Source organism: Bufo bufo, chromosome 1 (genome assembly GCF_905171765.1).
Source record: "Bufo bufo chromosome 1, aBufBuf1.1, whole genome shotgun sequence".
Lineage (NCBI taxonomy): Eukaryota > Metazoa > Chordata > Amphibia > Anura > Bufonidae > Bufo > Bufo bufo.
Genome location: NC_053389.1, coordinates 753152749 through 753296403, shown reverse-complemented (window position 1 = coordinate 753296403; position 143655 = coordinate 753152749). Strand labels below are relative to the sequence as shown.

At 45.8% G+C, this 143655-nt stretch overlaps 1 protein-coding gene across 4 annotated transcripts; it reads left to right on the top strand.

Moving 5' to 3' along the window:
• Positions 1–22345: 22345 nt before the first annotated feature.
• Positions 22346–103356, top strand: KANSL3 (KAT8 regulatory NSL complex subunit 3). Of its 4 annotated transcripts, none has more exons than XM_040414481.1 (23): positions 22346–22485; positions 41611–41869; positions 43229–43399; positions 44132–44222; positions 44307–44492; positions 44584–44715; positions 44806–44922; positions 46882–46983; positions 47335–47406; positions 48226–48300; positions 49549–49706; positions 52762–52825; positions 58347–58547; positions 68135–68285; positions 69650–69727; positions 74952–75125; positions 77421–77502; positions 83395–83543; positions 85228–85349; positions 89479–89701; positions 89783–89904; positions 98440–98518; positions 101766–103356. In XM_040414481.1, the coding sequence occupies exons 2-23, from the start codon at positions 41655–41657 to the stop codon at positions 102230–102232; spliced, it is 3231 nt and encodes a 1076-aa protein (XP_040270415.1). In that variant the 5' UTR covers positions 22346–22485; positions 41611–41654; the 3' UTR covers positions 102233–103356. The 4 variants fall into 4 exon arrangements, with proteins under 4 accessions (XP_040270415.1, XP_040270414.1, XP_040270416.1 ...); XM_040414480.1 differs by having other exon boundaries at positions 98374–98518; XM_040414482.1 differs by having other exon boundaries at positions 98435–98518; positions 101766–102095.
• Positions 103357–143655: the final 40299 nt, after the last annotated feature.

The following is a 143655-nucleotide window of genomic DNA, read 5'->3' as shown; positions in this document are numbered from 1 at the left end:
CCGCCGCTATTGCCGGCCCCCAGCTCCTCCTCCCAGTCCCTCCCCCGCTCGCTCGTACATCGCAGCTTGCGATGTAAAACTGCGAGCATTCGCCCCATAAGACGCAGGGGCATTTCCCCCCCCCCCATTTTGGGGGGGGAAAAAGTCATTCTTATGGGGCGAAAAATACGGTAAATGGGCTTTTGCATGATATTCTAATTTTTCGAGTTTCACCATATACACTAAACTAAAGAATTATTAGGAACACCTGTTCTATTTCTCATTAATGCAATTATCTAGTCAACCAATCACATGGCAGTTGCTTCAATGCATTTAGGGGGGTGCTCCTGGTAAAGACAATCTCCTGAACTCCAAACTGAATGTCAGAATGGGAAAGAAAGGTGATTTAAGCAATTTTGAGCGTGGCATGGTTGTTGGTGCCAGACGGGCCGGTCTGAGTATTTCACAATCTGCTCAGTTACTGGGATTTTCACGCACAACCATTTCTAGGGTTTACAAAGAATGGTGTGAAAAGGGAAAAACATCCAGTATGCGGCAGTCCTGTGGGCAAAAATGCCTTGTGGATGCTAGAGGTCAGAGGAGAATGGGCCGACTGATTCAAGCTGATAGAAGAGAAACGTTGACTGAAATAACCACTCGTTACAACCGAGGTATGCAGCAAAGCATTTGTGAAGCCACAACACGCACAACCTTGAGGCGGATAGGCTACAACAGCAGAAGACCCCACCGGGTACCACTCATCTCCACTACAAATTGGAAAAAGAGGCTACAATTTGCACGAGCTCACCAAAATTGGACTGTTGAAGACTGGAAAAATGTTGCCTGGTCTGATGAGTCTCGATTTCTGTTGAGACATTCAAATGGTAGAGTCCGAATTTGGCGTAAACAGAATGAGAACATGTATCCATCCTCTGATGGCTACTTCCAGCAGGATAATGCACCATGTCACAAAGCTCGAATCATTTCAAATTGGTTTCTTGAACATGACAATGAGTTTACTGTACTAAAATGTCCCCCACAGTCACCAGATCTCAACCCAATAGAGCATCTTTGGGATGTGGTGGAACGGGAGCTTCGTGCCCTGGATGTGCATCCCTCAAATCTCCATCAACTGCAAGATGCTATCCTATCAATATGGGCCAACATTTCTAAAGAATGCTATCAGCACCTTGTTGAATCAATGCCACGTAGAATTAAGGGAGTTCTGAAGGCAAAAGGGGGTCCAACACCGTATTAGTATGGTGTTCCTAATAATTCTTTAGGTGAGTGTATATGAATATATCCATATTGTAGAAAGGCACAAGGGACCATCATTGATGGTAGATTCGTGTCACCGAGGTTCCTGGCCTCTGTGAAGTAGGAGCCAGTAGTTCAGATGCGTCAGCGGCAGTAGGTGGTTGACATTTTGTTTATTTAGTATAGCTGTGAATGTGAATAGCTGATCCAGGACAGCGCTTACTAGGAGTAGTCCTAGTGCTAGGCTGGTGACTACTCCCCATGTTCCAGGCCGGGTCTTGATTGCGTTCCAGAGGCGGTCGATTCATTCCTCTTGCGAGCGCGCGTTCACAGGAACTGCAGGTAAACGAGCTGATCTACAGCCTGCCAGCGGCGATCATTCGCTGGCAGGCTGTAGATGTGATTTTTTTTTTTAACCCCTGAAAGGTATATTAGACGCTGTTTTGTTAACAGCGTCTAATATACCTGCTACCTGGTCCTCTGGTGGTCCCTTTTGCTTGGATCGACCACCAGAGGACACAGGCAGCTCTGTAAGTAGCACCAATCACCACACTACACTACTCCCCCCCCTGTCACTTATTAACCCCTTATTAACCCCTGATCACCCCATATTAGACTCCCTGATCATCCCCCTGTAAGGCTCCATTCAGACATCCGCAAAACACATACGGACATCTGAATGGAGCCTTACAGGGGGTTGATCAATGACAGGGGGGTGATCACCCCATACAGGGCTCCAGATGGCGACCAAAATGGTCGCCAATGCGACTTAGAATTTACAAATGGCGACAAGACTTTTTAGTCTTGTCGCCATTTGCGACTAGACCCGCCGCCGCAGCTCTGCTCAATACAGCGGCGGGCACAGGAGATGATAGTTCTCAGCAGCGCAGGAGGAGTCTCTCCCTCCCCCCTGTGCTGCTGCCCCCGCTGCTGCCAATAAGAAGAGACAGGAGGAGGAGGGGAGGGGCTGTGGCCACTGCGCCACTAATAAAGATAACTGACCTGTAATACAAATACAGGAGGCGGGTGCTGGAATCAAATAGCCGACACCCGACCTCTGTGACAGGGGGCTGCGATCAGCTGCAGTTGAGTTAACCCTTCAGGTGCGGTACCTGAGGGGTTAATTGTAGCTGATCGCAGCCCCCTGTCACAAAGGTCGGGTGCTGGCTATTTGATTCCGGCACACGCCTCCTGTATTTGTATAAGAAACGTTGGTGGCACAGTGCGCCCCCCCCCCCCTTCCCCAGTATAATAAACATTGGTGGCACAGTGCGCCCCCCCCCCCCCTTCCCCAGTATAAGAAACATTGGTGGCGCAGTGGGAAGTGCCAATGAGGGTTAAAAATAATAAAAGAAAATTAACTCACCTCCTCCAGTTGATCGCGTAGCTGCCGGTCTCCTGTTCTTACTTCTTTCTTCAGGACCTGTGGTGACGTCACTGAGCTCATCACATGGCCCATTACCATGGTGATGGATCATGTGATGTATCATGTGATGTCACCACAGGTCCTGAAGCAAGAAGTAAGAACAGGAGACCGGCAGCTACGCGATCAACTGGAGGAGGTGAGTTAATTTTCTTTTATTGTTTTTAACCCTCATTGGCACTGCCCACTGCGCCACCAATGTATATTATATTGGGGGGGCACACTGCGCCACCAATGTTTATTTTATTGGGGGGGGGCACACTGCGCCACCAAATGTTTATTATACTGGGGTGATGGGGGGGCGCACTGCGCCACCAATGTTTATTATATTGGGGGGCACACTGCGCCACCAATGTTTATTTTATTGGGGGGGGGCACACTGCGCCACCAATGTTTATTATACTGGGGTGATGGGGGGGCGCACTGCGCCACCAATGTTTATTATATTGGGGGGCATACTGCGCCACCAATGTTTATTATATTGGGGGGGGCACACTGCGCCACCAATGTTTATTATATTGAGGGGGGCGCACTGCGCCACCAATGTTTATTATACTGGGGTGATGGGGGGGCGCACTGCGCCACCAATGTTTATTATATTGGGGGGCATACTGCGCCACCAATGTTTATTATATTGGGGGGGGGGGCACACTGCGCCACCAATGTTTATTATATTGAGGGGGGGCGCACTGCGCCACCAATGTTTATTATACTGGGGTGATGGGGGGGCGCACTGCACCACCAATGTTTATTATACTGGGGTGATGGGGGGGGGGGGGGGGGGGCGCACTGCGCCACCAATGTTTATTATATTGACCTTCTACTATGCATTCTGTATTAAGAATGCTATTATTTTCCCTTATAACCATGTTATAAGGGAAAATAATACAGTGAATAGACTTTTATCCTAGCAACCATGTGTGAAAATCGCACCGCATCCGCACTTGCTTGCGATTTTCACACAGCCCCATTAACTTCTATGGGGCCTGCGTTGCGTGAAAAACGCACAACAGAGCATGCTGCGATTTTCACGCAACGCACAAGTGATGTGTGAAAATCGCCGCTCATGTGCACAGCCCCATAGAAGTGAATGGGTCCGGATTTAGTGCGGGTGCATTCCGGTATTTTGAATGCCGGATCTGGCACTAATACATTCCTATGGGGAAAAATGCTGGATCCGGCATTCAGGCAAATCTTCATTTTTTTTTCGCCGGAGATAAAACCGTAGCATGCTGCGGTTTTATCTTTTGCCTGATCAGTCAAAATGACTGAACTGAAGACGTCCTGATGCATCCTGAACAGATTACTCTCCATTCAGAATGCATGGGGATATGCCTCATCAGTTCTTTTCCAGTATAGAGCCCCTGTGACGGAACTCAGTGCCGGAAAAGAAAAACGCTAGTGTGAAAGTACCCTAAAATATTAAGTTTAAATCCCCCCTTTGCCAATTTTACATATAAAATATATAAACAATAAATAAATAAACATATTACATAGCGCTGTCCAAACTATTAAATTATTCAAAAATATCTCCTATGCGGTGAGCATTCGCCATTTTTTAGTCACCTTGTCACCCCAAAAAATAGCATAGGACTGTTCTATTATGGGCCGAATGTTTCATAAAATGCGAAATGCACGCAGCTTTTTTTGGTGTTTTTTTTTTTTTTGCGCGGTATTGAGTATCGCAATACTTTTTTATGGTGACGAAAGCGAATCAAAATTTTGGTTTCAAAACAACCCTACGCCGATCTGATCGGCGTAGCGCTGTCAGGTTCCCTAAATTTTGATTCAGTTTCGATTTGGCGACTAAAAATTTGATTTGGCTCCTAAAATTTTTCAGTTCAGGAGCCAATGGCTACTAGGTATTTTTTTTAGGCTGGAGCACTGCCATATAGACTCCCTAATCACCCCCCTGTCATCAATCACCCCCCTGTAAGGCTCCATTCAGACGTCCGTATGTGTTTTACGGATCCGCAAAACACATACGGACGTCTGAATGGAACCTTACAGGGGGGTGATCAATGACAGGGGGGTGATCACCACATATAGACTCCCTGATCACCCCCCTGTCATTGTTCACCCCTCTGTAAGGCTCCATTCAGATGTCCGTATGTGTTTTGCGGATCCACGGATACGCAAAACACGGACAATGCGGATCCGCAAAACACTGACACCGGCAATGTGCTTTCCGCATTTTGCGGATCCACACATTGCCATAATTATATAGAAAATGCCTTTTCTTGTCCGCAATTGCGGACAAGAATAGGACATGTTCTAGAGGCTCTACAAAAAACGCAGTGTTCGCCCGATCAGGCCTGATCTTGTGCGCACACTTGCGTTCAGTCCGCCCCACCGCAGTGACAGAAATGTTATTTTTTCTGATCACTGCAAAAACACCGTAAAATCGATGCGGCGCTATAAAAGGTCACTTTTGAGGGGTGTGGCGAGTTCATAGAATTTTTTTTTTTTTGTCACAAGTTAGCGGAAATAGATTATTATTATTTTTTTTTCTTACAAAGTCTCATATTCCACTAACTTGTGACAAAAAATAAAATCTCACATGAACTCACCATACCCCTCACGGAATCCAAATGCGTAAAAAATTTTTGACATTTATATTCCAGACTTCTTCTCACGCTTTGGGGCCCCTAGAATGCCAGGGCAGTATAAATACCCCACATGTGACCCCATTTTGGAAAGAAGACACCCCAAGGCATTTCGTGAGGGGCATGGCGTGTTCATGTAAAGTTTTATTTTTTGTCACAAGTTAGTGGAATATGAGACTTTGTAAGAGAAAAATAAAATAAAAAATAAAATGAAATAAAAATCATTTTCCGCTAACTTGTGCCAAAAAAAAAATATTCTAGGAACTCGCCATGCCCCTCATGGAATACCTTGGGGTGTCTTCTTTCCAAAATGGGGTCACTTGTGGGGTATTTATACTGCCCTGGTATTTTAGGGGCCCTAAAGCGTGAGAAGTAGTTTGGAATCCAAATGCGTAAAAAATGCCCTGTGAAATCGTAAAGATTCTCATTGGAATTTGGGCCCCTTTGCGCACCTAGGCTGCAAAAAAGTGTCACACATGAAGAAGTAGGGCAATGTGTTTTGGGGTGTATTTTTACATATACCCATGCTGGGTGAGAGAAATATCTCTGTAAATGACAACTTTAAAAAAAAAAATTATACAAAGTTGTCAATTTACAGAGATATTTCTCTCACCCAGCATGGGTATATGTAAAGATACACCCCAAAACACATTGCCCTACTTCTCCTGTGTACGGCGATACCACATGTGTGACACTTTTTTGCAGCCTAGGTGCGTAAAGGGGCCGAAAGTCCAACGAGTACCTTTAGGCTTTACAGGGTTGCTCACAATTTAGCCCCGCCCAAAATGCCAGAACAGTAAACACACCCCACAAATAACCCCATTTCGGAAAGAAGACACCCCAAGGTATTCGCTGAGGGGCATATTGAGTCCATGAAAGATTGAAATTTTTGTCACAAGTTAGCGGAAAGGGAGACTTTGTGAGAAAAAAACAAAAAAATATCAATTTCCGCTAACTTGTGCCAAAAAAAAAAAAAACTTCTATGAACTCGCCATGCCCCTCACGGAACACCTTGGGGTGTCTTCTTTCCAAAATGGGGTCACTTGTGGGGTATTTATACTGCCCTGGCATTTTAGGGGCCCTAAAGCGTGAGAAGAAGTCTGGAATCCGCCGAATATTTATATGGAAGAGTCACCTCGGATACTGGTCGCAATAAACGGTGTCCTCTAATATTATTGCGACCAGTATCCGAGGTGACTTTTCCATATAAATATTCGGTGGAGTATTTATACGATCATTTTACTATCGAGTATTCCAATTTTATTCCTCGATTTTATCATATTTTCCCGTTTGTTTTACATATTACTGCATGTTGTGTTTATTTATATATTGTTATATAGTGTTTATTACCGCCAATACATACTGTTGTTTAGTGCTATTGTAATATATGCTAATAAATTTCAATTGATGCAGATATTCTGAGAGTGCCCAGTTAATTTTATTCTAAAATTAATTTGGGTGGTAAGTCGTATGACCGAGCAATAAACCGTGAAAGTACCGTATTTTCCGGCGTATAAGACGACCCCCAACTTTTCCATTTAAAATATAGGGTTTGGGCTATAATCGCTGTATAAGGCTACCCCTAAATGCCCAGCCCTCCCTGTCTTCAAGACTATCTTCTCCAGTCCAGGGAACTGACTGGGATCTGTGGATGGCACTGCTATGGGGGGGGGGGGGGGGGGGTCTATGGATGACACTATATAGCATCTTATGCTATATGTGTCATCCACAGATCCCCCTCCCCATAACAGTGCCATCCACAGATCCCCCCCTAAACAGTGTTATCCACAGATCCCCCTCCCCATAACAGTGCCATCCACAGATCCCCCCCCCCCCTAAACAGTGCCATCCACAGATCCCCCCCCTAAACAGTGCCATCCACAGATCCCCCCCCCTAAACAGTGCCAGCCACAGATCCCCCCCCTAGACAGTGCCATCCACAGATCCCCCCCCTAGACTGCTATTGGGGGGGGGGGGGGGTCTATGGATGACACTATATAGCATCTTATGCTATATGTGTCATCCACAGATCCCCCTCCCCATAACAGTGCCATCCACAGATCCCCCCCCTAAACAGTGTTATCCACAGATCCCCCTCCCCATAACAGTGCCATCCACAGATCCCCCCCCCCCCTAAACAGTGCCATCCACAGATCCCCCCCCCTAAACAGTGCCATCCACAGATCCCCCCCCCTAAACAGTGCCAGCCACAGATCCCCCCCCTAAACAGTGCCATCCACAGATCCCCCCCCTAGACTGCTATTGGGGGGGGGGGGGGTCTATGGATGACACTATATAGCATCTTATGCTATATGTGTCATCCACAGATCCCCCTCCCCATAACAGTGCCATCCACAGATCCCCCCCCTAAACAGTGTTATCCACAGAACCCCCTCCCCATAACAGTGCCATCCACAGATCCCCCCCCCCTAAACAGTGCCATCCACAGATCCCCCCCCTAAACAGTGCCATCCACAGATCCCCCCCCCTAAACAGTGCCATCCACAGATCCCCCCCCTAGACAGTGCCATCCACAGATCCCCCCCCTAGACTGCTATGGGGGGGGGGGGGGGTCTATGGATGACACTATATAGCATCTTATGCTATATGTGTCATCCACAGATCCCCCTCCCCATAACAGTGCCATCCACAGATCCCCCCCCTAAACAGTGCTATCCACAGATCCCCCTCCCCATAACAGTGCCATCCACAGATCCCCCCCCCCTAAACAGTGCCATCCACAGATCCCCCCCCCCTAAACAGTGCCATCCACAGATCCCCCCCCTAAACAGTGCCATCCACAGATCCCCCCCCTAAACAGTGCCATCCACAGATCCCCCCCTAAACAGTGCCATCCACAGATCCCCCCCCCCTAAACAGTGCCATCCACAGATCCCCCCCCCCCCCTAAACAGTGCCATCCACAGATCCCCCCCCCTAAACAGTGCCATCCACAGATCCCCCCCCTAAACAGTGCCATCCACAGATCCCCCCCCCTAAACAGTGCCATCCACAGATCCCCCCCCCTAAACAGTGCCATCCACAGATCCCCCCCCCTAAACAGTGCCATCCACAGATCCCCCCCCCCCCCTAAACAGTGCCATCCCCGACGCTCACAGTAAAGTACATTTATAAACTGTAAACCGTAACTTTAATCCTCGCTCATCTCTTTACTAGGGTACCTTACTCTCAGCTCCGGTAACATTCGTTAAAGTTACGAATTACAGTTTATAAATGTACTATTGTGAGCGGCGGGGCCCTGTATAGTCTAGATTAGAATATACCATCGGATCTCAGTATACCCGGCGTATAAGACGACCCCCGACTTTTGAAAATAATTTCTAGTGTTAGAAAGTCGTCTTATACGCCAGAAAATACGGTAGTGTAGTGCAGAATTGTAAAAAGTGGTCTGGTCATTAAGGGGGTTTAAGCTAGGGGAGCTGAGGCGGTTAATAACTGGTTGAACCTCCTTTGGCAGCAATAACTTCAACCAAACATTTCCTGTAGTTGCAGATAAGACGTGAACAACGGTCAGGAGTAATTCTTGACCATTCCTCTTTACAGAACTGTTTCAGCAATATTCTTGGGATGTCTGGTGTGAATCGCTTTCTTGAGGTCATGCCACAACATCTCAATCGGGTTGGGGTCAGGACTCTGACTGGGCCACTCCAGAAGGCGTATTTTCTTCTGTTTAAGCCATTCTGTTGTTGATTTGCTTCTATGCTTTGGGTCGTTGTCCTGTTGCAACACTCATCTTCTGTTGAGCTTCAGCTGGTGGACAGATGGCCTTAAGTTCTCCTGCAAAATGTCTTGATAAACTTGGGAATTCATTTTTCCTTCAATGATAGCAATCCGTCCAGGCCCTGACACAGCAAAGCAGCCCCAAACTATGATGCCCCCACCACCATACTTCACAGTTAGGATGAGGTTTTGATGTTGGTGTGCTGTGCCTCTTTTTCTCCACACATAGTGTTGTGTGTTTCTTCCAAACAACTCAACTTTGGTTTCATCTGTCCACAGAATATTTTGCTAGTACTGCTGTGGAACATCCAGGTGCTCTTGTGCAAACTGTAAACGTGCAGCAATGGGTTTTTTTTTGGACAGCAGTGGCTTCCGCTGTGGTATCCTCCCATGAAATCCATTCTTGTTTAGTGTTTTACGTATCGTAGATTTGCTAACAGGGATGTTGGCATATGCCAGAGACTTTTGTAAGTCTTTAGCTGACACTCTAGGATTCTTCTTCACCTCATTGAGCAGTCTGCGCTATGCTCTTGCAGTCATCTTTACAGGACGGCCACTCCTAGGGAGAGTAGCAGCAGTGCTGAACTTTCTCCATTTATAGACAATTTGTCTTACCGTGGACTGATGAACAGCAAGGCTTTTGGAGATACTTTTATAACCCTTTCCAGCTTTATGCAAGTCAACAATTCTTAATCGTAGGTCTTCTGAGAGCTCTTTTGTGCGAGGCATCATTCACATCAAGCAATGCTTCTTGTGAAAAGCAAACCCAGAACTGGTGTGTGTTTTTTATAGGGCAGGAAAATGTCACGGCTGTATGTGAGCAACAAGAGCATGCACAGAAAATAGAGCTACTGACCGGACCCAAACTAGGGAGGATAAAGGGTGACCCCTGTCAGACCCTCAAAAGCTCTCCCTATGCTGCTAAGCCCATGCCCGGATCCAAATGGTGGAAGGAGGCATGCCCGCGTACCTAAGACTGAAGGACCACTGTAACCCCTACAATAGTGGAAGGGGCACGGCCACCGTGCCCTGCTCAGTATATGGAGGGAAACCGTGGTCGCCTCGGATCCAGTCAGAAAACAAACAGTTACACAGCAATGTCTGCACACTTAGCTGAAGGGCTGCAGCCGCAGTGAAGACGGATCCAAAGACAGGCTGGCAATATCCGGCGTACTTTGCTGCAGTAGAACACAGGTCCAGTGAAAGGATAGCATACAAGGGAAGATACTCAAGCAAGAGCTACAACCCAAATGAAAATATAATCCACACCTACAATAGGAGGAGGGGGAATATAAAGGCAGGGGAATCAAACGGAGGAGGAACAGCTGGGAGGAAGGAAACAGAAAACCTCCCAGCTCTAGTAGTGACATCATCACAGGGGGTGGAGAAACAGAGCTGTGAGAACGTCCCAAAGCTCTGGTAGGTGACAGAAAGCTGTAACCAACACCTCCAATCTCATCTCATTGATTGGACTCCAGTTGGCTGACACCTCACTCCAATTAGCTCTTGGAGATTTCATTAGTCTAGGGGTTTCACATACTTTTTCCACCTGCGCGGTAAATGTTTTACATGGTGTGTTCAATAAAAACATGGTAACATTTATTTAATTCTTTGTGTGTTATTAGTTTAAGCAGACTGTGATTGTCTATTGTTGTGACTTAGATAGAAGATCAGATCACATTTTATGACCAATTTGTGCAGAAATCCATATCATTTTCCAAAGGGTTCACATACTTTTCCTTGCTACGGTATAGTAACCCCTGCACAGCCGGTCATATAGTATTGGTTTTTTTTTAAGTTTCATTAACAAAAATAAGAAAATCAAGATTCTCAAATCGAAAATCATCCATTGGGTTGAAAAAAAAAGAGATTTTATGTTTTGGCAAAATCGACCAGCCCTAATTAAAAGATAATTTTTCTCAGCAGTGCGGAACATAATGAACATGGGACAGAAACAGATGTCTTCAGCTGCCAAATGCACATGTAACAGGTCAGCCAGTGTTACAGGTACAAATCTGCTGACAGATGCAATTTAAGGTCTTTTCACTCGGATCAGGCTGATTATCAGGAAGAACGTTTGTATCATCATAATAATATGGAGCCCTCACCCATTGGGAAGGTCAGGCGTGTACAGTGCCAAGCCATTCACCTCTACAGAGACTTTGGAGACTGCGAGTACAGCACTGAGCTATTTCCATGCCTCCCATAGAGATGAATGGAACACGCCATCACACAGTTTAGACTCATGCACACAAACTTATTTTTTTTCCTGTCTCTGTTCCGTTTTTTGTTTTTTTTGCGGCCGGTAAGCAGAACCTTTCACTTCTATGGGCTACAAAAAAAAATGCGCACCCTGTTTCCGTATGTCCATTCAACAAAAAAATAGAACATGTCCTATTATTGTCTGCATTACGGACAAGGATAGGACTGTTCTTTTTAGGGGTCAAGCTGTTCCGTTCCGCAAATATACGGAATGCACACACCGGCCAGGATCTGTGTTTTGCAGATCCGCAATTTACAGACCGCAAAACATCCAACGGTCGTGAGCCCTTTTGCTAACAGAAACATAAATATTATAGGTCTTGGAATGTGGACAAAAGTTTTTTATTGCGCAAGTAGTATAAAGAGTACTTTCACACTAGGGTTTTTTCTTTCCGGCGCTGAGTTCCGTCATAAAGGCTCAATACCGGAAAATAACTGATCAGTTTCATCCCCATGCATTCTGAATGGAGAGAAAACCGTTCAGGATGCATCAGGATGTCTTCAGTTCAGTCACTGAATGGCGTTTTGGACAGAGGAAATACCGCAGCATGCTGCGGTATTATCTCTGTCCAAAATTCCGGATCAAATTGCCAGAATGCCGGATCTGGCATTTAATTTACATTGAATGTATTAGTGCCGGATCCGGCATAAAAATACTGCAATGCCAGATCCAATCTTTCCGGGCTGCGGCATTCGCAGACCAGTATAAATTTGAAAAAAATATATAACGGATCTGTTTCTCCGGATGACACCCGAGAGATGGATCCGTTCTTGCAATGCATTTGTAAGCGAGCATCCACATCCGGATCCGTCTACAAATGCTGTCCATTTGCATGCAGATTGTCGGATCACTCTGCCGCAAGTGGGAAAGTAGCCTAAGGGCTCATTCAGACAGCCGTATGCTGTCCGCAAAAATGCGGATCCGTTTTTTGCGGACAGTTCAGCATGTCCGCCAAAAAAATTGATTGCATTCCATAGACTTCAATAGGGCCAAGTCCGATTTTCACTGACCAAGTATGGGACATGTTTCATTTTTTTGCTGAGCAGTGCAATGGAAGAAAAGGGCCCCATAGAAGTGAATGAGACAACATCTAATCCGCAAAAAAAAAATCCGCATTTTTTGCGGACAGCATACGGCCGTCTGAATGAGCCCTAAAGCTAATTTCACACAAGCGAGTTCTTGTGAACGGACAGGCATCCGGACTGAAACCCGACATTTTTTTTTTTTTTATTTCAATGGTATATGCTCACATGCTTTTTACTGACCATCTATCCATTCAGTAAATATCGAAGCATGGTCTATCATCATCGGTTTTTTCACGTACAATTGGTCCATTCAAGTGAATAGGCCAGTGAAGAAAAACTGCCAGTACACACATGGTATCCTGATGCAGTCTGTTTTTCACTGATATATTCTATTTGAGGTGTGTTATTCTTCAGTTTTTCTTCACCCACATAAAAACGGATGTAGGTCCTGACGGAAAGAAAAACCTTAAACACTGAATGCAGTCTGATTTAGGGCTTATGCACATTAAAGGGGTTGTCTCATCATAGACAATGGGGGCATATCGCTAGGTTATGCCCCCATTGTCTTATAGGTGCGGGTCCCACCGCTGGGACCCGCACCTATATAGAGAACGAGCCCCGCAAGTTGGTGGCTGGAGGACTCCGGTCCGGCCACCACCAAGCCGGCCCCCTATAGAAGTGAATGGGAGCATACTGCGCATGCGCGGCCCCCGCTCCCATTCATTTCTATGGGGCCGACAGAAATAGCCGAGCCAGTGCTTGGCTATTTTCGCCGCCCCCCCATAGAAAACGAAATGGAGGACGGCTGCGCATTCGCAGTGCGCACTCCTTCACTTGCGGGGCTCTGTTCTCGATATAGGTGCGGTTCCCAGCGGGGGACCCGCACCTATTGAGACAATGGGGGTATTTCCTAGCGATATGCCCCCATTGTCCATGAGAGACAACCCTTTTAACTTTGACTTGAATGGTTCGCAATCCGCAAAATAACAGGACATGTCATATTTTTTTGCGGTGCAGAGGCATAGACCTGAAAGCCATGAAAACGCTTCCGATCTGTGCCTCCGCTCTGCAAAAGATAGCACATGTCCTATCTTTTTGCCCGTATCTTGCGGATCAGCGAACCCATTCATGTCAGTGGGTCCGGCATCCACAGCACGGAGTGCGCACAGCCCGTATATTGCAGAACCGCCGTCTACGGTCCGCTATACGAGCACGGAGCCCTTAGGTTCATGTGTATGAGTCCTTATCTTGCAAAGAAAAAACCATCAGTTATTCACTAAACAGACTCTGACAAATTTCAATTGCTCATGTGAAAGACCCGTAAGGGTACTTTCACACATTTTTTTTTTGTAGTGTTTTTCTGCACTGTTGTTATTTTTATTTTTTTACACCTGTGTTTTTTGAGTTAAAAACGCCAGCTCAGATGATAGCTAAGGTCTATGAGAAATATGAAACACAAGATAGATAAGATTTTTTTTTCTTCTTTTTGCTCCAGTTTTTTTTTGGGGGTGGCCTCTTTATTGTCTAAGATCTTGGCATTTTTTTTCAGGAGTTTAAACCTTCTCTTTAGGAGAAAAACTGCATGAAGAAAACGCAAGTTGTAAGACACTCATGGTGCAAAGAAATATGAGAAAAACTGCCACTAAAACTGCAGCTATTAATTTACTAAGGGCTCATGCAGACGGCCGTTTCCCCGCTGGGCCTGCATTGCAGTGGGTCTGCAATATACGGGCCCCAGCCGTTTGCGCACCCGCATCACAAATGCAAACCCATTCACTTGAATGGGTCTGCAATCCGGAAGGTGTTTGTGCGGAACGGAGGCACAGAACCCCCATGGAAGCACTCCATGGTGCTTGTTCTTTTTTTAGTGGTGCGGACAGATCACAGACCACATTCAAGTTGAATGGGTCTGCATCTGTCTGCGGAAAAGCCACGGATATTCCCGTGCATTGGGGACTGCATATTGTGGTCCCCAATGCACGAACGGCTGTCTGCATGAGCCCTAAGTCTTTAGACCCCTTCACTTTTTTCACATTTTATTACATTGCGGCATTGTGCAAAAATGGAAAAAAATCTAGTTTTCCCATCATTCTTCACTCAATACCCTATAACGAGAAAGTGAAAACAGAATTTTAGAGATTTTTGCAAGTTTATGAAAAAGGAAAATCTAATATTTGGCATAATATAAGTATTGAGACCCTTTGCTATGACACTTGAAACTTACAGTAGCTCTGTGGGGCTCCTATTTTTTTTTCATCATCTTTGAGATGTTTCTACACCTTGATTGGGGTCACCCCTGGAAATTCAGATGCTTGGATGTGATTAAGGCTTCATGCACACCGCTGTGTTCCGCGGCGAGAGCGGTCCGTGGTAACCCGGCCGGGATTCCTGCTGACAGCAGGAGCGCACGGCGTCATTGGTTGCTATGACGCCGTGCGCTTCATGCTGCCGCTGCTGTACAGTGATACACTCGTATAGATCATACCAGTGTATTACTGTACAGCAGCAGCGGGATGAAGCGCACGGCGTCATCGCAACCAATGACGCCGTGCGCTCCTGCTGTCAGCAGGAATCCCGGCCGGGTTACCACGGACCGCTCTCGGCCGCGGAACACAGCGGTGTGCATGAAGCCTTAGAAAGACAGAGCCCTGTCTATATAAGGTCTCACAGTTGAATATCAGAGCAAAAGCCAAGCCATAGGAGGAGGAAAAGAACTGCCTGTAGAGCTCACCGACAGGATTGTGCGGAGGCACAGATCTGGAGAAGGATGCAAAAAGAATTCTGCTGCACTGAAAGTTTCCAAGTGCACAGTGGCCTCCATAGTTCTTAAATGGAAGAAGTTTGGCACAACCAGGACTCTTCCAAAAGCTGTCCGTCCCCACCAATCTAATCAAGGGAAAAGCACCTTGGTAACCGAGGTGACCAAGATCCCCAGTGGCCATGTTGGCTGAGCTCCAAAGAGCCTTTGTTGCAGATAGGAGAAACTTCCAGAAGGTCATCCATCACTGCAGCAATCCACCAATCTGGGCTTTATGGCAGAGTGGCCAGAAAGAAGCCTCTACTCTGTAAATGACACATGAAAGTCTGCCTGGAGATTGCAAAAAAAAAGCACCTAAAGGATTCTCGTACTGCAAGAAACAGGATTCTCTAGTATGATAAATCAAGATTTAACTTTTTAGCCTCAATTCTAAATGCCATGTCTGGAGGAAAACAGACATTGCTCATCACCTGTCCAATGCCAACTCCCTACAATGAAGCATGGTGGTGAAAGCATCATGCTGTGGGGGGGGGGGGGGGGGGGGGGGGGGGGGGGGGGGTTCAGCGGCTGGGACATGGAGATTGGTTGGGGTGGAGAGAAAGCTGAATGGAGCAAAGCCAGAGATATTCTTAATGTAAGAATTATGACCTGGGATGTGGAAGCAAGGACGGATCCGGCATGACCCCCAATGCAAGTCAATAGGAAACGGATCTGGTTTTCTCTGACACAATAGAAAACTGATCCGTCCTCCGTTGACTTTCAGTGGAGTTCATGACGGATCTGCCTTGGCTATGTTAACCACTTAAGGACCACAGGTTTATACCCCCCTAAAGACCAGGCCCTTTTTTACAAATCGGCACTCCACAACTTTAGACGGTTTATTGCTCGGATCATGCAACTTACCACCCAAATGAATTTTACCTCCTTTTCCTTCTCACTAATAGAGCTTTCATTTGGTGGTATTTCATTGCTGCTGACATTTTTACTTTTTTTGTTATTAATCGAAATTTAACGATTTTTTTGCAAAAAAAATTACTTTTCACTTTCAGTTGCAAAATTTTGCAAAAAAAAACGACATCCATATATAAATTTTTCTCTAAATTTATAGTTCTACATGTCTTTGATAAAAAAAAAAATGTTTGGGTAAAAAAAAAAAATGGTTTGGGTAAAAGTTATAGCGTTTACAAACTAGGGTACAAAAATGTGAATTTCCGCTTTTTTGAAGCAGCTCTGACTTTCTGAGCACCTGTCATGTTTCCTGGAGTTCTACAATGCCAGACAGTACAAACACCCCACAAATAACCCCATTTTCGGAAAGTAGACACCCTAAGGTATTCGCTGATGGGCATAGTGAGTTCATAGAACTTTTTTTTTTTTGTCACAAGTTAGCGAAAATGATGATTTTTTATTTTTTTTTTCTTACAAAGTCTCATATTTCACTAACTTGTGACAAAAAATAAAAACTTCCATGAACTCTCACTATGCCCATACAGCGAATACCTTGGGGTGTCCTTCTTTCCAAAATAAGGCATTTGTGGGGTAGTTATACTGCCCTGGCATTCTAGGGGCCCAAATGTGTGGTAAGGAGTTTGAAATCAAATTCTGTAAAAAATGACCAGTGAAATCCGAAAGGTGCTCTTTGGAATATGGGCCCCTTTGCCCACCTAGGCTGCAAAAAAGTGTCACACATCTGGTATCTCCGTATTCAGGAGAAGTTGGGGAATGTGTTTTGGGGGTGTCATTTTACATATCCCATGCTGGGTGAGATAAATATCTTGTCAAATGCCAACTTTGTATAAAAAAACAATGGAAAGTTGTCTTTTGCCAAGATATTTATCTCACCCAGCATGGGTATATGTAAAATGACACCCCAAAACAGATTCCCCAACTTCTCCTGAATACGGAGATACAGATGTGTGACACTTTTTTGCAGCCTAGGTGGGCAAAGGGGCCCATATTCCAAAGAGCACCTTTCGGATTTCACTGGTCATTTTTACAGAATTTGATTTCAAACTCCTTACCACACATTTGGGCCCCTAGAAATGCCAGGGCAGTATAACTACCCCACAAGTGACCCCATTTTGGAAGAAGACACCCCCAGTATTTCGTGATGGCATAGTGAGTTCATGGAAGTTTTTTATTTTTTGTCACAAGTTAGTGGAATATGAGACTTTGTAAGAAAAAAAAAAAATCATCATTTTCCGCTAACTTGTGACAAAAAATATAAAATTCTAGGAACTCTCCATGCCCCTCACGGAATACCTTGGGGTTTCTTCTTTCCAAAATGGGGGTCACTTGTGGGGTAGTTATACTGCCCTGGCATTTTCCAGGGGGCCCTAATGTGTGGTAAGTAGGTAAATGACCTGTGAAATCCTAAAGGTGCTCTTTGGAATGTGGGCCCCTTTTCCCACCTAGGCTGCAAAAAACGTGGTCACACCTCTGGTATTCGCCGTATTCAGGAGAAGTTGGGGAATGTGTTTTGGGGTGTCTTTTTACATATCTCATGCTGGGTGAGAGAAATATCTCAGCAAAAGACACACTTTTTCCAATTTTTATATACAAAGTTGGCATTTGACACAAGATATTTATCTCACCCAGCATGGGTATATGTAAAATGACACCCCAAAACACATTGCCCAACTTCTCCTGAGTACGGCGATACCAGATGTGTGACACTTTTTTGCAGCCTAGATGCGCAAAGGGGCCCACATCCTTTTATGAGGGCATTTTTAGACATTTGGATCCCAGACTTCTTCTCACGCTTTAGGGCCCCTAGAATGCCAGGGCAGTATAAATACCCCACATGTGACCCCATTTTGGAAAGAAGACACCCCAAGGGTAGTTCAATGAGGGCATGGCGAAGTTCAGTAGAATTTTTTTTTTTTTTGCCACAAGTTTAGCGGAAAATTGATTTTATTTATTTTTTCTCACAAAGTCTCCCTTTCCGCTAACTTGGGACAAAATTTCAATAGTTCATGGACTCAATATGCCCCTCACGGAATACCTTGGGGTGTCTTCTTTCCGAAATGGGGTCAACATGTGGGGTATTTATACTGCCCTGGCATTCTAGGGGCCCTAAAGCGTGAGAAGAAGTCTGGAATATAAATTCTCTAAAAAAATTTACGCATTTGGATTCCGTGAGGGGGTAGGGTCGATTTCATGTGAGATTTTATTTTTTGACACAAGTTAGTGGAATATGAGACTTTGTAAGAAAAAAAAAAAAAATTTCCGCTAACTTGGGCCAAAAAATGTCTGAATAGAGCCTTACAGGGGGGTGATCAATCACAGGGGGGTGATCAATCACAGGGGGGTGATCAGGAGTCTATTATGGGGGTGATCACCCCCCTGTCATTGATCACCCCCCCTAAAGGCTCCATTCAGATGTCCGTATGTGTTTGCGGATCCGATCCATGTATCCGTGGATCCGTAAAAATCATACGGACATCTGAATGCAGCCTGACGGGGGGGGTGATCAATGACAGGGGGGGGTGATCAATGACAGGGGGGGTGATCAATGACAGGGGGGGTGATCACCCCCCCTGGAAGGCTCTAGGGAGACGCCTGTATGTGTTTTGCGGATCCGATCCATCTATCAGTGGATCCGTAAAAATCATGCGGACATCTGAATGGAGCTTTACAGGGGGGTAATCAATGACAGGGGGGTGATCAGGGAGTCTATATGGGGTGATCACCACAGTCATTGATCACGCCCCTGTAAGGCTCCATTCAGACGTCCATATGCGTTTTGCGATCCGATCCATCTATCAGTGGATCTGTAAAAATCATGCGGACTTCTGAATGAGCTTTACAGGGGGGTGATCAATGACAGGGGGGTAATCAATGACAGGGGGGTGATCAGGGAGTCTATATGGGGAGATCACCACAGTCCATTGATTACCCCCCTGTAAGGCTCCATTCAGACGTCCGTATGCGTTTTGCGGATCCGAGTCCATCTATCAGTGGATCCGTAAAAATCATGCGGACATCTGAATGGAGCTTTACAGGGGGGTAATCAATGACAGGGGGGTGATCAGGGAGTCTATATGGGGTGATCACCACAGTCATTGATCATGCCCCTGTAAGGGCTCCATTCAGACGTCCGTAGCGTTTTGCGGATCCGATCCATCTATCAGTGGATCCGTAAAAATCATGCGGACGTCTGAATAGAGCTTTACAGGGGGGTAATCAATGAACAGGGGGGTGATCAGGGAGTCTATATGGGGTGATCAGGGGTGAATAAGGGGTTAATAAGTGACGGGGGGGGGTAGGTGTAGTGTAGTGGTGCTTGGTGCAACATATTACTGAGCTACCTGTGTCCTCTGGTGGTCGATCCAAACAAAGGGGACCACCAGAGGACCAGGTAGCAGGTATATTAGACGCTGTTATCAAAACAGCGTCTGATATACCTTTCAGGGGTTAAAAAAAATCACATCTCCAGCCTGCCAGCGAAACGATCGCCGCTGCAGGCTGGAGATCCCACTCTCTTACCTTCCGTTCCTGTGAGCGCGCGCGCCCTGTGTGCGCGCGTTCACAGGAAATCCTGCTCATGCCAGATGACGCCAATCGGCGTTAGCGTAGCCTGGGGGGAACCGCCGCGATGACGCCTTTCGCGTTACAGTTGCGGCAATTGGTTACAACCGGATCCGTTCATAACGGATGCAGATGGTTGTATTATCAGTAACGGAAGCGTTTTTGCTGAACCCTGCCGGAATACCAGTAAACGCGTAGTGTAAAGTAGCCTAAGAGCTGAGTAAAGGGTCTGACTACTTATCTCAATGCAAGATTTTAGTTTTTCCTTATCAATAAATTATCAAAGATTTCGAACATTCTGGGGGAGAATTATCAAAACAAGGTGCAAAGCTGGTGCCCAGAGCAACCAATCCGATTCCCCCTTTTATTTTTCAGAGCACCTTTGGAGAATGAAAGGCTGAATCTGATTGGTTGCTATGATACCAGTTTTGATAAATCTCCCCCTCCGTTTTCACTTTCTCATTATGGGGTACTGAGTGCAGAAACCGCAACATAACAATATGTGAAAAAAGTTAGAGGGTCTGAAGATATTCTGAATGCATTAAAACGTTGTCATCTCTGTAATCGCACTCATTGAATAAAGTTATTATGTCATTTATACCACATGGAAATGCCGTAAAAATAAAACCCACCAAGTAGAAATTGTTTCGTTTTTTTTGTTTCCACTCCCAAAAATCTATAAAAAAAATTTATAAGACCTCATGCACACGAACGTATTTTGTTTCCGTGTCCATTTTCATTTTTTTTTTTTGCGGACAGGAAGTGGACCTATTCATTTCAATGGGTCCGATTCCGTAGCCCCGCCAAAAATATAGAGCATGTCCTATTTATTTTTGTGGACAAAGATAGCCATTGTTACAAAAGATCCGCCAAAAAAAAACGGATACAACACACGACATCATTTTTTGCAGATCCGATACATACGATCGATGTGCATGTAGCCGAACAGTTATTATGGTTCCCATATAAACTTCTGGCTGGGAAGGGGGGGGGGTATACTATTGGTCCCTAGGGCTAAGGCCTCATGCACACGACCGTGTTCGGGTCCGCATCTGAGCCGCCATTTTTGTGGCTTGGATGCGGATCCATTCACTTCAATGGGGCCGCAAAAGAGGCGACAGCAACTCCATGTGCTGTCCGTATCTGTTGCTCCGTTCCGTGGCCAAAAAAATAGAACATGTCCTATTCTTGTCCGTTTTGCGGACAAGAATAGGCATTTCTACAATCGGCCGCCCGTTCGTAAATTGCGGAAGGACACACTGGCGGCTTCTGTTTTTTGCGGATCCGCGGTTTGCGGAACGGTCGTGTTCATGAGGCCTAAAGGACAGATGTTAGACAACCCCTTTAAGGCCCCTTTCAGACAAGCGAGTGTTATGCCTTCAGACTCAGCAGCAGCACCCGCCTGACCTCCGTGCACCGCCGGGGTCACATAGCATTATATTGATTTATGATGCTATGTAACCCTTAGAGGTCTGGAATGTATTGGATAACACTGACATAATGCTGTCAGTGTATCCAATACATTCTAGAACTGTAAGGCCCCTTTCACGACGAGCGTGACGGATTAGGTACGAAGGCGTTCAGTGAAACTCGAACCATTTTGCAAGCAAGTTCAGTCAGTTTTGTCTGCAATTGTGTTTAGTTCAGGGTTTTTTTTATGCGTTTTTTTCACGCGCGTGATAATAAACTGAAGGTTTACAAACAACATCTCTTAGCAACCATCAGTGAAAAACGCATCGCACCCGCACTTGCTTCCGGATGCAATGCGTTTTTCACGCAGACCTATTCACTTCTATGGAGCCAGGGCTGCGTGAAAAACGCATAATACAGAACATGCTGCGTTTTTCACGCAACACAAAACTGATGCGTAAAAAAAAAAAAAAAAAACGGTCTTGTACACAGACCCATTGAAATGAATGGGTCAGGATTCAGTGCGGGTGCTATGCGTTCACTGTCTCGCATTGCTACCCGCGCAGAAGACTCGCTCGTGTGAAAGGGGCCTAAGGGTCCATTCACATGACCATATTGCTTGTCCGCATCCGTTTTGCTGAACAGGTGCGTCACCCATTTATATTCAATGGGGGCCGCAAAAGAAGGCGGACAGAACACTGTGTGCTGCCCCTATCCGTAGTTCCATTCTGCATCCCGGAGAAAAAAAACAGACCATGTCCTATTCTAGTCCGCAATCGCAGACAATAGGCACTTTCTATAATAGGCTGGTATCCGTGTTTTGCGGATTCGCAATTTGCGTACCTCAAAACAGACGTGTGAGTGTACCCCCTAGCAGGCTCGGACTGGCCCACAGGGGTACAGGGGAATCCCCCTATGGGCCCCTAGTCTCCCACCCCCTGCACGAGTGGCATATAATACAGTAGACTTACTGGACGTCATACATATATTCAATGTACAGCACCTCAACCAGCCTATGTTCATATAAAAAACTTGTTAGATTATTTATTATATTTGAATGTATCTGTATGGTGGGCCCTAGGTACCCCAGTCCGACACTGCCCCCTAGTCTCCTGAGCTCTAGTACCCTAGATATATTTAACACGTAAATTCAAATGTGACATTTTTGGGGGGGCTTTCAAATTATAATGTGACAGGTGGTTAATAAGAAAAAAAAAAAATCCTCGTATTCATCACCTGCGTTTCTGAAGACGCATACTACACAGGAGCTGATAGTCTGACCAGGACCGCACACCCCAGTACACTGACGCCAAACTGTAGGGGAAGCTCCTGCCTTCATAATCCCCGCCTCCACCATCGTGACGTCAGACGCACGTCTCTGCCCTGAGGACGTCCATACGCTCTAACGACGCACCGGGGGCCGCAGCCACCGGGAGGAGACCGAGAAGCCGCCTCTGGGAGGAGTAGGCGGGGCTGAAACATGAGGTGGAGAAGGTGAGCGCGTACTAGTGATCGAGCGGGAGACGAGGGGAGTGGCCGCGGGCGGTGTGCTCTCCGGGATAAAGCCCATCTGTGGCCGGGTTGTGTCGGTGGTTGTATACGCCGCAGCCCCGCCGACTGCGCTATACTGGGTACGGCCGCTATGTGGCGCTGTTGTTGTCCTGGTATTGTGTGGTCTGCAGCCATTGAGAATAAAGGCGGTGGAGTGTTGTTGTGGGGCCACATGGTGTGGGGCGCCCTCTTGTATGCAGCAGTACCTCTGAGTGACTTGTGGCAGAAGCAGCCCTCACTCTGTCTGAGACACAGGGTGACCCTGTTTTGTAAAGCGCTGTTCACATCTGTGAAGATACAAGGAGTTCTCTTAAGATGACCCCCATTTGTACAGAAGAAATAGCAGCAGTGTGAATATAGCCTTACGCCATATTCAGGCCCCTGTTGTAATTGGTGGGGGTCCCAGCGGCTGACCCCTGCTGATCTGATTATCCTCTATCTTGCGGGTAGGGAATACATTGGTGTAACCAGAATATCACCTCTGTGGAGGAGAGTAGCCTACTTACCTGCTGCTGCCGCTGGGCGCCGGCTCCTCTGGTCCGCTTCTTCTGGTCTGAGATTATAAACATCCAGTTTGACACGGGTCATGTGCCCCATGCGGCACATCACAGGGACATGTCACCGCTGCAGCAGCCATGTTACCCACGTCACACTGGATGTTGACTTGCGAGATCAGTGGTGGCGGGGGGGACCGAAAGAGGCCAGAACCCAGCGGTGGTGAGCAGCTATGTACTTTACGTTTCGGTCCATCAAAGGGTGAGGCCACATGTGGCAGGTCCTGCAGCTGATAAATCCACACCAAATCCTGTGGATTCTGCTCCAGATTTGCACACATTTGGTGCCCTGCATGGCTCTTGTGCAGACAACGTCTTAAAGGGGTATTCCCACTTCGCATTTTCATACTAAGGCTAGTTTCACACTTGCGGCAGGACGGATCCGACATGCGCGTTTAGCATGTCGGATCCGTCCTGTGGCTGTTCGCACGTGCCCCCGCTCCGTCCCCATTGACTATAATGGGGATGGGGGCGGAGCTCCGCGCAGAACGGCGGTGCACGGAGAAAAGCCGCCGGACTAAAAAACCTGACATGCAGTAATTTTAGTCCGGCGGCCTTAAGCCGTGCACCGCCGTGCTGCGCCGGAGCTCCGCCCCCATCCCCATTATAGTCAATGGGGACGGAGCGGCGGCCCGGGGGCACGGCGAAACAGCCGCAGGACGCATCCGACATGGTGAACAGCCTGTCGGATCCGTCCTGCCGCAAGTGTGAAAATACCCTTACCTGCTGCCAGCGCGCCGTCACTTCCTGGATTTTGGCTGGGGGTGGGCTTCATCTTGATTGAAGTCTTCTCCCGGCTGGGCCGCGCGCTGGACTGAATGCGCCATGGTGACTTATTCCTTGCCAGTATAGTACAGAGTCGGCGTGCACGGCTCTGTACTATTCTGGCCAGGAAGAAGTCACCATCGTGCGTGCAGGACAGCGAGCGGCCTGGCCCGGAGAAAAGAAAGTCTTCTGCGCAAGCGCGGCCATTGGGATTCCGGAGAAGAGCGGTGGCCGTAACCAGGGGAGACCGAAGGACAACAATGAGGTAAGTGGGGATGAATTTTCTCCTAAAAGGTGGGAATTGGTTAATCAAATATATTTTCAAAAATGATCACTGTCAAAATCATTAACAGATTTTAACAGTGATCATTATGATGGGATAACCCCTTTAAGATGGATTTAGGTGGGCCGATTGTCGGGAGGCGTTCCTTTACGACAGTCGGCTGCTCATTCAGTTACATTCATTGATCGCCTTCACTGTAGCAATTCCCTCGTCCTTCTACAGAATCATGGCTTCTGAGCAGCAGTTGCGCCCGCTGCATGTAAGCGGTGACAGAGGAAGCAATCTCCCACCCGCACCCCCGCAAATGGGATCGCACTGTGCCGATGTGTGTGTAGGTTAGCTGGGACTGGGTGTAGGCCCCAAGCCAGCCTCTAGTGTTCTCCTACTGGTCAGTATAGCACTGACATTAAAATGCAATTCACTATAGGTATAGTGCGCTGTAGTTTAAAAGCAATAGAGAGATTGCCTGGTAAAGTCCCCTTGTGGGACTATTAGGTCCCTTTCACACGGGCAAGATTTCCGCGCGGGTGCAATGCGTGAGGTGAACGCATTGCACCTGCACTGAATCCGGACTTATTCATTTCTATGGGGCTGTGCACATGAGCGGTGATTTTCACGCATCACTTGTGCATTGCGTGAAAATCGCAGCATGCTCCTCTTTGTGTGTTTTCCACGCAACGCAAGCCCCATAGAAGTAAATGGGGCTGTGTGAAAATCGCAAGCAAGTGCGGATGCGGTGTGATTTTTCACGCATGGTTGCTAGGAGATGATCGGGATGGGGACCCGATCATTATTATTTTCCCTTATAACATGGTTATAAGGGAAAATAATAGCATTCTTCATACAGAATGCTAAGTAAAATAGGGCTGGAGGGGTTAAAAAAAAATAAATATATAATAATTTAACTCACCTCATCCACTTGTTCGCGCAGCCGGCATCTCTTCTGTCTTCTTCTTTGCTGTCCAGGAGGAAAAGGACCTGTGGTGACGTCACTACGCTCATCACATGGTCCATCACATGATCCATTACCAGTGATGTCACCACAGGTCCTTTTGCTCAAAGAAGAAGGAAGAGAAGCCGGGCTGCGCGAACAAGTGGATGAGGTGAGTTAAAAAAAAATTGATATTTTTTTTTAACCCCTCCATCACTATTTTATTAAGCATTCTGTATGAAGAATGCTATTATTTTCCCTTATAATCATATTATAAGGGAAAATAATAAAAATCTACACAACACCGATCCCAAACCCTCTGTGAAGAAGTTAGGGTCTGGGTACCAAACATGCCGATTTTTCTCATAAGTGTGCAAAACACATTAAAATGCTTTGCACTTGCGGGGAAAAATCGCGCATGTTCCCGCAACGCCCGTGTGAACCCAGACTTAAGTGGTTAAAAAAAAAACAAAAAAACTTTCTAATGAAAATATGCTTTTCAATGAAAAAAATAGCAAAAATAAAATCTCTCCCATGTGTTTGGTATCGCCGTTTCCACAACTACCTGCACTACACAAATATCGTGTAAATTATCCACTACATTGAATTGCTAATTTATTCTTAGTCGCCACCGAAACAAACTTAATAACAAGCAATCAAAAAGTGTTATTTACCCCAAACTGATACGAATGGAAACTAAGGCTACTTTCACACCTGCGTTAGTTGCGGATCCGTCTGGTATCTGCACAGACGGATCCGCATCTATAATGCAAACGCTTAGATCCTTTCAGAACGGATCCGTTTGCATTACCATGAACAAAAAAAAAATAATCTTTTTTCCATAGCATCATCACGACGGCATGCAAGGAGATTGACCCCTGACCTCTGTAGGGGCAGGAACAGAGAAAGGTTAAATACCCTCCTCCCACCACCAACACCAGTGTTTCCTGTCCCTACAGAGGACAGGGCAGAGAAAGGTCTCCCTGTATGCAGGGAGATGAAGCTAAGGAAATGGAACCTGTTTATTTTTTATTTTTCTGTTACCTTTGGAAAAACGCCGCCATCCAGCATGGCGTCCCCCTGCCCTCCCGCGGTCCAAGTACTAACGCTGGGCAGGGGGTTCAGGGCCTATCTCGTCCTGGTTATTCCGGGGCCTGTTCCCTGGCGCAGACTCCCTCCTAGCCTACACGGGCGACAGCCGGGTGCGCGCCGGCGCATGGAGCGCATGTTTATGACGTCACGGCCGGCGACCCGGAAGTGACGTCGCGGCGGCAGCGTGGAGCCCAGTTTAAAACCAAGGCATGAACGCTGGTTACCGCCCGTGTCAAAACGCTCCCAGGATCGGTCCCCACTGGTGCGGAACCCTTGCATGCAGAGAGGACGATGTCGGCATCTGAGCGATCCCCTAGAGCTGAGCCACCGGCGCTGCTACCAACTGTGAGTCCCCTTCGGGGGTATTATATGTGCAGGTCAGGGAGTCTGTTGATCCCCCTCTCCTGCTGTAATAGGGGGAAGGGGAAAAAAGAGAGAGAGAAAGTTATTTCCAGCTGGCAGCTAGCTCGCTTCTGCTGACCCCCTCTTGGTCTCTCTCTCTCTCTCTCTCTCTCTCTCTCTCTCTCTCTAGTGGTCATACCCTGATGCCCTGCCTTCTCCTCTCTTTTAGGCTAAAGAAGCCCCGAAAAAAATCAAAAAAACACTCAAATGTATCTCCTGCAATAGCAGACTTCCTGACTACTACCCTAAAAAGTTGTGCAAGTCTTGTATTTCTAATATTGTACGGGATGAAGCACCCTCCTTAAAAGAGGAATTGAAAACCATGATTCAGGAAGAGATCCGTTCATCCCTGGCCCACCTGTCCACTAATCCCCCCGACTTGCCGCAACCTAAGAGGAAGCGGGCTAGGTCTCCATCCCCTTCGGACCTAGAAATTATGGCGGATGAAAGTGCCCACTCCGTTAGGTCATGGGAAGAGGGGGAGAGAGTCTCTGATACAGACTCAGTGGATGACGGTCGTAGATATTACTTTTCTACAGAAGAAATGTCCGACCTATTAAAGGCAGTAAGGTCGACCATGGGCGTGGAGGAAGTGCAACGTACCCATTCAGTACAAGAAGAAATGTTTGGGGGCCTAAGAGTCAAGAAAACTTGTGTGTTCCCCATTAACGAGAGTATTAGGGATATGGTCCTTGATGAGTGGGCAGATCCAGAAAGATGTCTGGGAGTCCCGGCTGCGTTCAAAAATAGGTTGCTTTTTGATCCAGAGGAATCTAAAATTTCAATGAAATTCCCAAGATCGATGTACAGGTGGCCAAAGTGAACAAGAAAACATCTCTCCCATTTGAAGATACCTCCCAACTTAAAGATTCAATGGATCGTAAAGCGGACAGTCTTCTCAGGAAATCCTGGGAGGCGTCCATGTTCAATATTAAAACCAATATTGCGGCTACCTCAGTCGTCCGATCCATGTATCTTTGGTTGGGAGAATTGGAAACTCATATTAAAGATAGAACATCTAGGGAACAAATTCTTAGTTCTCTCCCTCTTTTAAAATCCGCCACGGCCTTCCTGGCGGATGCCTCTGCCGAATCAGTCCGATTCTCTGCCAGAGACGCGGCACTTTCCAATGCAGCCAGAAGAGCCCTCTGGATGAAGTGCTGGTCGGGGGACAAGACGTCTAAATTGAAGCTCTGTTCCATACCCTTTTCTGGAGAATATGTGTTTGGCCCGGTGCTAGATAAGATTCTAGAGAAGGCCGCGGACAGAAAGAAGGGGTTTCCGGAAGATCGCCCCTCCAGACGCCGGTATCCTTTTCGCCCCTCCTCGGGTCAAGAAAAAAGCTACAGGGGGAAAGGGAAATCAGGACGTTGGAGCTATCCAAAAAGAGGAAGAGGCCAATCCTTCTCCCACCCAAAATCCTCCGATAAGCAATGACGTCGGGGTGGGGGGAAGACTCTCAAGATTCCTGGGGTCATGGGAATCCATCTCCCAGAACCCCTGGATTTCCAAGGTAGTCGGGGCAGGCTACTAAATAGAGTGGTCTTCAAGACCCCCAAACAAATTTTCACTGACACGGTTCCAAATGAACCTTTGGCAAGGAGTCCAGAAACTTCACTTAATGAATGTAATCTCACCGGTCCCGCCTCCAGAAAGAGGCAGGGGTTTCTATTCAACCCTATTTCTAATCAGGAAGAAAGAAGGCACTTTTCGGACTATCATAAACCTGAAACCACTAAACAGGTTCATCCGTTATCAGAAATTCAGGATGGAGACCCTAGCATCTACAATCCCTCTGCTAAGCAAAGACGTCTTCATGTGCACAATAGACCTACAAGATGCTTATTACCACATTCCCATTCACACCGACTCACAGAAGTTTCTCCGGTTTGCAATCCAGGATATATCAGGGAACGTCCATCACTACCAGTTCAGGGCCCTTCCCTTCGGGATTTCATCTGCGCCAAGAATATTTACCAAAGTAGTGGTAGAGATGGTCGCCTTTGCCCGAAGACAGGGACTTATGATAATCCCTTATTTGGACGATTTCCTTCTAGTCAGCGAAAGTCTCAGCCAAATCAGTTCGAACCTGAGGTTTTTTCTCTCCATCCTAGACGATCTGGGGTGGATCGTGAACAAAGGAAAGTCCGTCCTCACCCCCTCAAGGGAAGTTCGATTCTTAGGGATGATCCTAGACTCCCGAAAGCAAGCGGTATTCCTACCTCGAGACAAAATATCAGTTCTCCAACAAAAGATCAGGTCCTTTCAGAAAAGAAGATCTTGCTCTATCAGAGAGGCGATGAGTCTGCTGGGCCTGCTAACATCTTGTATTCCGGCAGTTCCCTGGTGTCAAATACACTTCAGACCCCTTTAGTCCTGGATCCTGAGTGTCTGGAACAAGTGCCAATCCTCTCTAGATCATCAAGTAAGTCCACCAACTCGGATTCTGCAGTCCCTAAATTGGTGGAAAGACCACGGAAACTTATCACGGGGAAATCCGTGGCAGAAGACTCCCCAGGTCCAGGTAATAACAGACGCAAGTCTGTCCGGCTGGGGTGCAAAGGTGGGGGATCGTATGTTCCAGGGCACTTGGCCAGATTCGATCAGATCCCAGTCATCGAACTTCAGGGAACTGAGAGCAGTCTGGGAGGTGTTAAAGGTAGCAGAGGAAATGTTGTCATCATCACATAAAAGTGCTGTCGGACAACACTACGGCCATTGCCTACCTCTCCCATCAAGGGGGAACACGGTCCGTAACCCTACAAGCACTGTCAACAAAAATCTTTGCTTGGGCGGAACAGAATGTGGCCTCGATATCGGCAGTTCATCTGAAGGGAATACTAAATCAGGAAGCAGATTTTCTCAGCCGCCACAGAATCGACCATACAGAATGGTCTCTAAGTCCAGAAATATTCGGGCTAGTAGTAAGGAAATGGGGGATGCCCGACGTGGATCTGTTTGCCACCAGGGCAAACTCAAAGGTGGAAACATTCTGTTCCCTAAACCCCAGGGACAGACCTCATGCCTTAGACGCCTTCGCCATTCGTTGGCATTGGAATCTGTGCTATGCCTTCCCTCCACTTCCTCTAATTCCGAAGGTGGTACAAAAAATTCTCCAGGACAAGGCCACGGTGATTGTGATCGCTCCCCTATGGCCAAAGAGAAGCTGGTTCTCATCCCTCCAAAAATTTTCCCTACAAGATCCATGGCTCCTTCCTGTGCGGGGAGATCTACTCCAGCAGGGTCAAGTTCTACACCCAAACCCGCAGTTTCTGAAATTGGCGGCTTGGATCCTGAGTCCCAAACCCTGAAGCTTCAGGGCCTGTCAGACGAAGTTATTGCTACTTTGAAAGCCTCCAGAAAGAAGGTAACGTCAGCAATTTACCTTAAGATCTGGAAACGTTTTTGTTCCTGGAGTGGGGACGAATCGCCACATTTGCGTAAACCCAACATCCAAAGAATACTGGATTTCCTACAGCAAGGTCTGGACCTGGGACTTAGACCCTCTACCTTGAGGGTCCAAATCTCAGCCCTAGGTTGTTTCTTTGACCAAGATATAGCCGGCCATCGTTGGATCAAAAGATTCATTAAGGCAGCGACGAGGCTCCGCCCAACGATCACCGCCCGTGTCCCTTCCTGGGATCTGAACGTCGTTCTTACAGGCCTTACTTTACCACCCTTTGAACCCATGTCTGACTGTCCAATAAAATTATGGTCCTTGAAAACGGCCTTCTTAATTGCGATAACTTCGGCCCGCAGAGTAGGGGAATTACAAGTCCTATCAATCAGGGAACCCTACCTCTGTATTCTAGATGATAGAATTATTCTCCGTCTGGATCCTGGATTTCTCCCCAAAGTCGTATCCAATTTTCATCGGAGCCAGGAAGTTACCCTACCTTCTTTTTGCCAGCACCCCTCTAATGACAAAGAATCAGCGTTTCACTCTCTGGACGTTAGACGGCCAGTCCTAAACTATATCACGGTGACGGGGAAGTTTAGGAAATCTGACAATCTACTAGTCCTTTTTGGAGGAAGATTTAAGGGCCAAAAAGCCTCCCGGTCCTCTATAGCTAGATGGCTCAAAGAAGCCATTAGTCTTTGTTACCAAATACAAAACCTTACATGTCCAGTCAACATTAGGGCCCATTCCACTCGGGCCATGTCTTCCTCTCAGGCGGAGAGAGCTGGGGCTTCTCTGGAGGAAATCTGTCGTGCTGCCACTTGGTCCAGCATTCATACATTTATAAAGCACTATCGCCTGGATCTTTCCAGATCTTCTGATCTGTCTTTCGGGCGGAAAGTCCTCCAGGCTGTAGCCCCCCCTTATCTGATATATTTTTTCTATCTCCTTGTATGCCGTCGTGATGATGCTATGGAAAAACCGGAATTAGTCTTACCGATAATTCTGTTTCCATGAGATCATCACGACGGCACGTTATTCCCTCCCTATGATTTAAATCGTTTTTGACCTAGTAGGTCTCTAGAAGGTATGGAGTAATACCTTTTTTTTTTTTTCACTGTTTTCCACCACCGGGTTGCTCTGTGTGATTTTGGAAACACTGGTGTTGGTGGTGGGAGAAGGGTATTTAACCTTTCTCTGTTCCTGCCCCTACAGAGGTCAGGGGTCAATCTCCTTGTATGCCGTCGTGATGATCTCATGGAAACAGAATTACCGGTAAGACTAATTCCGGTTTTTGTTTTTTTTTCCATGATAATGCAAACGGATCCGTTTTGACTTTACATTAAAAGTCAATGGGGGACAGATCCGTTTGAAAATTGAGCCATATTGTGTCAACTTCAAACGGATCCGTCCCCATTGACTTACATTGTAAGTCTGGACGGATCCGTTTGCCTCCGCACGGCCAGGCGGACACCCGAATGCTGCAAGCTGCGTTCAGGTGTCCGCCTGCTGAGCGGAACGGAGGCTGAACGCTGGCAGACTGATGCATTCTGAGCAGATCCGCATCCACTCAGAATGCATTAGGGCTGGACGGATCCGTTCGGGGCCGCTTGTGAGAGCCTTCAAACGGAACTCACAAGCGGAGCCCCGAACGCTAGTGTGAAAGTAGCCTAAGTCGTCCTGCAAAAATCAAGCCCTCACAACTCCATAGAAAGAAGGATAAAAAAAAAAGTTAGGAGTCTTGGGATGCAGAGATGCAAAAAGATTTTCTTCTTTTTGGAAAAAAATTGTGTTTTATAGTTTTTTTTTATGTTTTACTACTTTTGTGCAATATGTATTTGGTATCGCTGTAATCTCACTGACCCAGAGAATAAAGATATTATTTATGCCGCTAAATAAATACTGCAAAATTTATAACGTAAAAGCTCAGTGACGGTATTGATGTTTTTTCCATCTTCCTCCCAGTCAGAGTTAGGCTACTTTCACACTTGCGTTCGGGTGTCCGCTCCTGAGCTCCGTTTGAAGGCTCTCACAAGCGGCCCCGAACGGATCCGTCCAGCCCTAATGCATTCTGAGTGGATGCGGATCCGCTCAGAATGCATCAGTCTGGCTCCGTTTGTCCTCCGCTCCGCTCAGCAGGCGGACCCCTGAACGCAGCTTGCAGCGTTCGGGTGTCCGCCTGGCCGTGCGGAGGCAAACGGATCCGTCCAGACTTACAATGTAAGTCAATGGGGACATATCCGTTTGAATTTGACACTATATGGCTCAATTTTCAAACGGATCCGTCCCCCATTGACTTTCAATGTAAAGTCAAAACGGATCCGTTTGCATTATCATGAACAAACAAAAAATATATATATATATATATATTTTTTTTTTGTTCATGGTAATGCAAACGGATCCGTTCTGAATGGATCTAAGCGTTTGCATTATAGGTGCGGATCCGTCTGTGCAGATACCAGACGGATCCGCACCTAACGCAGGTGTGAAAGTAGCCTAAATAATAATCAAAGTTATGTGGACCCCAAAATGCTGCCGTTAAAAACGACAACTTTTCCCACAAAAAAAACAGGCCCTCATCCGGCTATATACCGTAGACGAAAAAAAAAAAAAAAAAAGTAATAGGAAGAAAACGCTTGGTCAGTAAGGCCCAAAATAGGCTGGCCACTAAGGGGTTAAAATTGTCAAACATATAAACATGATTTAAACAATAGGTCATTTTCTGATGATATATTCCCTTTTAAAGGGTTTCTGTCACCTGAAAAATGAATATTAAGCTGGCGGCCCCCTACTGCCGGCCCCCTCTGCTGTGTAAGGGCTCTTTCACACCTGCGTTCTTTTCTTCCGGCATAGAGTTCCGTCGTCGGGGCTCTATGCCGGAAGAATCCTGATCAGGATTATCCTAATGCATTCTGAATGGAGAGAAATCCGTTCAGGATGTCTTCAGTTCCGGAACGGAACGTTTTTTGGCCGGAGAAAATACCGCAGCATGCTGCGCTTTTTGCTCCGGCCAAAAATCCGGAACACTTGCCGCAAGGCCGGATCCGGAATTAATGCCCATTGAAAGGCATTGATCCGGATCCGGCCTTAAGCTAAACGTCGTTTCGGCGCATTGCCGGAGCCGACATTTAGCTTTTTCAGAGTGGTTACCATGGCTGCCGGGACGCTAAAGTCCTGGCAGCCATGGTAAAGTGTAGCGGGGAGCGGGGGAGCAGTGTACTTACCGTCCGTGCGGCTCCCCGGGCGCTCCAGAGTGACGTCAGGGGCGCCCCAAGCTCATGGATCATGTGATCACATGGATCACGTCATCCATGCGCATGGGGCGCTCTGACGTCATTCTGGAGCGCCCGGGGAGCCGCACGGACTGTAAGTATACTGCTCCCCCGCTCCCCACTACTACTATGGCAACCAGGACTTTAATAGCGTCCTGGGTGCCATAGTAACACTGAACGCATTTGGAAGACGGTTCCGTCTTCAAATGCTTTCAGTACACTTGCGTTTTTCCGGATCCGGCGTGTAATTCCGGCAAGTGGAGTACACGCCGGATCCGGACAACGCAAGTGTGAAAGAGGCCTAAATCTCGCGCCGTTCGGTATTCAGCGCAGCCGCCGAGCGTCCTTCACTCACTGCGCCGAATACTGAACGGCGCGAGATTTACACGGCAGACGGGGCCGGCAGTAGGAGACCAACGCTGCCTGGCCCTGTCAATCTAGTGTAGCAGGGCGTGACCAGAGGTGGGAGAACGGAGCCTCTAGGAGCAGGGGCAACGCCCCTCTGCTCCTAGAGGCTAATTGTCATATTATAAAAGTTTGTTTTTCTCAATAATGGCTTCAGGCAGTGAGATGGCACTAATATAGTTATGTTCAGCTGACATTAGCACGTCGCTAATGTCCGCCAGCTTAATATAAATTTTTCAGGTGACAGAAGCCCTTTAAGGAGACCGGCTGCGTATAGAGACTTAGTGGAAATACAAAGTGGTATCTCAGAGTCTCACTAGCGCCACCTTTTGGAAGTGGCTCCATAAGAAGCAATGTCTGAACTTGTAATAAGCCTTGGAACATAACAAGGGAAAATAACCAAGCCCAATATCCGGCTGCAGACAGCTCATTAAGGTGTAAGGCCTCTTTCACATGGGCGATTTTTTTCGTGCGGGTGCAATGCGTGATGTGAGCGCATTGCACCCGCACTGAATCCGGACCCATTAATTTCTATGGGGCTGTGCACATGAGCGGTCATTTTCACGCATCACTTGTGCGTTGCGTGAAAATCGCAGCATGCTCTATATTGTGCGTTTTTCACGCAACGCAGGCCCCATAGAAGGGGCGCTGCGTGAAAATCGCAAGCATCCGCAAGCAAGTGCGGATGCGGTGCGATTTTCACGCGCGGTTGCTAGGAGACGATCGGGATGGAGACCCGATCATTATTATTTTATGGTAACATGGTTATAAGGGAAAATAATAGCATTCTGAATACAGAATGCATAGTACAATAGGGCTGGAGGGGTTAAAAAAAAATGTTTTAACTCACCTTAATCCACTTGTTCGCGCAGCCGGCATCTCTTCTGTCTTCTTCTTTGAGGAATAGGACTTTTTGATGACGGCACTGCGCTCATCACATGGTCCGTCACATGATCCATCACCATGGTAAAAAAGATCATGTGATGACATCATCAAAGGTCCTATTCCTCAAAGAAGACAGAAGAGATGCCGGCTGCGAGAACAAGTGGATTAAGCAGAGTTAAATTTTTATTTTATTTTTTTAACCCCTCCAGCCCTATTGTACTATGCATTCTGTATTCAGAATGCTATTATTTTCCCTTATAACCATGTTTTAAGGGAAAATAATACAATCTACACAACACTTAACCTAAACCTGAACTTCTGTGAAGAAGTTCGGGTCTGGGTACCAAACATGCCGATTTTTTTTTTTTTTCACGCGCGTGCAAAACGCATTACAATGATTTGCACCCGCGCAGAAAAAACGCAAACATGGAACGCAATCGCAGTGAAAACTGACTTGTTTTAGTGTCAAAATCGCACCATTTTCCCTGAACGCAACCGGCCCCAATCCGCAACGCCCGTGTGAAAGGGGCCTAACTCCCCCTCTTCCCCCCTCTTCAAGCTGCGTTTAAGCCATCTCACCAAAATCCTGTTCTGTATAGGGGACAAAAAACCCCAAACATCTGTCTGCGGATGGATATTTGGCCTGGCTCTTTAGCTTTGACGTGTGAGGTGGCACTTCTGAGATGGTCCTCTCTTTCTACAAGGGGATACCACACATTCAGTAGTGTCTGGCAGAAGCTTGTTCTCCCCATTGAAACAAACACTCATAGGCCTCACGCACACCACTGTTGTTCTGGTCCGCATCAGAGCCGCAGTTTTTGCGGCTTGGATGTGGACCCATTCACTTCAATGGTGCCGCAAAAGATGCGGACAGCACACCATGTGTTGTCCGCATCCGTTTCTCCGTTCCGTGGTCCGCCAAAAAAAATATAACCTGTCCTATTCTTGTCCGTTCTGCGGACAAGAATAGGCAGTTATATTAATGGCTGTCTGTGCCGTTCTGCAAATTGCGGTCGTGTGCATGCCGTATTCTGCATGTTTATGGGGTGGGATGCGGTGATCTCAGCCATTGTTGTGTGGGTGGGCTTTCAATCACAGGCACCGTCATCACTATGTAGCACACCCATAACCTGTTGGGGTCATCATGTCCCGGTACTTAAGGACACATGACCGGTACGTAATGTGTATTTCTGATCACCGCCGTGCGGCAGGCGGTGATCGGAACTGGGTGCCTGCTGAAATCAAACAGCAGGCACCCTGGGACAATGCCGACAACCCCCCCCCCCTCCCTTTCGTATCTGCGATCGCTGCAAACCGCAGGTCAACTTAGACCTGCGGTTTGCAGAGCTGTCGGAAGAAGTTTCTGATCCCTGCGGACCGCGGGGATCAGAAACTTCAAAATGACATACATTTTCATTTTTAACCCCCCCTTCCTGCAGCCCTCATTATCTGCCGGCGGGCTGTGCAGGGGGGGAGGTGCGGGCGGTGCTGGGCGGGCGATCATCCCGCCCGCCCCCTCTCATTTCCAGGATGGCCGAGCGGTTAGCAAGCAGAGTGTCAGCACATTGCTGACACTCTGCTTGAAACGGCTGACATCTGTGCTGTGACCATAGGGACCGCTGTATGGAAGGAGTTAACAGGGAGGGAGGTCCCTCCCTCTCCAATCGGGGGCTGCTGTGCCTTTTCAGCCCCCGATTCTTGACGGGATCACCATCACCCGCTGCTCTGTTGTGGCAGCGGGTGATGGTTACTGAGGATCGACTGATATTGATTTTTTAGGGCCGATACCGATAATTTGTCAACTTTCAGGCCGATAGCCGATAATTTATACCGATATTCTGGGTATTTTTATTTTTGAGAAAAAAATTTTTTTTTCCTACACAAATCTGCTGAAAATTAATGTTTATTGTTAACGTGTATTATTATTTTATTTTTTTTGTAAATCTTTTTCATTTATACTAACTTTTAGCCCCCTTAGGGACTAGAACCCTTGTCCTATTCACCCTGATAGAGATCTATCAGGGTGAATAGGATCTCACACTGTCCCTGCTGCTCTGTGCTTTGTGCACACAGCAGCAAGGTTACTGACTATGGCAGCCAGGGCTTTAATAGCGTCCTGGCTGCCATGGTAACCGATCGGAGCCCCAGGCTTACACTGCTGGGGCTCCGATCGGAGGAGCAGGGGAGAGGGGATCCTGTGGCCACTGCCACCAATGATTAATACTGGGGCGGGGCTTGGGTGGGGGGGCGCACTGCGCCACCAATGATTAATACTGGGGGGGGCGCACTGCGCCACCAATGAAGATACCTCTCTCATTCACATACAGGAGGCGGGAGCTGGCTGCAGAATCACATAGCCGGCTCCCGACCTCTATGAGCGGTAGCTGCGATCCGCAGCACCTAAGGGGTTAACTACCGCGGACCGCAGCTGCCGTTCATAGAGGTCGGGAGCCGGCTATGTGATTCTGCAGCCAGCTCCCGCCTCCTGTATATGAATTAATGAAAGACTCATCTTCATTGGTGGCGGAGCGGCCACAGCCCCTCCCCTCTTCTTGTCTTCTCCCCTCTCATTGGCGGCAGCGGCAGCAGCAGCACAGGGGGGAGGGAGACACTGCTTCCTTCTCCCCTGTGCTGCGGAGGGAACACAGAGAGCGCTGAGAGCAGCGCGTTCTGTGTTCCCATTACGTTATCGGTATATCGGCAAAATAGATGCCGATAACTGTCAAAATCCTCAATATTGGCCGATAATATCGGTCGAACCCTAATGGTTACCATGGCAACCGGACGCCTTCACAGGCTTCTGGCTGTCCATAGTGCTGATCAGACTTCTGCTAAAGGCTGAAGTCTGATCAGACTTTGTAAAGTGAAAATACAGAAAAATACAGACATCAGACCCACCGGATCTTCAAGAACCAAGTGGGTCAAAAAAATGTTAAAAAAAGTAAAAACAAAATGCACTACACATATTAGGTATTGCGGCGTCCGTAATAACCTGCTCTATAAAAATATCACATGACCTAACCCCTCAGGTGAATACCGTAACAAAAAAGAAAAACGGTGTAAAAAAAAAAGCTATTTTTTGTCACCTTACATCACAAAAAGTGTAATAGCAAGCGATCAAAAAGTCATACGCGCCCCAAAATAGTGCCAATCAAGCCATCATCTCATCCTGCAAAAATCATACCCTACCCAAGATAATCGCCCAAAAACTGAAAAAACTATGGCTCTCGGACTATGGAGACACTAAAACATGATTTTTTTTGTTTCGAAAATGAAGTAATTGTGTAAAACTTACATAAATAAATAAAAAGTAGACATATTAGGTATCGCCGCGTCCATAATAACCTGCTCTATAAAAATATCACATGATCTAACCTGTCAAATGAATGTTGTAAATAACAAAAAATAAAGACTGTGCCAAAACAGCTATTTCTTGTTACCTTGCCTCACAAAAAGTGTAATATAGAGCAATCAAAAATCATATGTACCCTAAACTAGTTCCAACAATACTGCCACCCTACCCCATAGTTTCTAAAATGGGGTCACTTTTTTGGGAGTTTCTACTCTAGGGGTGCATCAGGGGGGCTTCAAATGGGAGATGGTGTAAAAAAAAAACAGTCTAGCAAAATTTGCCTTCCAAAAACCGTATGGCATTCCTTTCCTTTTGCGTGTGCCCGTACAGTAGTTTACGACCACATATGGGGTGTTTCTGTAAACTACAGAATCAGGGCCAAAATTTTTGAGTTTTGTTTGGCTGGTAACCCTTGCTTTGTTACTGGAAAAAATGGATTCAAATGAAAAAATATGGCAAAAAAGTTTTGAATACCTTGAGGGGTGTAGTTTCTAGAATGGGGTCATTTTTGGGTGGTTTCTATTATGTAAGCCTCACAAAGTGACTTCAGACCTGAACTGGTCCTGAAAAAGTTTGTTTTAGAAATTTTCTGAAAAATTTCAAGATTTGCTTCTAAACATCTAAGCCTTGTAACGTCCCCAAAAAATTAAATGGCATTCCCAAAATGATCCAAACATGAAGTAGACATATGGGGAATGTAAATTAATAACTATTTTTGTTGGTATTACTATGTATTATAGAAGTGTCATGAAGTACAATATGTGTCGAAAAAAAAAAATCTCAGAATGGCCTGGATATGTAAAAGCGTTTTAAAGTTATTCACACATAAAGTGACACTGGTCAGATTTGCATGGGGTTACCTGTAAAAAATGTATTTTTTTTATGCTTCCCCAACCCTCCAATGTGACTAAGAACTTTAACTGTGATCATGTTAAAAATATTCCTCCCGGGCCAGCTCTCCGCTCCCTGGTGTAATTACGCTGCAGGCACTTTCTGGATTACAGGCCGTGCAATGTACAGTGTGTGATCTTAGTCCATTTACAACCCGCCATGTACGTGGCTTGCACCTGCACAGTCAAGCAGCCTCAGGCTCTGACTGATTACAGCGCCCTAGGCCAGGGCTCGACAAATCCCAGGTCGCCATGGCGACCAGGAATTTAGTCCTGGCGCTTGGGTATTTGTCAGCCCGTTTTCAAAGGTGCCCGGGCGATGGGTGCGGAGCTGCCGTTCTGTCCAGAGGCAGCACCGTTTAAACGGCTTCGTCACAGCACACAATAGCAGAGACGCTGGCAGCAGGGAGGGGAGGGACTCGGGAGGAGTGTAATCTGATCCTAGAGTGGAAGCTGCTTCTGCCAGCCCCTCCCCTCCCCGCCCACCAACCAATCAGAGCTCAGGCAATGCAAGCACTAGCAGCTCTGAGTCCGAGTCACTGACACAAGTACAGGAGGGAGTCTAAGTAAGAATGGAATGAGTCACAGGTTAAAAGAATCTAAAGATCCGATTAGTTAGTGACTCATTCGATTCTTTGAGTTAAAAGAACAGTCAGTCAGACTCTAGAACAGTTTACACTGAGGCTGTGGCTGATGCTTTTGTTGCAGCAGTGATAAGATTAAGGGACAGGAGCAGAGATGAGAGAAGTGACAGATGACACAGTTTAGATTACAGTTTGAATTAACCCTTTAGGATCAAATTGGCTTCTCAAGGAGATCTATGTTAAAGGCATCCCTTCTTCTGTCTCATTCAGTAGCTATAGAACTAAGGCCTCTTTCACACTTGCGTTGTTGGGATCCGGCATGCACTTCCGTTGCCGGAGGTGCCCGCCGGATCCGGAAAAACGCAAGTGTACTGAAAGCATTTGAAGACGGAACCGTCTTCCAAATGCTTTCAGTGTTACTATGGCACCCAGGACGCTATTAAAGTCCTGGTTGCCATAGTAGGAGCGGTGAGCGGGGGAGCAGTATACTTACCGTCCGTGCGGCTCCCGGGGCGCTCCAGACCCCGGGAGCCGCACGGACGGTAAGTATACTGCTCCCCGCTACACTTTACCATGGCTGCCAGGACTTTAGCGTCCCGGCAGCCATGGTAACCACTCTGAAAAAGCTAAATGTCGGGTCCGGCAATGCGCCGAAACGATGTTTAGCTTAAGGCCGGATCCGGATCAATGCCTTTCAATGGGCATTAATTCCGGATCCGGCCTTGCGGCAAGTGTTCCGGATTTTTGGCCGGAGCAAAAAGCGCAGCATGCTGCAGTATTTTCTCCGGCCAAAAAACGTTCCGTTCTGGAACTGAAGACATCCTGATGCATCCTGAACGGATTTCTCTCCATTCAGAATGCATTAGGATAAAACTGATCAGGATTCTTCCGGCATAGAGCCCCGACGACGGAACTCTATGCCGGAAGAAAAGAACGCAAGTGTGAAAGAGCCCTTAGGCTACTTTCACACTTGCGGCAGGATGGATCTGGCAGGCTGTTCACCCTGTCGGATCCGTCCTTCCGCTGTTTCGCCGGACCGCAGCTCTGTCCCCATTGACTATAATGGGGGCAGAGCTCTAGCGCAGCACGGCAGTGCATGGTAAAAGTACTGCATGTCCAACTTTTTAGTCCGGCGGCCTCTAACCGCGAACTGCCATGCTGCGCCGGAGCTCCACCCCCGTCCCCATTATAGTCAATAGGGTCGGGGGACGGAGCGGCGGTATATGTAACATGGTATACAGCATTATTGGGGGGGCTCTATGGAGAAGTGGGGGGGCACCTACTAGGGGCTTTATGACGCGGCTCCGCCTGGCTCCTAACTTTTTTAGCTGGCTCCTAGATTCCAAGGAAATTTGTCAAGCCCTGCCCTAGGCTGCCTGACTGCGCATGCACAACCCACATACATCGTGGGTTTGTAACCGGGCTACGGTCACATACTGAATGTATGACACGTGATCCAGGGAGTGCCCGCAGTGTAATTACACCAGGGAGCGCAGGCCCAGGAGGAGTAAGATTAGTCATATTGGGGGGGGGGGGGGGGGGTAACCATTATAAAATAAAAATGAGGATAACCCGATTAACATCAGAGTATGGAACCAAGAGGTTAACGAGTTGCACTCTGCCCGCCTTAGTAATGGGCGCACCATGCTGGCACTGGTTAGTATGGCTGTAATGATGAAATTCCAGGCTCTGCTCAGTAAGCACTGGAACCTAAATAACCTTGCACACGGCTGCATCTGTGTTTCCGTCCTATTGTGATGAGTTTGTAATGCGGGAACTATGATGGGATTCTGTAATACCGCATATGTCATACCACTGTTTTTGGTTAAGCCCCAATACCCAGGGCAAAGACCGAGAACAAACTGTTCACTCCTGATCATTGCCTGATTGTTTGCTGCGTTTATATCGGCACTTATCCCCACTGTTCGGAGATTAATGATTGCTACTGCGATCATTCATCCCCAAGTAGACTTGTTGTTGGCAGCACATCTCTTTTTACGAAGGCAAAGACAAATGACACGTAAATAATGGATCACCCAACAAAGGAGCGTTCTGCTTGTTTGTCAGATGATCGGCGGAGCTTTTATACTGGGCAGTATTTGGGAACAAGCATTCGTAACACTCCTGATAATTGGCCCAATATTCTGCCAGTCAGTGTGGAGATCCATCTTTATGTATGACACAAAATGCTAAGCACGTGTAGCTTATTCTCCTGTTAGAATACATTTTTAATTATTGCTTCTTTTGGAACAGGATTTAGCACTTTCTCCAGACCCCGAGTCTGTGGAGCAGGAACGATGACGCATCGGACAAGTGACCGAGACCTACAGTCCTCTGCTAGAAGAATGGGCACGTCTCTCCTTTTTCAGCTGTCAGTCCATGAGCGAGAGCTGGACCTGGTATTTCTGGACCACAGCTATGCAAAGCCTTGGAGCGCCCACCCAGATGCCAGTAATGCCCGTCCCACTCGAACCCTGTTCATTACTCCACGGAGACAACAAGAAAGTGCAGTGTAAGGGTTTATGTTACCTCTGTGATTTGTAATGGTCTGTTGCATACATAACCTACTGGGCTGCATTCGTATCAAATTTCTTTTACACATTGACCATATGTGTCAGGAATGATCACAAATTCAACCTGTGCAAAAACTTCTTCCTTTGGCGTACATAGTGTTCGTATGCGTCAGTGTTTTTTTTTTTTGTTTTGCTTCCCACCCCCCCCCCCCCCGTATTTAAAAGTGTAAAGAAAAAGTCATATTGGCCCAGATTTATTAATGTATCTGCACCAAAAATCTGTCTAAAGTGCCACCATGTTTTTTCAGCATGCTTCACTGGAAAGAGGCCGAACCTAATATGTGCCATTTTGCGCCGCACCAACCAATAGTTGGTATAGTGTCTATCCTTGCGCCAGATTTATCATCCAACATGAGCCCCTGTGATAGATTTGGTGCATGTCTAGACAGCCGGTCTAAGCTTACACCATCTATAGGATTAGTAAATCTGGCCATTGTGTACAGTGCAAGTCAGGGACATATGGTGGGCACATATACCAAGAGCCCTTGATTGTAAATGGGATTGTATGGCCACATTAGAGAGATGTGTACACACACACACACACACATGGCCAAAAGTTTTGAGACCGACACAGATTTTGGTTTTCACAAAGTTTGCTGCGTCAGTGTTTTTGGATCTTTTTGTCAGATGGTTCTATGGTATGCTGAGGTACAATTATAAGCATTTCATACGGTTTTTTTTTGTTTTTTTTTTACTTTTATTGATAAATCTTTTATATTGACAAATATCAGCTTCTGGGCCAAATCCTGACTGATGCCAACCTATTCATGCCTAATCAGTGCGTAGGGGTTTATCACAATTTCTTTGTTGGACTGACCACAGTTTCTTTATGGGATTGAGATCTGGGGAGTTTCCTGGCCATGGAACCAGAATTGAACAAAATTTGTTTTGTTCACCAAGCAGCTAAGTTATCCCATTTGCCTTGTGATATGGTGCTGCCTCGGGCTGGAAAAAGCATTGTCCATCACCGACTTACTCCTGGATGGTTGGGAGAAGTTGCTCTTGGAGGTTGTCTTGATATCGTTCTTTATTCTAATCCAAGGAAGTATGCTCGCTCCAACAACACTGCCTTAGATATAGAACGGTATAAAAACATCCCCCAAGAGCAACTTCTCCCAACCGTCCAGGAGTAATTTGGTGAACGGCAGTGCTTTTTCCAGCCTGATAGAGCAGATTGCTGCGCAAAGGTCCGATAAACTGGCGTATATCTGATAGTAAATGACCCCCACCAGTGAAAAGTAGTTCGGTCTTTTTCAGCTATTTTGAAATTCTTGCGTTAACGCTGAGTTCATTTCCAGTGAAGCAGATGTTCCCATTGATGTTGAGACCGTCTCTCCATCACCCATGCCTTTATATGACAACCAGAAGGCAAGAAGTGTTATGAATGAGTGTGAACGTCATGTGATTTTTGTACGCACGGACACTGAAGCTCCACCACCCCCTGATGACTGGGAAGATCACGTCAACAGGTGAGATTTTGTGTTCTTACTAAGTGGATTGAATGCAACTATAGTGTGTAACCACTTACTAATAAAGGCTGCATTCACACAACCGTGTAACGGCCGTATCCATGTTGCAGACCGCAAACCACAGACACTGGCCGTGTGCACCATGCATCGCGGCACAGACTGACTTCAAGGGGTCCACTGTCCCCAAGATGCGGCCAAAGATAGGGCATGTCCTATCTATCGTCGCACTGAGGCATGGTCCAGGAAGCACATGGAAGCCTTCCATGAACTTCCTGGTCCGTGAATCAGCGCCACAAAAGATAGGACATGTCCTGTCTTTGGCTGTGGATGTTGCCCAGTTTAAGTCAGTATGTGTGCCACGCGATGCACAGTACACACGGCCAGTGTCTGCGGTTTGCGATACGGCTTTCACACGTTTGTGTGAATGTGGCCAAAGGGATACAGTTCTCTGGGTTCAGACTGCTTAGCCTGGGTTCACATTACGTTTTTGCCCAACATTAAACATATGTTGGAGGGGAACAAGGATGGAGATATAGATAGATAGATTATATAAACAATGGAACTCTATGGTGACGGATTCCACTGTCTAGGTCAGCCATTTAACGTATATGTTAAACGTAAGAGAAAAATGTGATGTGAACCCTCCGCTTTATCCTAAGCGGCTAAACTTCAATTTACTGCAGAAGTGTAGTAAAATATTCTCGTGCATTTCCTGTCATGCTTTCTTTTCAGAATTGGCTGGACTACTTCCCAGAATAAACTTTTTAATAAGATTTTGAAAGCCCTACAAGCTGATCGTCTTGCTCGACTCGCTAATGATGGTGTAAGTATACTTTTTCAATCCTTAGATAAATACTACACTGTTAAGTGCTGAGTTGTATATTCATCAAGAGTTATTACTTTCCAGGCAGTCAATGAACCAGTCTTGAGGAGAATTGCGGTGGATAAGTGTGCCCGTCGTGTACGACAAGCTTTGGCCTCTGTAAGCTGGGATACCAAGTTGGTTCAATGGCTGCATACGACTCTTGTGGAAACCCTCAGCTTGTCGTTACTTGCTGCTTATCTGGATGCATTGCAGACGCTGAAAGGAAAGGTAACCCGTTAGTTTTCTGTATAGAATTGCATATAAAAATATCTCTATCTGCTTTTTTAAAATGCTGTTTTTTTTTCCTTATCCCCTGCAGATCCCTGCTCTTATTGACCGCATGCTCCTGGCGTCCACTGTGAGGGCAGGAGGCGCTAGCGCTGAAGCTTTATCTTTGCTGTTGAAGAGACCATGGGACCCAGCAGTTGGAGTGTTGTCTCATAACAAACCTGTAAGTTTATTTGCTGTAGAAGTGTTTCTTTGCTGTTGTTGACTTTTATGACATAATATACCGTCTGTATTTTCTCCCATTTCTGCATAGAGCAAGCTTCCAGGCTCCCCTCTCATCCTTATTGCCCCATCAGGACCCACAAACTCTATTTTCCCCACCTCGCGGCGGCACAGATTCTGGCAATCTCAGCTTTCTTGCTTGGCCAAGGTTAGTTTCTTTCACGTTTTAGTCTACTTTCACACTCGCGTTTTGGCTTTCCGGTTGTGAGATCCGTTCAGGGCTCTGACAAGCTGTCCAAAACTGATCAGTTTTGCCCTAACTGATTCAGTCTCCATTCCGCTTTGGAGACGGACAGCAAAATGCTGCTTGCAGCGTTTTGGTGTCCGTCTGACGAAACTGAGCCAAACGGATCCGTTCTGACACACAATGTAAGTCAATGGGGACAGATCCGTTTTCTATGACACCATAGAAAACTGATCCGTCCTCTATTGACTTTTAATGGTGTTCAAGACGGATCCGTCTTAGCTATGTTAAAGATAATACAAACGGATCCGTTCAGAACGGATGCAGACGGTTCCGTCCATGACGAATCTGCACAAAATGCGAGTGTGAAAGTAGTCTGTCTACATTGTCTTGTTAAGGATAATTTTTGTCTATGAGATTCGGATTTTAGTACTAACAATAAATCTGTTTGCTTTGTATGATAAGGACAGGAAAATGGGATTTTTCACTCTTAGATCCTTTTGTTGATCACTGTCAGGCATGACACATCTTTTGTGTATGGCGCTGTATCTCTCAATGATACTAACCAGAAGCTAATAATATGGGCCAGGAATGAATCAGAACTTGGGTGAAATAATTTTTGTTTATTACTCCATCTAACATTGCCATTTTTTTTTTTTAAATACATTAAAGGGGTTATCCCATGACATCATACAGTACATGACAAGCTCTTTCTAACAAAGTTAGAACCAGCCCTGTACCTCACATGGATCCAGAGATCTCCACATGCTCTGCTAGATTTATATCAAGGTGACAGCTCAAGGGGAGTGTCTTATCTGCTGCAACTCAGGGGGCGTGTCTCAGCTCTCCCTATCACAGCTCAGGAGGCGTGTCTCAGCTCTCCCTATCACAGCTCAGGAGGGAGTTGAAGGATGGAACTGAGCATGGGCTGCCTTCTCGGTGAGCAGGACAAAAAATAAGTAATGAACAAACAGCAGGTGGCGCTATACAGATACATTTTATTGAATATCTCAGTGGATATACAATTGTTTTTATTACATGCAATTACAAAAGTATATATGCTGGATACAGTGACCGAAACAGAGTACCGGAGTTTATAACGCAGATGTGAACCCGGCCTAACATGCAGATTGGACTGCACGTTCAGCTTGACAATTTTGTTAGAAGGATCCCTGGACAATAAACTCCATCAAAGAGCAATCCACTTATGGGACCTCCAGAGATCAGCCTTTACCTCTAGGGAAACTTGCAGCAAGGGTTTAGGTTCTTTACCAGGACTATGCATGTTCCAGTTCCCTGAGTATTTACATCGGGCACTGCATGGGCACAGTCGCATGCTCTGCTGCAGCCAGTAACTGGCTTCAGCAGTGATGTGACCACAAGAGGGCATCACCAGTCATTGGCTGTAGCAGAGCATATGACCGTTCTCATGCAGCACTGGATGTCAACACTCTGGGGACCGGGACATAGACACGTGGGAGCCACGCTGGAGGACCGGAGTGGCGTGGAGCAGGTAAGTATGCATCTATTATTTATGGAGGCAGGCTGCGGGCATTAGATAAAAAGTCATTATTGTTTGAGAACCCTTTTTTCATCAAATTAAGCATTACACAGTGCCCTCTGAAATCATTTGGCTGACCATGTAATGCAGGGAAATGCTGTTGGTCACCTCTGTCTTCTGACAGTTCAGGCCCATGAACTTTGCATTAACTCAGAATTCCCTAACAGAGTATTTGAAAGTTGGTTTTCAGGGTTAAAATCCCATTTAAATGAAGCGGTTACATTGGTAATTAACTGCTTGGAAATTCCCCCCCAAAAAATCAAATCTTCAAAAAATAAAAATAAAGATTGTAAAAATATATATCTTCACCATGTGGCCACAAATGTCTGCAATTGCGTATGTTCTCTTTCTATACCTTTTAGGTCATCCCTGTTGGCTCCCAACTGATAAACAGTGGTGCTGGGCAAACCTCTTTACAGTGCCTGGAAAACATGATTGCCGGATTACGGGGGAAAGTTATTGAGGTACACGGTATCCTCTAATAGAGGAGGCCTCTGCTCATCAAATGCTTCACATTCCTTCCTCATCACTTTATCTCCAGACTTGATATGGTCTGTAAAATGGGAATTGGGTTTCATTGTGGGAACAGATGGTCAAGTAAAAAAATTCCTATATAGATTTGCATTTGCTTTTTTTTTGTTTTTTGGCGGGGTACATTGTGGTGTTTTAATTTTAGGCAACCGAATGGGTTAAATAGTGAAAGAACAAAATGGTCACTGTTGGAAGAAAGCTGTTTTACACCTAACTTCATACCACTATAATGTAAAGCTATAGCACCGGTGGCATATTTATTGTTTGTCTGGTCTTTTATACAGGTTCACAATCATTTTCCTCACAAGCCTGTCATTTTGATTGGGTGGAATACCGGAGCTTTAGTTGCTTGTCATGTGAGTAGCGATTCATGGATATTTTTACATTAAAGGCTATAGATTTTTATTATTCTGTTCATCTTTTTCCTAAATGCAGAATTAAGCAAATTTCTAAATGTCCTTTAAAAATGTCCTACAATTTTACCGCCAATTCTTTGTAACTCCTTTCCATGAGTGGCTGTCCTGCTGCTTCCTGCATTATTCTGACAGAGCATTGCTGCTGGGCGTCTTCTTTCTGTCCTCCCCCTCCCTCAACCAAGATATCAGAAGAGAGTTGTGCTCAGCTGATCAGATTGGGGATTTTGAGGGAAGCATCCACCTTCACTGAGGGCAGATCTCACAGGTTATTCAGTATCAAAGTGCAGATAGGGAGAAGCACACATGACAGTCTTCAAGTGGAGGTAGGCTGTGTATGCGTGTAGAGAGAGGAGAGGAACCATGACAGACTCTGAAGGGTGATGGAAGGAGACATAACCTATAGGAGAGCTAGTGAAGGCAGTAACATCCTGGATACACAGGCTTCTCATATAACATATATTACAGGGAGGGATGCAACTACATGAGAGGTGCATGTAAGCTGTATATCTGGGGGTTTGAAAATGAATAAAGTGATGGAGATTTTAGATTGAAACGTAGGGAATTTTGTTAAACTCAAGGTAGCCACAAAAACATTTTTCTTGTCAAGGTTATCTACAGCCTTTGCTGCAAGTGTCCATTTATGTATTGCTGTTCTCTTGATAACTACAATTTATACCGATGCATTACTTATCCCCATATCTGACACCAGGATTTCTGTACAAAACGTCCTTATTACAAATACCATTCTGCTTTGTTCAGGTTTCTCTTATGGAATATGTGACCGCCGTGGTATGTTTGGGATTTCCTCTACTCACTATTGATGGGCCCAGGGGGGTAAGTAGTGGTGAAAGTCGTGGTGAAAGTCATGCTGTGTTACAGAAAATACTCCATGAAAAACCTCAATTTGTGTAATTAACTTGGGCTGTGGAACAAGTTACTGATTCCCCAGTCTACTTTTGGGCTTGTAAATTGTATCACAGAAGACCACTCAAAGTAAGAAATGTATAAGACTCTTCAGTGTCTTTAATCTGTGTTAGGCCTCATGCACATGCCCGTGCTACAGACCGCAAATCTGCTGATGTTGGCCCATTTACTTGATCCGCATCCGACGGTCCAGACAACAAAAAAGTAATGTATGCTCTACTTGCGATGCGGAGGCATGGACAGAAAACCCACGGAAGCACACTCTGTAGGGTTTCTGATCCGTGCCTCGGCTACGCACCGTATCTTCCGGATTGCGGGCCCATTCAAGTAAATGGGTTCACATCCGTAATGCGGTGGGCACACGGCCGGTGTCTGTATATTGCTGACCCGCTGTATTGCTGTCGTGTGCATGTGGCGCTATAGTCAGGCAGGAGTCATATTCAACCACTAGTGAGTGCTGTATTTTCCTTCGCTGGGGCTGGTTGTTGAGGGCAATGGGGCTGCTGTTCGGGACCAATTTCAGCACAAAAGGAATCATAACACCTGTTTTGCCCGTGTCCAGCTCGGGCAGTGGGAAAAGTAGCTAATAGGAGGGGGAGGGGGAGCTGCTTTAGATGCTGCTATCTCCTGAAGGGTAGCAGCTAGAAACATGCAACTGGTCTTGTTTGAACGCTGATAGTCCAGGCCAAAATAACATTATTAGCCCAAGCAACAGAAGAGAAATCACTGTTAGAAATCGAGTCGGGAATAATCGCAGGTAAAATTTGTTTTTACGTTCACTTTCAGCTGCATTCACAGCATCCCGATTTCTATCAGTGATATCTTCCCCTGTACTGAACATATTGCTGTCATTCTGGTATTGTACATGTTTCTAGCTGCTACCATTCAGGAGATAGCAGCATCTAAAGCAGCCCCCCTCCCCCATCCAGTTAGCTACTTTTCCCACTGCTTTAGCTGGACTGGGGCAAAACAGTTAGGGGGTTAAAACGGCATCTTATTGTTTTTTATGATGCTCTTCAAAAAGAGTTTAAGAAGTGGAATGTTAATAAAAATGCTGCTGAAAAAAGGAATGCACTAAATCTCATGCTCTCAATGTGGTGATCAACAAAACATTTTTGTACCATAAACATTTTGTGACCATGCGTCTTTACGTTGTAGGATGTTGATGACCCTCTGCTTGACATGAAGACACCAGTTCTTTTTGTGATTGGTCAGAACGCTCTTCAGTGTCACCCAGAAGCAATGGAGGACTTCCGAGAGAAGCTCCGAGCTGATAACAGTCTGGTCATTGTTGGAGGGGCTGATGATAATCTTCGGTAAGAGCTAACTGAGGATAAGAAAAATGGTGTGAACAAGGTCTGACATTAGACACTATCACATTGAGCAGCGCACTGAGGCCAGCTCTAGACACAGCAGATTTCCATGGGAATTCCACATTATAGTACCATACCAAGGGATGAGATTTTGAAATTACATCAACGCATAATGGAAAAATTCAGCACGGAAATCGGAGCATGCTGTAGATACTCAGTACCGCAGCGTCCTCATTGCAAATGGTAAAAGGAACAGCAGAATCTGAAATTATCCGTCACACCTGGACCTGGCATAAATATCTTTTACGACTACTTGAGTGACTGTATGACGTGTCTTGTTGAGCTTTGCTCTGGAAGCTCCAAAGAGTGGAGTATGCATAGAAAATGGGGCAATTTGAGCTTTAAAAGTATGTGACGTTATCTATAATTTTATAATGTACAGTATTTCTTTTACCTTTTATTGCTGCTGTCGTCCTTTCTGGACTGTGGCCACATGACCATGTCCATGCAGCTGTTTATTTCCTGTTTATGTAAAAGCAGTGATATGGGAGTGTCTATGTAACTAGCTGGGGGAGGAGCTATAAACTAGCTGGGTGTTAGGGGGAGTGTCTATGTACCTAGCTAGGGGAGGAGCTATAAACTAGCTGGTCGTTAGGAGCAGTGATAGGGGAGTGTCTATGTAACTAACTGGTGGGAGGAGCTATAAATTAGCTGGGTGTAGTTGGGGTCTGATAGGGGAGTGTCTATGTAAGTAGCTGGGGAGGAGCTATAAACTAGCTGGGTGTAGTTGGGGTCTGATAGGGGAGTGTCTATGTAACTAGCTGGTGGGATGAGCTATAAACTAGCTGGGTGTGGTTAGGGGAGTGTCTATGTAACTAGATGGTGGGAGGAGCTATAAATTAGCTGGGTGTAGTTAGGGTCAGTGATAAAGGAGTGTCTGTGTAACTAGCTGGGGGGAGGAGCTATAAACTAGCTGGGGGTGATAGGGGAGTGTCTATGTAGCTAGTCGAGTGGGAGGAGCTATAAACTAGCTGGGTGTTAGGGGCAGTGATAGGGGAGTGTCTATGTAACTAGCTGGTGGGAGGAGCTATAAACTAGCTGGGTGTTAGGGTCAGTGATAAAGGAGTGTCTGTGTAACTAGCTGGGGGGAGGAGCTATAAACTAGCTGGGGGTGATAGGGGAGTGTCTATGTAGCTAGTCAAGTGGGAGGAGCTATAAACTAGCTGTGCATTAGGGGCGGTTCTAGAGCTGTGGCAGACATGAGGATTGGTTTACATGGTAATAACGCATCAGGAGAGTCCACATTGGGAAGAAAAACTGCATGGGTACATGAGGTAAACTACATGGACTTATCTGTTAAAAATTATAGCAGTCCTGGAAAACCCTTTTAATGTTGCCACCTCATGATTTTCAAATGGGACAAATCCTGTTTTGTTTTCTGTTCACATTAGTATCATTGTTTTGTTTTCTTTTAAGTAGGGATGTCCCGATACCAGTATCGGGACCGATACAGGACATTTGTACGAGTACTTGTACTCGTGCAAATGTCGCCGATACCTCATGGCCGGCCGTGTCCCAGATGATCAGCGGTGGGGACTGCGGCGGCGGCGCTGCTCCCAACTCATCAGCGTGGGGACGGCAGCATGTCCCAGCTGATCTGCGTGGGGGCGGGACTTCTGTGCGGCAGCTCCCAAGTCCCATGCGGTTGCCTAGCACTGGGAGGAAGTTAAAGCCACTTTCTCTCAGTACTCTGGTGCATATGCATGGGAAGGATTACAGCAGGCCAGGTGGGTATGGTGCATGAAATGGAGGAGACATTCTGTTAATTTCTCTCCATTTCATGTTAAAACAGACAAACTGTGAATAATAAAATAAGGTGGTGGGGGGGAATGGGCATATAATAGTGATCCCCAACCAGCAAGCCTCCAGCTGTTGCAAAACTACACCTCCCAGCATGCCCGCACAGCCAAAGGCAAGCTGGTTGGGAAACACTGTTATATGCCCATTTATTAACCCTTGTACAAAGGAAAAGTAAAGCAGTTGTCCATAGCAACCAAATTCCAGCTTTAATTTTTTTCATTGCTATCAGCAACTGCGCCGCTGTTATAATTGGTATCGGTGAGTACTTAAATAAAAGTATCGGTACTTGTACTCTGTCTTAAAAAAAAATGGTATCGGGACATCCCTACTTTTAAGAGGTAATTAATTTGGTTTTCCAAATAAAAAAAATACATTAGTCCCCTGACAAGGAGAATAGTGTACATATATCCAATGTTAAAGAGGACCTTTCACCGATTATTACACTATGAACTAACTATACAGACATGTAGAGCGGCGCCCGGGGATCTCACTGCACTTACTATTATCCCCGGGCGCCGCTCCGTTCTCCCGTTATGTCCTCCGGTATCTCCGCTCAGTAAGTTATAGTAGGCGGAGATTCCAGTCACTAAGTTATAGTAGGCGGAGTCTGCCCTTGTTCTTCTCTAGCGCTGGCCAATCGCAGCGCAGAGCTCACAGCCTGGGAGGTTATTTTCTCCCAGGCTGTGAGCTCTGCAATGCGATTGACCAGTGCTACAGAAGAACAAGGGCAGACTCCGCCTACTATAACTTAGTGAACGGAGATACCGGAGGACATAGCGGGAGAACGGAGCGGCGCCCGGGGATAATAGTAAGTGCAGTGAGATCCCCGGGCGCCGCTCTACATGTCTGTATACTTAGTTCACAGTGTAATAATCGGTGAAAGGTCCTCTTTAAGGTTTTGAATAATACCATCCCATTAGAAATCATTGTTTAACATAGCATTTCCAGCATTAAGTATTACTCAGTTGTAAGCACCATTATTCAGGAGGCCCTCAGACAGCAGGGTCCTACCTGCATGTAGATAGATAATTTAAAAGAATTCTATGTTGACAGTGGTGACTTTTTTTTTCTCTTTTTCTGGATGCTAAACTCATCCCATTGGCCTTTGATGAGTCCACCAGGTATGAGTTGTAGTAACCAGGTAATTCTTATGTAACCGAAAAACCGACCTCTCAATATCTGATTTTTATATTGACAGGATAAGCAAAATTAAGAAGAAAACGGAGAGCCTGACACAAAGTATGGTGGACCGATGTATCCAGGTAAAATATATCCCAGTTCCAATATTTTGTACAGAGCGGAAATATATAATTCTCAGTCTGGTTTTCTTTGCATTTTACCTCTGAAGTTCTTTGTAGGTGTGACCCTAACCAAAATGTCACAAGTCAGGTCAGGTCCCATAGCGCAGGATAGAGTTATCATATGATTTTATAATAATTGCAAGAAAGACAAGAAAAAGGACCAATTTGGCGACAGATCATGCTCTTTAAAGGGAATGTGTCATCAGAAAATGGATTAACAGAAAGAACCTCCTGCCTGTTGAGAACGGTTACGCCGTACTAGCGCCGGTTACAGCTCGTTTACACTATTAGGTAGATTATCTATTCAGTGCCAGGTCCTAGCTCCCGATGAGGTGTCCGTGTCATGGACACACAAAACGTGTAGAGCAGGATGAGAAACTAAGCAAGATAGGATATGTTTGTAGCGGTTTCTGACGCTGGTGCTCCACGTGTTCATAGCTGTGTAGTCTATACAAGACACGGTTAATTTGTCACTATATAACATTGCAGGACACTGGGAGGACAACGACATGGTATCCAGTGCACTCTGATTTAGCAGAGCTTACAATGGATTGTTGCTGAATCAGTCCCTGCTTATTTCAGGGTCCATTCACACGTCTGCAATTCTGTTCCCCATTTTGCGGAACGGAATTGCGGACCCATTCATTGCTGCCTGGATCCGGAAATGTGGACCCGCACTTCCGGGTCCACAATTCTGATCCCGAAAAGAATAGAACATGTCCTATATATAGGTTTCACTGTCTCTTAACCCTTTAAGGGCTGGAGGTTTTTTTTGTTTTTGTTTTTGTTTTTTGCATTTTCGTTTTGTGCTCCCTGCTTTCCCAGAGCCATAACTCAAAAATAAAAAATAAAAAATGTATATGTATAGTTTTACTTGCGTTTTTATAGTGATAAAAAAAATCTTTTTTTTTTTTTGCCATATTTTGACCCCTATAACTTTTTTGTAATTACGTGTACGGAGCTGTACGGGGGCTCATTTTTTGCAGGGCGATCTGAACTTTTGAATAATATCTTTCTGGGTTGTGTATGACTTATTGATCATGAAGCGACCAAAAACGGCAAAACGGCCATTTGGACACTTTTTTCCATTTTGCTGTTTGCCATATGGGTAATCAATTTTTATACTATGGGTGTTTTCGCGCATCGCGACGCCCATGATGTGTATTTTTTTTATTAAATTTTTTATTTTGGGGAAGAGAGGGGTGATTAAAATTTTTACAAATTTTTATTTTTTTTTACTTTTTTTTTATAGTTTCCATAGGGAACTATAACAATCAATCATCTGATTGTTATTATTATAGATTCCAATGCACTTGCATAGGAATCTATGATGATTTTACTACTTTCCTATGGAGCCCTATTACAGGCAAGGGCTCCATAGGAAATACTATGCAGCAGCCTCCTGTCATTTATAAAGACAGAGGCTGCTGCATACACGCTTCAGCTCCTCCGATCGCCGCACCGGGGAGCCGGAGCACAACCGAAAGCGCGCACTTTGGTTTTCAGCGCGCTTAGATGTGTCTGAGGGGTTAAATGTCCGCGATCTGCATTACTGTCAGTTGCGGACATGAGCCGCGGGTGTATGCTAGAAGAAGCAGGCGGCCACCCGCGGCTATGGCGCCATGTGCGGGTGCCATCTTTAAACACCCGCCCGGCGCTGTTCATGTACGGCGCTGGAAGTGAAGGGGTTAAGGACACAGGTCCCATCTGCTTTTTTTTTTTTTATTAATAGGAGAGGGACAAGCCTCATTTTGATAATTATCTTAATAAAGACCTTTTTGTTTTATTTTTAACCATCCTCCACAGGCAGTGAGCTTATTGTAATCAGAAAATGACCTATTGTTTAAATAAAATTAACATATTTTTCAAGATTTATTTTTTATTTTTTTAATGGTGTTGTTAATTTCCACGTCACTATATTTAAACAAAAAAACAAAATCCTTCGGTTTTGGCACTGGCCACTAAGCTTAATAGGTGCCACTTCTAGGTCTGTACAGATCACTTTACTGCAGTTATCTGTCATTCTGATCCTATCTGTAGCAATATCACCTCTGTGAATAGATAAGACAGGATTCACCATTCACAATAAGTGATTGTTAAAGGTTATCTATTCTTTCCTTGTACAATGACTTCTGCACACAGCATGCGTAGAAAACTCTCCTATAGAACTCAATAGGGTCCACTCCTGACCATGGTGTCTATGGACCATGGGGCTGTCATGTAGCAATTTTCTTAATACTTTTTGAATGCTGTTTAAAACATCTCAGGCAAGATGGCCGCCCCCTATTCATGTTCAGGAAATAGGATTAAAAAGTTCTGCAATCCGAAAATAAAAATAATGAAAAATAGGATATATGTTACTGTCTGGTTTTAACTGGCAGATAAAAAGTTTGGTGACATTTCCTTTAAATTACATGTCCTTAATTTCATAGATGATAAAAAAAATTAAGCATATTCCCATTTACATACTGTTAAAAAACAAACAAACGGAAGCTTCATGACATTTACTGACATAGAATGGTGCCACCTGCTGTTCAGTGTATAACAATGTGCATGTCCATCTGGTGAGCTATTTGCTGCTTGCTGGTCACACGTGCTCAGTTAGTCACATCTCTGCTTAGTAACCCTCTGTTCACTGCAGAGCATTTAATGTTTTCCTTCCAGAGGAGCTATTAAATATGGCCGCCTTTCCAGCAAAAAGCTATGAGGGAGATTTATCAAACTGGTGTAAAGTAGAACTGGATGAGTTGCCCATAACAACCAATCGGATTCCCCCTTTTATTTTTCAAAAGTAGATGGATGTGTACCTTGCTATACACTTTGAACACCAGGTGGTGTCATACTATGTAAGTAAATCTCACCAGTTTTCACTGGATTTCTTTTGACCGCATGCAAATGGTAAACTCACTTTTTATGATCTGTAAAATGAACATGACCTGTTATGGAGGGTGGGTTGTGATCTCCTTCGTTGCCTGTTATGCCACTTTTCTGCATGACCTTCCCTACTACAGATGCTTTTTTTTATCAATTATAAACATGTAGTATCTATAATACTAATAATAATAAAAATACTGTATTTTTCGCCCTATAAAGTGCACTGGCCCATAAGACGCACCTAGGCTTTAGAGGAGGACCATAAGAAAAACATTTTTTTTATTAGACCTCAGATCAGACCAGCAATCAGACACCCAATGTTAATCAGACCTCAGCTAACAGCCCCAATTAGACCGCCAATGTTAAGAAGACCCTCAATCAGGCCTCAGATCACATAAAATAAAAAATCCACTTACCTCTCCTGCTCTTCCTGCCATTGTCCTTCCTGCTTCCAGGTCCTCCGGTACTAATGAGTGCTCCCATAATGGAACTGCTCATTAGTATTCGCCCATAAGACGCAGTGACACAGTGCGTCTTATGGGGTGAAAAATACAGTAATCTATATATAGCGCTAACATATTCCGCAGCACTTTACAATTCAGGGGTTCATGTACAAACAGTCAAAAATAACATGGCAACAGACAAGTCAATAATTTGAACAAGAGGAATGTGGGCCTTGCTCGCAGGAGCTTACAATCTATTATAACTAAAATTGCTGTATTTTTCTCAGTCATTTCAGCAAGTTGTTCAAGGGGGACTTCTAACATGATTAAAAGATCTGATAGAATTGTTTTAAAGGAAATCTGTCACCAGGATAATCACTATTGAAGTAAAGCAATGGCCTAATAGCACTTAGTACCTTATTTCCAGAGGTACCTTTGTTCCAGCAATAGATGTTTATCCTCTGAAAATCCAGTTTATTTAGTATGCAAATGAGCCAGTAAGGTGCCCAGAGGGACGTCACTCTTGCAGGAAGGAGCCCAGGACCGCCTCCTGCCACAATGTGCCCACCCCCACCCCCCTCTCCTACATCACATTCAAGCCATAACTCTGCCCCCGTTTTCCCTGCTCCCAGCATGAGGGCGGGCTTGGGCACTAGCGGAAGGCGTGTCTGGGCTCCTTCCTGCAAGTGTGACGCCCCTCTGGGCACCTTACTGGCTCATTTGCATAGCAAATAAACTGGATTTTTAGAAGATAAAAAAACATCTATTGCTGGAACAAAGGCACATCTGGAAATAAGGTACTAAGTGCTATTAGGCTATGGCTTTACTTCAATAGCGTAACCGAAAATCCGATTTTAAAGCATTCATGTAGCACAGCTTACCTTGAATCGGCTGTGCTCTTTTATCTTGTAATCCGTCCAGTAGTTTATGATAAAAACGACTTTTATGTTTATGTAAATTAGCCCTGAAGGTGCCCAGAGGGGCGTTTTGTTAGCTTTAGTGTGCCCAGTAACGCCCCTCTTACAGTGCCCAAAACGCCTTCCTTCCGACTGCCTAACCGCTCACAGCCTCTCATCCCTCTCCTCCCCCTCCCTCACGGCCGAACGAACTCTCGCGCAGGCGCAGTACCCACTGAGGGCTGCGCCAGTGCGATCTGCAGGAGACTGAGGGCAGGAGCTTCATCTTTGTCACTGGGCATGCGCCGAGCCCAGTGACGTCAGATGCTCGCTCTTCCCTCAGTCAGCCTGGTGAGGAAGCGCAGAGGATTGCCGATCGGCTGCTGCACCCTGCGTATAATAATACCTATTTTCTCCAAAAAAATAAGGATTTCTTTCCAGGAGGGAGGGTGGGGAATGAAATCGCTGGCTGGCTTCACTCTGGCAGGCAGACAGGCTGGAGAAAACGCAGGGTGCAGCAGCCGATCGGCAATCCTCTGCGCTTCCTCACCAGGCTGACTGAGGGAAGAGCGAGCATCGGACGTCACTGGGCTCGGCGCATGCCCAGTGACAAAGATGAAGCTCCTGCCCTCAGTCTCCTGCAGATCGCACTGGCGCAGCCCTCAGTGGGTACTGCGCCTGCGCGAGAGTTCGTTCGGCCGTGAGGGAGGGGGAGGAGAGGGATGAGAGGCTGTGGGCGGTTAGGCAGTCGGAAGGAAGGCGTTTTGGGCACTGTAAGAGGGGCGGTACTGGGCACACTAAAGCTAACAAAACGCCCCTCTGGGCACCTTCAGGGCTAATTTACATAAACATAAAAGTAGTTTTTATCATAAACTACTGGACGGATTACAAGATAAAAGAGCACAGCCGATTCAAGGTAAGCTGTGCTGCATGACTGCTTTAAAATCGGATTTTCGGTTAGGGGAGGTGACAGAATCCCTTTAACTCCTCCGCCTACAGCCCTATAAAATCAATTTCAACGGTGTTTGTAAAGGACTATAGGCGGAGGAGTTAAAACAATTCTATCAGATCTTCTGATCATGTTACAAGTCCCCTTCTAACAACTTGATGAAATGACTATTATAATTTAAAAAGTTTTTTTTAAATCTATTCACTGCTTGCACTAGTTTACACCAGAATATCCCAAAAATAAATTTTACAAGATTATTTACTTGATGTTCTTACGTTAATTAAATAACCTATTATTTATTTACTTTTTTTAAAATCTAGGATGAGATTGCCGACTTCCTTGCGGGGGTCTTAACGCGAGCAGATGGCCATTCTGGTTCTGATCCGCGTGATCTTGATGCAGAGAAGAAGAAAAAGCCAAGAGAGTTCCTGAGGAGAGACTTATCACTTGATCTGTCAGAGAGGAACAGCAGGCCAGCCTCTCCTGCAGCTCGTTTCCCTGCTTCCCCTTCTGGCTCTGAGGTGAGAATTATGTAAACTTAAAGTGGTTATGCCTAATTGATTTAAAAAAAATGAAAATCTCACATTATTTAGTACATCTCTTTCTAACAAAGTGGGGCGATGGGGGGGGGAAGACTTTATGCTGCAGCTCTCTCTCTCTCTCTCTCTGTAACAGCCACAGCTTCTAGCAGAAGATATGGCTGGTTACAGATGAATATTTAAAGGGATTCTGTCATGAGATTTTACCCCTATAACCTAAACATATGCTCATGTCCGGAGTATTAAGAATAATCCTAAGCTGGCCCTATTAAACTTCACTGTGGCTCTATTTGCCCAAAAAACTGGTTTTTATAACCTGTCAATCACTCACTTAAGGTGCCCAAGGGGAGGTCCGTTAATACAGCGTGCCCGGCTGCACCCCTCGCCGTCCAGTGCCCAGCGCCGCCTTCGCTGTCTTCTGCGCCGCCTTCTACAGCTCAGCGCCGCCTCCGCAATCCTACCCGTCCCTCTGCCAGATCCTGCGCACTAGGCTCAGCCAGATGCGCCACGGACTCCTGGCAGCGGCTTTGTTGAGCGAAGTGCGCATGCGCCGACCTGATACGCATGCGCACTTCACTCAACGAAGCCGCTGCCAGGAGTCCGCGGCGCATCATAGCAGTGAATGGGGAGATCTCTGGATCCATGTGCGGTACAGGGCTGGTTCTAGCTTTGTTAGAGATTGTCATGTACTATTTTTTTCCATTTCATCCACCATGACGGCTACACATGAGATTGACCCCTTGACCTCTGTAGGGGCAGGAACACACAGAGTTTAACCACCTCCGGACCGCCTAACGCAGATTCGCGTTCCGGAGGTGGCAGCCCTGCGCAGAGTCACGCATATATGCGTCATCTCGCGCGAGCTGAGATTTCCTGTGAACGCGCGCGCACACATATACCCATGCTGGGTGAGAGAAATATCTTGGCAAAAGACAACTTTTCCCATTTTTTTATACAAAGTTGGCATTTGACCAAGATATTTATCTCACCCAGCATGGGTATATGTAAAATGACACCCCAAAACACATTCCCCAACTTCTCCTGAATACGGAGATACCAGATGTGTGACACTTTTTTGCAGCCTAGGTGGGCAAAGGGGCCCATATTCCAAAGAGCACCTTTCGGATTTCACTGGTCATTTTTTACAGAATTTGATTTCAAACTCCTTACCACACATTTGGGCCCCTAGAATGCCAGGGCAGTATAACTACCCCACAAGTGACCCCATTTTGGAAAGAAGACACCCCAAGGTATTCGCTGATGGGCATAGTGAGTTCATGGAAGTTTTTATTTTTTGTCACAAGTTAGTGGAATATGAGACTTTGTAAGAAAAAAAAAAAAAAATAAATCATTTTCCGCTAACTTGTGACAAAAAATAAAAAGTTCTATGAACTCACTATGCCCATCAGTGAATACCTTAGGGTGTCTACTTTCCGAAATGGGGTCATTTGTGGGGTGTTTGTACTGTCTGGGCATTGTAGAACCTCAGGAAACATGACAGTTGCTCAGAAAGTCAGAGCTGCTTCAAAAAGCGGAAATTCACATTTTTGTACCATAGTTTGTAAACGCTATAACTTTTACCCAAACCATTTTTTTTTTACCCAAACATTTTTTTTTTATCAAAGACATGTAGAACAATAAATTTAGAGCAAAATTTATATATGGATGTCGTTTTTTTTGCAAAATTTTACAACTGAAAGTGAAAAATGTCATTTTTTTGCAAAAAAATCGTTAAATTTCGATTAATAACAAAAAAAGTAAAAATGTCAGCAGCAATGAAATACCACCAAATGAAAGCTCTATTAGTGAGAAGAAAAGGAGGTAAAATTCATTTGGGTGGTAAGTTGCATGACCGAGCAATAAACGGTGAAAGTAGGGTAGGTCAGAAGTGTAAAAAGTGGCCTGGTCTTTCAGGGTGTTTAAGCACTGGGGGCTGAGGTGGTTAAAAGGCCACAACCCACTCTCACCCTCAGTGTTTCCTGTCCCTACGGGGCACCTCACAGAGAGACCTCCCTATGGGAGGTGAAGATTTTTATGCAAATTTTTTATATTTTTAGGTACATTTAAGAAATGGGGGTTGGTTTTTAGCCCTCCTTTACTAAAGCTGGGCAGAGGAAAATATAGGAGTAGATTCTTGTCCCTGAGAGCGGGGGCCTGTTGTTCACTCCACGACGCTTGGTCTTCCTTCCCTTCTGTGAGGAAGCAGACTGGAGATAAAGAGCACGCTGCATGCCGTTCAGCTCATACGAGCCGCAGTCTGTGCTCTGTTCCCGACATTGCTGGAGGGGGCGGAGCTTGAGAACACGTGGGTGACATCAGACTGGGGGGACTACGGGCAAAAAAATCCAAAGTTTTCCCCGTAAACGAAAATATTAGACATGATTCTTGATGAATGGATGGATCTAGAAAAAAGGCTGGGAGTCTCTAAGGAGTTTAAGACTAGGCTATTATTTGACCAGGCTGAAGTAAAAATCTTTAATGAGACCCAGAAGATTGATGATAAGGTGGCAAAAATTGTCAAGAAACCCTCCTTGCCGTTTGAGGATTTCTCTACTGAGGAAATGCTGGGAAGCCTCCATGTTCGGAGTTGAGGCAAACATAGCGGCAACCTCTGTGTGGCCAGGGCCATGTATTTTTGGCTTAATGAATTAGAGAACCACTTAAAGAACAAAACTCCTAGAGAAGAAATCCTAAACTCCATCCTCCTTCTTAGGCCTGCTCAGCTTTTCTGGCCGATGCTTCCGCAGAATCAGTCAGATTTGCTGCTAAAGATGCGGCACTATCAAATTCAGCAAGAAGGGCACTTTGGATGAAGTCTTGGGGAGGTGACAGGACCTCCAAAGCTAAATTGTGCTCTATTGCGTTTTCTGTAGAATACGTTTTTGGGTCTGTACTAGATTCAATCCTAGAGAAGGCGGCTGAAAAAAAGAAAGGGTTTCCAGAGAAGAGTAAGGGAAAAACGGGTCGATGGAGCTATCAGAAAGTCGGAAAAGGCATGGGGGTTCCTCCTTTAATCCCTAAAACAAACAAACCGAAAAACAATGACTGCAGGCTAGGAGGAAGGTTGAGGAATTTTCTATCTCTGTGGGAAACCGTAACCCAGAATCCCTTGGGTCTTAGACATCGTAAAAAATGGCTACAGGATAGAATTTTCCTCAACCTCTCCAAGAAGATTTCGGATCACATCCCAGAGTCAAAACGTGTTAGCAAAAATTTGGCAGGGAGTTCTGGACTTAAAAAAAAATAATAATCAGGAGTTGTATTAGAAGTTCCCGTACCAGAAAGAGGAAGGGGCTTTCTCGCCTATTTTCCTTGGGGGACACAGGAGACCATGGGTATAGCTCAGCTCCCTAGGAGGTGTGACACTAAGTGAAAACTGTTAAGCCCCTCCTCCACAGCTATACCCTCAGCCTGGAGAGAGAGACTGCCAGTTTTTGCTTAGTGTCCAAGGAGGCAAGACACTCCCTGCTCTGCAGGGCTGGTTTCTCCTTGTTTAAATTTAGATTTTTAGGCTACTTTCACACTAGCGTTCGGAGCGGGTCCGACTGATGTTTCATCAGACGGATCCGCTCCTATAATGCAGACGTTTGTATCCGTTCAGAACGGATCCGTCTGCATTATAACTTAGAAAAACTTCTAAGTGTGAAAGTAGCCTGAGCGGATCCGTTCAGACTTTACATTGAAAGTCAATGGGGACAGATCCGTTTGAAGATTGAGCCATATTGTGTCATCTTCAAACGGATCCGTCCCCATTGACTTACATTGTAAGTCTGGACGGATCCGCTTGCCTCCGCACGCATGGTTTTGTCTGCTACGTAGTGCGTACACCATTGCACATATATGGGAAGTACGTTCCTGCGAGTCGAGTGTTTTCACTGACTCCGTATTCTCTATCCACCACTCCCCCTTCCCTGGGAAAGTGGTTATGCTGTCACTCAGGTTTAGCTCCTACAGCTTGTTCTACTCCACAGGTGCAGCTTTTTCTAATGCTCGAGTTCGTGGTGGGCAAGCGCTGGCTACTACTGTGGGAGTGGTGTTGCTCACAGCTCTGCACAGCTCTTTTGTCAGACGGTGGACTCTTTTAACACTGAATTCGGTGGCCTCTGCGGGGGTATGGGGCTAGCAATACAGTGTGACTCTCCTTGCCTGGCTTCCTCCTTGCCTGGCTCCCTCCCTTTTTGCACAGCCCCTTAATCCTTGGCTACTTCTGTATAGCGCCGGTCTCAGGCGGGGAATGGGCTTAAACCTAGCCTATTCTTCTGTCTTTTCCTCCTCTGGCTCAAGGTTCATAGCCATTCCGCATGCCTTGGTAGCTCCTACGTTGCTACCTTCCCTCATCTGCATTTTCACAGGGTATTCGTTTGGTGGCCTTCCATTCCAGGCACAATCCGGTCCGACTGGTGAGCTGTGGCGCCCTCCACCTTCCTTCTCCTACAGGGACTCTTCCATTGGTCTGGGTGTGCTAACGGTATCTACACGAAAGCTTCCCACCTTTCTCTCCAGAGACAGAGTTCCGGAAGCATGCGACGTGGACGCCCTGATTCTCCTTGGTGGGAGTTCTCCCCCCTTACGTGTTTCTTCTCCTCCCTCCCAGGGTTCTACGGAGGATCCGGATGGAGGACATTCCGACAAATCCTAGTCGCTCCGAGTTGACCCCGTCGCGCGTGGTATGCTGACCTCATTCTCCTTCCTGGAGACGTCCCTTGGTCACTGCCACTCAGAGACGACCTTCTTTCAGGGTCCGGTCTTACATAAGCTTTCGATGATGGTGTGGCTATTAAAACCTCCATTCTGACGTGGAGAGGCTTTTCAGCGGATGTCTTCCGCACTATGATTCAGGCCAGGAAGTCTGCATCGCCCAGGATCTATTGTGGGACCTGGAGGTCCTTCCTGGGCTTCTGTGAAAGCCGGGACATCCCCTCCTTTCCTGTTTTTTTTTTTTTTTTTTTTTTTTTTTTTTTTTTTTTTTTCCCCTCCCCACGGTCCTATCCTTCTACATTCAGGGTTGGACCTTGGTTTAGCCTTAGTTCCTTGATGGGTCAGGTGTTGGCGCTTATGTCCTGGGGCAGCTGCCAGTGTACTCTGGTTTCCCTGGTGCCCATGGGGACCTTCCTTCTGGGAGGGGCACATACGGTTCCTGTGTACCTCCTTACAGCCTTGGGTCTGTATGTAGTTCTCTCAGCCTTCCAGTCTTCTCCACTTGAGCCCTTGCGGGAGTTCTTAGTCCGGCTCCTGTCCTAGAAGGTAGTTTTTCTTGTGGCTATCACATCCATCAGGCGGGTGTCTAAGTTGGGTGTGCTCTCTTGCAAGATCCCCTTCCTGGTTCTTCTTAATGATACAGCAGTTCTCCGGCCCATTCCTTCTTCTCCCGAAGGTGGTCTCTGACTTCCATATCAATGACGAAATTGTCCTTCCTTCACTGTCCCTTCCTTCGCACCCTACGGAAGGGAGTTACATTATGGACGTTGTCAGAGCTCTACTAATTGTTAGCAGCCTCCAGTCCCTCTCGGCGTACGGACCCCCTTTTCTCTCCGGGAGGTCCTCGCTAGGGATTGGCGGCCTCCAATCGGCGATTGCACGTTGGATCGGTCTGCAAGTGCTGACGCATACCACGCCCGGAGCAGGGTTCCACCCTTAGGTGTCACGGCTCGCTCTCCCAAAGCGGTGAGCGCTTCTTGGGCTAGGCGGAATCGCGCTTCGGCTGCACAGTTGTGTAAGGCGGTTCCGGGCCTCCTTACACATGTTCACAAGAAAATACCAGGTGCATACTTATGCATCGACTGTCGCTGCGTGGGTCGCGGGTCTTGCAGGCGACCGTTCTTAGACGCCTGCAGGGACGATGGCTTCCATGGGTCTGTGGCTTTTTCCCCTCCCTGTGGACTGCTTTCGGACGTCCCACGGTTCCTGTGTCCCCCAATGAATATGGGCGAGAAAAGGAGATTTTTGTATAACTTACCAGTAAAATCAGCACCCACCCAATATTGTTGTCCGGCCACAGTTGTAGCTGTTGCTGGTTTGGACCCCGTTGGGTCCTTTGACATGGTTGGTTTTCCACGTGTTTTCTGTTTGGTTGGCTTGCTTCTCCTACGGCTTGTACACAAACTGAAGCTCTCTCTCCAGGCTGGAGGGGGTATAGCTGCCGGGGGAGGAGCTAACAGATTTTACTAGTGTCAACGCCTCCTAGAGGACATAGCTATACCCACGGTTCCTGTGTCCCCCAATGAAGAGCAAGAAAGAGATTTTACTGGTAAGTTATACAAAAATCTCCTTTTCTCGCCCATATTCATTGGGGGACACAGTTACGGCAGTTAATGCTTGCCTTGGCTATTGAAGCGTGGTAGATGCTGCAATCGCTGTTGACTGCAGCATCTAAGGGGTTAAACACCATTCGTTCTGTTATTAGACAATAGCTTGAGATACCAGTGCATATTCTAGAGGTCTGTAAAAACACAACACTCTAGTGTAAGGCTTTCCTTTTGTGTGTACGGCTCCTATACAGAGCTGTCTCTTTTGTGTAGTCTGTTACCATGGAGATGCATAGGCGCTGTAGACAATAAAAGTTGTAATTTTCACCATTTTTCTCTTTTTGCTCTCATCTCGATGACTTCTGTCCTCCCTTTCTGTGGGAAGCAGCAGCTTGTCGCATGAGAATGAAGCACCTACATCTCCCAGCAGTGCATAGCAATCAGCGCTTGTTAACATCCTCTTCCCCTCCATGGAAAATAGTCCCTCACATATAGCCCCCGTGATAAATACAGTATGTAATGCCCTCTCCCCCTAGTTCCTTCTTCACTGGGGTTCCTAACTTTTTCACTTGGTACCCCAAAGAAGCAAACATGGATGAATGTTAACAAAATAAGCATGTAGCACTAATCTTCCAGTCAAAATGACAGACACCCATGATTGATGAATTTCAATTGAAAGTGCATTACGCGCTACCAAATATACAGGAGAATAGAGCACCCCATACCTATTTCATCCAGCGACGTCTCCTCTGATGTAGATGTTTTCTTTACTCATCTTCTCCATTTGGACCAGACCAACATGATGACTTCTTTCAGCCATGTCTCATTTCTGCAGAATTTTCCACATACATCTTAGTTTCTTACTTTTCCACCATCCTACCCTCATCCTGCCACCCCCTATACTGTGCCCACCAATAGCATACTACAAAAACAGATATTTCCCTTGAAACTATTTGCTGCTACCACAAAGATGGTGCCCCCTTCAATATTTAGTGGCACACAGTGCCCTAGAAAAAAACTGCATCCAGCAAATGGTGTCCCTGACAGTAATAGTGCCACAAACATAGTGTGCCCCAAAAATAACTGTGCTAATATGATAGTGTGCCAGGGTGCCCCCACACTAGTAGTGCTCCCAAAAATACCACCAATAGTAAGAATTCTCTGAGTGGCCCTATGCTCCTCCCTGTAGTAGCAATTTCCTGCATAGTGCCCCAGAAGTAATGTTGTTGTGGGCATCGAAATTTCGATACCCAATCGATACTTTTGTCCCGGTATCGTATCGATTTCAATTTTTTTCGATACTGGGCTGCGCTGCTGCACAGTCTAGTATCTCTGAACATGAGCGCGCTGCTGTCAGCACGCTCATGTTCTCTCAGCAGCACAGGGGAGAAGGAAGCAGTCTCTCCCTCCCCCCTGTGCTGCCACCAATGAGAAGAGAGGGGCGGGCGCACTGCGCCACCAATGATACGACTTTTCCTACACAGAGCGGCACCCAGCGATGTCCCAGCACTTAACATTATTCCTGGGCGCCGCTCCGTTCACCCGCAGTGCCCCATTACTGTCTCCTCTCCTGCTCCATATGCTAATTACTATCGGAGCGATGGGGAGGAGACATCAGCTTCACTAGTGGGCGTTCCTTCTCCCTGCGCTGCGATTGGACAGCGCTACAGCCAGGGAGAAGGAACTCCCACTAGAGAAGCTGATGTCTCCTCCCCATTGCTCCTATAGTAATTAGCATATGGAGCAGGAGAGGAGACAGTAATGGGGCACAGCAGGCGAACGGAGCGGCGCCCAGGACTAATAGTAAGTGCTGGGACATCGCTGGGTGCCGCTCTGTGTAGCCTAATACTTAAAGTCTGGACCCAGGAAAAGTAGTCTTTAACACATAATAATACAGGAGGCGGGTGCCGGCAGCAGAATCGCATTGTCGGCACCCTGCCCCTAACAGGGAGCTGCGAGGGGTTAACTGCCGATGATCTGCCAGTACCCGCCTCCTGTATCAAGGGGTAATTATCATTGGTGGCACAGTGTTTCCCCCCCTCAACCCCCACCCTATTAAAATCATTGGTGGCACAGTGCGCCGGCCCCTCTCAACCCCCCCAGTATTAAAATAATTGGTGGCAGTGGCAGCTTCTGATCGGAGCCCCAGCAGTGTAATCCTGGGGCTCCGATCGGTTACCATGGCAGCCAGGACGCTACTGAAACCCTGGCTGCCATGGTAACATCCCTGATGCTGTGTGCACTATGCACAGGGCAGCAGGGACAGTGTGAAGTCCTATTCTCCCTGATAGAGCTCTACTAGGGGGAATAGGACGAGGAATGAAAAAAATCCCAGGTTCTAGCCCCTAAGGGGGGAAATAGTTATTAAATAAAAAGTTTTAAAAAACAAACAAACACCAAAATATTAAGTATGACCCCCTTTCCCAATTTCACATATAAAATGTATAAATAATAAACATATTGCCACGTCAGAAAAGTTCAAACTATTAAAATATTTAAAAAATCTATGCCATTTTTTTAAAATGCGGAATGCACGTGGCTTTTTTGGTTTATTTTTTTCGCATGGTATCGAGTATCGCAATACTTTTTTATGGTATCGAAATCGAATCAAAAATTTCGTATCGCAACAACTCTACTCCATAGTGCCCATAGTAGCAGTAATGTTCTCTATAGTCCCCCAGTAGTAATTATGCCCCCAGTAGTATTAAAGGCCCTTACAGTGTCCCCCAGTTGTATATATGACCTCTTACAGTTCCCCAGTAGTAATTAAGTCCCATAGTTCTGCCCAGTAATAATAATTACACCCCCCCCCATAGAGTACCGAGTAGTGCTAATGGCCCCTATAGTGCCTATAGAATAAGGCCCACCATAGTGTGCTCCAGTAGCACTTATGCCCCCCCAATAGTGCCCCTGAAGTTATAAGGCCACCATAGTGCCCGCAAGAGTAATTAAGCCCACAGTGTGCCCCAGTAGTACAAATACTCCCTACGGTGCTACCAGTAGTACTAATGCCCCCTATAGTGTCCTCAGAAGTAGTAGAGCCCACCATACTGCCACCCAGTAATAAAAGACCTCATGGTGTGCCCAAATAGTCACTCCATAGTGTCGGCTGCTGCGCATGGTCGGAACCCGACTCGCACCTCCTTGCCGTCCATTTTTGGGGTAAAACTCAAGTATAATCTTCAAAATAATTTGGCAGACATGTGGATGGCGTTTTGGCTGTATGCGACAGCAGGACCGCCTGTTCTAGACCATACTTTTCTGTGTGTTAATAATAAGAAATGATTAGACATTTTCTAAAAAAATCTTTTCCGTTTTGCTAAGGATCTGTCCAGCATGTCGAGCAGCCCAGCTTCCAGCCCTAAAACCAAGTTAACTGCGATGTCCTCGTCACATAAACCGGGACAGACAACGGTGCCTATAAAGACTCAGATTCAAAGACCGGGAGCCACCGTAAACCCTAAACAAGCTCAAGGTGAGCCGTTACCATTATAGACAACAGAGGAGATGGTGTATGTATGCATTAAAATCTTGTCTTAACCCCTTGATGACCACCCATACGCATTTTTACAGCGGTCACTAAGAGGAGCGTGCAGCGTCCCTGCTCTAACAGCCTGGACCGGCAGGAGTGCACACAGTGTGCTGTCCGCATCCGCATTTCCGGAGTGTGCTGCCGATCTTCCGGTCTGCGGCTCCGGAAAAAAATAGAACGTGTCCTATTAGGCATTTCTATCGGGGTGCCGGCCGGGTGTATTGCAATTTGCGGATCGGCAATACACTATGGATGTGTGAATGGACCATTAATCAGCATGATGTGCCCTACCAGCCAGTCTACCTGGTTTAATAGGGTTGATCCTGGTGACAGAGCCTCTTTAATGTTTTACTACTTTAAAAATTGAAAAACGACATAAAATTTGCACCTCAATATACTATTGTTGCATAAACAGAGCAGGGTTAGCCATAGTTTTTAATTGGTACCATCTGGGAATTATATCACTTTTATTTTTTTTTATTTTTTTTTTGCACGGTGACCAGAAACGGCACAATTTTTTTTTTTTTCTTCTTTAATTTACAGCATTCACAACACATGATATATTATATATATGTCATATTTTAATAGTTCTGACATTTTCGCATACAGCAACACCAATTAGTATAGTATTTTTTGTAGCGATTTGTATTTATATATTTTTATTTTTTTTATTTTTTTTTATCATTTTAAGAACTTTTTTATTTTTCAATGTTATTTTTAGTTTCCTTTGGAGACTTGAAGATCAGATGTTCTGATTGATTGTCCCATAGACTGCAAGAGTACCATTGCAATCTATGGTATTTTCACAAGCTTCCTATCTGACGCAGACTGAAAGCTATGGCAGTCCTGAGAACCTTTCCAAGACCCTGGCTGTCATAGTGATTGAGCATAACCCTGCAATTTGGCCATGGGGGTTAAGATCGGGGGGCAGTGGAAGCCCCCTCCCACTGTCTAAGCCATCAGATGACGTGGTTGCTATTGACAGCAGCCGATTTGAGAGGTTAAATGATTGGCAACAAAGTCCTCACCAGTCTTGATTATTGCCAGTTTGCTACAACTGTATTTTACAGCCAGTACTCGCCATGTATGGAGCAGGATTCCTACCTAACCCGTGTGAACTGGACTGATGGATCTGTCATGCGTCGTTAAGGGGTTAATAAAATGTTTATCTGATGTTTCTGAGGCTCTTTGCATGACAGAGGTTCCTGGACCCTGTTTTCTAGAGTTTCATTTTTTTGTAATATTGGGCTTAGGTTGACACCATGGAAATATTTTCAGTAATGCTTTTTATGATCCTTGTATTTCAGCTCAGTTTGCAGCTTTCCTGAAGCAAAATATGCTGGTGAGAAAGTCCCTGCCGACAGGCTCGCCCTCCTGTGTGTTTGGTGAGTGGACAAGACACATCCTGTTTTGAAGACTACATTTTACACACCTCTTTTGCAGAAATGTCACTTTCACTCAAAGGGTTTGTGTATGAGCAACATGACTGCATTTGCCTTCAGAAGGATAGCAGACGTGCATGTTTTTCCATAGGTTTCGGTTCATTAAAAGCATGGTCCCATCATGTCAGCACCTGTCCATGGGCATCATAAAGGGATGCCACTCGGGGCCCCCTATAATAAACCACCTGCCAGCGTTGTGTACCTCCAGAACAAAATATCTGATCACGTTTTTTTTTTTTTTTATCAGATCATTTTTATTCAACAGTTATTAACGCTACATAAACATAAGGGACACAGATATCTCGGATAATACTCCGACAAGTTTTCACACCATTATACATAGTTGTCAGCTGTATACCAAAAAACTGAAACCGTCCCCACTAACCCACCCCCTAGCGGAGAGACTGTTACTCTGAGTCTTTGCAAGGGTATCAAACTTCTTAACGTCTAAGATATCATGTCTATCTATATGAGTGTGATCTGGACCCGCTTGTCTCCAAATTCAAACATAGCTCCCATTTTCCCCTCTACATCATTCTCACCAAATCTATTGTTCCCTACATCTGACCTAAACGTAAAGATTTGCTATCTACCGCGCCTCTTGAGCCTTCCCCCCCCCCCCCCCCCCCTTTCCCTCCATGGCTAGTGTATTAGAGGCAAGCCGGTGGAAGACGCACCAATCCTGGAAAAAATCCACTTGTCCCATATTTTGGTAATGTAACGGATCTCCTGACACCCCGACTGCGTACCTCCGTTGATGGATGCTCCTAGTGCTTCCCGAGGACTCCAAACACTCCGCTCCACACCGTAACCACCACAGGAGCAAGGAACAGAAACCGCTTTTACAAGAGCTAGGAGTTATAGCATATAGCAATCCCCATACACATGAGACGAGGCTCTATGTTGAATGTAAAACAGGAACTCTTTATTGAACACACCAGCATTGACTTATATACACATTTTCCAACAAGGGTACCACCCCCGTGGACCTGGTTGGGAACTGAGGACATAACATAACAGCCAATCCTTTACAGCTTTACGGTTTAAACACAAAAACTAACCCTATTCAACAAACACAATGGCATTGTCTTTGACGCAATTATCAATGAACAACATGCAAACAGACATCTTCACCCCCTCCATAATGAATGAATAGGGGGCGAGGAGACACATGTGATGGGATTATCTCCTGAGTGTATCATAGGGTGATCTACTCATCTAGGAGTCGGCTGCTATTATAGCTATCTTAATCCCATCACTAACACAATCAGTGGGAGTCTCAGTGCAGAGTTAACCCTTTTTGTGTTGCTGAATCCACACCATGCACCTTTAATGGGGATTAGGAAATATGTGGCATATAAATTCCACACATAAATCCGGGTTCATCGTTTCTTGTAACCCCAAAAGGTCTGAGGGGGTCTCCATAGTTCTCGGTCCATAGTCTGTAGGAAGGAGGCTGGCCCTCAGGCTTCTCCAGCAGCCCCAGTGACGGTCCAGTCCGTCACAGGTAAACTTGGCGATGCACTGCCTTTTGACAAAGACGCTTTTTTGTAGTTGAAGTATACCATCCATTCTATTCAGAAACTCAGCTAAAGTGGGGGGTAGTGAGCGAAGCCAGTGCTTAGCAATTAGTTTCCGGACTGAAAAAGTAGGCAATGTACACTCAAGCGCGTACAATAGTTCGTAATGTCCAATATCCCCAATACACATTACCTAGGACCAGGCGGAACCCCTACACAATAGGCGTCCTTGATACTTTGTAGCACGCCTGTCCAGAAAATCAAAAGCTCAGCTCATTCCCAGTGCACTAGAGATGCTGGACCCACCGTACATCTCGGGCAGGAGGCGTCAGCTCTGCCCACACAGTAGGGTCCCCTCAGTAGGTTCCCCCACACTGGCCTCACACACACAAACACACGTTCCCTCACACTGGCCACACACACACACACACACACACACACACACACACACGTTCCCCCACACTGGCCTCACACACACACACACACACACACACACGATCCCCCACACTGGCCTCACACACACACACACACACACACACACACACACACACACACACAGTAGTCCTCCCCCCCTACACACAGTAGTCCCCCCCCCCCCACACACACACACACAGTAGTCCTCCCCCCCTACACACAGTAGTCCCCCCCCACACACACACACACACAGTAGTCCCCCCACCCCCCCCGACACAGTAGTTTCCCTCCCCCCCCGACACAGTAGTTTCCCCCCCCCCCAGACATACACACAGTAGTTTTCCCCCCACACAAACACGGTAGTTCCCCCCCCTCCCCCACACAAACACGGTAGTTTCCCCCCCCCTCCCCCACACAAACACGGTAGTTTCCCCCCCACCCCCACACACACAGTAATTTTGCCCCCCCCCCCCCCCCCCCCCCACATGCCCTCCTGTGTGCACCCTCCTCATGTGCCCCAAAGTTGGCACATGAATAAAAAAACTAAAAGCTAAATACTCACCTGCGCTTGCTTGCAAAGTCCCGGCACTGTGCTGCTGAGTCCCGGCCCAGGCGTGCACGATGACTGATTTCACTATTGCATAGGTCTCAAGTAGGGTTGGACGATATAAAAAATATTCCCACGATAACGATATTAAGAAAATTATCGCGATAACGATATATATCGCGATAAATGCCCATTTAGAAGAAAAAAAACACTTGGGGCCACAAGGAGACGTTACACTGTATGGGGGCAGCCACAAGGAGACGTTACACTGTATGGGGGCAGCCACAAGGAGACGTTATACTGTATGGGGGCAGCCACAAGGAGAAGTTATACTGTATGGGGGGCAGTCACAAGGAGATGTTATACTGTATGGGGGCAGCCACAAGGAGACGTTACACTGTATGGGGGGCAGCCACAAGGAGACGTTATACTGTATGGGGGCAGCCACAAGGAGACGTTATACTGTATGGGGGCAGCCACAAGGAGACGTTACACTGTATGGGGGCAGCCACAAGGAGACGTTATACTGTATGGGGGCAGCCACAAGGAGAAGTTATACTGTATGGGGGCAGTCACAAGGAGACGTTATACTGTATGGGGGCAGCCACAAGGAGACGTTATACTGTATGGGGGCAGCCACAAGGAGACGTTATACTGTATGGGGGCAGTCACAAGGAGACGTTATACTGTATGGGGGCAGACACAAGGAGATGTTAATTGTTATACTTTTATATGTCATTTTTCACCATTTCTGGTATCTGTAACTAGTCAATTGACTTCTAGTAACAACAAAAACTTTACAGGGTTAATTCTGTACCAGAACGAGTGGTTTATAGTAGGGATGTCCCGATACAATTTTTTTTTAGACCGAGTACCGATACTCTTATTTAAGTACTCACCGATACCAATTATAACAATTAAATAAATAACACATTTATTTTGTGACCACTGACCAAAAGTCCAAAAAACAGCCCCCAGCCTCTGATCAGCCCCCCCAGCCTCTGATCAGCCCCTCATGTGCCTCCCAGCCTCTCCCTCTTATCAGCCTCCTCTGGTAACCCCCCCCCCCACCCCCTAGTATTAATCATTGGTGGCAGTGGCCACAGGGTCCCCCTCCCCATCATTGGTGGCAGTGCCCCCCCCAGTATTAGTCATTGGTGGCAGTGGCCATAGGGTCCCCCTCCCCCTCCCATCATTGGTGGCAGTGCCCCCCCCCCCCCCCAGTATTAATCATTGGTGGCAGTGGCCACAGGGTCCCCCTCCCCATCATTGGTGGCAGTGCCCCCCCCAGTATTAATCATTGGTGGCAGTGGCCACAGGGTCCCCCTCCCCCTCCCATCATTGGTGGCAGTGGGCCCCCCCTCCCCAGTATTAATCATTGGAGGCCACAGGGTCCTCCCCCCCATCATTGTTGGCAGTGGGCCCCCCTCCTCCCTCCCTCCCCAGTATTAATCATTGGAGGCCACAGGGTCGTCCCCCCATCATTGGTGGCAGTGGGCCCCCCCTCCTCCCTCCCCAGTATTAATCATTGGAGGCCACAGGGTCGTCCCCCCATCATTGGTGGCAGTTTGCAGTTCCGATCGGAGTCCCAGCAGTGTAATGCTGGGCCTCCGATCGGTTACCATGGCAGCCAGGACGCTACTGAAGCTCTGGCTGCAATAGTATGTTAGTGAGCAGCATTATATTCGCGTGCGTCGTGGCCGCCGGGCGCTCCTCCTTCTCATAGGTCTGTGCGGCGCATTGCTAAGCCTTAGCAATGCGCCGCACAGACCTATGAGAAGGAGGAGCGCCCGGCGGCCACGGCGCACGTGAGTATAATGCTGCTCACTAACATACTATTGCAGCCAGAGCTTCAGTAGCGTCCTGGCTACCATGGTAACCAATAATATGGGTACCTAAGCCATTACAGTTGGCAACACCACGCTTTAGGCCCCTAACTTCCAATGCGTTTAACCCACAACAATAATTTAGGCTTTTCAGGGGACACCTAATACAGTGTCCCAATAGGCATCATGTATAGATAAATATCAATTATCCCACTGATGACAATGATAGATTTGTCATTTTCAGCAAACAATTATAACAATAAACCATATATCTAGTCCGACATATGGACCCTGATATGTTCCTCCACAACCATGTTGGTGAATAGGGTTCAGATAGGCTTCATGGAAATGTGGTGCGTAAATGATTTTACACCCTATTAATATGTCAGTGGTACTTGCGTGCCCCGGGATAGATGATCAAGATGACACCATGGGGTAACTGATGAGTATGGTTACCACATTGATCCGGCCGCATTCTTTTTTTCTTTGTGATTTTTGTGGGGTGGTTTTTATACTAAATATAATAAAGGCTACGTTTTATAATAGGTGGTACTCTGTGAAAACAATTTCTGTATTATACAGCCTGCACCTGCCGTGTAGGGAGAGGACTCGGCTCATGAGCCTGCTCCATACATCCTTTTTAGCATAAATGACGTGTATGTACATTATTTGCGCTTAGGGTTTAAACCGCTTGTAAATGGCAAATAAATAGCACATGTCATGGTAGGACAATTCCTTGAAATGTTGCGTTGTTTGTTTTAACCGTTTCAGTACATTGTATAAAACACATGATTTTAAAAAAAAGAGAAGCTCAGAATTGTATTATAATGTTCACTAATGTTTTACTTTGCCGTGTTCAGTCCCTGTCTCTTCAGAATCTTCAGAGGAAAAAGATGATCTTCGAGGACAGTTGAAGAGGCCTCCTAGTCCTGGAGGTAACATTGGAGTGAAGCCCTCCAAGCGTGCCAAAATCAAAGTGACCATTCTCTCCCATGGAGATGCATCAGGAGGAGAAAACACCACTTCACAGGAAGGTCTGTAATTATAACAATGCCGAGTGTGAATGTGCGTCTTACTTGACTCCTGTTTGGCTCCAGCCACCTGTTTCCTAGCAGAATGATTTAAAGGAAATGAGGTTTTGTATCTGAATTGGGCCTCTTGCTCACGACCGCATGCTCTCCGAGATATACGGTCCGTGAGCGGGCCATATGTCCCGAGGCGGCATTGATCGTGTGCACGGGAGCGCACAGCATCATAGATAACAATGATGCTGTGGACGTCAGGCCGCCCACGGGGCTATTGTCCCGCACTCATATGATCATAGTCCCGCAGGCAGTCCGACGTCCACAGCATCATTGTAATCTATGATGCTGTGCGCACTATCAATGCCGCCCCGGAACATATGGCCCGCTCACGGACCGTATATCTCGGAGGGCATATGGTCTTGTGGAAGAGACCTTATTCAACTTCCTTTCTGTTCAAAACACCGACCTCATGAAGAAAGCCGCCTCTGTCCCAGATGCTCCACACCACGTTTTGTGAGAAAACCCTGCAGTAATTCATTAAAACCTGAGGTTTACTAGAAAACCAGTGTGTGGTGTAAACTAACATATGGTTATAAAATGCAGAATTAGGACTTGTTCAGATGAGAATATTATACCCAGGTTCAACTCTCAATAGGAACACCAGAACCCCTGCAGTTCTCCTGAACCAAACCTAATTGTATGTATGTGGGTCTCAATGGCGCCTGACAATGCAGCATACAACAAAATGAGTCCGATATTGGATGAAATGGGTTCTTCAGCATTAGAAAAACATGGCTGCTTTCTTAAAAAAAAAAACAGTGCGCAGGTTGTGTGTGGTATTGCAATTCACTATTCACTACCATGGAGCTGCAAAACCAAAGAAAAAATCCACAGACTAAAGTTTCTGGAAATAACCATGGGGGTCATTTATGATGCTGAAATCCGCCTATATTAGGTGTATTTCAGGTGCAGATGGCAGTTAGTTGCGCCGCAGTCTGCCACTTTTTCCCGCTCGCACCAGGTGAGGGCGGGGAAGGAGCCTGTCTCATATTTACATCTATGAAGGTTCTCATTTATCCAGGTCATGGTAAATCTGTAAAGAATAAATCAAGGCAACTGGACTTACTGTAGATTTCTTGAAAACTTTTCACTCGTTCGAGAAAGCTCGTTGGAAGAATGAGTGAAACGTTTGCAAGAAATCTACAGTAAGTCCAGTTGCCTTGATTTATTCTTTACAGATCTGTCTCATTTTACCATTTTCTACGCTTGTTTCAGGCATAGAAAAAGGTCTAAATATAAGACAGCAAGGAAGATGTCTTTCATTTAGAATTGGCGGAGAATCTGCCAAAGTTATGAAGAAGCCAGTGCCTCTACGTCACTCTGGCGAATCCAGCTTAGCAGTTTATTAAGACCGCCGTGTAATACGCCGGTCCTAATTTATGTGCCCCCATGTTTTTTCAATTCTGGAAGACCCCTTTAAAGAGCTCCTAAAAATCTGTCACTCTTTGGTGAGGATGAAGCTGTATAATCTTCAATGCCCCTGTGAGCTTCAGTGTCTAGTGTGCTATTCTGGAAAAAAATAAAAATATAATCATTATTCAGTATACATACATATATGTAAACCCCATAATAAGCCTTACATTACCATGGCCACATGGGAATAGTGACATCTCAACACTGGATGTTCACATGGGCCTGTAGGAGTTCTTGAGTGTTAAAGGGGTTGTCTCACTTCAGTAAGTGGCATTTATCATGCAATCCATCAGTGGTGGTCGTGCTTGTACAATATAGGAAAAAGCGTCCCGGCCACCAGAGAGGCTGATGCTTTTGGCTGATGCTTTTTCCTACAGTGTGCAAGCACGACCACCACTGGTGGATTGCAGGGTGGTCGGTAACCATGGAAACGAGCAGTGTATAATGTGATGGAAAAATGAATCCAGCCAGCAAAGGAAGCAATATGGACAATCACAATATATTAGGAAGTGCCTTGTATTAACTTTCTCTACATAATAAATGGCACTTGCTGAAGTGAGACAACCCCTTTAATGAAGGTTATGGTATGGGGCCCTATTAGTTATGTATACTGAATAGTGTGGTTTTCTTCTTTTTTTTTTTCTTGTTCTTTTAGATAGCACATTGGGCCCTGAAGTCTGTAGGTCGCAGTGAAAATAATTCATAAAAAAAAAAAAAAGAAATTACACTGGGTTGATTTTAGAGCTTATACATATAAACAAGGTTATTCTTTAATTGGGGTAATGATAGTACAACTTTTCTTTGCTCTACTTTGCTATGTTTTTTATACAGCTTTAAAGTCTTCATCCACAGCCATGATTGGCCAATCACCCGTGGGCTCCAAAGAGATAGCCAGCCTTCTGACATCACCGAAGTATGTCCTATGTGTTATTAATTGTGTAGTGAGAGTTGTGCTTAATACCATTATACAATACAATTATGAAGCAGAAGCAAATGTTTTAGTCATTCATTATTACTTGAACCACCAATGAAATCATAGGAGGCAAGGGTAACATTGGAACCATAGCACTTAAACAGATACAGAGACAATTTCATGGCTGCTTGTTTTTATCTGCCTGAGGACTTGCTTTGACGCCTCTGATTATAGCCTCTTGCCACAGTTCTTGAATTAAACTAATTTTAACATGGTTTTTTGTGATTTAGATTTTTATCGCCTCAGAATAAGTCATCAACATCACGGCACCCACACCAATCAGCCATTTCAACAGGTATACCAAGCAGAGTGCTGTACATTGTATAGCAGATCAATCCCATTAACTTGAAAGGGGCTGAGCTGCGGAACAGCCATGTGACTGATGTACATAGGCCGAAGAAAAGAAGTAACTCTTGCCCAAGTGCCGCGGCCCCTCCCAACAGCTTATCGGCATGGATGCTGGAGTCTGACCCCCACCCTACTGGCCCGGCAAGAGCACCGAAGCGGGGGGGGCGTGGCTTCCTCCAAAACTGCCACTCTGCCTTCATTCTCAGAGTTGGAGGGGGCGGGGCTTATTCTCCTGCCGCAGCAAGCTTCCTTCTTCCTATAGCGCTACAGGGTGAGACACAGGATCGGGGACCGCAATATTTTCTGGTAGATCGCTACCCCCCTACAGCATAGAGACCGTGCTACAATGTCTGATCCGGCCAATATTCCCCCTCAGGCAACCTGCAGGACCACTTACTATGCCTGCACTTCATGCTCAGTAAAGTTCCCTCGTGGCCAGTCACTTTCACTATGCTCTGCATGTCATGCGCCTGCACAGAGCCATCCCCCTATTCTTCAGCAGCCCACAGAAGCGAAGGACCATCCTGGCTATGGGGAAGCCGACTGGGCAAGATCCCTGTCCCGAGCAGTGGAAGACCTCTCTAAAATCTCCCATTCCACCCTTTCCTTGCTGGGTCGTTTGGTTGAGAAATCGCCACCGGTGCAATCCACACCGACGCATAGCGTACGATCCAGAGGCAGACTTCCTAGTAAGCGTCCCAGAGCAGGCCACCGTTTCTCCTCCTCCTGGCTCCCAATCACAGGCCTCCTCCCTCTTAGGTGACGCACTGTCGGAGGGTGAGATTGGGGATTCGAATACGGAAATGGACCTGTAACATTCTTCTCAGATTGCATCCATGGTAGATAACCTGATATCAGCTATACGTGACACCTTCCAGGTTCAGAAGGATCTTCCCTCCACTAGCCACCAGGGGGTGACATTTCTGCGTTCAAGGCAGGCACCTAAGTCTTTCCCATTACACAACGACTTTTCTGTGGTTGTCACAAAAGCTTGGGACCAGCCAGGTCTACGCTTCATTGTTCCGAAGCGACTGGACCTACTCTATCCCTTTCCAGGCGATTACGTGGAAAAATGGGCTTCCCCACCGAAAGTGGACCCACCGGTCGCTCGCCTAGCTAAGAACATGGCTATTCTGGTGGCGGATGGCTCTTCTCTCCAGGACCCAGTAGACCGTCGCATAGAATCACTCTCCAAGTCTATCTTTGCGGCTAGTGGCATTACGTCTGATCTTCGCCTCTGCATGGGTAGCCAAGGCGGTTTCAGAGTGGGCTCTCCATTTGAACCAAGACCTAGCGTCCGACCTTTCCCCCGCTGACCTTCAGTCTTTAGCTCTCCAAATTTCTCAGGCAGGGAAGTATCTCTGTGAAGCTGCTCTGGACGATGGTCGCCCGTTCCTCGGCTCTCGCGATATCTATCCACTGAGAGTTATGGCTCAAGGTCTGGAAGGCAGACTCCTCCTCTAAGTGCTCGCTTTTGAGACTACCCTTTGCTGGGTGCCTTTGGTGCCCGGCTGGACGAGATTATTTCGGAAGCAACGGGTGGGAAAAGCACCCATCTGCCCCAACCCAAGGCGAAGCGTCCCCTTTCATTCTAGAGTTTCCTCCTCCCGTTACCAGTCCTTTGGCCGGTTCTCGGGCACCCGTCCAGCACCAACCTCAACGGCGGGACCATTTACTAAAGACCGACGGAAGGGCCCGTCCTTTAAGCCCCAGCAGGCCTGGCGTCCGCGGGCTCAGCAACCTCTTTCCGCCCCAGGAAAACAGCCTTCAGCAGGAAGATGTGTCCCCACCCTCATGGGTGGGGGGGGGGGGGGGCGTCTCCTCCTTTTTCAGGAGATTTGGCGAACCCATATTTTGGACGCATGGGCACTCGAGGTCATCTCCTCGGGCTACAAGATAGAGTTCAAGTCTATCCCCCCCAACCGTTTTCTCCTCTCTCAGCCTCCCAGGGATCCAGTTCGAGCCGTGACATTCTTTCACGCAGTTCAATCCCTTTTCTCACGGGAGGTGATAACACCAGTGCCCTTAGAGGAAAGGTTTACGGGTTTTTATTCCAACCTGTTTGTGGTCCCTAAAAAGGAGAGCGATATGCGCCCAGTGCTGGACCTCAAGTTATTGAACCGCTTCCTCCGGATTCAGTGTTTCAGGATGGAGTCCCTCCGTTCCGTGGTTGCTTCATTGGTACAAGGGGAATTTATGGCATCCATAGACATCCAGGATGCCTACCTCCACGTTCCCATCACAACCGTTCACCAACGTTTTCTTCGGTTTGCCATTCATTCGCCCCATTACCAATTTTTCGCCCTACCATTCGGTCTGGCGACATCTCCGCGAGTATTCACAAAGGTGCTCTTCCCACTTCTGTGCCTTCTGCGATCCAGACGCATTACTCTTCTCCCGTATCTGGACGAAATCTTGATAAGGCTCCTCAGGTGCAGCTGTGGTACGTCTGCCGCTGGGCAAGGCACTGGACATTCAGAGGTTTGTGCGTCTGCTACTCCAGCGCCGCAGTACGTCTATCCGCAACTGTATGCGGGTGCTGGGCTTGATGGTAGCCTCTTTCGAGGCGATCCCTTTCGCCCAATTCCACACCAGGTGTTTTCAGCGGGCCATTTTGTTATCCTGGGACAAATCCCTGGACTCTCTGGAGCTCAGGATTTGTCTATCTCGACAAGTGCGCTCGGCACTCAGTTGGTGGATCGTGACTGCGCACCTGTCTTCGGGGAAATCCTTTCTCCCTGTGACGTGGACTGTCATTACAACCAACGCCAGCCTCCACGGCTGGGGTGGGGATTTCGCCACCCGGACAGTCCAGGGCGTTTGGTCTCCATCGGAGTCCAAACTGCCCATCAACATCCTGGAGCTCCGGGCCATCTACCTTTCCCTTCGCCATTGGATTACCCTATTGCAGGGTCGTCCGGTCAGAGTACAGTCGGACAATGCCACGGCGGTGGCCTATATCAACCACCAAGGAGGGACTCGCAGCCGAGCAGTGATGCAGGAGTCTGCGAAGATTCTACAGTGGGCCCATGTTTCGGTGATTTCGGCAGTCTACATTCTGGGAGTGGACAATTGGACGGCAGACTTTCTCAGCCGGACGACGGTGGACCCAGGTGAGTCGTCTCTCCATCAAGAGGTGTTCGAGGCTCTCTGTCTCTGGTGGGCACGTCCGGAAGTAGATTTGATGGCGTCGAAGGCTCAATCACAAGCTCCCGTGCATCTTGTCTCGCGCAAGGGACCCGGTGGCGTACGATGTGGATGCTCTCGTGGCACCTCTTTCCTATACGTGTTCCCGCCCTTACCACTCCTGCCCGGATCCTGTGCAGAATCAGGATGGAGGGCGTCCAGGCAATCCTGATCGCCCCAGACTGGCCTCGACGAGCTTGGTACTCAGAGCTCATTCTCCTTCTGGGGGATGCACCGTGGCCCCTTCCACTCAGGGCCGATCTGCTCTCACAGGGTCCAGTCTTCCATCAGAATTTATATACGCTACGTTTAACGGCGTGGCTGTTGAAACCTTCTTGTTGAAACAGAGGGTTTTTTCTGATGGGGTCGTTCGGACTATGATTAGGGCTAGGAAGCCCTCCTCTTCCAAGATTTACTATCGGACTTGGAAGTCCTTCCTACGCTTCTGTGAGGAACGCAGTCTTTCTCCCAGGAGGTTCTCCCTGCCTACTGTACTGGCGTTTCTTCAGTCCGGATTAGAACTGGGTCTGGCTCTTAGTTCTCTGAAGGGGCAGGTCTCAGCCCTTTCCATTTTTTTCCAGCGTACACTGGCGGTCTTAGGTCTGGTCAAAACCTTCATACAGGGAGTGGCTCACATCGCGCCTCCCTATCGGCCGCCGTTGCACTCTTGGGACCTGAACCTAGTTCTGGTTTTGCTCCAGGCCGCGCCATTCGAACCTCTGAGAGGTCTCCCTCCGGTTGCTTTCCTGGAAAGTGGCGTTTTTGGTGGCTATTACATCTATTCGGGTGTCAGAACTGGCAGCTCTTTCCTGCAGGGAGCCCTTCTTGGTGTTCCATCAAGATAAGGTAGTGCTCCACCCAGTTCCATCTTTTCTACCAAAGGTTGTATCTGCATTTCACATTAACGAGGACATTGTTCTGCCCTCATTTTGTCCTAAGCCTTCTCATCCACGGGAGGTTTCTCTCCATCGTCTGGACGTAGTACGGGCCTTGAAAATCTACCTGTCAGTGGTGGCCCCCTTTAGACGCACTGACGCTCTGTTCGTAATCTTGGAAGGTCCTCGTAAAGGTTTGGTGGCTTCCAAGTGGACTATTGCTCGAAGGATTAGGTCGGCCATTGCCGAGGCCTATCGCTCTAGGGACAAGGCACCTCCTCCCGGAATCACGGCTCACTCTACCTGAGCGGTCGGGGGGCTTCTTGGGCACATCTCCACCACGCTTCTGCGTCTCAATTGTGTAAGGCGGCGACTTGGTCCTCCTTACACACCTTCACAGAATTTTAACGAGTGCATTCTTTAGCCTCGGCTCTCGGCCGCAGAGTCTTACAGGCCGCAGTGTAGCGAATTCCATAAGGGAGTTAGTTTTTGAAGGTTGTTGTTTTCCCGCCCTGGGGACTGCTTTTAGGACGTCCCACGGTCCTGTGTCCCCCAATGATATGAGCGAGAAAACAAGATTTTTGTGAACTCATCTGTAAAATCTCTTTCTCGCTTTATTCATTGGGGGACACGGCACCCACAAATTTTTTGTTATGCAGCAAGTGGGGTCCAGGTTTTGCCAGTTGGGACCGGGTTTGGTTCGGTCTTACGGCAGTATGCAGTCCTTGTTGGTTTTAGTTTAATTCTGTTTCTCATACTTCTGAAGCACAAACTGATATGCTCTCTCCAGGCTGGAGGGGGTATAGCCTGCTGGGGAGGAGCTTACAGCTTTCAGCCTAGTGTCGCCTCCTAGTGGCAGCAGCATTGCATTGAAATTAAGAAGCCCTGGCAAAACCATGCAATACAGTCTCCTCCATCAACTATGCCTTAGGCAGACAGGTGTCATTCACCCCTAGCATCTTGCACATCCTGCTATATCTATACAACATATAGCTTTGTTAGTCTGTGTTGACATCTGCGTTCTGCGTAATAAACTTAAATCATGTGACGCAGGGCCAGATCCATCACTAACAGTCACTGCTTTGTATTACACAGGTATTCTGGTTACTAACAGATATCCTCTATCCTAGGACATATAACAGTATAGATAAGAAAGATCATATTAAACATTTGTAATGTACACTTAGGATTCCTATTTTTTTGTTTGTTTTTTCTGGTTGACCTGTCCTTTGAGTTCATTATTAAAGATGGTGGGATGCAATAGAAATTTGGGGAAATACTAGCTATTTTATCTCTAGGACTTTGAAGCATTAGCTGTTTGTTATAATGCATGTCTAGTCCATAAACTACCATATCCTACATAACTCCAATATATTGTGCATGGTTTTGTTTTAATATCTTGTTTTCTGTCTCTGTGCTACAGACTGGTATCTGAAAATGTACCATCCAGCGGTTTCTCTTCAGCCCTGATCCCCAATACATCTGCCCCTAGTGCTTTTCACTCCATCCAGAGTCGGTTAGTTTCCAGTATTTCTCCCGCTGTACAGCACCAACAGGCAGGAGCATTGACAGGTACTGCAAAATGCTTATTGGGGTATTAAAAAACATATAATTTTAGTGAGCAGTGTGTGGAAGTGGGTTGTAGTCCTCAGTCTTAGGGCTCATGCAAAAAACGGATCCGCAAAAAATACGGATGACATCCATGTGCATTCAGTATTTTGCAGAACGGAACAGCTGGCCCTTCATAGAACAGGACTATCTTTGTCCATAATACGGACAATAATTGGACATGTTCAGTTTTTTTGCGGAACGGAAATACGGACATACAGAAACGGAATGCACACTGAGTAACTTCCGTGTTTTTTTTTTTTGTTTTTTTTTTTGTGGACCCATTGAAGTGAATGGTTCCGCATACGGTCTGCAAAAAAAAACAGAACAGACACGGAAAGAAAATACGTTTGTGTGCATGAGCCTTTATTCCTTTTATTTTCTAGAGCAAAGATCAGCAACATTCGGCACTCCAGGTGTGCTGAAACTACGACTCCCAGCATGCACATTTTTGCTTGGCTGTTCTCAGAACACCCATAGAAGTGAATGCAGCATGCTGGGGGTTGTAGTTTCACAACAGCAGGCGTGCCTGGAGGTTGCTGACCCCTGTTCTAGAGGTTTGGCAAAGCCACAGCTCCGTAAGATCTACCCATGAGATGGTAAAAGAAAGCATGGTGCGTGTCTGTCCTCAGCACAGTGTGACACAGTTGCTATCCTTGATGTGCCTGAATTTGGTTGTACGTTGCACCTTCTTTTTGGTGCAAATCAGTTTTGGTCAAATTTATTCTTGATTTGCACTAAACAGAAAAGATGCCTTGTGCTTTGCTAGGCATTTTTGAAAAGCTTCTAGAAAGGAGGGACATGATTTTTGTCAGGTCGTAAAACATGCCAGTAATTTGCATGTCTGGTTTTTGGCACACTTAAGGCTACTTTCACACTTGCGGCAGTGTGATCCGGCAAGCAGTTACGTCGTCGGAACTGCCTGCCGGATCCGCCGATCTGGATGTGACTGAAAGCATTTGTGAGACTTTTGAAAGCATTTTGTGAGACTTTTGTGAGTATTTTGAATGCCGGATCCGGCACTAATACATTCCTATGGGGAAAAATGCATTCAGGCAAGTCTTCATTTTTTTTTTCGCCGGAGATAAAACCGTAGCATGCTGCGGTTTTCTCTTTTGCCTGATCAGTCAAAATGACTGAACTGAAGACATCCTGATGCATCCTGAACGGATTGCTCTCCATTCAGAATGTATGGGGATTAAACTGATCAGTTCTTTTCCGGTATAGAGCCCCTGTGACGGAATTCGGTGCCGTAAAAGAAAAACGCAAGTGTATAAGTACCCTTAGTTGTGGTAAAAAAAAAAAAAAGCCAACCATGAGTTATGTTTAGTAACAGAAGAATGTCTAAATTCTTGCCAGTTGTGCCAAATCTATCTCCTAGTGTGCACATTTTTAGTCTGCATGCTTGGAGTTTACGCTATTAGAGTGCTGTAGTAAAAGTGCCCCAATATTTCTCTGTCCTCAGTTGAGTGTTGGTGAAGGATTAGTAATTGAATGACTTGCCTTATAACTGTCCAGTCCATCAGTGTCATGTCAAGCACAAGCATGATATCCTTAGTATCAGCAGCTTCTAGTCTCAGTAGTTAGTTTGAACTGGCTGGTTGTATAAAACGAGTTTCTTTACTGAAAAGTGGTCCCTGTGTTTCAGGTACGAGTTCTGGAGCCTCTGCCAGCAGCCTCCTGCAGGGGTTAAGTTTCAGTCTTCAGGATATAGGAGGTAAATCACCTGCCCTCCCCAGCACTACAGCCAATACTGGAGCCACCACACAGGTACTTATACCCCAATATTCTAAGTAAAACAATGGGGTTTAGTGTGTTTAGACCATACAAATTATAGGTCATTAAAATGCATGAGTGCGTCTTGTGAAATACATATATCTACCGCTTTTTTCCCTCTTTACTATTTAGAATTTTACTATATTTGAAGGGCTCTTCCATGATGATCACCTCTGTCTTTATTTCCTGTCAGAGCAAACCGAGTTCACAGGGTGGTCTGCTGGTGCAGGAGATGCTTCCGTTCTTGAAGGCTTGATACAACCATGCATTACATAGTGGTCATGCCTTGGTCTAAAACACCTCTCCAGCAACTTTGATCACCAGGGTCTTTTAGTTGCTGGATCAGCTGGTCCTTTAAAGTGAATTTCCAGCCTCGAAAAAAATATATTTTTGTTATTTTTTAACTACATAGGTTAAAAATTCTGTGCTGATTAATTTCTTAATATGTCTTCATAGCTGTGAGAGCAAAGTTTTAGTTTTTCTGATTTCCCAGTGTGTTTTTCATAAATTTGAAAAGCATAACATGCTCGCAGCCTTCAGACACCACTGGAGGGAGCATGGTGCGAAGGGTCCATTCACACGTCCACAATTGCATCCATTCCGTCCCCATAGAAAATGAATGGGAATGGAACGGATGCGGACCCATTATTACGGCCGTGTGAATGGAGCCTAACTGCATGATATTATTAATTACTCTTGAATGGCCTTTGCAGGTATTTTAATTTGAAAGCCAAAAACAAAAATATATATTCTTGTTACCTTCAAGGGAACCTGTCGCATAGAAAACACATATTAAGCGGCCAGCATTACCTTATAGAAGTCTGTAGCTTGTTTCCAAAGTTGGTTTGGTCCTTGGTGTCAGATGCACCTAATGGCAAAAAAGAGACTTTTATTCCCCTGCCCGTGTCATGTAAATTAGGATCTTGAAGTCTAAGGAGCAGTGGCTTTCTATCCTGAAGTCAAGCTCGCGGGGCCCCCTTTCAAACCCCTAAGCATTTGATTAATAGACGTTCAAATTCCTAACCTGTCAAATGCAAGCTCTAAATCCCGTGCATTTACCGTGTCCCCATTATGCCTGCGCATTGTTCTCTGCCGCTGTGAGCCAGTTCTCAGCGGCTCAATGCGCAGGGGCATACTCGCGAGCACGCCACTAAATATTTACACGTGCGTGACATAGACGCCTGTGAATGTTTACTGGCGCACACGCGAGTATGCCCCTGCGCATTGAACCGCTGCAAACTCGCTCACAGCGGCAGAGAACAATGCACAGGTATAACAGCGATGCGATACATGCATAGGATTTAGAACTTGCATTATAGGAACATGATAGGAAATTGAACATCTATCAATCAACGCTTAGGGGCGGGAGCCCGGCGAGCTTGACTTCAGGAGAGAAAGCCGCTACCCCCTTGACTTAGGCCTCTTTCACACTTGCGTTGTTGGGATCCGGCATGCACTTCCGTTGCCGGAGGTGCCTGCCGGATCCGGAAAAACGCAAGTGTACTGAAAGCATTTGAAGACGGAGCCGTCTTCCAAATGCTTTCAGTGTTACTATGGCACCCAGGACGCTATTAAAGTCCTGGTTGCCATAGTAGGAGCGGGGGAGCGGTATACTTACAGTCCGTGCGGCTCCCCGGGCGCTCCAGAATGACGTCAGAGCGCCCCATGCGCATGGATGACGTGATCCATGCGCTTGGGGCGCCCTGACGTCACTCTGGAGCGCCCGGGGAGCCGCACGGACGGTAAGTACACTGCTCCCCCGCTCCCCACTACACTTACCATGGCTGCCAGGACTTTAGCGTCCCGGCAGCCATGGTAACCATTCAGAAAAAGCTAAATGTCGCCGAAACGACGTTTAGCTTAAGGCCGGATCCGGATCAATGCTTTCCAATGGGCATTAATTCCAGATCCGGCCTTGCGGCAAGTGTTCCGGATTTTTGGCCGGAGCAAAAAGCGCAGCATGCTGCGGTATTTTCTCCGGCCAACAAACGTTCCGTACCGGAACTGAAGACATCCTGATGCATCCAGAACGGATTTCTCTCCATTCAGAATGCATTAGGATAATCCTGATCAGGATTCTTCCGGCATAGAGCCCCGACGACGGAACTCTATGCCGGAAGACAATAACGCAGGTGTGAAAGAGGCCTTAAAGAGCCTAATTTACATGACACAGGCAGGGCAATAATATTTATTTTTTTGCCATTTGGCGCATCTGACACCAAGGACAAAACCAACTTTGGAAATTAGCTACATACGGTACTTCTATAAGGTAATAATGTCCGTTTTAATATTTGTCCGCAATTAATAATGTCCGCATTTTTTCTATTTGAACGGTTACCTTAAATTATACTGACCCCTGGAATAAAGTAAACATTGTCATTTTTACTCTCTCTAAAAAATAAAATAAAAGATTCTGATACAATTTATATACATCCATAATGGTGGTTTTAGTGAATGTGAACATTAAAGAAAATTGAAAAAGTTATGGTTCTTGGAACACAGAGATAAAAATAAAAAAATTGCTTGGACCTGGCATTTGTCATCAGCGATCCCGGTTTTAAATCTAGCACAGCCTGATCTAACCATTCCATTTATAAGGCAAGCCAGTGCTGAATCACCAACAAATAAGTATTTGTAAAATGTAACCGTCATGTTTTTCATCAAAAAATCTATTTTAGCATATGTTACTGCTGCTGCAGTTAGTTTCTTCACCTACCACTGTTTTCCTTGAGTTTTTCCCTTAGTTCCAACTGTTTAAACATTTAAAAGATGAGGACCTTCTCAAGATGGCTCCTCTGCCAGTTCTCTGAGGCCAAAACTGCTTTCCCTCACTTCACATACACACTTGCTGAAGCCACCAGCTCCCTGCCAGCCAATCAGGTTGGATTAGTGAGAGACACACCTCCTCACTCTGAAGCCTAATGCAGGCATGCAGTGTGAAGGACCGCCCCTCTGTCTGTCTTCTTAGCCAGAGACAGACACGCCCTAGCAACTGTCTTTTAAGGGAGCAGTGGAAAGGGAGAGGGGACATTAATGAAAGCTATTACAGATCTTGACAATCATTGACAGACTAACTCAGGTATACATGCCTAGCTCTAATAAACTAGCAAGTAAAATAAAAATATGACAGTTGCACTTTAATCATTTCTGCATAAACTATTAGGTGCCCCGAGGGTGGATCCTTCTCCCTGAGCACACCCTAGAGCCACCGCTTTCCTTAGGCAGACTTTCCCTCTCCTTGATTAGCAGGGCCAGCCTTAAAGAGGACTTGTCGCCAACAAATGCAATGCAATCTGAAAGCACTGTTATAGAGCAGGAGAAGCTGAGCGGATTGATGTGTATGTTTGTGGGAAAAGATTCAGTAAAATTTGACATTTTGACATTTATATCTGCAGCCCTGTGAAGTGCTATCTGTACAGGAGGGAGGTGTTATCAGTGACTGACAGCTCTCTCTGTATGCACACTTATACACACAATGCCGCCAGTCACTGACACCTCCCTCCTGTACCGTTCACAGATGGTGGAAAAAGCAAAGATATACAGGTGAAACTCGTGCAAAGTTCATTTATTTCAGTAATGCAACTTAAAAGGTGAAAGTAACATATGAGACTCATTACATGCAAAGCGAGATATTTCAAGCCTTTATTTGGTATAATTTGGATGATTATGGCTTATAGCTTATGAAACCCCAAAGTCACAATTTTGAGGTCCCCTTTGCTCAGGGGGTATGGATTAATTTGCTGACTAGAGTGTGACACTTTGAGCCTAGAATATTGAACCTTTTCACAATATTCTTATTTTTAGTTGCATTAATGCAATTCCTTTTAAGTTGCATTACGGAAATAAATTAACTTTTGCACAATATTCTAATTTTTCAAATTTTACCTGTAAATGTATAAATTACAGTTTTTTTCTGAATCTTTTCCCACAAAACGATATATTAATTTGCTCAGCTCCTTCTGCTTTATAACATGGTGCTTTCAGATTGCATAGCATTTTTTGGTAACAGGTACTCTTTATTGACAATAGAGAAGCCTGATTACCAAATCTTTTCATTGCTTTCACTGTTTTGTTTATTGACGGTCTATAAGGAATTATAGTAATTAAATGTTGTTTGTAACAGGCAATGACTGTCAAAGCTCCTGCCCAGCTCCAGGGATTGGCCACCATCACCACCGGATCTGGCACAATCCTGCGCACTATACCTGTAGTCACTGCTTCCTCCTCCCTTGTGGCATCAGCTGGTGGGAAACCAACTGCAATCCATCACTTGCTTACAAATGGTGGCCTAGCAAAACTGGCTAGTAGCATCCCTGGTCTGGCACAGTTATCCAGCCCGTCTGCAGGTAATAGCACAGACTGTTGTGCCTTTTATAACCGAGATTCTGAAAATTGAGCCAATATTTAGTTATTTAATTTTGCTCCAGGTTTAAAAGCACCAACCACCATCACAGTCACCCTTCGTGGCCAGCCAGGTCGTGTCGGCACCCTCAGCCAGGCCAATATGGGAGTAGGGTCCCAGACAAAACAAGATGATGTCTCCCAACAGGTGAGAAACTTTATTACATGTACAGATCTTAAATAAGGGCATGTTCTCATCAAATTATAGCGCTCCTGTGACAAAGCCGTGCCTGTGGCGTGATTTCCCAGTTTCACCCCACAAATTTTTCTCGCTCGTATCATTGGGGGACACAGGAATGTGGGTATAGCTGTTTGCTGCTACTAGGAGGCGACACTAGGCTGAAAACTGTTAGCTCCTCCTCTGCCAACTATACCCCCTCCAGCCTGAAGAGAGCATATCAGATTTTAGCTTAGTGTTGTAGGAGGCTTCCTTTGATTTTTTTTTTTCTTTGTTCTTTTTTCTTTTCTCCTGTTTCATATAGATGGGGAACAGAGTCGCATGCCTCTGTCTACCCGGGGGAAGGGGGGAGGCTGGGGGAATGGGGGGGAGGCTGGCCGGCCCTTGTCGGTTGTCCCACCGCTCTGCCTCCCCAAGAAGAAAAGGTTGACCAGGGCAGCCTAGCACCCCTGTTTCCCGCCAGCGTAAGGGCCACCTGTTCTCCTAGCCCTTCCCTCACCAGTGCCCTGCCACTTGTGTGCCAGCGACTGTAGAGGTGGCCCTGCTGGTCCATGGTGGAAGGGCGAAGAACACAGATGAAGGCAGGTGAGTATATCCATCCCGCGCCTCCCTCTCCAGCCTCAACCCCCTACCTAGTCCAGAATTGGCCCGCAAGTGGTCTTCAGGGTGGGGTAGCGATTTCCACGTCTCAGGCGCCATCGCGGCCATGCGGGGGTTAATTTTTTTCGAGGGTACAATCTTAGACCCAGCTGTCGAGTGACTCTGCTATTGTGGGCACTAGGGGCGCTCTTCTTCTTAAACCCAGCACCTCTTTATCTCCCTTACTTCCCCGCCGATGTGCCCTGCTACACGCGCCATCCTGGGATCCCGACCGTACTGTCGGGATCCATATGCGCCGCAGAGTGCGGGTGGAATATGGCAGGGGGCGTGGCTAGTCGGCAGCGAGTGCCGGTTGTCAGCTACACGCCGGTCAGGCTCTGCAGAGTCCTGAGGGGGTGTGGCTTGCTTTCACACTTCGCCAGGAGTTTCTCCTTCCTTCTCATCACTGATCTCTGCAGCTCTTCGTGTGGGAACACAGGACCTGGGTTCGCCAGCCATTTTGGTAGGATATCGCTACCTCCTCCAGCATTGAGACGCTATCCACAGCTCACCATGTCTGACCCAATCAATACTTCCCCTCAGTCCACCCCACCCGCAGGGCCACCTACTATGCATGCACCATTTGCAAAGTAAAATTCCCTCTCGTAGACAGGCAGACTCTGTGCCCAGGCAGGTACAACCCCCCCCTCTTCCCCCGCCCCCTCCAGCCCACAGAAGTGATCAGTCTGGCAGTGGAACCAGACTGGGCACAGTGGAGGACCTTTCTAAGATATCCCAATCCACCATTTCTCTCATGGGTCGTTTGGTTGATAAATCGCCACCTCCGCAGTCCGCACCATATCAGGGGCAGGCCTCCTCACAATCATCCCAGAGCAGGACGCCATGCCTCCTCTGACGCCTCGGCATCCCCTCCCCCTCCTGGTTCCCAATCACAGGCTTCCTCCCTCCTGGGAGAAGCTATGTCGGAGGGGGAGATTGCCGATTCGGACTCTGATGTGGATCTGGAACAGTCTTGCCAAATTGCGTCCATGGTAGATAGCCTGGTATCTGCTGTCCGGGATACCTTCCAGGTGCAGGACGACCTTCCCTCCACCAGCCACCAAGGGGTGTCTTTTTTGCGCATGAAGCATGCACCCAAGACTTTCCCTGTACACGAGGACTTCTCTGTGGTTGTCGCCAAAGCATGGGACCAGCAGGTCTGCGCTTTCTGATCCCAAAGCGACTGGACCTACTCTATCCCTTTCCCACTGAGTGTGTGGCGAAATAGTCCTCTCCTCCGAATGTGGATCCCCCGGTCGCTCGCCTGGCGAAAAATACGGCTATTCCGGTAGCCGACGGATCCTCTCTCCATGACCCAGTAGACCGTCGCATAGAGTCTCTCACCAAGTCTGTATTTGTGGCCAGTGGCTCAGCACTACGGCCCATTTTCGCCTCTGCCTGGGTAGCCAAGGCGGTCTCGGAGTGGGCTCTCCGTTTGAACCAGGACTTGGCGGCGGATCTTCCCCCAGCTGAGCTCCAATCCTTGGCAGTGCAAATCTCGCAGGCAGGGAAATATCTCTGAGGCGACGCTGGGGCTATGGTCGTCCGCTCCTCGGCCCTCGTGGTATCTCTCTGCCGAGAACTCTCGCTTGGGCGGCGGATTCCTCCTCTAAGTGCTCACTTCCAGGCCTTCCTTTTGCCGGATCCCGACTCTTCGATTCCCGGCTAGACTAAATCATTTCCGAAACGATAGGTGGAAAAAGCACCCATCTTCCACAGCAAAAGACCAAGCGCACATTCCGTCCTAGGGCTTCGGCGTCACGTTCCCATTCCTTTCATCGATTCTCAGGCACCCGGCCGCCGGCTAACTTGTCTGCCAGACCGCCCACACAGGACCAGCGGAAAAAAACATCTTTTAAACCACAACCGGCCTGGCGCCCGCGCACTCAGCTGTCACGTTCCTCTTCTGGTAAGCAGTCTTCCGCATGAAGGCGCGCCCTCGCGGGTGGGGGGGGGTCGTCTCCTCTTTCAGGAGACCTGGCGGGCTCACATCTCGGACGTAAGGGCACTCCAGATCGTAACCTCCGGTTACAAGCTCAAGTTCACTTCCATCCCTCCCAATCGTTTTTTCCTCTCTCAACCCCCCAGGGATCCAGTTCAGGCGGTGGTTTTCTTCCAGGCGGTTCAATCCCTCCTTGCACGGGGGGTGATATCTCCGGTTCCTCTGGAGGAACAGTTTACAGGTTTTTATTCAAACCTGTTCGTGGTCCCCAAAAAGGAGGGCACTGTTCGTCTGGTTCTAGATCTCAAGGTTGTCAACCGGTTTCTCCGTGTTCAATGATTCAGAATGCAGTCCCTGTGCTCCGTGGTTGCTTCGTTGGTTCAAGGGGAATTCCTAGCGTCCATAGATATTCAGGACGCCTACTTGCAGATCCCCATTGCAGCCGCCCACCAACGCTTTCTCCGTTTCGCTATTCAGTCGTGCTATTACCAGTTTGTCGCCCTGCCCTTTGGCTTGGCGACAGCTCCGCGGGTATTCACTAAGGTATTCGCTCCCCTCCTTGCCCTTCTGCGATCCAGGAGCATTACTCTGCTCCCCTATCTGGACGACATCCTGATCAAGGCTCCTACAGTCTCTCAGTGCGGAGGAAGTCTGCGGATCACACTGGACATGCTCTCTCGTTTCGGCTGGCTGGTGAACTCTGGTGAACTTGCAGAAGTCTTCACTGCGGCCCGCCACACATATCAGGTTCCTAGGCATGATATTGGATTTGGGCTCAGTGTTGTTTCGCCTCACCCGGACAAGAGACTGGACCTTCAGCAAGCGGTCGATCCGTCTTCTCCTCCAGCGCCGGAGCCCGTCAATCCGCAATTGTATGCGGATACTGGGTGCGATGGTAGCCTCCTTCGAGGCAGTTCCTTTCCCAAGGTTTCACACCCGGTCATTTCAACGTGCCATATTATCGTTATGGGACAAGTCCCCGGATCCGCTGGACCGGCGTAGTCACCTGTCTCGGCAGGTACGGTTGGCAATCAGGTGGTGGATAGCACCTGGACACCTGGAAGTGGCAAAGTCCTTTCTCCCCACTATCATGGACGGTCATCACCGCTGACGCCAGCCTTCAAAGTTGGGGCAGAGTCTTCGCCACCCGGACAGTCCAGGGTGTTTGGTCACCAGCGGAGTCCAAACTGCCTATCAATATCTTAGAGCTCCGAGCCATTTATCTGTCGCTTCGGCATTGGACCCCTCTCCTGGAGGGCCAACCACTCAGGGTACAGTCGGACAATGCCTCTGTGGTGGCTTATATCAACCACCAAGGGGGGACCCGCAGCCTTGCGGTGATGAAGGTATCGGCAAAGATCCTACAGTGTGCGGAAGCCCATGTCCCGGTGATCTCGGCGGTCTACATTCAGAGGGTGGACAATTGGACGGCGGATTTTCTCAGCCGGACGACAGTGGACCCCGGGGAGTGGTCCCTCCATCCGGAGGTGTTCGAGGCGATCTGTCTCCGTTGGGGCCGACCGTACGTGGACTTGATGGCGTCCAGGCTCAATCACTAGCTCCCTTGCTTCTTCTCTCGCGCAAGAGACCCCAAGGCATATGACGTAGACGCCATCTTGGTGCCATGGGACGGCTTTTCTCTCCTATACGTCTCACCCCTTCCTCTCCTGCCTCGGATTCTACGCAGAATCAGAATGGAGGTCATCTGGACAATCCTAATCGCTACGGACTGGCCCAGTCGAGCGTGGTATACGACCTCATTCTTCTAGGGGACGCACCGTGGCCCCTTCTGCTCAGGGACGATATCTCACAGGGTCCGGTCTTCCACCAGCGTTTAAATATGCTACGTTTGACGGCGTGGCTATTGAAACCTTCATTCTGAGGCGGAGGGGTTTCTCTGACAGGGTCATTCGGATGATGATTAAAGCCAGAAAAGGGACAGATCTCAGCCCTGTCCATATTTTTCCAGCGTTCCCTTCCTCTGTTAGGCCCTGTAAAGACATTTCTGCAGGGGGTGGCTCACACAGTGCCTCCTTATCGTCCCCCATTGCATTCTTGGAACTTGAACCTGGTCCTGGGCTCTCTCCAGGCTGCCCTGTTCGAGCCTCTGAATGCAGTCTCTCTTCGATTGCTCTCCTGGAAAGTGGCCTTTTTAGTGGCCATCACGTCTATCAGGAGGGTTTCGGAGCTGGCAGCTTTTTCTTGCAAGGAGCCCTTTCTGGTGTTTCACCAAGATAAAGTGGTGCTCCGCCCCCGGGGCCTTCTTTTTTAGCCAAAGGTGATGTCGGCCTTTCATGTCAACGAGGATATTGTTCTCCCCTCGTTCTGCCCGCAGCCTTCTCATCCGAGAGAGCTTGAGCTCCATCGGCTTGATGTCGTGTGGGCTTTCAGGATCTACCTGTCTGTTTCTGGTTCTTCTCGGCGTACGGACTCCTTCTTCGTAATCCTGGCAGGTCCTCGCAAGGGGTTGACTGCCTCCAAGGTGACGATTGCCAGGTGAATTTGGTCAGCTATTGCTGAGGCAATGCCGCTCCCGGGGCAGGGCTCCCCCCCTTGGGATCACGGCCCACTCTACCAGAGGGGTCGGGGCTTCTTGGGCTCACCTTCACCATGCATCTGCCTCTCAATTGTGCAAGGCTGCGACTTGGTCCTCCGGACGGCCCCAACGTAGACAGATGGAGTTGAACACCTCCGGGTGCAGAGACCACTCGCCCGGGTCCACGGCCTCCCGACTGAGGAAGTCTGCCGTCCAATTCTCCACTGCTGGAATGTAGACTGCCGATAGGGCTGGTACATGTTCCTCCGCCCACTGTAGAATCTTGGCCGACGACTTAATCACCGCCTGACTGCGGGTTCCCACCTGGTGATTGATGTAAGCCACCGCCGTGGCGTTGTCCGACTGGATCCGGACCGGCAGACCCCTCAGGAGTCCAATGAAGTGGGGACAAATGGATGGCCCGAAGTTCCAGGATGTTGATGGGCAGTCTGGATTCCAACTGAGACCATTTGCCTTGGGGTGTCCAAGGCGGGAAGACTCCGCCCCATCCGTGGAGGCTGGCATCGGTGGTGATGACAGTCCATGAAACCGGGAGAAAAGATTTGCCGTAGTCCAAGGCTGGAGCTGAGAGCCACCATCTGAGGGGCGACCGCACCCGCGGAGGAAGGACTATGATATGGTTCAAAGATCCCAGCGACTTGATCCAGGATGACAGGCTCGCCTGTTGGAGACCACGGGTGTGAAATTGCACAAATGGAAGCGCCTCGAAGGAAGCGACCATCGTACCCATCACCTGCATGCAAAATTGGATCGTTGAATGTCTGCGCCGGAGGAGAAGACAAACTGACCACAGAAGGAATTGCCGCTTGTCCGGAGGGAGGCAGACTGACGCCGTGGCCGTGTCTGGGATCATGCCAAGCAAGGTAATCCGGATGCAGGGATGACTTCTGGAAGTTCACCAGCCAGCCAAAGCATGCCAGGGCGTCCAGGGTGATGCGTAGACTGTCCTCGTTGTGACCGAAGGTCGCTACCTTGGTCGTCCAGATAGGGTATCGGGGTGATGCCCCTGTAACGAAGGGCAAGGAGAGGTGCGAGCACTTTTGTGAAGACCCGCGGCGCTGTCACCAAACCAAAGGGTAGAGCCACGAACTGGTAGTTACGAGGAAGCGCTGGTGTGCGGGGGCAATGGGGACATGCAGGTATGCGTCCCAAATGTCAACTGAGGAAAGGAATTTGGCAGAGATGCAACCACTGAGCAGAGGGACTCAATTCTGAGGTGCTGGATTCTGACGAACCGGTTCAGCGACTTGAGGTCCAGAACCGGGCGAATGGATCCCTCCTTCTTGGGGACGACAAACAGGTTTGAATAGAAACCGGTCAACTCTTCCGCAAGGGGAATCCGGGAGATCCTCCCCTGAGCGAGGAGGGACTGTAATGCCTGAAAAAAGGCGGTGGCCCGACCACGGTCCTGTGTCCCCCAATGATATGAGCGAGAAAAAGTATGTGTGTCACTATCTGGTTTTAACTAGCAGATAAAAATTTTGGTGACACATTTCCTTTTAAAATTTGTCAAATCAAAAAAGTCACAGGATTTATCTGAAAAACCTACTTTGTGACACCACCCTTATGGCTCATGCACACAAACGTATTTTCTCTCCGTGTCCGTTCCGGTTTTTTCTTAGTAGTTGTTTTTTTTTTTGTTTTTTTTTTTTGCGGACCGTGTGCGCAACCATTCATTTCAATGGGTCCGCAAAAAAAACTGAAGTTACTCCGTGTGCATTCTGTTTCCGTATGTCTGTATTTCCGTTCTGCAAAACAATAGAACATGTCCTATTATTGTCCACTTTACAGACAAGGATAGTACTGTTCTATTAGGGGCCAGCTGTTCCGTTCCGCAAAATCCAGAATGCACAGGGACGTCATCCGTATTTTCTGCGGAACTGTTTTTTGTGGACCGCAAAGTACATACGGTCGTGTGCATGAGGCCTTATTCATCCATTTTCATGAAGATGGTTAGAAATGCAGCGAAACCAGTTATTTCCAGGATTTATTTTGGGGCCACAATAGAGGGCTTTCTAAGGGGGGGTGGGAGAGTGTTTTTTTGTTTTAAATATTTATTTTTCTGGAAACTTTACTAAACTCTATATTGCAGTGTCCTATACCTGTAATCTGCAGGGCTCCCTGGCAACACATCGACACATAGTACATAGGGTACTAAGGGCAATAATGGACTTGCAGAGGGAGCACCTTCTTCTCTAAAAGCACTGATGTGCTGACCGCAGTTAAATGGTTAGCTCTGATCCCAGCATTGTATAGCAACTATATGTCACCACATGGAATATAGAACAACTTTTCTATATAGAATATCTATCAGAAGTGGCTGTACCTCTTTGCATGCATTCTGATTGCAGGGATGGCGGAACGCATGCTTGGTCTCATGAATATTACAAGCCATTATCAGGCGCTCCCAGTATTGAGCCTAGTGTTCACCTCCCTATTTGAGTTCAGGTGCTCTTGTTTTGCAGGCTGCTGCTTCTGAGACATAGATTATTGTTTAATAACTTGACATGTGAGTGATTTGTTGTTTGCGGAGCCATCAAGAGTGTCGTGCTTATCTGTTTCATATGACTAATTTTTTTATTTTATTTTTTTGCTGTATTGGAAGCTGAGATATGGCGCGGAGTTAATCAGACACCATCTTCTTAAATGCTCCGCTATCTAGCGGATGCTCGCTTGATCAAATGTCTTTTTTGAGGCTTTCTACAGAATTTCACAGAAGCTGATGATTTTTATTGGACACATCTCTTTTGAACCCTCTCAGTGTTTGCTCTTACATTACTTATAAGCCATGTTCATTCCTGTCCGTATAAGACTGGATGAGCCATCACTGCTTCTTTTAGATGTCCTCTGATTTTTTATTAATCCAGTTCCTTAGTCGGCCAGGTGACCCCCCCCCCCCCCGCCCCCCCCCCTCTTATTCACCGTACACCTCCTCTTGTGGTTAGGGCATAAATCTTTGTATAATTGAATACATAGCCTCATGATATCTCAGGTGGGGCAATGAAAAGCATATGACCACCATAACACTTCTAGTAGAGCAATCTGTAGCAGATCCTGGACTGTTACTTGTTCTAGCTGTGTACGGTTTTCTTAGGATACCCTTATAGAGATATCATCTGTGGTATATGATATACAAGTCTATAAAGGTCCTAATACAGATGCATTTAGACGACTGAACCTACATGTCTTCTCGGCCTTAGACGTTATTTATTGATGAGGAAGAAAGGTTCCTTATTGTTAGGAAGAACCAGACCTTTACATGAACCGGCCTCTGAAACAATGTCTCTGCTGTGATCTCCAGGCAATAGAGTCTTCCTCCACCACGGTTTCTGCTAGTAAACTTCTCCCCCCTCTTGTGACAGAGCAGTGCAAGGTATCAACATCCAGCGACAGGACACCTGGGGAAAAAACATTGTCAATAGTGCGCGCTGTGACCCCTCCAGCAGGTGAGATGCTCCCGTTTTGCACCTGCGGAAATGTAGTAAAATTGTTATTTGTATAGCAAACACCTAAAAAGCCGAGTATGCATGTAGAACCACAGACTTCTTGTGTATGACCTTTTGCTGCAATGAGGGTTCACAACATAAGACGGCGGAAGCAACTACCATGTCTGAATGATCGTTTTTTTGTTATATAAACTCATGATGTTCATTCCTTTTCCTTTTATAAATGTATATTATTGGGTGGTTTGTATTTTTACTTTATTTTTTGTATTTTTTTTTACTTGTCCAAGTTCAGCCCTTTTATAGGGGGCATAAAAAAGCATGAGGTAGTTGCCAATGTTTGCTGTGCCTTTGCATCCCTGACCCAATAAGGGAACCTGTCATCAACTTTATGGAGACGCCACTGAGGGCAGCGTAAAGTGGTGACAGATGCTGGTTTCAGCAGTCTGTCATTCATGATCTAAAAGTAAATGTCTGCCAGGAACGAGCATAATGATCATTACAGCCCCGGCCTGGAAAAAGAGTCATGGTTATTCATGATCTCCTGCTCCTCACCCACCTTCTAATGACAGAAAACTGAAAAGACTGTCAATCTAGGAGAGAAGTGCCAAGGAAGCCTGTCAATCAGCAGCAGGTGGGCGAGGAGAAGAGGAGATCATGAAGAACCATGACTCTTCTCAGGTAGTCTTGACTCTTTTCCCGGCCCGGGCTGCAATGATAATGACCCTGGTTCAAGTTGATCACAGGTTCCTTTTAAAGGGAGGAACTTTGGCCGGTTGAGCGGGCTTTTCCTGCTTTTCAAGAGCAGCCAGAAAGGATTGAAATCGGAACAGCGGGGGATTTTCTTATTTTTTTTATTTTTTTTGTTATGCCATTCTGTCCCATAGATAAATATGTATATACCTATAATTAACCCCTTAATCTCATACCCAATCTTTCAAGAGGTTTTTATTTTTCACCCAAACTATTTCAGTTTTCACAGTGGCCACTGGAGGGCACTCAGTAAGCTGATGTTTGTCTTCTTCAGTGTGGCCGCCCCAGGGAGTATTTTACAAATTGATTAACACATAAAGGCAGATTTATGAAAACCACCTGAAAGAAAAACTGTCCTTGTTATCCAAAGCAACCAATCACAGTGCAGCTTTCGATTTTCAAGAGCATCACAAAAAATGTGATTGGTTGCTATGGGCAATAAGTAGTTTTTTCTTTTAGACCATTTCATAAATGTCTATTATTTCTCTTCTGCGTACTAACATGTAATACTAATTCATTAAAGGGATGGTCAGTTTATATTACTAGAGGCACATGTGCTGGTAACAGTATAGTTTAATATTAATTCATTTTTGCACGCAGGTCCCCCGACCTGTGTGCCGGCGCTGCGCTGGGAACATGGCCGTTGATGGAGGGTTCCGTCTATCAGCGGCCCCCATTCACTTATACTGGAGACAGACTGCACATGCACTGGTTTCCTTGTCATTCCCCAGTGTAAGTGAATGGAATCCTCCATTAGTGGCCAAATTCCCAGCGCAGCTCCAGCACGCAGGTCGTCTGGACATCAGTACCAATGGTTTAAAGACTATGTCCAGGATTATAAAAGCAGCACCACCCCTATCAATAGGTTGTGTCTGGGATTGGAGCTGTGCTCCGTTGTAGTGAACGGGGCACAGTTTTAATTCCACCCACAACCCTTGTACAGGGATCGTGCTGTTTTTGGAAGAAAGCGGTCATGTTTTTCTAATCCGGGACAACCCCTTTAACAGTGCTTATTACTAGCTGCATGTGTGTGTGGTGTTCCCAGCCGCTAGCAATATGAACTGGCCAACCCCTTTAAAACTAAATCTATGATCTATTCTCCGATGATGAGCTGATTGTTTGGCTTGTTTTCATGTTTCCTTGCAGATGCCCAGCTCCTCCATTAGAAATCATCACCACTTAATAAAATTTTAATATTTTTTGAAAAGCTAATCTTCAATGCCAGGAGCCATGTACCAAAACGGGTTGTCACTTTAATAACTGTTTGACTAGTTGGGCACTATATAGAAAAACTACAATGCAACTGGTACTGAATTGTTTCCTTGCATTGCTTCCAAAGCTAAAAGCTACATGTATTGAACACTGTCATGTAGTGTAAGCTACACCGATACCTTAAAGAGGAACTAAACTTTTGTATGCATTTTTGTGAACATGTCCCTAATGCCCTAATAACAGTTTTTGTAATATAGTTTATTAATGTGTTTTGTATTTTTATTACACTTTCCCCCTCCTAAAGTGCACGTTTCTCCGTGCACTTAATGGGAACCTGTCATCAACATTATGCTGATCTCACTGAGGGCAGTATAAAGTAGTGACAGAAATGCTGATGTCAGCGCTGTGTCACACATCAGCTAAAAGTGGTTGCCGAGAACCAGCTTTATAATCAGTGCAGCCCAGGCCTTGAAAAGAGTCAAATCTACTTGAGAAGAGTCCTGGTTATTCCTAATCTCCTGCTCTCTCGCCCATCTGCTGATGATTGGCAGTTCTCTCCTAGAGAGAAAGGGAGAAAACTAGGTAGAGAACTGCCAATCATCAGCAGGTGGCGGGAGAGCAGGACTTCATGGATAACCAGGACTCTTCTCAGGTGGCCGGGACTCTTTTCCAGGCCCAGTCTGCAATGATTGTGATGTTGGTTCTTGGCAACCACTTACTTTTAACTTATAAATGAGAGACCGCTGAAATCAACTCACCTGTCTCTACTTTATTCTGCCGTTAGTATGGGCAGCATAAAGTTGATGACAGGTTCCCTTTAAAATCTACTCCTCTGTACACCACTGACTTGTCAGCGGAGTACACATTTTATCAAAGGGGCCGCAGCGCAGGGAGCACGGGCAGGAAAACACATTGCTGCTTATTCCTCCCGGAAGTTTACTAAATCCTGGCATAGCACATGGTTACAGAGTACCCATGTTCTATGCCAGCATTTAGTAATCCTCCAGGGAACATAAGCAGCAATGTGCGCTCCTGCCTGCTCACCCTGCGCTGCAGCCCCTTTGATAAAATGTGTACTGTAAAGTAGATTTTAAGCTCACAGCGAAACATGCGCTTTAAGGGGAGGGGGTAAAGTTGATTAAAAATACCAAAATAATTAATAAACTATATTACAAAAACTATTAGGGCATGAGGGACAGGTTCACAAAAATGTATACAAAAGTTTAGTTACTCTTTCAGTTTTCTTCATCTGTTTTCTTATTTTTTTTTCCCTTCTTTTCTGTAGTAACTACAAGTCCACCCAAGACATTGTACGTCATGTCAGATGCCAAACTTTCGGCATTAACCAAATCTGTGGGCAGCGAACTGACTTCTCTACCCCTCAAACCTATGACCTTACAAAGTTCGTCAGCTGTCAACCCTGGAGCAGTGACTTTTACTACACCGTCGCTTGCCAGTACATCGAATCCAGCCTGCACCATGGTGCTGTCCAAGATTGGCCAAGTTTTACAGGCATCTCCTAAAACTGTCATCTTGGCGAAGACCGAAGCAAGTGAGAAAACTGGAAACCACTTAAGTGCGGTGGAGAGTCTAGGCAGGGTACCATCGGTCGTCGATGAGGGCAGCACCATAATTCACAGCCGAGAATCACTGGTCAATAGGCAGCTTCTGCAACCCTCTTTGATAGCGTTGTCTGGCTCTAGTAATATGGTTCAAGGCCCTGGGACATCAGCCAATCAAAAAACACAATGACTACCTGTTTGGTTTAGACAAAGCTAAACAAGCAGAAGAAAGCAAAAGCTCTTGTATTCACATCGCCCCTTGTGTCTCCTGCTGAGGTTTTCGAACCTAACGTTTACACGGACAGTGCGTTCCTGCTGTGCACAAATCCAAAGACATGTTTGATTGCTGTTTTATTCTTTTGTGTGTATGATGGAAATGTCAAAGCACGTCCACGGGCAAGATAATAACTAACTAATCTGTTGTTTAAGGACTGTGAGTAACCAGGAATTGGTGCAACGAGCCGAAGTGATATTGCTGGTGGTTTTGCCCAGAAAAGATCCCAACATTACCAGGCGAAAATGATGTTAGTGCACTTCCACCTGACTGAGATTCCCATGCTTCTGTCTTTTTTGTGTGTATCAGCAAAGTAGCCTTTAAGGAACTATTGCCACTTTTGTACGAGAAATGGAAGGAGTGACCAGAAGCAAGCAAAGCAAGCAATTTTCTTGTATATAGTTAGCAGGGATGTATCAGTTGTATATGTTTGTAAAATATGTTACAAATAGGAATTTTTAGATGTGTATGAATAATAGTAAGTACGTTCAACACGCTGTAAATTATATATAATTTCAACAAGGAGTCATAAAAGTGGATGCACTGGTTATATACCAATTCATTTTCTTTTCTCCATTGAGGTCCACAGCTTCTTTGAAAATTCTCTCTGTAAAGCACTGATCACATCACATCATGTTTTTGTGACACCTGCTATGTATGCAAACAGTGGCGTACATCATCCATAGAAGTCCTTGCAAGGAATAACGCTGAGTGTGCCCTTTTTTTTTTTGCACCAGCATGTTGGTTTAGACTACACCTACTTGTATAGGGAAAAAGGGGAGAAATTAAACTCTTGGTCAGGCTCTGTTCATACCTTTTTGCTGCTGACATATACACCAGTTAGGTTCAGAAATATTTGGACAGTGACACAATCTTAATCATTTGGGCTCTGCAGGCCACCACATTGGATTTCAAATGAAACAACTAAGATGCAAATGATGTGTAGACCTACAGGTTTAATTCAAAGGGTTGAACAAAAATATCCTGTGAAATTAATTAACATTACCATAAATGTTCATATTTAATACTTTTTACAGAATCCTTTACAGGCAATGACTGCCTGAAGTCTGTAACCCATGGACATAACCGAACGCTGGATTTCCTCCTTTGTGGTGCTTTGCCAGGCCTTTACTTCAGCTGTCGTCAGTTGTTGCTTGTTTGTCTGCCTGAAAGGGGTTATCCCATCTTAGACAATGGCGGCATATCGCTAGGATATGCCCCCATTGTCTGATAGGTGCGTGTCCCACCTCTGTGACCCGCACCTACAAGGAGAACGGAGCGGAGAAAGTTTAGGAGGGCGCATGCGCAGCCGCCATCTATTCATTTCTATGGAGCTGCTAAAAATAACCGAGCCATTTCTGTTGGCCCCATAGAAATGAATGGGAGTGGTGGCCGCGCATGCGCGGTGCGCTCCTATTCACTTCAATGGGAGAGGCGGGGAGCTGCGCCTGGTGGTGGACAGACCCCAGGAAACCTGTGGTCCTCCAGCCACAACTCTCCCCGGCTCTGTTCTCCTTGTAGGTGCGAGTCCCGTAGGTGGGACCTGCACCTATCAGACAATGGGGGCATATCCTAGTGTGGGGTATGCCCCCATTGTCTAAGATAGGATAATCCCTTTTAAGTTTTGTCTTAAGCAAGTTAAATACTGACTCGATTGGGTTGAGATCTGGTGATTGACTCTGCCATTGCAGAATATTTCACTTCTTTGCCTTAAAAACAACTCCTGGGTTGCTTTCGCAGTATCTTTTTGTCCAACTGTACTGTGAAGCGCTGTCCAATCAACCTTGCTGCATTTGGTTAAATCTGAGCAGAAATCCTATCCCTGTACACTTCAGAATTCCTCCAGCTGCTTCTGTCACATCATAAATAAACACTAGAGACCCAGTGCCATTGGAAGCCATGCATGTCCATGCCATCACACTGCCTCCACCATGTTTTACAGAGGAGGTGGTGTGCTTTGGATCATCAGCCGTTCAGAGCCTTCCCCATACTTTCTTCTTCCCATCATTCTGGTACAGATTGATCTTGGTTTCATCTGTCCAAAGATTGCTGTTCCAGAACTGGACTGGATTCTTTAGATGTTTTTTTGGCAAAGTCTAATCTGGCCTTTCTATTTTTGAGGCTGATTAATGGCTTGCACCTTGTGGGGAACCTTCTGAATTGCTCTCATGAAGTAGACTTATGGTAGACTTAGATACTGATGCACCTACTTCCTGGAGAGCAGTCTTCACTTGGGTGGATGTTGTGAAGGGGTTTTTCTTCACCATTGAAAAGAATATGCGAACATCCACCACTGTTGTCTTCCGTGGACGTCCAGGCCTTTTTGAGTTCCCGATCTCATCAGAGCCCTCTTCTTTTTTTTTTACCAGAATGTACTATTGATTTGACCACCCTTAACATTTCTGCTATCTCTGATGGATTTATTTTATTTATTTTTTCTCCTCAGCCTAATGATGGTCTTTTTCACTTCCATTGGGAGCTCCTTTGACTGCATGGTGTGGGTTCACAGCAACTGCTTCCAAATGCCACACCTGGAATTCACTCCAGACCTTTTACCTGCTTAATTGATGATTGATTAATAAGGGAATAGCCCATGCAGCTCGGTAAATAGTTTTTGAGATAATTGTCCCATTACCTTTTGGTCCCTTAAAAAAAAAGGCAGTGACATATTAAAGACCTGTATTTCCTAAACCCTTCCTCCTATTAAGAAGTGATTACCCTCAAATTAAAGCTGAGTATGCACGTTAAGCCCATATTGATTATAAAACTGTATCTTGAATATATTTTGGTAAACAGCTAAAATGCCAAAACTTGTCACTGTCAAAATATTTCTAGACCTAACTGTATGCTGAATTAGTCCATGGACCAAACCTTTATTGCATTCTATAAAAGAAGCATCAGGCTCTTAAGCATATCCATTCTGTAATATTGCTGCCATAGCATCCTGTATAGGTCTATACTGTGCTGCAAAGAAATTGTCATGTGTGATCACATGCTGTACTATACTCCAGAGCTTTGAGAACATGGTGAATCAAGGAGGCATCATATGGCGGCTCTTGGTGTGACAGTAGGCTTGCAATAAAAACTTTTTGTGCTGCCATAGAGCGTCCTGCTCACATGTGCTATGCACATGAGCCTATACAGTATTATTGGACTTTAACCACCTCAGCCCCCATAACTTAAACACCCTTAATGACCAGACCACTTTTTACACTTCTGCACTACACTACTTTCACCGTTTATATTGCTGGGTCATGCAACTTACCACCCAAATGAATTTTACCTCCTTTTCTTCTCACTAATAGAGCTTTCATTTGGTGGTATTTCATTGCTGCTGACATTTTTTGTTATTAATCGAAATTTAACTAAATTTTTGCAAAAAAATGACATTTTTCACTTTCAGTTTTAATATTTTTTTTAAAAAAACGACATCCATATATAAATTTTTCTCTACATTTATTGTTCTACATGTCTTTGATAAAAAAAAAATGGTTTGGGTAAAAGTTATAGCGTTTACAAACTATGGTACAAAAATGTGAATTTCTGCTTTTTGAAGCAGCTCTGACTTTCTGAGCACCTGTCATGTTTCCTGAGGTTCTACAATGCCCAGACAGTACAAACACCCCACAAATGACCCCATTTCGGAAAGTAGACACCCTAAGGTATTCGCTGATGGGCATAGTGAGTTCATAGAACTTTTTATTTTTTGTCACAAGTTAGCGGAAAATTATTATTTTTTTATTTTTTTTCCCTTACAAAGTCTCATATTCCACTAACTTGTGACAAAAAATAAAAACTTCCATGAACTCACTATGCCCATCAAAAAATACCTTGGGGTGTCTACTTTCCAAAATGGGGTCACTTGTGGGGTAGTTATACTGCCCTGGCATTCTAGGGGCACGAATGTGTGAGAAGTAGTTTGAAATCAAAATGTGTAAAAAATGCCCTGTGAAATCCGAAAGGTTCTCTTTGGAATGTGGGCCTATTTGCCCACCTAGGCTGCAAAAAAGTGTCACATCTGGTATCGCCGTACTCAGGAGAAGTTGGGCATTGTGTTTTTGGGTGTCATTTTACATATACCCATGCTGGGTGAGATAAATATCTCGGTCAAATGCCAACTTTGTATAAAAAAATGGGAAAAGTTGTCTTTTGCCGAGATATTTCTCTCACCCAGCATGGGTATATGTAAAATGACACCCCAAAACACATTGCCCAACTTCTCCTGAGTACGGCGATACCAGATGTGTGACACTTTTTTGCAGCCTAGATGCGCAAAGGGGCCCAAATTCATTTTAGGAGGGCATTTTTAGACATTTGGATCCCAGACTTCTTCTCACGCTTTAGGGCCCCTAAAATTCCAGGGCAGTATAAATACCCCACATGTGACCCCATTTTGGAAAGAAGACACCCCAAGGTATTCAATGAGGGGCATGGCGAGTTCATAGAATTTTTTTTTTTTGGCACAAGTTAGCGGAAATAGTTATTTTTTTTTTTTTTGGGGTTTTCTCACAAAGTCTCCCTTTCCGCTAACTTGTGACAAAAAATAAAATTTTACATGAACTCGCCATGCCCTTCACAAAATACCTTGAGGTGTCTTCTTTCCAAAATGGGGTCACATGTGGGGTATTTATACTGCCCTGGCATTTTAGGGGCCCTAAAGCGTGAGAAAAAGTCTGGAATATAAATGTCTAAAAAATTTTACGCATTTGGATTCTGTGAGGGGTATGGTGAGTTCATGTGAGATTTTATTTTTTGTTACAAGTTAGTGGAATATGAGACTTTGTAAGAAAAAATAAAAAAATATCAATTTCCGCTAACTTGTGCCAAAAAAAATTCTGAATGGAGCCTTACAGGGGGGTGATCAATGACAGGGGGGTGATCAGGGAGTCTATATGGGGTGATCACCCCCCTGTCATTGATCACCCCCCTGTAAGGCTCCATTCAGACGTCTGTATGTGTTTTGCGGATCCGATCCATGTATCCGGAGTCTGCCCTTGTTCTGCTCTAGCGCTGGCCAATTGCAGCGCAGAGCTCACATCTTGGGAGGTTATTTTCTCCCAGGCTGTGAGCTCTGCAATGCGATTGGCCAGCGCTACAGAAGAACAAGGGCAGACTCCGCCTACCATAACTTAGTGAACGGAGATACCGGAGGGCATAACGGGAGAACGGAGCGGCGCCCAGGGATAATAGTAAGTGCAGTGAGATCCCCAGACGCCGCTCTCCATGTCTGTATAGTTAGTTCATAGTGTAATAATCGGTGAAAGGTCCTCTTTAAGGCTGGATCTACATGGCAGTCTTGGCCTCAGAATGGCCGTTGTGCAGCCATTAAACTAAATAGTCGCAATGAATTATTTGATACTATGGTTGAGGCAACTTTTGGGCTGGGACCAGATTCGTTGGCTGCACTGGTTACAGTGATCTTTGCTCAGACTGGTCTCACCGCAAGATTTACAGTAGAATAAAATTTTGGAAAGTTGTACATTGTTGCCTAAACATGGAGTTTTCCTTAAAAAGCGTCTGTCAGCAGATTTGCACCTATGAAACTGGCTGACCTGTTACATGTGCACTTGGCAGCTGAAGGCATCTGTGTTGGTCCCATGTCCATATGTGCCCGCATTGCTCATAAAAAAAATGTTTTAATATATGCAAATGAGCCTCTAGGAGCAACAGGGGTGTGGCCGTTACACCTAGAGGCTCTGCTCTCTCTGCTACTGCCAGGGCCTCTACTTTAGAGGGTCCATTCACACGTCCGCAAATGGGTCCGCATCCGTTCCGCAATATCGAACGGGTGCGGACCCATTCATTCTCTTTGGGGCCGGAAGAGATGCGGAGAGCACACTATGTGCTCTCCGCATCCGCATTTCCGGAGCGCAGCCCCGAACATCCGGGCTGCGGCTCTGCAAAAAAATAGAACATGTCCTATTCTTGTCCCCAATTGCAGATAAGAATAGGCAGTTCTATGGGGGGGTGCCGGCCGGGTGTATTGCGGATCTGCAATTTCCGGATCCGAAATACACTACGGACGTGTGAATGGACCCTTATGGACAGCACCAGTGAAAACGTCATCACACCTGGTCCTGTCAACCAAAGTGGAGAAGGCGTGGCAGTCGTAATTAGAGCAGAGCCTGTAGGTGTAGCGGCATGATTGCCCCGCTTGCTTCTAAAGGCTGATTTGCAAATATATTTTTCTGAGCCATGCGGGCACATATGAACATGGGACCAACACGGATGCCTTCAGCTGCCAAGTGCACATGTAACAGGTCAGCCAGTGTCACAAGTACAAATCTTCAGCCTCCAGCACTTCAGCTGTTGTGCAACGAAAACTCCCAGTGTACCACCTGCTTTTCTGTTCTTGGAACTCCCATAGAAGTGAATGCTGTGGGTTGTAGTTTCACAACAGGAGTGGTGCCTGGAGGTTGCTTACCGCTGTTGTAGACGTTAACATTTAGTTCTATAAAATAAAATAAAAATTGGTAAGGAAGTAAAAAGAGAAAGCAAAATGTGTGTTATTAACCACATGTAAAATGTTGTATTTGGTATTTTGTTGACCAGCTTCATATGATGAATTTGTAGGGTGTTTTTTTTAATGCAAAGTAATGGACAAGTAAATTGCTCTCTTGCTTCTTATTCTGAAAGCATTTCTGCTGCATGCTCCTTTGATGGATGAAGAGATAAATAATATGTTATGCACGCAGTTTGTACAATTGAACATGTGCGTAGATATGTGCAGCAGCTGGAGCCCGATCAAGCAATTACATGAACGATCTTTAAGATGATGCTTGCTGCTTAGATCAGATTGTAAATTTCACATTCAAGTGGTAATCACTACATGCAAATGGTTATCAAATCCAATGTTGACTAGTAGCATGACTAGAACGTGAGAAAGTTATTTCTGTTCTCATTTCAAGAAAAGGTCTTTTCTTGTAAATGTATGATTGAGTCATTTCTGGATAGCTGTGGGATCTTCGTCTGCTTTCATGTGATCACTTGGTGCAAAGCCAGCCCTTACTTTATACCTGTTACTAGGAGACCACTGACTTGTTTGCCATGACATACCGGGCATTCGGAAGGTTTTCAGACCGCTTCACTTTGTTGCGTCCTTGTGCCAAATAAAAAAATAATAATAATAATCCAAGTTTCCCCCCACATAATTCTGCACTTAATACCATAATGAGAAAGTGAAAGCAGAATGTTAAAAAATGGTTGCAAACTTACTAGAACTGAAGAGCTAACATTTTTCATGGACCTGAGTAGTCAGATCCTTTGCTATGACACTTGAAATGTAGTTCTGGAGGTCTCCCATTTCTCTTGATTATCTTTAAGGTGATTGGACATGATTTGGAAAGACAAACCCCTGTCTATGTAAGGTCTTACAGCTGATAATGCATATCAGAGCAAAAACCAAACCATGAGAGAAAAGAACTGCCTGTAGAGCTCACAGAAAGGATTGTGTGGAAACACAGATCTGGAGAAGGGTACAAACATTTCTGCTGTACTGTAAGTTCCCAAGAGCACAATGGCCTGCATAATTCTTAAATGGAAGAAGTTTGGAACACGCAGGACTCTTTCTAGAGCTGGCCACCCCAATAAACTAGGTAATCGGAAGAGAAGGACCTTGGTAAGAGGGATGAACGAGAAACCCAATGGTTACAGAATGTCCAACATTACTACAGAACGCCACTAATTTAGGCTTTATGGCGAGAGAGGCCAGAAAGAAGCCTCTCCTTTTGTAAAAGACACAAAACCCGCCTGGAGTTTGCAAAAAGGCACCTAAAGGGCTCTCAGACTGTGAGAAACCGTCTGATGAATTGCTTATAATTGAGGGCTAAAGGTTCAGGCACTGTTCATCACCTGTGCAGTATCATCCCTACATGAAGGGAAGCATGGTGGCAGCATCATGCTGTAGAAGTTTTTCAGTGGCTGGGCAGGGAGACTGGTCAAGGCTGAGGGAAAGTTAAATGGCGCAAAGTATAGAGATACTGTATCCTTTAAAAAAAAAACTCAGAGCGCTGTGGACGTCAGAGTCGGTCCAACAAGACAATGACCCCAAGCACACAGCCAAGACAACACAGGGGTGGCTTAGGGACAACTCTGTGAATGTTCTTGAGGCCTAGCCTGAGCCCTCACTTGAACCCAATCAAGCATCTCTCAAGGCAGCTGAAAATGGCTGCCCACTGATGTCCCCATCCAACCTGACGGAGCTTTAGAGGATCTGCAGAGAAGAATGACCGAAAATCCCCAAATCCAGGTGTGCAAACCTTGTGGCATCATACCCAAAAAAGACTGAAGGCTGTAATCACTGCCATAGGTGCTTCAACTAAGTCCTGAGTAAAGGGTCTGAATACTTATGGCAGTGAAATATTTAAATTTTTACCTTTATAATAAATTACCAAAGATTTTGAACATTCAGTTTTCACTTTCTCATTATGAGGCATTGAGTGCAGAATGATGGGGGATTTAATTTTTTATGTTGGCACAAGGCCGCAACATAACAAAGTGAGAAGATCTGAAGATTTTCTGAGCGCAGCATGCACTGTATTCCAAATAAGTTATCCAGCATTTCCAAGATTTTTGAATGGTAAATCTACAGAGATGACTTCTTCGTAAATATTCAATTTTATAGGGTAACCAGACAGATCTGTTTGTAGTTAAAGGATAACTGTCACACTTAGACCCTAATTTCAATTTTCAAATATGTAGTTACTAATAACATGATATTCCAGAATCAGTTACTATTAGACTGACTTACCCCATATTTAATAAGATTCAGCCCTCAGCAACCAGTCTGCATAAAACTGCAATTTCACTTTTCAGTTAAGATGGCCGCCACTGCCCTCACCCTGAGGCTAATCCCGCCTGCCCTCACTAGCCAGTAACAATAGCCCCCCAAAAGTGTCAGTAACCAGATCCCTCCCCCCCCTAAAGGGTTAATCTCCTGCAGCACAAAGGGGTCCTCTTACCACATGTTGCTCTCATTTATACACTGAGCAGACGGCAGATCTCCCTTCCCTGGTCTGCGCTGCTCCAACTCTGCCTTCTCCAGCTCTGCTGAGTGAGGGAGCGTCTGCCAAGTGCAGGGACAGGGAGAAGTGCACACAGCCCAGGCACTGTTATCAGCTGCTGGGGAGGACCTGGCTTTAATCTTTTACTTACAGTCCCTGGCTGTCAGTAATCTGACCCTGCACGCTGCGTGCTCCGTCCTTCAACAGATAGACGGACCATGCCTAGCAACCTGATTTTAAGCACAGGTAAAAAATAGGCAGTACAGGGAACAAAACTGTGGAATTAAGGGGTAATTGAGTACGCAGTGAAAAGTTTAAATAGGGCCACCAAGGAGATATTAATCACCACAATCCAATACTCCAAAAAATAAAAATACGACAGTTATACTTTAAGGATTCGCTGTGAGAATTTAGTAGGAACCATGTGTTTACTAGAGATGAGTGACTAGCTCAAATTCTATTCGGGTTCGATTCAGCCAAATAGCTTGATTTGATTGTAGCTGAATCAAAGGTGCTGCTATTGACCTTAAAATTTGTGTAGGACACTGTGAGGTCTCCTATTTTCTCTTGTTTCTCCTTTTTTGCATTTAATTTTCTATCCATTTATTTTTTTTCTCCCAACTGCCCCCTCTCTTTCTTCAAAATTTCCCTGCCTGGAATCACCATAAATGTCCAGAGAAAAATAAGACATGGCTGTATAAAAATCATAACTAGCAAAGAGAAAGATAACTGAACTTTTTACCCTTTTTTGGGTGGGGTAAGGGGTTTCTGTACAACTATAAAGATTTTTACTTGGAGGTTTTCCATTGGAATCATTTTATGTAAAACATAGTGAGTTAAAATACAGGTGAAACTCGAAAAATTAGAGTCTCATGCAAAAGTTCATTTATTTCCGTAATGCAACTGAAAAGGAATTGCATTATTGCAGCTTAAAATTAGAATATTGTGAAAAGGTTCAATATTCTAGGCTCAAAGTGTCACACTCTAGTCAACTAATTAATCCATACCCCCTGAGCAAAGGGGACCTCAAAATTGTGACTTTGGGGTTTCATAAGCTATAAGCCATAATCATCCAAATTATACCAAATAAAGGCTTGAGATATCTCGCTTTGCATGTAATGAGTCTCATATGTTAGTTTCACCTTTTAAAGGGAGTCTTTCACGCCGTTTGACCCTATTACCCTATTAACAGACTTATGTCCACGGCATCCCCCCTATTAAAACTGTTCTTACCGTTAGTTCCTTGCTATCATCGTTCCTCCGAAAAACACTTTTATTCCGTATGCAAATTAGGCTGTGAAGGTGCCCAGGGGTGGCCTTACAACGGCCGGTGCCCAGACCCCTGGGTCATTTTCATACCAATCCACTCCCCCTCCGCCGCTTCTGCCCGCCCATCCGCCGCATCTGCCTGCCCTTGGTCTCTTCTCCATCCTTCCTCCTACTGTTCGTGATCCCGCTCATGCGCCGATGACCGCGATATCGGCGTGTGCGCATTGAATGACCACAGTCTGGCCGGGGCATCACAGTTTACTGTGCGCATGCGCCGGCCCGGGCCTAACTTACGTTCTTGCTGTGATCATTCAATGCGCTCGCGCCGATATCACGGTCATCCGCGCATTCGCGGGATCACGGACAGTAGGAGGAAGGATAGAGAAGAGACCAAGGGCGGGCAGACGCGGCGGATGGGCGGGCAGAAGAGGGGGAGTGGATTGGTATGAAAATGACCCCTGGGCACCTTCACAGCCTAATTTGCATACAGAATAAAAGTGTTTTTCGGAGGAACGATGATAGCAAGGAACTAACGGTATGAACAGTTTTAATAGGGGGGATGCCGTGGACATAAGTCTGTTAATAGGTTAATAGGGTCAATCGGCGTGAAAGACTCCCTTTAAGTTGCATTACTGAAATAAATAAACTTTGCATGATATTCTAATTTTTCGAGTTAAACCTGTAACTAATAACCCTTTAAGGACCCATAACTTAGCTGTACGTCATGGGTCCGATCCCTAAACACGCGTGCTGTGGGCGCCTTAGCCGCGGGGTCTCTGTTATTTTAAATAGCAGAGACCCGCGGCACATGTATGCAATCAGCCATAAGGCGCGCTTCTGGTCCGGTAACAGCGTTCCCCGGCTGAGATCAGGGGACCGGTTACCTTGCGCTAATTGATCGAAGCCTCAAGCAGGCTTTAGAGTCAATTAGATTAATATACCAATACAGGCGACTAGGTGGCAGCCTTGTATTGATAGTGCAAATGAAGTCTTCAATGAGGGCTATTTAGCCATCACTGAATACTATGGGCAATCTAGTGACTTAAAAAAAAAAAAAGTTTTTACAAATATAAAAAAAATAAAAATTCAAAACACCCCCCTTTCCTTAACCGCCTCCGGACCGCCTAACGCAGGATCGCGTTCCGGAGGCGGCAGCTCTGCGCACAGTCACGCATATACGCATCATCTCGCGCGCGTTCACAGGATCGGAAGGGAAGCGAGTGGATCTCCAGCCTGCCAGCGACGATCGTTTGCTGGCAGGCTGGAGATGCGATTTTTTTAACCCCTAACAGGTATATTAGACGCTATTTTGATAACAGCGTCTAATATACCTGCTACCTGGTCCTCTGGTGGTCCCCTTTGCTTGGATCGACCACCAGAGGACACAGGCAGCTCAGTAATAAGTAGCACCAAACACCAGTACACTACACCCCCCCCCTGTCACTTATTAACCCCTGATTACCCCATATAGACTCCCTGATCACCCCTGTTATTGATCACCCCCCTGTCATTGATCACCCCCTTGTAAGGCTCCATTCAGACGTCCGTATGTTTTTTACGGATCTATGGATCGGATCCGCAAAACACATACGGACGTCTGAATGGAGCCTTACAGGGGGGTGATCAATGACAGGGGGGTGATCAATGACAGGGGGGTGATCACCCCATATAGACTCCCTGATCACCCCCCTGTAAGGCTCCATTCAGACATTTTTTTTGGCCCAAGTTAGCGGAAATTTTTTTTTTTTTTTTTTTTCTTACAAAGTCTCATATTCCACTAACTTGTGTCAAAAAATAAAATCTCACATGAACTCACCATACCCCTCACGGAATCCAAATGCGTAAATTTTTTTTGACATTTATATTCCAGACTTCTTCTCACGCTTTAGGGCCCCTAAAATGCCAGGGCAGTATAAATACCCCACATGTGACCCCATTTCGGAAAGAAGACACCCCAAGGTATTCCGTGAGGGGCATATTGAGTCCATGAAAGATTGAAATTTTTGTCCCAAGTTAGCGGAAAGGGAGACTTTGTGAGAAAAAAAAAAATCAAATTGCGCTAACTTGTGCCAAAATTTTTTTTTTTCTATGAACTCGCCATGCCCCTCATTGAATACCTTGGGGTGTCTTATTTCCAAAATGGGGTCACATGTGGGGTATTTATACTGCCCTGGCATTTTAGGGGTCCTAAAGCGTGAGAAGTCTGGGATCCAAATGTCTAAGAAATGCCCTCATAAAAGGAATTTGGGCCCCTTTGCGCATCTAGGCTGCAAAAAAGTGTCACACGTGGTATCGCCGTACTCAGGAGAAGTTGGGCAATGTGTTTTGGGGTGTCATTTTACATATACCCATGCTGGGTGAGATAAATATCTTGGTCAAATGCCAACTTTGTATAAAAAAAATGGGAAAAGTTGTCTTTTGCCGAGATATTTCTCTCACCCAGCATGGGTATATGTAAAATGACACCCCAAAACACATTGCCCAACTTCTCCTGAGTACGGCGATACCACATGTGTGACACTTTTTTGCAGCCTAGGTGGGCAAAGGGGCCCACATTCCAAAGAGCACCTTTAGGATTTCACAGGTCATTTTTTACACATTTTGATTTCAAAATACTTACCACACATTAGGGCCCCTAAATTGCCAGGGCAGTATAACTACCCCACAAGTGACCCTATTTTGGAAAGAAGACACCCCAAGGTATTCTGTGAGGGGCATGGCGAGTTCCTAGAATTTTTTTTTTTTTGTCACCAGTTAGTGGAATATGAGACTTTGTAAGGAAAAAAAAAATCATCCATTTTCCGCTAACTTGTGACAAAAAATAAAAAGTTCTATGACCATCAGCGAATACCTTAGGGTGTCTACTTTCCGAAATGGGGTCATTTGTGGGGTGTTTGTACTGTCTGGGCATTGTAGAACCTCAGGAAACATGACAGGTGCTCAGAAAGTCAGAGCTGCTTCAAAAAGCGGAAATTCACATTTTTGTACCATAGATTGTAAACACTATAACTTTTACCCAAACCATTTTTTTTTACCCAAACATTTTTTTTTTATCAAAGACATGTAGAACAATAAATTTATAGAAAAATTTATATATGGATGTCGTTTTTTTGCAAAATTTTACAACTGAAAGTGAAAAATGTCATTTTTTTGCAAAAAAATCGTTAAATTTCGATTAATAACAAAAAAAGTAAAACCTTCAGCAGCAATGAAATACCACCAAATGAAAGCTCTATTAGTGAGAAGAAAAGAAGGTAAAATTAATTTGGGTGGTAAGTTGCATGACCCAGCAATAAACGGTGAAAGTAGTGTAGTGCAGAAGTGTAAAAAGTGGTCTGGTCATTAAGGGTGTTTAAGCTAGGGGAGCTGAGGTGGTTAATAGGTTAATAGGGTCAATCGGCGTGAGACTCCCTTTAAGTTGCATTACTGAAATAAATAAACTTTGCACGATATTCAAATTTTTCGAGTTAAACCTTTAACTAATAACCCTTTAAGGACCCATGACGTAGCTGTACGTCATGGGTCTGATCCATAAACACGCGTGCTGTGGGCACCTTAGCCGCGGGGTCTCTGCTATTTTAAATAGCAGAGACCCGCGGCACATGTATGCAATCGGCCATAAGGCGCGCTTCTGGTCCGATAACAGCGTTCCCCGGCTGAGATCAGGGGACCGGTTACCTTGCGCTAATTGATCGAAGCCTCAAGCAGGCTTTAGAGTCAATTAGATTAATATACCAATACAGGCCACTAGGTGGCAGCATTGAATTGTATAGTGCAAATGAAGTCTTCAATTATGGCTATTTAGCCATCACTGAATACTATGGGCAATCGAATGGCAATCTAGTGACTTAAAAAAAAAAAAAAAAAAAAAGTTTTTACAAATATATAATTCAAAACACCCCCCTTTCCTTAAAATAAAAATACTTAACCAATAAAAAAAAAATAAACATCATGGGCATCGCCGCATGTGAAAATGCCCATACTATTAAAATATAACAATATTGCGGCAAATGGCATAGCGGGGAAAAAAATAAAAACAGCCAATTTGCCATTTTGTTTTTGTCACTTCAACTACCCAATAATGTTTTAATAAAAAGTGATAAAAAAAATCACACACACATAAAATTGGTATCCCTAAAAAGAACAGATCGCTCCGCAAAAAATGAGCCTTCACACAGACCCGTACACATAGCTACAAAAAAGTTATAGGGGTCAGAATATGGTTATGAAAAAAAAAGGTTTTCCTCAAAGGTTTTAAAAAAAAAAATCAGTATTAAAACGCAAGAAAAATTGTACAAGTGTGGTATCGTTGGAACCGTACTGACCTGGAGAATGAAGATAACAGGTCAATTTTACCGCATAGTGTACAGTGTAAAAAATAAATAAAATAAAATCCTTTATCAGAATTGCATTTTTTCCTAATTCTACCACATTCAGAATTTTTTTTTCCGCTCCCTTCTACATGGTATGCAACCGTAAATGGTGTCATTGGAAAGTACAACTTGTCCTGCAAGAAAAAAGCCCTCATAAGGCTATGTGAATGTAAAACAAGAAAAAAAAAAAAAAAGGCGGAGAGTGAAAAACGAAAACGCAAAAATGGAAAATCCCAGGGTCCTTAAGGGGTTAAAGCTTCTTATCCACAGACCAATTATCAAGCAGATAAACTTGTTTCTGATAATTGACCTGTGAATGAGAAAACTATGTTCTGCCGGCAACATAAATCGGGATCTGCTCAGAAACTTGCTAAGGCTGCAGGGAATTGAATTAGACTACTTTCACACTAGCGTTCGGGTGTCCGCTCGTGCGCTCCGTTTGAAGGGGCTCACGAGCGGCCCCGAACGCATCCGTCTGGCCCCAATGCATTCTCAGTGGAGGCGGATCCACTGAGAATGCATCCGTCGGCCAGCGCTCAGCCTCCGCTCCGCTCAGTGAGCAGACACCTGAACGCTGCTTGCAGCGTTCGGGTGTCCGCCTGGCCGTGCGGAGGCGAGCGGATCCGTCCAGACTTATAATGGAAGTCAATGGGGACGGATCCGCTTGAAGATGACACAATATGGCTCAATCTTCAAGCGGATCCGTTCCCCATTGACTTTCAATGTAAAGTCTGAACGGATCCGCTCAGACAACTTTCACACTTAGAAAATTTTCTAAGTTTTAATGCAGACGGATCCGTTCTGAACGGATGCAAACGTCTGCATTATCGGAGCGGATCCATCTGATGAAACATCAGACGGATCCGCTCTGAACGCTAGTGTGAAAGTAGCCTTACCCTTTTTTTTGTCCTACTATCATTTGTACTAAATAATTTTTGCATGACACATGCTGTTTAATATATTTAGTGGAGAAATATATATTCTTTTTCAACCTTATTTGGGATAGACTGTAAAAAATCTCTTATAGCTTATCTTTAGATTTGCAAATGGACACTGAAATACATTATTAAAACGAGTTCTCTAATTTGTATTATTCGTTAAGACACTTAGAGGACCAGTTGCCATGAAATAGAGCAGGAGCAGCTGAGCAGATGGATATACAGTTTTGTGGGAAAAGATTCAGCAAAACGTTTATTTTTTTTATTTTTTCTGAGTTCAGTTGTACATGGGGGGGATCTTTTCAGTGACAACCTGTTCTGTATTCATAGTTAGGGCTCAATCAGACAGTTGTGTGAAAGCAGCCTCTGTTTAAGGGCTCAATCAGTCACTAGGCCTTCTTGAGTTTAAAAAAAGCATAGATTTAGATGTAAAAAATTCCAAGTTTTATTGAATCCCACAAAACTATCAATCTGCTCAGCTCCTTCTGCTCTATAACATGCAGCCTGTAGATTACACTGCCTTCCATGGTGACAGGTTTTCTTTAAAGGGAACCTGTCACCGGGATTTTGCCTATAAAGCTGAGGACATGGGTTGCCAGATGGCCGCTAGGACATCCGCAATTTCCAGTCCCCATAGCTCTGTGTGCTTTTATTGTGTAAAAAAAACCTATTTGATACATATGCAAATTAACCTGAGATGAGTCCTGTAAGTGAGATGAGTCGGGGACAGGACTCTCCTCAGGTTAATTTGCATATGTATCAGATCAGGTTTTTTTACACAATAAAAGCACACAGAGCTATGGGGACTGGAAATTGCGGATGTCCTAGCGGCCATCTGGCAACCCATGTCCTCAGCTTTATAGGCAAAATCCCGGTGACAGGTTCCCTTTAATATGTATAGTCTCAGGAGAACCTGGTGGCTAGTCATGGGTGTTTTGTTTGTTTTTTTACTTTATTTTCTTGTTTGTTTTTTTGGTAACATTTACCCTGTCTTTTTTTTTTTTTTTTTTACTTTCCTACTGTAACTGAACCAACCCCTAGCACTTCCAGTTCCAGTTTATTGTGGAAAACAGCCCCAATGATTACAGCAGTCACTGGCAGAATTCCATGACCCGACAGCATTGCTATGGTGGGAGACTCCTAGCTTCTTCTATTCCAGGCATGCTCAACCTGCAGCCCTCCAGCTGTTGCAAAACTACAACTCCCATCATTCCCGGACAGCCATCAGCCTACAGGAGGGCATGGTGGGAGTTGTGGTTTTACAACAGCTGGAGGGCCTCAGGTTGAGCATCCTTGTTCTATTCATTGTGTAGCTTACTGGGCAATGTGTATGCAGGAAAAGTGAAGCCAGAAGCACTACTGCAGCAATGGCAAAAGATGACGTCACTGTAGACTAGGGACCTGCACCTCCCACAATACACAGAGAGTGGCCATGAACGGGGTATTTTGGTAAAAATAACTCTTATTGAAAGTGTGTAGCACTTGCCTCATGGACATTTCAACAAATGTGACTGAGTTTGTATTACGCATACTAAAATGTTTAAAGGGAGTCTGTCACCTAATGTGAGCCTTTTAGACTGCCCAGATCAGGTTATAGACTCCTGTGCCCTCATTACAATGGTACCTTTATTTGTGCTGTCCCTCGCCAAGATCTTCCAAAAAAGACTTTTAAAACGTATGCTAATGAGGTTCGGCAAGTGCCCAGGGGCGGCGTTACTGCAGCAAGTGCCCAGGCCCCTCGGCAATGTGCCCAGAAAACCACACCTATTTCACCCCTCTGGCCCGCCCTCCTTTCCTATTATTACCTCCTCCTCTCCCTCACAAATCTCGCGCCTGCTAGAGGAAAGACGCTACTGCGCCGACCCGCCCCTTCTTTGGCTTCACTGCAGTCCTCTGCAGCGGCTGGTTGCTTCCGCCCCCTGGATTTCGAGCTACGGACTGGCGCATGTGCAGTCCAACTCCCTGTTCCTCTGCCCATAATGGGCACACCAGTGCGCGCAGGTGCAGGACAAGTGTGGAGTGGCGCAGGAGCGAGATTTGTGAGGGAGAGGAGGAAGTAATAATAGGAAAGGAGGGTGGGCCTGAGGGGTGAAATAGGTGTGTTTTTTCTGGGCACTTGCTGCAGTAACGCCGCCCCTGGGCACTTGCCGAACCTCATTAGCATACGTTTTAAAAGTCTTTTTTGGAAGATTTTGGCGAGGGACAGCACAAATAAAGGTACCATTGTAATGTGGGCAAAGGAGTCTATAACCTGATCAGAGCCGTCTAAAAGGCTCAGAATAGGTGACAGACTCCCTTTAAGGCAAATCTCTTCCTCCTCCTAGGATGATGTACCACATCACCTTTTATTATGGAATTGCAATGTTGAAAGTTAAGACACGGAAAAGTGACTTTTTTTAATCGTATTTAGTATGCTCCTAAGATATCCCCTCCTTATGAAGTTACTGTAAACCCTTTCCTTGTATACCTGATATTCTTTCTTCTCTAGCCAAGTAACTTCTCGGTAAACTCTTAATGGGGTTATCTGGGGGCTAATTGTTTCATTCATTGCAATGTCACTTACATGCATATTCTTACCCTCTCTGCCCCCTTTCACCCACTTCAAGTCTCATTCTGTGCAGTCTTGAAGTTCAGTAGTCTCATTATGTTTGCTGATGTCACAACCCTGTATCATCTGACTTCTGGCCCCAAATCCCTCCCCTCCTTAGCGTCGGCTCCTCACTTTAAGAGGTTGTGCTGGTTTATAATTACAGTCGAGTGACATTGAATGGAGGGAGGGAAGGAGGTGGATTCTACATGTGATTGCAGAGGACTGGACAGCCAATGCCAGCTCACTGCAATCTCACATCGATGTGGTCTGGGTACAGCGCATTATTTTATATTAGGAAGCTCTAGAGCGACCCTGTTAGAGGTTGATTTTTTTTTTTACTACCTCCCTACACTCTACACATTGGTGCCTTAACCCCTTAAGGACTCAGCCCTATTTCACCTTAAGGACCAGGCCATTTTTTGCAAATCTGACCAGTGTCACTTTAAGTGGTGATAACTTTAAAACGCTTTGACTTATCCAGGCCATTCTGAGATTGTTTTTTCGTCACATATTGTACTTCATGACACTGGTAAAATGAAGTAAAAAAAAATCATTTTTATTTATAAAAAAATACCAAATTTACCAAAAATTTGTAAAAAAAAAATTGAAAATTTCCAAGTTTCAATTTCTCTACTTCTATAATACATAGTAATACCTCCAAAAATAGTTATTACTTTACATTCCCCATATGTCTACTTCATGTTTGGATCATTTTGGGAATGATATTTTATTTTTTGGGGATGTTACAAGGCTTAGAAGTTTAGATGCAAATCTTGAAATTTTTCAGACATTTTCAAAAACCCAATTTTTAGGGACCAGTTCAGGTCTGAAGTCACTTTGCGAGGCTTACCTAATATAAACCACCCAAAAATGACCCCATTCTATAAACTACACCCGTCAAGGTATTAAAAACTGATTTTACAAACGTTGTTAACCCTTTAGGTGTTCCAGAAGAATTAATGGAAAATATTGATACAATTTTCCATTTTTATAATTTTTTTTCCAGTTACAAAGCAAGGGTTAACAGCCAAACCAAACTCAATATTTATGGCCCTGATTTTGTAGTTTACAGAAACACCCCATATGTGGTCGTAAAAACCGCTGTACGGGCACATGTAAGGCAGATTTTGCTGGACTGTTTTTTTGACACCATGTCCCATTTGAAGCCCCCTGATGCACCCCTAGAGTAGAAACTCCATAAAAGTGACCCCATCTAAGAAACTACACCCCTCAAGGTATTCAAAACAGATTTTACAAAAGTCGTTAACCCTTTAGGTGTTCCACAAGAGTTATTGGCAAATGGAGAGGAAGTTTCAGAATTTAAATTTTTTGGCAAATTTTCCATTTTAATCCATTTTTCCCAGTAACAAAGCAAGGGTTAACAGCCAAACAAAACTCAATATTTATGGCCCTGATTCTGTAGTTTACAGAAACACCCCATCTGTGGTCGTAAACAGCTGTACGGGCACACGGCAGGGCGCAGAAGGAAAGGAATGCCATATGGTTTTTGGAAGGCAGATTTTACTGGACTGGTTTTTTTGACACCATGTCCCATTTGAAGCCCCCCTGATGCAGAAACTCCAAAAAAGTGGCCCCATTTTAGAAACTACGGGATAGGGTGGCAGCATTGTTGGTACTAGTTTAGGGTGCATATGATTTTTGGTTGCTCTATATTACACTTTTTGTGAGGCAAGATAACAAGAAATAGCTGTTTTGGCACCGTTTTAATTTTTTGTTATTTACAACATTCATCTGACAGGTTAGATCATGTGATATTTTTATAGACCAGGTTGTCACGGATGCGGCGATACCTAATATGTATACTTTTTTTTTATTTATGTAAGTTTTACACAATGATTTCATTTTTGAAGTAAAAACAATCATGTTTTAGTGTTTCCATAGTCTGAGAGCCATAATTTTTTCAGTTTTTGGGCAATTACCTTGGGTAGGGTATGATTTTTGCGGGATGAGATGACTGTTTTATTGGCACTATTTTGGGGTGCGTGTGACTTTTTGATCGCTTGCTATTACACTTTTTGTGATGTAAGGTGACAAAAAATTGTTTATTTAGCACAGTTTTTATTTTAAATTTTTTACGGTGTTTATCTAAGGGGTTAGGTCATGTGATATTTTTATAGAGCCGGTCAATACGGACGCGGCGATACCTAATATGTATTCTTTTTTTTTTTATTTATGTAAGTTTTTACACAATATAACTTTTGAAACAAAAAAAAAATAATGTTTTAGTGTCTCCATATTCTGAGAGCCATAGTTTTTTCAGTTTTTGGGCGATTATCTTAGGTAGGGTCTCATTTTTTGCGGGATGAGATTACGGTTTGATTGGCACTATTTTGGGGTGCATATGACTTTTTGATTGCTTGCTATTACACTTTTTGTGATGTAAGTTGACAAAAAATGGTTTATTTAGCACCGTTTTTATTTTTTACGGTGTTCATCTGAGATGTTAGGTCATGTGATATTTTTATAGAGCCGGTCGATACGAACACGGCGATACCAAATATGTATACTTTTTTTTTTTTTTTATGTAGGTTTTACACTAACAGCTTTTTTCAAAAAATTTTGCGGGATGAGGTGACTGTTAGATTGGTACTATTTTGGTGGGCAAATGCCTTTCTGATCGCTTGCTGTTGTACTTTTTGTGATGTAAGGTGACAAAAAAATGGTTCATCTGAGGGGTTAGGTCATGTGATATGTTTATAGAGCCGGTCGATATGGACACGGCGATACCTAATATGTATACTTCCCCCTATTTTTTACCAATTTTTTTTTACTTTATTTGGGAAAATGACGTTTTTGTTTATTTTTACTTGAAACTTTTAATTTTTGGGGGGGGGAAAACTTTATTTTTTCAACTTTTTTTCACTTTATTTTTTGTCCCACTTTGGGACGAACTTTGGGGGGTATATTCCTATACTTCTGTATTGGAATGCATTGGCTGTATGAGTAATACTGTGTATATTACTCATACAGCTTCCGGGGGGCTGGATCTCACAGGCTCTTCACCAGAAGGCAGCGCGATGCCTTCCTTAGACATCGCGCTGCCTTCCATGCCATCGGGTCCCCCTACAGCCGCATGGGGACCCGATGGCACCGCCGCAACCGCAGGTAAAGCCGCAAACCGCAGGTCTAAATTGACCTGCGGTTTGCGGCGATCGCCGATACAGGGGGTCACATGAAGCCCCCCCGGCGTTTTGACAGGATGCCCGCTGAATGATTTCAGCGGGCATCCTGTTCCGATTAACCCCCGCCGCGCCGCAATCGCGTTTTAAACCCATGACGTACCGGTACGTCATGGATCCTTAAGGACTCTGGAAACATGCCGTACCGGTACGTCATGCGTCCCTAAGGGGTTAATGAATTCCTCCTTTTAAGTACTGTCACTATTTTAAAGAGAGCCTCCACAACTTCGTCCGCTGTGATGTTATGGGAGGCTCATAAAGCAGTGTTTAGGCATCAGTGTATATCTATAGCCTCCAGACTTAAAGGGGTATTCCAGTTAGAGTAAGTTATTCCCTGTCCACAGGATAGGAGATAACTATTAGATTGGTGGGGGTCCTACTGATGAGACCCCCACCAGTCATGAGATACCCCTCCTGAAGTTCATTTTCAGAACGCCCTTGGAAATGAATAGAGCGACCATGCGCATGTGTGATCGGCTGCTCTGTTCATATCAGGGGTGCTGCAGGGGGTACAGGGACCTGGTTCTCATACATGGTGGGGGTCCTAGCAGTAGGATCCCCACCAATCAAGATGTAGAGACACCGTTGAGGTGTCACCACGTGTTTCTACTCTCCAGAAGGGGTGGTAAGGCGTGGTGCACCCCAATGACAAATAAGTCCAGAGAGTCAGGGTTGGCAGTAAACCAGGTTGCTTTATTACTGGAGGGATTCAGGTGCAAAACGATAAAGGCAAGGCATAGGGCTGGCTTCTTCATTCTCCTCCCTGGCAGAAGAAAGGTTTGATGAGGAAAGGCCTGAGCTAGCTGTCCCTCTCTCGCTCTCAGAAGGCTGGTACTCTGGCCAAAGGCTGGAGGTCCACGGGCTGTAGCTCAGTAGTGCGGGTGGCTCCTTGGTCGCAGGGCTGGTGATCCATGGTCTGTGGCTCGGCGCTCCCATCTCAGTGTCTTCTTCTGGTCACTCATGCAGGCTGGCATGAATCTCCCCTTCAAGCACTGGTCCCTAACTGCAGAAGACTAGGGGCTCTGACTGCTCTCCTTATATACCAGGGATGGCCAACCTGCTGCTCTCCAGCTGTGTAAAACTACAATTCCCACCATGCCCTGCTGTAGGCTGATAGTTGTAGGCAGTCTGAGCATGCTGGGAGTTGTAGTTTTGCAACAGCTGGAGAGCCGCAGGTTGGCCATCCCTGTTATACACAATTTCTAGCTAGACTGGAACCTTCTAGTGGGAGGGATCAAGTGGAGAAACTCAGCACAAGCAATAACAAAGTTACCACTCCCGTCTGTCATAGACTTACATTAGAGCTTCAATGATACTCAATGGCAATGATACAGCAGTTTTTTCTGACATAACCGAGCTAAAACCAGACATTCAAAAGGTCAGGCGATCAGGAGTATCGTAGTTGAGCAACCAAGGTATATAGTCAAGCTTTCGCTGGTAAGAAAGATACTTTATTTCCAATTGTCCTAGCAGCGCTTTTCACTAGTAAAACTACCTGCAATGGCCAGCAGTACATGTTAACACAATTCCGATCGTACCTGTAAAGGGCCTTTTATAGTAATGCTCGTTAGCGATGATCGGGCGATGTAAATGTACACTTGTTTATCGGGTAATCCGATTGTTTGTGCGCAAGCAAAAATGATCATTTACCAGCAGCAGATTGTGCCGTGTAAACACAAACTCTTGGCGGCAAACGAGTCCTTATGGGGAAGAGCGATGGCATTAGCCCGTACTCTGGAGGAGTTTGCAGCATGTAAATGCAGCGGTCTCCTCCGCTAGCGATCAGCAGATTGTCAGGAAGGAACGTTTCCTTTCTGACAATCTGCTGTAATGTTGTCCCATGTAAAGGGACCTTAAGTCATCAGTGTGTGCAGCGAATGCACAGAAAAATAACTTTTATTCATATGGAAATCAGATCCAAGCTGGGCAGGTTTTCCTTTTCAAAGTGCCCAAGATGTCCTCTTTTCCCCAATGCCTACTCCTCCTCTAACCTTTTAAGTCTTCTTCATGGTGCTTCGATACCAAATCTTATGCAGGTACCCTCTGATGCTCTTCCGTCGTTTACGCACTGATCTGCATTCAGGATCCTTCTGCTAAAGGCCTAATTTCTAGAATCTATACCCTACTGACTGTTTATCATCTTTATCTCCTTTCTTAATAGATTTGGTGATTTCTTTTTCCTTTGATGCCTTAATGATATGTTTGGCCTCCTTCTGTCTAATTTTATACAGCTGTCAGCTACACTTCAGCTACCTCCTATATGCAGACGTCTTTTACTATATATTGCTTACTTCTCTAGTAAACCATATTGGTTTCTTTTACTAATCTGACATATACCGTATTTTTCGCTTTATAAGACGCACCCCAGATTTTAGAGAGAAATATTTTTCATCAGACCTCATATCAGATCCTCAAATCAGACCCCCATAAATATCAGGACATTATATCAGACCCCCATCACACCTCAAATCAGACCTTTGTTTCTGACCCCGATTAGACCTCAGATCAGAATAAAATAAACTCCTCTTACCTCTCCTGCGCCGCAGCTCCTCTTCATCTCCGGCAGAAGTCACGCTTCCTTGTCTTCTCCAGCCCGCGCTGCACTGTCACCTGACCGCGTGCAGCGTTAGGTCATAGTACTTAGTCAGGACAGTGCAGCGTCGGCCCCGGCAAAGAAGCCCAGGGAGGCTGAGTGCCAGAAGCACTTGCAGCGCCTCTTCCCCACTCCCGGCTCCTAATGCATACTAGTGAGCACTTCCATAATGGATGCACTCACTGGTATGCACTTTATAAGATGCAAGGCCATTTCCCTCCCACTTTTGGGGGGGGGGGGGATAAAAGTGTGTCTTATAAAGTGAAAAATACGGTAGTTTAGTTGTCTTGAAGATGACAACTTTTAATAGTGTCCACTGGGCGCTCACTTTTGCTGTGTTATCCCAACCTTTTATTTACATTTTTTTAATACTCTCCCATTTCCTTAAAGTTAGTCTTTCTAAAGACTAACTTGTGTATGATTGTGTATGTAGTGTATGATTTTTCCCAATCTGTTTTTTTTAGCAAACCATAAACATTGGTGATCACTGGAGCCCAGATTTTCTTCCACATTAACCTCTTACACCTGATCCCCGATTAGTGAATACTAAATCTAGATATGTTATCTCCTCTAGTTGGTGATTTGACATGCTGTTTCAAAGATGATCCTAGAAGTGTATCCATTAGATTCCTGCTCCTGCAAGTAAGGGCGCTAGAAATATTCCAATCTACATCAGGTATGGTTTGATATCATAATCTTCAGTTTGCCCTGGAGGCCTATGCACCGCACTAATTCTAATAACACTTCCCTCCTTCGTCTGCATGCATATCCATAGAGTTTCCAGCTCTGGGTGTGTACTCTGAACTACTGTAGATTGAAGAATATCCTCGACATAAATGGCTACTCCACCACCCCTTCTCGGTCTTTCCTGTACAGCAGGGGGGCACATGCGGCCCTCGACCATCTGAAAACAAATATGCAAGGGTACTTCCACACTAGCGGCAGGACGGATCCGACAGGCTGTTCACCCTGTCGGATCCGTCCTGCCGCTATTTCACCGGACCGCCTCTCCGTCCCCATTGACTATAATGGGGCCGGGGGCGGAGCTCCGGCGCAGCACGGCAGGGCGAGAGGCCGCCGGACTAAAAGTACTGCAGGTCCGACTTTTTAGTCCGGCGGCCTCTCACCGCGCACTGCCGTGCTGCGTCGGAGCTCCGTCCCCATTATAGTCAATGGGGACGGCACAGCGGAAAAGCGGCAGGACGGATCCGACAGGGTGAACAGCCTGTCGGATCCGTCCTGCCGCTAGTGTGAAAGTAGCCTAAATCTTCATTGTGGCTGCTCACATGTATTTTTTATGTATTCTCTCTTTAGATTGGAGTCCTGTGAGAGTAACTAGATGTTTATGGTATATACTGTGTGTTCCATATGCCATAAATATAGTATTTCAGGTGGTAATAACCCTTTAAGGGTTTTTTTTTCCGGCTCTTGTGTTTGGTTCATTCTGACAATGTGGCCCCCGACCAGGAAAGGTTTGCACCCCTGCTGTGCAGTGTGTATCCAGGTATGACTATTTCCAAGTCATTCTAATCCTTAAACCATGTCTCAGTTATCACAACCAGATCGAAATTATCCCTAGATGTGATCGCCATTAGCTTGCAGAGCTTATTTCCTAAACTACGAGCATTAGTACATATTGTATGAAGAACATTACTATTCCATCCTGTATTATTCTCTGTGGATGATTTTGACTGGAAGATGATTTCAGAGAAATATCAGAGATTTAGGAAATCCCAGGATTATTTGATTTGTAAGGCAGGGGCAGACTTAGCGCCTGTGCAGCTGCACAGGGGCCCAGCAAGGGAGGGGGCCCATCCCAGTGCCAGCAGAGGCATTTTTTATTTTTTTTATCTTATCTTATTTTTAATTCCCTACCTCCACTAACACGGTTATCTGGGCATCTTGGTGTGGAGGTCGGGAGGGGGCAGAGTTTTTTTTTTTTTTGGGGGGGGGGGGGGGGCTTGATTAGCACTTACTGCGAATCTGCTGCCTGTTTGTGTCTACACTCCATAGCGGAAGGACCTTCGATGACATCATAGTCATGTGATCTTTTCAGCAGTGGAAGTGGATGAAGGACCTGTGATGAGGTCACAGTCATGTGACCAGTGCAGAAAGAGGAAGCGCTCAGCAGTGGAGACCTGCGTGGAATGAATGTAAGTGTCAGAGAAATGCTAGGAGATGTGGTTCTCCCCATTATACCGCCTACCTGCTTAGTGGGATGGAAATATGTTATTTAACTGGGACTGTATGTTAGAGGGGCTGAAGGGAGGGGAGGGGTGTCAGTTACATAGGACTGTATGTTATAGAAGACTATAATAAAGATATGTTTTTTACATGGGACTGTATGTTATAAAAGATTGGAGGGAGATGACTGGTGTTATTTACATGGGACTGGATATTTTAGAAGACTGGAGGGTAAGGAGTGATGTTATTTATATGGGACTATGTGTTGGAGGGGGGTGAAGGAGGGGATTTAAGTTATTTACATGGGACTGTATGTTCTAGAGAACTGTAAGGAAGAGAAGTTATTTACATGGGACTTTAGGGAGAGTGGTGTTATTTACATGGGACTGCATGGTTTAGAAGACTGAAGGGAGAGGAGTGACGTTATTTACATGGGACTGCATGGTATAGAAGATTGTAAGGGAGATAGGTTATTTACAAGGTACTGTATCATATAGAAGACTGGTGGGGGCCGACTGATGTTATTTACATGGGACTGCATGGTATAGAACAGGGATGGGCAAACTACGGCCCTCCAGCTGTTGTGAAACTACAACTCCCAGTATGCCCAGTCTGCCTACAGTTATCAGCCTACAGCAGGGCATGATGGGATTTGTAGTTTTACAACAGCTGGAGAGCCGCGGTTTGCCCATCCCTGGTATAGAAGACTGGAGGGAGAGAACGGGCATTATAATTTATGGGGGCACTACAGAGATGATTATAACTCCGGGGGGTATGTCAGGAGGTATTATAATTACAGGGGGCACTGCAGGGAACATTATAAATACTGTGGGCAGTGGTGGAGGGCATTACTACTACTGAGGGCTCTATAGAAGTGCCTTATAGATTATAAAAGGGTGCCCTATAGAGGGGCCTTATTAGTACTGAGGGCACTGTAGGGAGCCTTATTACCACTGTGGATACTATTTGGGGGTGGCTTCCGCCTGGCAGTGAGCCCGGTGATGTCACTGGCACTAATGGACATGCTTTAGCGTTGCCTTAGCCTGTAAAATGGCTAGGGCAGCACTAAAGCCACCCATCAGTGTCAGTCTGTGTTGGGCCCATGTTCATAAATGCCTGCATTATTGAGGGAAAAAAATGAATATTTGAATATATGCAAATGATCCTCTAGGAGCAACGGGGGCGTTACCATTACACCTAGAGGCTCTGCTGTCTCTGCAACTGCCGCACCCTGTCTACTTTGACAGGGCCTGGCAGTGAAAATGTCATCCCACCGGGCCATGTTAAAGTGCAGAGGACGCGGCAGTTACAGAGAGAGCGGAGCCTCTAGGTGTAATGGTAACGCCCCCGTTTGTATATAATAAAACATCATATTTCTCAGCATTGCTGGCACATAAGAACATGGTACCAACACAGATGCCTTCAGCTGCCAAGCGCACACGTAACAGGACAGTCCTTTAATTGTCCAAGCGTATGTGGGAGTCCTGAGGGATAGCTGAAGGCCTAGGGAGCATTTTACCATCAACTATGAACTTCATTGGGGGGAGAAAATGCCACTAAAGTGCCTAGGTCAGCATCAAATCTAAATATGGACCTGGCTCCTCAGCAGTAGTAGGATGTAGTGTCACACATCACACTGCTGGTCTGTGTATGAGGAGGAGCGGTGCGGACGGGAATCTGCTGTGCTCCTATGTGTGACACTACATCCTGCTACTGCTGTGGAGCACCAGCGGCTGAACTGTGATCATGAGGAACTAGGCGAGTATATTTTTTTAACTTCCTGTGAAGGGGGCACATATCTGGACATAACTACTATGTACTGCACAAAGAGGGAATAATTACTATGTGGGGGCATTAAGGGGACTGGGTGTGTATAGTTATGCTTTGGGCAGAGTTACCTAGTATAAAAAGAATCCCATATTGTAAACGTATTCACAAGATGTTTTTTATTTGCACATATATGTTTATATTTGTATGTGTGGTTTGGGAGGGGGGGGGCAGGTACATCCTTTGCTGCCTGTGTCCGCCCCTGGTGTAAGGCACAACATAGTATTTTTTTAATTGGGCAGAAATACTTTGCGGAATCAGGGAAACAAAGAAAATTATTGCTGAATATTATTCAGAATCAAAAATAGCCATCTAAAATTAACTTGATTTAAGACTCGCTCTGGAACTCTCAAGATACTACATATGGTCAATTTAGGACAATTTAGCAGGCGATTGTTGGGAAGGAACTTGTTTGTTCTCTGCAATCGCTGACTCGTCATTAAAGGAGACCACTGCATTTGCATGCAGTGATCTCCTCCATAGTATGGGAAGGAGTGATCGCTAATGCCATCGCACGTCCCTATACGGAATCATTGTTTGCCGGCAGCAGAGTGCTGTTTAGACGCGACATCTACTGCCGGCAAACAATGATTTCGATGTCCGCATGAAAGATACAATTACCTTGTTCATCGGGTAATCGGCGGCAACACCTTTACACTGCCGGATCCTATGAATGCTTGTTATCTGGCCGAACCTCAGCCTGTGTAAAGGGCCCTTAAGATTTACACAATGGATTGGCTTCTCCTCGTCACGAGTAAATGTGCCTTAAAAAAGTATTTCTGCTTTTTTCCACCATATATTGAACTACAATGAAGGTAGATTTTTCCACAGATATGGCATTTTTGTGCCCAATATGCTGTGCGTAGCTGGTGCCATCCAAGACATACCACAATCTTTAAATTGTTAGGCAGCTTCTACTGGATCCTGAAATGCCAGAAGTGTGGATGTTTGGGTAGCAGCAGGGTTCAGAAGGGAAGGACCACCTTTTGGCTTTTGCACTGCAGATTGGTTTACTTGGGCTATGTTGCTTTTGAACCGCCTTTGGTTTTACACAATAAAAGCATTTTTGAAAAAAAAAATCATTTTGTGTCGCTATTTTCTGACAGCCATATTGTTTTATTTTTCTGGTGATTGCCTTGGGTGAGGGCTTGTGTTTTGCGGTATAGGGTGTCGCTTTTATTAGTCCAATTTTAGGGCACATAGTACTTTTTGAACACTCGATATTATGCTTATTAGGCAAGATGACCAAAAATGACTTTTCTGGCACTGTTTATTTTTTTTTCAAAAAGTAACACCATTCACAGGGTAGATCATGTAATATTTTTTATAGAGCTGGTTGTTATGGATGTGTTGACACCTAATAATATGTTTATTTTTAAAAAATCTTTTTCTATTTTTTACATTCATTAATGGCTTGGTGAGGGAAGGGGGCCCTTTTTTAAACTTGAAACTCTTCTTTTTTATTTTTATAAAACTTTTTTTAATTTTTCATACTTTTTATTTTTGTGCCATGGGACTTGGGAAGTTTTGAGGGTCTCATCCCTGTTTCAATGCAGTCCAATACATTCTGTGTTGTACTGCATTCTGTATTGTACTACATTGCAAATGTCCGTTTCACTCTCACAGTTGCATATTAAACCCAGCCTGGAGGTTGGGCCACATAGGCGTCTGTACATGGCAGGCCCAGAGTACTTTATAAGAAGTCTGGGTGCCCTGGCAACTATCAGGACCCTGAGATGGCATTGTGGGGAGCAAAGAAGTAGAGAAGGAGCCCCCTCCCTCTGTATACCCCTTAGATGCAGCAGTCAGCATTGACTGCGGCATCTAAAGGATTAATCTGCTAGCAAAGAAATACTTATGTAAACCAGAAGGTAAGGGCCACTTCACACGACTCAGTGTGGAATCCACATGTCTTTTTTTCATGCGTTTTTTGATGCGCTTTTCTTGACGCATTTTTTTTAACTGATGGGTTAAATACAAAGCTGTATTTTCACCTTGAGGTTTTTGAAGCAGATCTGCCCCCCAAAAGTGCGGAAAACAGACAGTTTTTTTTCTGCTTCCCATTCATATCAATAGGCCATGCTGCTTCTTTTTTACACGTGTAAAAAAAAAAAAAAAAGAAAGTGCTGCTTCCCATTGAAATGAGCAGATTTTGAGGCAGAGACACTCCAAAATCAGCGCCATAACCCTCTGTGAACCGGCCCTAAAGGTGGTTTTTGCTGCTGTATTTGCATGTTTACTTCTCAGTTGCTATATATAGTAAGTTGGAAGAATTCCAGCATTTTTAAAGGCTTTGGTTCTGCATTGTGCTAATTCCTGCAGAGCAAGATTTTCTCTGCTGGAATTTGGACAGTTGAGATATGATTCGTTTGATAAATGGCTTATTGGCAAACTTTTATCTAATACTTTGCTTATATTTAATACAATATCGGGTGTCCAAGGATCTCTGAAGTGTATTCCTATTTGGAATAAAAAAAGAATATAAAATATTAAGTTTGACTGTCATATTTTTTTTATTTGCTAGTTTATTAGAGCTAGGCATGTATTCCTGAGTTAGTCTGTCAATGATTGTCAAAAGATCTGTAATTACCTTATAATAACAGCTTTCATTAATGTCCCTTTCCACTGGTCCGTTACTAGGGCTTGTCTGTCTCCCAACTTAATGTAAACAGAAGACAGAGGGGCGGTCCTTCACACTGCCTGTCTGCATTAGGCTTCAGAGAGAGGAGGCGTGTCTCTTAGTAATCCAATCTGATTGGCTGGCAGGAAGCTGCTGGATACAGCAAGTGTGTATGGGAAGTGAGGGAAGGCAGTTTTTGCCTCAGAGAACTGGCAGAGGAGCCATCTTGAGAAGATCCTCATATTTTAGGATTCAAAACAGTGACTAAGGGAAAAGCTCAAGGAAAACAGTGCTATGTGAAGAAACTAAAGATTGCTTTATGCATAATGCTAAAATAGATTTTTCTATTTTTTTATGAAGAAAATGACAGTTACACTTTAAGAGAGTAGACTGAGCACCTATGAAAATCAGTTGGGATTTTGTTTTTGTGTCTCACAACTATATAAGGAGAGACAAATTGTCTCTTTAGGTCACTTACAGAAAATGTATGGTTTAATGGTTGTCTCTTGAAAAATATTCTACAAGTTTCAAACCAACACCTGGATCTGAATACGTTTGTAATTGCATGTAAATAAAAATTTTGCATAGCCACTGACTTATTTACTGAAATGTATCTCTATAGCGCCATCTGCTGTTTGCTCTTTTTTTTTATTTCTCTTTCCTGCTTACTGAGATGGAAAAACATGCTCAGTTCAATCCTTCAACTGCCACTAGCTGCAGCAGACAGGATACACCCTCTGAGCTGCCAGCTTAAAGGTTACGGACACCTTTGTGCACTAAAAATTAATAACCCCATATCTTACCGCAATGCAGCACATAATAAAATTGCACTTGTTTGTTTACTGGTATCAGCTTTGCTTCACATGCTCTCAGAAATGCTCTGATATGAGTTTTGCTGACTGCTGCCATCTCCTGTGAGAATCTGTGGGCGTTCCTGTGGATTTCACATGCACCAGCACAGCTCTGCTGCCCCGCCCCCACATCCTGTTACACAGCACAGCTCTCAGCTACTTGTAGGCTACAGCCTGTATACAGCAGATCTATTTCTCACTTTCCATTCTGTAGGAAGTCCATTATTTGTAGACACTAGACACATGAGCGAATCAAAGCTGACGAAGTGGAATTCGTTCCGAATTTCAGGAAAAATTTGATTCGCACTGTGGTAATGAATCGTATTTTTTCCTAAAATGGCTGCTGCACATGTCAGGACATGGAGAAAGGAACTCTGGGAAGGCGGGATCACCCATAATGCCATGCATGTAGCCAATCAGCAGCCAGCCAGCCCTGTGATGTCACAGCCCTATAAATAGCAGCAGCCATCTTACATTCTGCCATTTACCAGTGTACTTAGTGCAGAGAGGGATGTCTGCAGGCGCTAGGGACAGTGGTAGGAAAGACTTGATTGTGGTAAAAAAAAACTAGTTAAAAGTGCAGGGAAAGGATAGGGAGGAATCATTCCACAGCATTTGTGTAGAACAGGGTTCAGTAGGGGAGTTTGACTGTGTAATAGTAACAATCCTATTACACCTTGGTGCACTGACTGGGGATCCAAATTGCCATTATACAGCTCTGTCATTCCAGCAAACCATTCTGGTTATTGGGGTCAAGTGTTTGATACAGCCATTAACAGGGTTTATTACAAGAAAAACTTTCTACAGTACGTCTTATTTTCCCTTGTGCGGTGCAGTTGTATGTTGAGCCCTTTTTGCTATGTATTAGTGGCAAAATAAAAATATATTCGCCGTTTAGTGTTGCACTTATCTGTTTAAAAGCCTTTTGTGTAGTGTAAAAATAGAAAAAAAAATAGGGCCTAATTGCCGTTCAGCGGTGCAGTAATATAATCTACAGCCCTGTTTGCCGTGTATTAGTGGCGAAATAAAAATATATTTGCCGTCCAGCATTGCACTTATCTGTTGAAAAGCTTTTTGTGTAGTGTAAAAATAGAAAAAATTAGGGCCTAATTAGCGTTTAGCGGTGCAGTGATATATTCTAAAGCCCTGTTTGCTGTGTTATAGTGACGAAATATTAAAAATATTTGATCTAACATTTGGTTATTTGATCTAACAGTATATCAGACAGAGAAGCGACAGGCCCTGCACAGGGGAGGGGCAGAGGCCTAAATGTTTCTGGCGCAGGCAAAGGCCGCAGCAGAGTAAGGGGTCGTGGCAGCAGGGGTCACTTCGAGAGGCCAGAGCTCCCAAGGTCAGCTAGCGGTCGCGTCGTGACCAGCAACCCAGCGGTTCTTGAATGGTTGACTCGATCTTCGACTTGGTCGCAAGTGACATCAGACACCCCCAGCCAAGAGTCGGTGGGTTCGTCAGACACAACCCTTAGATGGCATGGCCCACGAGCAGGCTCTGTGCCCTCACCTGTCCTCAACTTGCCTCTGTCCTTTTCTGTTGCCTCACCGCGAGAAGCATTATATGCTGTAGGCTCGGCTACACTTTTCAGCGAGGAAGAGCTACAAGAGGACAGTCAGCAGCTACTGCCCAGCCAAGATGTAGAGTAGACATCCGCTGCTTCCTCCGCTAGGCGGTCATGTAGTGATGAGGAGAGTGGCGTGGGAGATGGTGTTGAGAGTGGTCAGACTCCTGACCCAGAGACGGTTGAGAAGGACATCACTGACGTGCAGACAGTATTCGATGATGATGTAGCTGATCACACTTGGGAGCCAGGTGACGAAGGTGCTTCATCATCATCATCATCGGGAGAAGGGGATGGCAGCTTGCCCATGAGCCAGCAAGTCGCTAGTGTGGGCGGAAGTCAGCAGGGTGGCAGCAGTGGGAGGTTGGTAGCCAAATGCGGAAGCCTACCTGCCCGGGAATTAGCGGTGCAGGGGTTCAAGGAGGCAGCGGCAGTAGCAGTTAGTCAGTGCATAGCATTGGGGGCAAAATCACCTGCTCCGCGGTGTGGCAGTTTTTTTTTTTAAGACGCCAGAGGAGGTGAACGTGGCCAAATATAGAATCTGTGGGCAGAGGGTGAAGCGTGGCCAGGGTGCAACATATGCAGCATAGCCATAAAGTGGCCTGGGAGAACCGTGGCTCCGATGTGGTAGTCCAGCCTGCCGCAGTAACTGCTGCATCACCCACTGGCACACACCCAGTTTCTGGCAGTCAAGGCTCCACCACCTCAGCCGAAAAGAGCTGTCTGTCCTTCTCATCATCTGCCGATCCTGCTCCTCCTCCTCGTCACGCATTCCGTCAGCAATCGATCACCGAAGCGATTGCCAAGAGACAACAGTATGAGTGCACTCATCAAACGGCGCAGCAATTGAACGTGCTCCTGGCCAAGTTGTTTGTGCTGCAGTCCCTCCCTTTCCAAGTAGTGGACTCTGCACCTTTCAGAGAACTGATGGCTTGTGCCGAGCTGAGGTGGAGAGTCCCAAGCCGTCATTTCTTTGCCAAAAAGGCGGTACCAGCCCTGCACAAACATGTAGAACAGAAGGTGGGCCAGTCCTTGAGCCTGTCGGTTTCTGACAAAGTGCACGGTAGCACCGACGTGTGGAGCTGTAATTACGGCCCACTGGGTGAATGTGGTTCCTGCACAGCCACACCAGCAACTTTGCCAGGTGACGCCGCTTCCTCCGCTAGGCGGGCAAGTAGTGATAAGTAGAGTGGCGGGGGAGCTGGTGTTGAGAGCGGTCAGGCTCCTGACCCAGAGACATTTGAGGAGGACATCAGTGACGTGCAGACAGTATTCGATGATGATGATGTAGCTGATCGCACTTGGGAGCCGGGTGACGAAGGGGCTTCATCATCATCGGGAGAAAAGGGTGGCAGCTTGCTTGTGAGCCAGCAAGTTCCTAGCGTGGGCCGGAGTCAGCAGGGTGGCAGCAGTGGGAGGCCAGTAGCCAAACGTGCCCAGGGTAGACCACCCACTTCGCGGGAGCTTACCTGCCCGGGAAGTAGCGGTGTAGGGGTTCAAGGAGGCAGCGGCGGTAGCAGTCAGTCAGTGCATAGCATTGGGGGGGAAAATCACCTACTCCGCGGTGTGGCAGTTTTTTTTAAGACGCCAGAGGAGGTGAACGTGGCCATATATCGAATCTGTGGGCAGAGGGTGAAGTGTGGCCAGGGTGCACTACAGCGCTGCATCAACATATGCAGCATTGCCATAAAGTGGCCTGGGAGAACCGTGGCTCCGATGTGGCAACCGCTGCATCACCAACTGGCACACACCCGGTTTCCGGCAGTCAAGGCTCCACGACCTCAGCCGAAGGGAGCTGTATGTCCTTCCCATCATCTGCCGGTCCTGCTCCTGCTCACGCATTCCGTCAGCAATCGATCACCGAAGCGATTGCCAAGAGACAACAGTATGCGTGCACTCATCAAACGTCGCAGAAGTTGAACGTGCTCCTGGCTAAGTTTTCATGTGGTGTATGTTTATGTTATACACATATAGCCTACACTGTGCCACACAATATACAGTATACCTCTACACTGTGTAGGGGTTATACTGTTTATTGTACAGCATGGCACAGAGGTTATATTGTCCGGCATGGTGTAACCTCCATACATTTTATGTACAGTATACAGTAATCCGCCTTGCCATCTATGATTTGAATCTGGTTTTATGTTACTTGGTTTTTGTACATTTACTTGCGTGTGCTAGTTGAGACCTGCTGTGATTGGGGTTTAGTTAGTTATTAAATGCTAACATGACAGTTTTTTGGTTTTCCACATTATTGATGATTGTATTTCATGACTACTCTTCTAAGGGTATTGCCTTCCTTTATACTGCAGTTCTCCTGTACCACTCTACCTGCGACTTTTAGCAGTTTAAGCAGTAATTTATGATTTTCGTTTGCTCTCAATAAATCTTGTGTTAAGCATAAAAAAAATATATATATATATATACAGTACAGACCAAAAGTTTGGACACACCTTCTCATTCAAAGAGTTTTCTTTATTTTCATGACCATGAAAATTGTAGATTCACACTGAAGGCATCAAAACTATGAATTAACACATGTGGAATTATATACATAACAAACAAGTGTGAAACAACTAAAAATATGTCATATTCTAGGTTCTTCAAAGTAGCCACCTTTTGCTTTGATTACTGCTTTGCACACTCTTGGCATTCTCTTGATGAGCTTCAAGAGGTAGTCCCCTGAAATGGTTTTCACTTCACAGGTGTGCCCTGTCAGGTTTAATAAGTGGGATTTCTTGCCTTATAAATGGGGTTGGGACCATCAGTTGCGTTGAGGAGAAGTCAGGTGGATACACAGCTGATAGTTCTACTGAATAGACTGTGAGAATTTGTATTATGGCAAGAAAAAAGCAGCTAAGTAAAGAAAAACGAGTGGCCATCATTACTTTAAGAAATGAAGGTCAGTCAGTCAGCCGAAAAATTGGGAAAACTTTGAAAGTAAGGGCTATTTGACCATGAAGGAGAGTGATGGGGTGCTGCGCCAGATGACCTGGCCTCCACAGTCACCGGAACTGAACCCAATCGAGATGGTTTGGGGTGAGCTGGACCGCAGAGTGAAGGCAAAAGGGCCAACAAGTGCTAAGCATCTCTGGGAACTCCTTCAAGACTGTTGGAAGACCATTTCAGGGGACTACCTCTTGAAGCTCATCAAGAGAATGCCAAGAGTGTGCAAAGCAGTAATCAAAGCAAAAGGTGGCTACTTTGAAAAACCTAGAATATGACATATGTTCAGTTGTTTCACACTTGTTTGTTATGTATATAATTCCACATGTGTTAATTCATAGTTTTGATGCCTTCATAGTCATGAAAATAAAGAAAACTCTTTGAATGAGAAGGTGTGTCCAAACTTTTGGTCTGTACTGTATATATATGGTGAGATGGTTGCAAGTACCCTTCTGATATGATTTCATCGAGCAGTTTTGATGGGGGGAAGGGGGGAGTTTTTTGACACTTGCCCTGAGAGAAATTTTACCTAGAAACTGCACTGCCTAGACACTCTGTGGTCTCATTATGCTGCTGGCACCTCCACACTATGTCACCTTGCCACTCTGTGGCCTCCTGATTCTGCCACCACCTCCACACTATGTCATTGTGCCACTCAATGGCCTCCTGATGCTGCCGCCACCTCCACACTATGTCACCTTGCCACTATTTGGTCTCCTGATGCTGCTCCTACCTCGACTCTATGTCACCTAGCCACTCTGTGGCCTCCTGATGCTGCCGCCACCTCAACACTATGTCACCTAGACACTCTGTGGTCTCCTCATGCTGCTGCCACCTCCACACTATGTCACCTTGCCACTCTGTGGCCTCCTGATGCTGTCACCACCTCCACACTCTGTCATTGTGCCACTCAGGGGTCTCCTCATGCTGCTTCCACCTCACCACTATGTCATAGGGCCACTCTGTGGACTTCTCATGCTGTTCCCTCCCTCACCACTTCATGACTGGGCCACTATTTAGTCTTTTTGGCTTGGCTGACATCATCATTTATTTGACCCTTCTTCTGATCTGTCAGAAGGAAGGTAAAATGAGACGCACAACCAGTGGCGTAACTAGAGGTCTATGGGCCCCAGGGCAAACTTTGGATTGGGGCACCCCTCCCCCATTAATCAGTATATATATAATTTGGCCCCCACCCAGACTATACATATTTCATTTGGCCCCCACCCAGACTATATATATTTCATTTGGCCCCCACACAGACTGTATATATTTCATTTAGCCCCAGACTGTATATATTTCATTTGGCCCCCATCCAGACTGTATATATTTCATTTTGACCCATGTATATATTTGAATGATTGTCTGCTCCTTCCCCTCTCTCACTCTGTATGGATTATATTTTCTTGTGGCCCCCTCTTATATGGCTGGTGCAGGCCCCCCTTTCTAAATTCAGTTCATAGGGCCACTGCCAGGTTCCTCCAGTATGACACAGCCCCTGCATGGCTGCCACCCTCTCTGTATAGATTTTATTTTCTTTTTGTGCCCCCCCCCCCCCCGTCCCTTTCTAAATTCAATTCATTGTGCCGGGAGCCCCCAGTATGGTGCGCAGCGTGTGCATACCTAAAAAAAAAAAAATAATACCTCTGCTCCGTCTCACAGGCAGCATCATCACGTCTTCCCGCGAGACCCGTGACCTCCAGTGCCGGGTTTCGCCGACATTGAGCATAAAGGATTTATGTATGGGGATGTGCGCAGCCGCACTAGCCACTTACTTTTTAAATAGACAAAGCAAAGCAGAGGGAGACGGGGGTGGCTAAAAGCACTTGCAGGCCCCCCCTGCCGGTCGCAGTCGCACCTTCTGCGACCGCTATTGTTACACCCCTGCGCACAACTCTGTGTAGCAGCTGTAAGGCCTGTATGGACCCATCAAAATTGGCTTATAATTTGGTAGCCAAAAGCAGGAGTGGGTCCAAAACACAGAAGACTTGCAAATATTCCATTCACGTGTCATCTTTGTTTTGGATCCACTTCTGTTTTTTTTGGCATTAGCAATACTGATGGATTACTGACCAAATGCTGACCGAGTGAAGGCGGATGCTCCACAGACAGGATCCGTTTTTTGGGGGTTGGTGTTCTGACGGATCAGAGGAAGGGCAAAATAATCAGTGATGCACAAACAAATTTACTGCTGACACCCTCTCCACTCTGTCGGGGGGCTCTACTTGTATAAGCGTGTAACAGAACAGGTTCTGTAGACATCTATGTGGAATCAGCTGACGATGGTGTAAAAGGAGTGCGCTTCTTCTTGGCGCTAACATCGACCTGTAAGGCTGAGTTCATACTTGAGTTATTTGGTCAGTTTTGGCCCCGTCACTGCCCAAATAAGTGAAGTGTGCAGTGATTCTAAGAGCGACGCCTGACATCTGCATGTCATACTGACTCACAGTATTATTTCACTACCACAGCAGACTCCCTATGCGTGTTACTGCAAGGAACAGTGTTCTACACCACTATAAGAGCTGTTTCACACGAGCGGATGCCGTGCAATACATCCGCTGCGTGAATGACAGCCAAGACCCGATGCGGACAGAAGAAGCACGGAGCATTAACATGATTGATAATGCTCCGTGCCTCTCTGTGACCTTTTTAGTACAAAATCACAGCGAGATAAAGTTGTCACTGTGATTTTGCAGTAAAAAGATCACAGAGAGGCAGGGAGCATTATCAATCATGTTAATGCTCCGTGCTTCTGCTGTCCGCAGCGGGTCTTGGCTGTCATTCACGCAGCGGATGTCATGCACTGCATCCGCTCGTGTGAAACAGCCCTAAAGGCTAGCTGCTGCCAGGAAATAGCCGTTTTTGAACGTAATTCGCCGCAAATAAGTTCGAATCGAACCAAATTTTTCAAAATTCGCTCATCTCTAGTAGACACAAGTTATTTCTGCTGATAACATTAGTGCAGCGATCTACAGTCAGAACCATGGCGGTTATAAGCAGGATATAGATCTCATTACTGAATACAGCATTTGCAGTCTGCACAGTGAGCGCTCACTTGTCCCACACAGATTAGTACAGTGTGACGACACACATCGAAGTACACAGTGGGGGAGAGTTATCAAAACTGGTGTAAAGTAGAACTGGCCTAGTTGCCCAGAGAAAAAAAACTGATTCCTCCTTTCATTTTCCAATGAAACAGTGAAAAATGAAAGGTGGGATCTGTTGCTATGGGCAACTAAGCCAGTTCTACTTTACACCAGTTTTGATAAATGACATATATGTGTGTAAAGAAAAAAATGACAGCGCTCTCAAACACTTTATTCACCCCTGTGATCGCACTGTTTTCAGCTCATTCACAGAGTCTCTTTTCAAGCTATGAACTAAAACGTTGCGACTAGTGTTAAGTGAACTTGTGTTTTCAAGTTCGGCGTACAAGGTTCAGGTTATCTAAAGGTACTTTCACACTAGCGTTAAAGTTTTCCGGTATTGAATTCCGTCACAGGGGCTCAATACCGAAAAAAAAACGCTTCAGTTTTGTCCCAGTGCATTCTGAATGGAAAGCAGTCTGTTCAGTATGCTCAGGATGTCTTCAGTTCAGTCCCTTTTACGGTTTTTGGCCGGAGAAAATACCGCAGCATGCGGAACACTTGCTGGATTTCCATTGAAATATATTAATGCCGGATCCAGTACCAAGTGTTTCGGAAAAAAGGATCCCGAAGACCTTTAACCCCTTGAAGGGTTTCTACCACCACATTTTCACCTATTTTGCAATCTGCTAGTGTCTGCTGTACCTAACCATGCTATTGTAATTCGTTTCTCTGCAGCGGTTACCCTAAAAAACTTAGTTTTATTGGTATGCAAATGAGCCTCTAGGTGCTATGGGGGCGTCTTTTCAGCACCTAGAGGCTCCGTCCACTCACCATTTCTGCTGCCCAGCGCGCTCCAGCCCGCCCCTCTCCTCTAGATTGACAGCCTACTCGCGCCTGCGCCATGTGCTTCTGTATTCGGCGCAGGCGCAGTGACTGTCTCCCTGCGCCAGCATCTTCACTGCGCCTGCGCCGATTATGGCGCAGGGAGCAGTCCAACAGTCACTGCGCCTGCGCCGAATACAGAAGCACACGGCGCAGGCGCGAGTAGGCTGTCAATCGAGAGGGGAGGGCTGGAGCGCGCTGGGCGGCAGAAATGGTGAGTGGACGGAGCCTCTAGGTGCTGAAAAGACGCCCCCATAGCACCTAGAGGCTCATTTGCATACGTTTTTTAGGGTAACCGCTGCAGAGAAAGGAATTACAATAGCATGGTTAGGTAGAGCAGACACTAGCAGATCGCTAGTGTCTGACAGCTAATTAGGTCAAAATGTGGTGGTAATAACCCTTTAAGGACTCAGCCCTATTTCACCTTAAAGACCCGGCCATTTTTTGCAAATCTGAGCAGTGTCATTTTAAAAGGTGATAACTTTAAAACGCTTTGACTTATCCAGGCAATTCTGAGATTGTTTTTCGTCACATATTGTACTTCATGACACTGGTAAAATGAAGTCAAAAAAAATAATTTTTATTTATAAAAAAAATACCAAATTTACCAAATATTTTTTAAAAATTGCAAATTTCCAAGTTTAAATTTCTCTACTTCTATAATACATTAAAAAACCTATAAGCGAACACTGAGATTTGATAAGCTATAAAAATATTATTTTATTGAAATACATGATTAAAACATACAAAAGGAGATAACAGCATGATTGAAAAAAGTGTGGTACAATCCTGGGAGAGTTTTTGGAGTACAGAGGTATAATGAAACAAGTGACCTGAACGATGGAGCCTACAGACAGAATACTGCTATATGAATATATATGTACATATAGATGTCCACAATCATTGAGAGTAAAGGGTACCATTAAATATAAGGTGGATATGCAAACTGCAATGTAAGCAGTGAAAAGTAACAGCTCTCAAGTATAAATCATTGATTGGGTAGGCATCTATTTAGTCAAGTGCAGCAGATACCATAATAAAGTGCATGTGCAAGCCACAACCAAGTGGCAGAAAAATTGTAAAAACTTGTTCAAAAAGGCTCAACAATAATAGTGTATTTTAAATAAACATACCGTAATTTAGAGTCACAAATCCACAGGAAGACCGCACACCCCGACGCGCGTTTCGATTGAAACCTTCCTCTGGGGGTACGGTCTTCCTACTAGAGAGGCTGTATTTAAATAGGTGCTCCTCCAATCAGGGCACACCAATCAATACAAAATGCAGACATGTGATGTCGATGGGACTCACTGCCCAATCGCCGTCCTTCTAGGGAGTAGAGGCACAGGTGGACCGTGCGGTGGCCAATCGCACGAATACAGCTGCCCTCACCAGTCAA

What these genes read in the sequence shown, in the direction of transcription:
- KANSL3 (XM_040414480.1), top strand. Translation starts at nt 41,655, where the DNA reads ATGACGCATCGGACAAGTGACCGAGACCTACAGTCCTCTGCTAGAAGA. An exon ending in AAACCCTAAACAAGCTCAAG is followed by an intron (nt 68,286 to 69,649) that starts GTGAGCCGTTAC and finishes CTTGTATTTCAG; the next exon opens with CTCAGTTTGCAGCTTTCCTG. An exon ending in AAACACCACTTCACAGGAAG is followed by an intron (nt 75,126 to 77,420) that starts GTCTGTAATTAT and finishes TTTTTTATACAG; the next exon opens with CTTTAAAGTCTTCATCCACA.